At 38.2% G+C, this 144,179-nt stretch overlaps 1 protein-coding gene across 1 annotated transcript; it reads right to left on the bottom strand.

Moving 5' to 3' along the window:
• Positions 1-24,991: 24,991 nt before the first annotated feature.
• On the bottom strand, positions 24,992-122,046 carry gabra4 (gamma-aminobutyric acid type A receptor subunit alpha4). Its single transcript, XM_051928361.1, has 9 exons — positions 121,715-122,046; positions 121,416-121,534; positions 118,803-118,870; positions 118,029-118,249; positions 117,860-117,942; positions 91,027-91,170; positions 90,643-90,795; positions 56,967-57,226; positions 24,992-26,502 (listed from the first exon to the last, which is right to left on the bottom strand). Exons 1-9 carry the CDS (start codon positions 121,798-121,800, stop codon positions 25,963-25,965), a joined length of 1,674 nt encoding a protein of 557 aa, XP_051784321.1. The 5' UTR covers positions 121,801-122,046; the 3' UTR covers positions 24,992-25,962.
• Between the last annotated feature and the right edge of the window lie 22,133 nt (positions 122,047-144,179).

The following is a 144,179-nucleotide window of genomic DNA, read 5'->3' as shown; positions in this document are numbered from 1 at the left end:
TTTTGTTTACTAAGTGCATTCTTTAAAAAAATGCTTGACAGAATTCTGTGGCATTGAGACATCTTTTGAGTCTTTTGTCTATTGAAGAAATTCAAAGTGGTCTTTTTTGACCAACACTTCAAACTTTGTGGAAGAGTATTCAGCATTACCATCCAGACACTGATAGTGGCTTGGCTGTGTAGATTCCAGACTCACAGTTGAAATTGCAAACATAATCTATGCACTGTGGATTCCACTGACAACTACTTTTTGTGGTTGAGTCCTTTTTGCACATTTGTTTTGATATAAATATTATAGAACTACATGGTTTATTTATTTATGAAGTGTTTACATTTATGAAGTGTTGTTCCACACTTTATCAGAGGATGTGTTGAGCCTAATATTTAAGCATGAAATGTATGTGTAAAACCTGAATCTACTGTCTCATCATTTTTTAAAAATTCCATGACAAAATGGAGTTTGTTGTTTTTTTGAGTCTGTGTCTGTAGAAGAAAACTGATGTATATTGTGTGGCCTGGTTTAGACTTGGGATTCCCGGCCTGAATAAGCTTCCCAGTCCGGCCCTGAGTTGTGGAATCTCTGAAGGTCACAACACACACAGCTTCTGACAGTTCTGGAGAAAGCAGGCAAGCAATACATTCAAGGTTAACAGCTAAGAGGCCAGCAGCTGTGCCTGCCCAAGTGAGGTGCTATGAGGGCCCTGTATGGGGCATGGACTTTAATCAATTAGAATTAAGGAGATAAAGTGTACAGCATGAGATTTTGTGGTTTAACAAATCAATGAATTATTATCAAGTCGCCTTATCTTTGTAGCCAATAAGATGTATTCTTTTATATTATAACTGAGATATGCAAATATGTTATGTAAAGTCAAGTGTATAAACAAGGGCTACGCTCTTTGTTCATTGACAATCCCCACCTGTTAATCTGTTGACTGCAGGGGTCTCCCTTTTTACAAAAAGAAATAAAGACAGATGGCAAGCTTCCTCCTGCCTGGTTCCTTGGGGTAATTATTTGAATCAATTAAATTCCTTCCACAGTTTGCACTTCCGGACGCCAAGGATATCTGTTTTGGTAATTCAAGAGCTGCATGGTCTGGACTCCAAGCAGGGCCCTATCCCCATCTATAATCCCATATGGGCTTTAACCAGCACTGCTGCTTGGCCTCTGTCTTTTCTCCTGATTTTCCCCTAAAGAAAGAACATCATTTCCTGGTCTTTTTTCTTTTTGTTGTCTTGCATTGATGATGTTATCAAACACACTTCATGCAGAGGGTGCATTAGGATTATTCCAACTGGGTAAGATAAGATCTGGGTAAGATTACATTCCTAATCGTAATCATAGATCGCCTAACACTTGTACTTGAATGACACCTCTCCATCCACAAAAATAGCTTTCCCTAATTGTATGCAGAAGACTACAGATGCATAGATAGAGCAGGGTCAGGAACCACAGCTTCCACAGCCAATATACTTGAATGGGTTAACGGAGTGAAGTATGGCTAGGATCCTCCATGTAGTAGCTCCATTTCTGAATGTAGAAAACACCAATATTTTAAGAAGGAGAAGTCTGGACAAAGCAGATTTACAGATAGGAGGCAGAGACAACAGACCTCCAGCAGAAGGTTAAGGCTTTCTTAGTTGCAAGAAAAGAGAGACAGAGAAGTCTAGTAGAAGAAAAATTCATAAGAAAAAATAATTTTAACAAATAAAATGGAGGACAGAAAGGCAGCTATAAACAGCCAGAAGACAAATACCAAAGTGAATTCCCAGGGCATATATGAAGCCCAGCTGATGGCAAAAACTTTTCTGGGGGTAACATGAAAAAGACATAAACTTGTTCAAGAAGGTCATATTTGGTTTGATAGGAAGTAATGACATCAGATCCTAGTTAGTTACCACTGACAACACAAAGTCCACTCAACAGTGCATCCACTTGGCAATCTGGACACTGTACTGGATAGGCACTGTGAACATTCATGAGATTATCCACTCCATTTATGGAAATAAATGACACTACTCCACTCCATTCAGGTTGGGACGTGCAGTAGCATCCGGGTGTGAAATACTGAGCTGAGAATTAATGAGTAAAAGTCAGCTAAGCCCTTTCGTTGTGAGAAAAGGGCTTGAGAGAGAGAGAGATGTCAAGAAAATGATTACTTGCCAGAGAGTAATCAGAAGGTGGAGCATCTATGGCAGTTCGCACAGCACAAGTCACAGATTTTTAGGCTTCCTTCTGGGGTTATGGGGTTGGGGAAGCAGGGCAAGGTGTCTGTCTGGGATTGTTGAAAGGAACTTCTGAGCAGCTAGAGCAATGAGAGGAATGGGATGAAATGCAGCGAGTTGGATATTAGCTTTTCCTTTGAGTTATTTTCTTTTTAAAGAAGTCTTTCTTGGTCCCCGTAGCAACTTGGAAGAACAGGACGGGGACGCTTGGTATGTTTATGTTTGAGGAGCCGAAAGTCCTTGGTGGTTCCTTTGAGTAGTCTGCAAAAGGGTGAAGGGAGCAAAACTAGAGTCATCACTGGGATTGGTGTTTTGTTTGTGAGCTGAAAGGTCATGCTATCCCGTGTAGTGGGAAAGTGGTCCCAACCCACACTCTGGACATCTGATAATTCATGAGCTGAATGGTATCAGAGGAGAGAAGAGACACATACCAAAATTGAAGGGTAAAAGGTGCATGTTTATTTACAAGAGTGCCGTACAACAAAAATACAACAGTGTCAGGCAGCTTTGTTAAACAGTACTTCAGTGCTGACACTTCATGAAAAAGCAAATAGAAACAAAAAGGAAAAAAAAAACAGAAAAAATCAGTGTATTTACAGTAAGTACAGTACAGTGCATGCCTATAATTCTCCATACTACACACATACACACGCACACCAAAAATAAAGGCAGTTTTCTTTCTTTATCCCTGGCTCAGGGAGCTCCTCAAAAGGGGAAAAGATAGAGGAAAAATATGTACAAAAAAAAATCAATGGTGTGTGTATATACAAAAGAAAAACAATTTCACCTATCCCAAAAGAAAATCTATTTCAAAACCAAATATGTATATGCATACCTCCACCAGAACTATATATATATATATATACACACACACAAAGCCGTCAAGAAAAACAGCTGCTCCCTCAATAGCTCAGCAGTGATTAACCCTACCTCGCATTTAGGTCCATTCACGCCGCTGTTAGCCGGCAACTCTATATCACCAGCAAGATCTGCCACCTCGTCTACCCCATGCACCTATCCAGGTAGACGACACACCACATGCCGCGACATGCCCCAGGAGACTTTGCATTTAAAATCGAACCTCTGCCTGTCACACGTGCATAAACCCCACAGACGGCCACCATCTATGCTGAGCTCAAGCGTGCTTGCTGCTGACATTCCAGTTAGTAAACCTTATTTTAGAAGATAGGGTCCTCATCTGTATACTCAACCTCAGTTATAAATACAAAGGCCGGATTTCTCTTCCAGGCCCGCCGCACCTTAAGCCACCCGTGACGGGCAGGCTGCGAAGACAATGGCGTGTGAACCTGAATGCTTGCGGAGGAGCCCGAACTGGCCATTCTATGGCTCCATATGTGCTCAGACCTACAGCGCCTCACAGCGCACACTTGCTGAGACAGCCCCAAGTTCTTGCGGCAGACGCCATCAACACAAAACGGTAAGTGCCCTTCTTAGAAGCTGGTACCATTTTACATTTACACGTTACAATGTTCAGTACAGTACTACTTTAACCTCAATTGGTAAAGCTCGAGGTTGTGCATTACCACACATGGTCCCTTCTAACAGCCTGGACAAATAAGAGAGGAACGGGATTACAGTCCATCCATCCATCCATCCTTTTACGCTTATCCGAGATCGGGTCGCAGAGGCAGCAGCTTGAGCAGAGATACCCAGACTTCCCTCTCCCAGACCACTTCTTCTAGGTCTTCCGGGGGAATCCCAAGGTGTTCCCAGGCCAGCCAAGAGACATAGTCCCTCCAGCGTGTCCTGGGTCTTTCCCGGGGCCTCATCCCAGTTAGGCATGCCCAGTACACCTCACCAGGGAGGTGTCCAGGAGGCATCCTGATCAGATGCCCGAGCCACCTCATCTGACTCCTCTCGATGCGGAGGAGCAGTGGCTCTACTCTGAGCCCCTCCCGGATGACTGAGCTTCTCACCCTATCTTTAAGGGAAAGCCCAGACACCCTGCGGAGGAAACTCATTTCAGCCGCTTGTATTCGCGATCTCGTTCTTTCGGTCACTACCCATAGCTCATGACCATAGGTGAGGGTAGGAATGTAGATCGACTGGTATATTGAGAGCTTTGCCTTTCGGCTCAGCTCCTTTTTTCACCAAGACAGACCGATGCAGAGCTCGCATCACTGTGGACGCTGCACTGATCTGCTTGTCTATCTCGTTCTCCATTCTTCCCTCACTCGTGAACAAGATCCCGAGATACTTGAACTCCACTTCAGGCAGGATCTCCCTCCCAACCCTGGGAGGGCACTCCACCTTTTTCCAGCTGAGGACCATGGTCTCGGATTTGGAGGTGCTGATTCCCATCCCAGCCACTTCACACTCAGCTGCAAACCGATCCAGAGAGAGCTGAAGATCACGGCCTGATGAAGCAAACAGGACAACATCATCTGCAAAAAGCAGTGACCCAATCCTGAGTTCACTAAACCAGACCCCCTCAACGCCATAAAAGTTATGAACAGAATCTGTGACAAAGGGCAGCCCTGGCGGAGTCCAACTCTCACAGCAGACGAGTTCAACTTACTGCTGGCAATGCGAACCAAGCACACCACACATCGATTGTGACATCGATCGTACAGGGACCGAACAGCCCTTATCAAGGGGGCCGGTACCCCATACTCTCGGAATACCTCCCACAGGATTCCCCAAGGAACACGGTTGAATGCCTTTTCCAAGTCCACAAAACACATGTAGACTGGTTGGGCAAACTCCCATGCACCCTCCAGAACCCAGCTAAGGGTGTAGAGCTGGTCCACTGTTCCGCGACCAGGACGAAAACCACACTGTTCCTCTTGAATCTGAGGTTCGACTATCCGATGGACTCTCCTCTCCAGGACCCCCGAATAGACTTTTCCAGGGTGGCTGAGGAGTGTGATCCCTCTGTAGTTGGAACACACCCTCCGGTCCCCCTTCTTAAAGAGGGGGACCACCACCCCGGTCTGCCAATCCAGAGGCACTGCCCCTGATGTCCATGTGATGTTGCAGAGGCATGTCAACCAAGACAATCCTCTAACATCCAGAACCTTGAGGAACTCCAGGCGTATCTCATCCACCCCCGGAGCCCTGCCACCAAGGAGTTTTTTGACCACCTCAGTGACCTCAGTCCCAGAGATGGGGGAGCCCACCTCCGAGTCCCCAGGCTCTGCTTCCTCATTGGAAGGCATGTTAGTGGGATTGAGGAGGTCTTCGAAGTACTCCCCCCACCGACCAACAACGTCCTGAGTCCAGGTCAGCAGTGCACCATCCCCACCATATACAGTGTTGACACTGAACTGCTTCCTCCTCCTGAGACGCTGGATGGTGGACCAGAATCTCCTCAAAGCCGTCCGAAAGTCGTTCTCCATGGCCTCCCCAAACTCCTCCCACGTCCGAGTTTTTGCCTCAGCAACCACCAAAGCCGCATTCCGCTTGGCCTGCCGGTACCTATCAGTTGCCTCCAGAGTCCCACAGAACAAAAGGGTCCTGTAGGACTCCTTCTTCAGTTTGACGGCATCCCTCACCGCCACTGTCCACCAATGGGTTCGGGAATTACCACCACGACAGGCACTGACCACCTTATGGCCACAGCTCTGGTCAGCCGCCTCAACAATAGAGGCATGGAACATGGCCCATTCGGACTCAATGCCCCTCACCTCCCTTGGGATGTGGTTGAAGTTCTGCCGGAGGTGGGAGTTGAAGCTGCTTCTGACAGGGGACTCTGCCAGACGTTCCCAGCAGACCCTCACAACACATTTGGGCCTACCAGACCTGACCGGCATCTTCCCCTACCATCGAAGCCTACTTACCACCAGGTGGTAATCAGTTGACAGCTCTGCCTCTCTCTTCACCCGAGTGTCCAAGACATGTGGCCGCAAGTCCAACGACATGACCACAAAGTTGATCATCGAACTGAGGCCAAGGGTGTCCTGGTGCCAAGTGCACATTTGAACACTCCTATGCTTGAACATAGTGTTCGTTATGGACAATCTGTGACGAGCACAGAAGTCCAATAACAAAACATAGCTCCGGTTCAGATCAGGGGGGCCATTCCTCCCAATCACGCCCTTCCAGGTCTCACTGTCATTGCCCATGTGAGCATTGAAGTCTCCCAGCAGAACAAGGGAGTCCCCCAGAAGGTATGCCCTCTAGCACCCCTTCCAGGGACTCCAAACTGCTGTTCGACGCATATGCGCAAACAACAGTTAGGACCCGTCCCCCCACCTGAAGGCGGAGGAAGGTTACCCTCTCGTCCACCGGGGTAAACCCCAATGAACAGGCTCCAAGTCAGGGGGGCAATAAGTATGCCCACACCCGCTCGGCGCCTCTCACTGGGGGCAACTTCAGAGTAGTAGAGAGTCCAGCCCCTCTCAAGGAGATTGGTTCTAGAGTCCAAGCTGTGCATCAAGGTGAGTCTGACTATATCTAGCCGGAACCTCTCGACCTCGCGCACTAGCTCAGGCTCCTTCCCCTTCAGAGAGGTGACATTCCACATCCCAAGAGCCAGCTTCTTTAGCCGAGGATCGGACAGCCAAGGTCCCCGCCTTCAGCCACCACCCAACTCATACTGCACCCGACCTCCTTGGCACTTCCCATAGGTGGTGAGCCCATGGGAAGGGGGGATTATAGTGATGGAGTTTAATTTTTTAATATATATTCATATATTTGAGCTGTGCACTTTGATTGGCTTGTGTTTCACAGAACTTTGACTATGGATAAAACTGATATTTTGATATCACCTGTTTTAATAAAGAACGGTATATTTTTGTAACACCTTGTCTGTGTCTTTCCCACTCACCCTGGCTACTTGATACCCAAATGTCAATCAGTTCCAAGGCATGTGGTTGGTAAGGTGCATCATAGGCCACAGCCTGCAAAGAGATTGTTACACAACAAGATGTCATGCTGCACTTATATTATTAGATGGTGACACCCTTCAGCATACATCCAAGTATTTTTTTTTCTCTTTCAAAATAAAGTCTTCATAGGTAAGAGTAATTTACAAAGTAGTGAAAGGACTTTTGGTAACAGTTTGTTTGAACATGATTTTGATTTAGAGCACCTGGTTTGGTCGATTCATTTTCTGTTAGATATCTCCGTATAAGACCTTAGCCTGTTCCGTTCAGATGCTTTCATATCCTGACACACTTTTTCAGGTTACTCGTCTGATAATCTTTCTGAGACCTTAACAAGTACCTTAGAAAACAGGATTTTCATAGCACTGTAACTCTCTGCCATGCACTGCTGCCATCTTTAAAAAACTCTTCCAAACATCTCATATGCTGAAAAATCTATTGTGATATCTTACACTACAGTGCTTGCTTTTGTAACATTTTGAAAAATTTGTTTATGTAACACATTTTCATACTTGAAAGGTTCTCAAAGTGCTTTACAATAATAGCTTCTAAACAGAGTTACAAAAGACATACAAAAACTAAAGAACAGTTATTTATAGGAATATATACAGTATAGGAACCTAATCAAGGACTTTGTTAAATGGTGCGACTCAAACCACCTACAACTGAACACCAGCAAAACCAAGGAGGATTTTAGGAGGACCAGGCCCATCATGGACCCCGTGATCATCAGAGGTGACTGTGTGCAGAGGGTGCAGACCTATAAATACCTGGGAGTGCAGCTGGATGATAAATTGGACTGGACTGCAAATACTGATGCCCTGTGCAAGAGAGGACAGAGACGACTATACTTCCTTAGAAGGCTGGCATCCTTCAACATTTGCAATAAGATGCTGCAGATGTTCTATCAGATGGTTGTGGCAAGCGCCCTCTTCTACGCAGTGGTGTGCTGGGGAGGCAGCATAAAGAAGAAGGACGCCTCACTCCTGAACAAACTGGTGAGGAAGGCAGGCTCTATTGTAGGCATGGAACTGGACAGTTTGACATCTGTGGCAGAGCGATGGGCACTGAGCAGGCTCCTGTCAATCATGGAGAATCCACTGCATCCACTGAACAGTATCATCTCCAGACAGAGGAGCAGCTTCAGCGACAGACTGCTGTCACTGTCCTGCTCCACTGACAGACTGAGGGGATCGTTCCTCCCCCACACTATGCGACTTTTCAATTCCACCATGGGGGGGTAAACGTTAACATTATACAAAGTTATTGTCTGTTATACCTGCATTTTTATCACTCTTTAATGTAATATTGTTTTTTTATCAGTATGCTGCTGCTGGAGTATGTGAATTTCCCCTTGGGATTAATAAAGTATCTATCTATCTATCTATCTATCTATCTATCTATCTATCTATCTATCTATCTATCTATCTATCTATCTATCTATCTATCTATCTATCTATCTATCTATCTATCTATCTATCTATCTTTATAATAGCAAGGAATCATAACATCCATCTTAAAAATAAAGGTTATAGTCAGATGGCTAGCAAGTACAGGAAAATAAAAAAACTCCATTTGGTGGAATGGAAACATTGTGGGGGTAACAAGGCCAAATGACCACCTACCTACTCTGGGCATTCTACACGCATTCATACGTGTGCCGCCATTAACAGAAAAATCTTGTGAAGCTGTCTGCTTCTTTCCAGCATCACAGGTGTCTGTGACATACTTAGGCCAGGAGAAGAGGTGCAATGCACCACCATTGTGTACCAGATTAAAAAAAAGAAAAAACTACAAATGTAATGGAAAATGTGCATGAAATTGCCTATCTGGTAAACTGACTTCATTTGTGCCTGCACATTTAAACTAGAGATGAGGTCATAAGACATTTCAACTTTTTATTTTGCTCTCTACAAATAAGATGTCATATTCTATGAACAAGATATTTACCCAAGACTTTTAATGATTAACTAATTTGGGACCTTTGGATGATACTTAATGGCATTGGGGAGTTACTAGAATGTACCGTTTATCTATGAGCTACCTTATGGATGGATGGATAGATGGATGAATCTACTTTATTGTCATTCAAACCAGACATCAAGGACTGCACAGCTGAACAAAATTGTGCTTCTCCAGACTCAATTTACAATCATAAAAATAAGTGAATATTATACAACAACAAATAAACATAATAGACATCATAAACAGTCAGAATATATGTATAATCCAATAGATGACATTGGTGGATAGTAATGTTCAAGTGATGAAAAATGTTAACATAATGCTCAGGCATACCAGCATTTTAGGAGATATGAGATTCCAGATATATGTGTTCAAACAGTCTGTGGGTGTGAGTGTTCAGGAATTTAACAGTCCCAGTAGGTCAGCATGTTGTTTTATGTTAGAGGGAGTTGAGTAGTCTGATGGCCTGTGTGAAGAAACTCCTACTGACTCTGGTAGACTTGCACTGCATACTGCGGTAGTGTTGGCCAGAGGGCAACACTTTGAAGAGTCCATGAGTTGGATGGGTGTGGGTCTCTGACTATCTTGGTGGCTCTCCTAAGACAGCATGACAAGTACAGATCTTGTATAGATGGGAGGGTGGTTCCAGTGATTCCCTTTGCTGTTCTCACCACTCTGTGGAGGGTCTTTTGATCTGAAAGAGTGCAGCTGCCAGACCAGACCGAGAGGCTGCTGGTCAAGATGTAGAATGTTGTGAGGACAGGAAGGGGGAAGTTTACTGTCCTCATCCGTCACAGAAAGTGATGGCGCTGCTATAATTTCTTGGCAAAGGAGGTGGTGTTTGTAGTCCATGTCAGGTCATCGGTGATGTGTGCCTTCAGGAACTTGGTGCTTCTCCCTAACTCCGCAGCCTTGCCTTGGCTTATATGTATTTATGTATAAAACTGTTTTCCAGCTATTATATGCAAATGAAAAGGAAGCAATTCTTTTAATCCTTTCAGCCTTACTACAGAGGCCCTAGCTGCTCCACCACTGGTGTAAATAAAGGACATCCATTTTGAAATTCATTTATAACAATGACTCAAGACTGTTATTTATTCCTCCCCTCACTATGAAGGAGTGCTAGTAATGCTAGTAATTTCTTAAGCAATCTGTTGAAAGCCAGATTAAAAAGGTAGTTTTTTGAAGAGCTCAACTGTAGCGACCCAGCATATATCCAGTGGTAAAGTATTCCACATTTTCTGTACCCAGTAATGGAATGCCAAATCACCAGTTCTTGTATCCTTCTGTTTTGGAATACTGAACAATCAAGTGTTAGAGGATCTAAGATTACGATTGGGAATGTAATTGTTGGAAGAATCCTAATGCACCCTCCACAACTCAATAGAGAATGTGTTATTCTCCTTAAAAGTAGAGATTTCAATGGGGAAATATCCAAAGCTTCTTAAAAGATTTTGTAAGAATTCATTAATACAATTCTAAAGTAAGGAAGCCAGGGTTTTGCTAACCTGTCTCAATATACAGTATGTGAAGTACTGTTGTGGGATTTTTGTTCCTAAATCTCTTCTGATTGAGTAGGGGGAGATACTGAAATTTGGTTTGGTTTGCTATAGAACAGAAGTGCATGGGAAGTAGTGTTCATTTCATCTGTGATTTCTCTTGTTTGGTATAATGTAACTCCAAATAAAATAACAAAAGGTTACTGCAGCCTTTATTTTGATAAAATGGCAAACTGTGCAAGAGGTGTAAGTACAGTGCATCTGGAAAGTATTCACAGCGCATCACTTTTTCCACATTTTGTTATGTTACAGCCTTATTCCAAAATGGATTAAATTCATGTTTTTCCTCAGAATTCTAAACACAACACCTCATAATGACAACATGAAAAAAGTTTACTTGAGGTTTTTTGCAAATTTATTAAAAATAAAAAAAACTGAGAAATCCCATGTACATAAGTATTCACAGCCTTTGCTCAATACTTTGTCGATGCACCTTTGGCAGCAATTACAGCCTAAAGTATTTTTGAATATGATGCCACAAGCTTGGCACACCTATCCTTGGCCAGTTTCGCCCACTCCTCTTTGCAGCACCTCTCAAGCTCCATCAGGTTGGATGGGAAGCGTCGGTGCACAGCCATTTTAAGATCTCTCCAGAGATGTTCAATCGGATTCAAGTCTGGGCTCTGACTGGACCACTCAAGGACATTCACAGAGTTGTCCTGAAGCCACTCCTTTGATATCTTGGCTGTGTGCTTAGGGTCGTTGTCCTGCTGAAAGATGAACCGTCGCCCCAGTCTGAGGTCAAGAGCGCTCTGGAGCAGGTTGTCATCCAGGATGTCTCTGTACATTGCTGCAGTCATCTTTCCCTTTATCCTGACTAGTCACCCAGTTCCTGCCGCTGAATAACATCCCCACAGCATGATGCTGCCACCACCATGCTTCACTGTAGGGATGGTATTGGCCTGGTGATGAACGATGCCTGGTTTCCTCCAAACGTGACGCCTGGCATTCACATCAAAGAGTTCAATCTTTGTCTCATCAGACCAGAGAATTTTCTTTCTCATGGTCTGAGAGTCCTTCATGTGCCTTTTGGCAAACTCCAGGCGGGCTGCCATGTGCCTTTTACTAAGGAGTGGCTTCCGTCTGGCCACTCTACCATACAGGCCTGATTGGTGGATTGCTGCAGAGATGGTTGTCCTTCTGGAAGGTTCTCCTCTCTCCACAGAGGACCTCTGGAGCTCTGACAGAGGGACCATCGGGTTCTTGGTCACCTCCTGACTACGGCCCTTCTCCCCCGATCGCTCAGTTTAGATGGCCGGCCAGCTCTAGGAAGAGTCCTGGTGGTTTCGAACGTCTTCCATTTACAGATGATGGAGGCCACTGTGAGACAATCCTGTTTCGGAGGTCTACAGACAATTCCTTTGACTTCATGCTTGATTTGTGCTCTGACATGAACTGTCAACTGCGGGACCTTATATAGACAGGTGTGTGCCTTTCCAAATCATGTCCAGTCAACTGAATTTACCACAGGTGGCCTCCAATGAAGCTGCAGAAACATCTCAAGGATGATCAGGGGAAACAGGATGCACCTGAGCTCAATTTTGAGCTTCATGGCAAAGGCTGTGAATACTTATGTACATGTGCTTTCTCAATGTTTTTATTTTTAATAAATTTGCAAAAGTCTCAAGGAAACTTTTTTCACGTTGTCATTATGGGGTGTTGTGTGTAGAATTCTGAGGGAAAAGATGAATTTAATCCATTTTGGAATAAGGCTGTAACATAACAAAATGTGGAAAAAGTGATGCACTGTGAATACTTTCCAGATGCATTGTACATTTGCAAATGTGTGTATGAATTGCTAGAATTGTCAAAGCAGAGTTGTGGTTGCACATAATCTGTATATAGAATGAGAATGAACAAATATTTTAGGGGTAGCATAGTTGTAAATGTATGGGAGGCATAAAGTCTGAAAATAATTCTTGAAAGGCTGAGAACTACAAAATCAAGTGGTCTGCCAGAAAGCAACTGACTTGCATTGATCATAGAAACCCCTTGGATTTGCCAGTTATGTTTGTGGCTCAACTCAGTAGCACAAGGAATGGTGCATTCACATGGACCACTCAGATAATTGTAGACGTACTTCTTGTGTTTTTGTTTTGTTTTTTTTTGCATTACCCTGTCCCAGAGTTTTGTGCATGTAATGATTCTATTTTTTGATATCCACATCTTTATTTGTCACAATTTTCTGAAAAACAGACTACACTTTTATGGATTTGCAACTTCTGTTATTGCCAGCATATTTTGTTGAATTGAAACAGTTTGCTAGCATGGTGGTTGTTATTTTTTTATGACACAAATGAAAGGCACATTTACAAGGTTTTAGTTTGACTGCATAATGTGAAATGAAGCAAGTAATGCATTTATAGCCTTTGGTTCATTGTTAGGTTCAGTCTAATGCACGGACTTGCACCCTAACACTGCATTACATGGACATTTCATCATAGCATCAACTGCTGTCCACTGACTCTGCTGATGCATAAATGCTGATAGGTTGTAATTTCATGGATTACTTTAATGTTTGTTTCAGCAGATTGTGAATTGTCTAATAGCTATTTTAGGTTTTGCTTAAAACCATAGGCTGGATTGCATTCTTGAACTTATGATTATTTACACAACTGGACTCTTGTAATTTTCCACTCATAGTGTATGTTAGCACTATGGCTCTCCTAGTATTCTCTCACTAGTATTCTGGTTTCTAGAATTTCTATTCATTTTGATGAGGGTGAGCTAACCCCTTATTGGAGCACAAACATTTCAAATGTATTTTTAGGTTAAATCCCTATTTCTTAAAATCATTCAAAAAGGTTCTAAGGGTCTATTCTTTCTACCTTCACCCTAAATTGCATTCTAAAAACGTCTCGGTTCATATCATAATATGTTGACTGTTGGTCTGGTAGAAGCATAATGCATTCACTTTCCTTCAAAGGAGCTTACGCCTGCTATCACTCTGCCACTGCAGAGCAAAATGGTTCTTGTTGGATTTTGGACCCTAAATCTCTGAATCTTAGATTCTTGTTACAGCTTTTTAAATTAAGTTAGATTAGATAAACTTTATTAATCCCAAAGGGACATTCACACGCATACAGCAGCAGGAACGTGAAAACAAGGATACCGACTCGCAGTACAGATAATACGGCGAACCCGTGAATTCCCAAATAAATTCTGGTAAATTCAGCCATTTCCTCATCTTACTTCAGACAACATTCACTTCACATTTCAGCTTTTGGTGACATCTTAGTTACCCAGTGTGTCATTAATTCAGATGTTGTCCACTATCCTTAATCCTGGCTTTAGGATTCTGTGTTACAAAACAATATTAACTTTACTGCTATGCAGTAGGACACAAACGTTGTGGTCTTTGTAGCTTTAACTATTAAGAAATGATAAACATATCAGGGGCAGTCTTCTTCATGAGAAGATAATTCATTCAGTTAAGAGATGAACTGCATTTCTGTTATGGCAGGTCATCTCTTAGGATGACCCAAGGTCTTGTCAGCCTTGAGCAACAATGACAGGAGAAAATATTGGCAATGTGGAGTTAATTAAAATGGGAAATCGAAAGGTAACCTTGTGTGAGATAGCAGATGGTATAGACAATAGTTTTGAATTGGCTATGTCTCTCATGAATAATCAAACATGAGCAAGTTCTGTGCATGTTGGCAGCTCTGAATGTTGACTGAAGCATCAGTGCATCCAGTGTTCCAAGGAAAATTCTGAGCTGAAAAAATTAGATGGGGAAAATATTTAAGAGACTTTTCATAACTTTGGATGAACCTTGGATACAGTGCATCCGGAAAGTATTCACAGTGCATCACTTTTTCCACATTTTGTTATTTTACAGCCTTATTCCAAAATGGATTAAATTCATTTTTTTCCTCAGAATTCTAAACACAACACCCCATAATGACAACGTGAAAAAAGTTTACTTGAGGTTTTTGCAAATTTATTAAAAATAAAAAAACTGAGAAATCCCATGTACATAAGTATTCACAGCCTTTGGCTCAATACTTTGTCGATGCACCTTTGGCAGCAATTACAGCCTCAAGTCTTTTTGGAATATGATGCCACAAGCTTGGCACACCTATCCTTGGCCAGTTTCACCCATTCCTCTTTGCAGCACCTCTCAAGCTTCATCAGGTTGGATGGGAGGCATCGGTGAACAGCCATTTTAAGATCTCTCCAGAGATGTTCAATCAGATTCAAGTCTGGGCTCTGGCTGGGCCACTCAAGGACATTCACAGAGTTGTCCTGAAGCCACTCCTTTGATATCTTGGCTGTGTGCTTAGGGTCGTTGTCCTGCTGAAAGATGAACCGTCGCCCCAGTCTGAGGTCAAGAGCGCTCTGGAGCAGGTTTTCATCCAGGATGTTTCTGTATATTGCTGCAGTCATCTTTCCCTTTATCCTGACTAGTCTCCCAGTCCCTGCTGCTGAAAAACATCCCCACAGCATAATGCTGCCACCACCATGCTTCTCTGTAGGGATGGTATTGGCCTGGTTATGAGCGGTGCCTGGTTTTCTTCAAACATGACGCTTGGCATTCACACCAAAGAGTTCAATCTTTGTCTCATCAAACCAGAGAATTTTCTTTCTCATGGTCTGAGAGTCCTTCAGGTGCCTTTTGGCAAACTCCAGGCGGGCTGCCATGTGCCTTTTACTAAGGAGTGGCTTCCGTCTGGCCACTCTACCATACAGGCCTGATTGGTGGATTGCTGCAGAGATGGTTGTCCTTCTGGAAGGTTCTCCTTTCTCCACAGAGGACCTCTGGAGCACTGACAGAGTGACCTTCGGGTTCTTGGTCACCTCCCTGACTAAGGCCCTTCTCCCCCGATCGCTCAGTTTAGATGGCCGGCCAACTCTAGGAAGAGTCCTGGTGGTTTCAAACTTCTTCCACTTTTGGATGATGGAGGCCACTGTGCTCATTGGGACCTTCAAAGCAGCAGATATTTCTCTGTAACCTTCCCCAGATTTGTGCCTCGAGACAACCCTGTTTCGGAGGTCTACAGACAATTCCTTTGACTTCATGCTTGGTTTGTGCTCTGACATGAACTGTCAACTGCGGGACCTTATATAGACAGGTGTGTGCCTTTCCAAATCATGTCCAATTAACTGAATTTACCACAGGTGGACTCCAATTAAGCTGCAGAAACATCTCAAGGATGATCAGGGGAAACAGGATGCAACTGAGCTCAATTTTGAGCTTCATGGCAAAAGCTGTGAATACTTATGTACATGTGCTTTCTCAATTTTTTTATTTTTAATAAATTTGCAAAAATCTCAAGTAAACTTTTTTCACGTTGTCATTATGGGGTGTTGTGTGTAGAATTCTGAGGAAAAAAATGAATTTAATCCATTTTGGAATAAGGCTGTAACATAACAAAATGTGGAAAAAGTGATGCGCTGTGAATACTTTCCGGATGCACTGTACATATGCAAATGTGTGTATGAATTACTAGAATTGTCAAAGCAGAGTTCTGGTTGCACATTATCCGGATGCACTGTACATCGCCATGACCCAAAGTTCAAACAACAACCAATTTAAGGTGCATGCCACTTCCAGTAAGACCAAGTATATGCTTTTTTAGGATTTTTAGGGCGTAGTCCATGTTGTTTATGTGCCTCAAAGGGTCCACAGCAGTGCTCAACATTATACTGATTTGCTTTGATGTTCGCAAGTCACTTAAGAAAAGTGGTGAGGGAAGACTGGCATTCCCTTACATTTCCAAGATAACACCCTGCTCATTCTGAATGGATTGCATTTGCATTTGCATAATTGTGAATTCAAAAACATGCCATACTTGCCCAATGCATTTCCCAATCTGTAGGGCTACTTCCATGGAAAGCTCACTGGCAATGATAAAGGCGTCCGGTCAGCTACAGATGAGTGATTACACAAGCAAGGTAATGAGCATCATGGGAAAGGATTATGAACAATTTACTGTGTATTAGCTTTCACAGGCAAATATTCTTATGTTAAATGAAAGTTGTTTGGTTTTACAGGTGCTTGTGTTAAGTCATTTTGATATCCCTTCATTTATTTGGAGTTGGAAAAAAGGAATATTGCTTTCTAAAGCATTGTTCACACATCTTTTCTTTCTGTGTAATGTATGTAATCTGCACCATTAATTCCCTTTATGCCTCATGTTCACATCACTGCAGAGGAATGCTTTTTAAAAAATGTAGCATACTGCATATTGCCTGCATGAAGGCATACCAAAACACACCAGTGTGCACATTACTGTGTCTCCTCCAAAGGAAAAGTCTTCAGTGCCAAACCCTCCACCGTTGCTTAACAGCCACCTTTTTCCCAGTTGGATAGTTGCTCAGTCTTCTGCACATTTCTGGTGATTTCCTTTTTTCTTTTTCACAAGAGAACTTTATTTAAATATAAAATGAGAGAGATGCAGAATTAATGTATGAAACCACATCCAGACAAGAGCTAAAGACCTTTTATCTTGTGTGAACAGCAGGAGGTTCACAGCAAATTCATTTTCTAGTGAATTGTTTCAGTACAAATTCAGTTTTGCATGAATTGTTTTGCTTGTCACTGGTGTGCTTAGATTTTTAAAAAGTCTTGCTTGACTGCCTTCTATACAGAGTTTACACATTTGCATGGATATTCTACCAGTATGCTATAGTATACTGGAAGTGTAACTGGCCCAATGAATGTCACTTTGGCCCTCAATGAACTGCTATCACAACCACTACTGCCCGATTGTGCTGTAGGTCTTTACTAAGGAATCCATTCCCAGGCTCCCCGGACATTTTTCATTCCCGCATACCCGGGAATGAAACTGCTGTAATTCCCGGGAAAACGGGAACGGCCAAGCTCACATATATAGCGTGTAAAAGTGTAAAAATTGATAAGAAATAACAGAGTTATAGTTGAAAATAATTAAGTGGCATGGTTTTTTAGCCCACGGTGTATTGTGTTGCTCATTAATTCATTCAACAGACCAGCAGCAGTCAGTCTCCCGGCTCCCACTAAGACTGAGCACAGTGGACTGGGAGGTGTCTGCACTCTGCAGCTCAAGAAGGACAGGATGGGGCAGAGTTCATTGATGTCTGTGCTGTTGACAGCTTTGAACAGCAACTTGAAATTGCAATGCGTCAGTCTGTTGCATCTGCATTATCTGTGCCAAGAAACTTGCCATCACAGAATGATGACAAGAAACTGGATGCATCAGTAAAAGCTGAAATGGCGGTATTTCAGAGCAACGGCAAGTGCGGGCATTGTTTAGAACAAGTGTATCAGTATCTGATGACTGTGCTGCCTACTTCAGTGGAGGCAGAGCATGCTTTCTCAGCGGCTGGCATACTCTGCACGAAGGTGCGCTCTCGCCTGGACGACCGCACGCTGAACACATTGTGCTTTCTATGCTCTTATTACCGCAACTAACTAGATACATGTACTTTTATGACAGCATGAACTGCTTGTAGTTAAGGTTAGTCTTTTATTGGTGTCAACATATTGCAGTAGTTTTATTAAAAATAAGTGTCGCTCGTTCTAAAACCGTGCACATGTGAGATGCCCGTGCACTGTGTCATCCCCGGGAGCCCGGGATTCCCGGGAATGACATGCGAGATTTCTGAATTCCCGGGAATGGATAAACCCGTCCAGGAATGGATTCCCTAGTCTTTACAACTAAGAATATATATTTCTTCCTGATTTAATGGTATATATTTTGACTTTATGCTACATTTAAATTGTCAATAGTAAAAGTGCAGTGAGTTTAAATATGAAAGTCTGGTGCGTTTGCAAAATATATATTCTGCTAATATTACATATCATTCATTCAGACAGGAATCAGATTTGGTACAGACACTTGAAGGACAAATAATTAAGAGTCAAAAGTATATTTTAAAGAATGCCTTTAGAAACCACATTTCCTTGAGGAAGTTTACACAACGTTACAAAAAATATGTGGAAAATTCAAAGTAGTTAAGTCAATGTAGTATGAATTAATGTTTGGCCCATTAAGAATCACCAATTTAAGTTGAACTGAGGTCTTCCTCCCATTCAAACCTTTACATTTTCATGGTTAACACATCAACTAAATCTTTATATAAATCAAAAACATCAATCTAGTTTGGTAGCTTGTAACATGTGAGAGTGACACAGTATTTGTGCAGTGATGCTTCTCTGGTTCTCTGGTTTATTGTAATAAATAAAAATGCCAGTGCTGACTTTAAGTATAAAAATTCTCCTTGTGTTAAATGTTGGCCTTGAGGATTTACTTGGGTCAGAGAAGAAGGGGAGTTTAAATTGCATAATAAATTTTAATAAAAGAATACATACTGTACAAGACAAAATAGAAACATTTATTACACATTGTGTAATTATGAAAACAAAAACTATTTAAACAAATAAGTTGAGAGGTAATAGGCAGGACTGAAATAAAGTATAGGGTAGTAGCATGGCTATGAGGCAAAAGATTGCCAGGGGCAGGGTCACCACCAAGATGACAGATAGGGCAGCATAAAGTACCACAGATAAACCAGATACAAGTGAGGGAATTATACTGGCAAAAGAATATTTCCTGAACTATCCTAGTGGTTTAGAAATGCTGCCAAAAGCACTGAAGAACAAATTATGTGTGATTCCTTGGAGTGACTTTGAGGTTGGGGTAGCAAATTTTGGTATTTAGGAACCCCTAGCTAGGGTTTCCTGTTCCAAAGGTCTGTATTTCTACACCCAAATGCCACAGAAGTGTCTGGAGTCTGATATCTGCGGCAGGCAACACATTTTAATGTGGACCAAGTCACCTCAGTCACAGTCTGTGTGCTGCACCTCAATGGTTGGGTGAGGAAATGCTAACTGCCCTGTGATCCTCCCTTCTCTCTCTCTCTTTCTGTTTCTTTCACCATAGGACCAGATACCTCTTGCACACTTCCACCCATTCCATTACGCTGTGCTGCAGAATCTAACTGGAATACCAGACTGTTTCTGTCTCTATGCTGGGTACCCCTGATCCTTTCATTTTCAGGGCATCATTCGTAACAGGTTGTACCAATCCTAAACTTTATCCTGTGCTGTGCCATTCAGGTGGTGCCCTTTCCTCTGGCAAAATGTTACCTGCAAAGCATCCACACTATAATGAATTTAATAAGATTTTTTTTTTAAAATTGGGTTTATTATATTGCATCAAGACTGCCCTTAGAAAAAAAAGTTTCTTTTTTTCTTGCACAAGCTCTTTTCAGTTGCTTGAAGTAGAGAACTGGCATTTAAAGAGCAAGGATCATGAAAATGTCATTTTGGTGATGGTTATTTATGGAGAGTTAACCCAAACTGCCTGCAAGACAAGAACAATCCAAATGACAAAATGACATTTTGATCCTTCTATAAAATCGTTTTGACAATTTCTTAAACTTCACCATATCCATCCATCCATCCATCCATCCATTATCCAACCCGCTATACCCTAACTATAGGGTCACGGGGGTCTGCTGGAGCCAATCCCAGCCAACACAGGGCACAAGGCAGGAAACAAACCCCGAGCATGGCACCAGCCCACCACAAACTTCACCATGTCCATTTTTTTAAGTGCATGATAAAATTTTCTCATGTGGCCATTTTTTCCTACTCTTCATAATGCTACAATTGTTTGCCTTTTGTAATATATACACTCACTGGCCACTTTATCACGTACAGCTGGCCAGTACCAGGTTGGGACCCCCTTTTGCCTTCAGAACTGTCATAATTCTTTGTGGCATAAATTCAACAAGGTGCTGGAAACATTCCTCAGGGATTTTGGTCGATATTGACATAATAGCATCATGTAGTTGCTGCAGATTTGTCAGCTGCACATCCATGATACAAATATTCAGTTCCACCATATCCCAAAGGTGCCCTATTGGATTGAGAAGTGGTGACAGTGGAGGCTATCTGAGTACAGTGAACTTATTGTCATGTCCAAGAAACCAGTTTGAGATGATTTGAGCTTTGTGACATGCTGCATAGGTGAGAGATGAGACAAAGAGCGGTTAAACAAACCTCCTATGAAGAAAAACAATTTTGGACGGCGTTTTCCCTTGCCCGGACGCGGGTCACCGGGGCCCCACTCTGGAGCCAGGCCTGGAGGTGGGGCTCGATGGCGAGCGCCTGGTGGCCGGGCCTGCACCCATGGGGCTCGGCCGGGCACAGCCCGAAGAGGCAACGTGGGTCCCCCTTCCCATGGGCTCACCACCTATGGGAGGGGCCAAGGAGGTCGGGGTGCAGTGTGAGTTGGGTGGTGGCCGAAGGCGGGGACCTTGGCGGTCCGATCCTCGGCTACAGAAACTAGCTCTTGGGACGTGGAATGTCACCTCTCTGAAGGGGAAGGAGCCTGAGCTAGTGCGCGAAGTTGAGAGGTTCCGGCTAGATATAGTCGGACTCACCTCGACGCACAGCTTGGACTCTGGAACCAATCTCCTTGAGAGGGGCTGGACTCTCTACCACTCTGGAGTTGCCCCCGGTGAGAGGCGCCGAGCAGGTGTGGGTATACTTATTGCCCCCCAACTTGGAGCCTGTACATTGGGGTTTACCCCGGTGGACGAGAGGGTAGCCTCCTTCGCCTTCGGGTGGGGGGACGGGTCCTAACTGTTGTTTGTGCATATGCACCGAACAGCAGTTCGGAGTACCCACCCTTTTTGGAGTCCCTGGAGGGGGGTGCTAGAGGGCATACCTTCTGGGGACTCCCTCGTTCTGCTGGGGAGACTTCAATGCTCACGTGGGCAATGACAGTGAGACCTGGAAGGGCGTGATTGGAGGAATGGCCCCCCTGATCTGAACCCGAGCGGTGTTTTGTTATTGGACTTCTGTGCTCGTCACGGATTGTCCATAACGAACACCATGTTCAAGCATAGGGGTGTTCATATGTGCACTTGGCACCAGGACACCCTAGGCCTCAGTTCGATGATCGACACTGTGGTCGTGTCGTCGGACTTGCGGCCACATGTCTTGGACACTCAGGTGAAGAGAGGGGCGGAGCTGTCAACTGATCACCACCTGGTGGTGAGTTGGCTTCGATGGTGAGGGAGGATGCCGGTCAGGCGTGGTAGGCCCAAACGTGTTGTGAGGGTCTGCTGGGAACATCTGGCAGAGCCCCCTGTCAGAAGTAGCTTCAACTCCCACCTCCGGCAGAACTTCGACCACATCCGAGGGAGGTGGGGGACATTGAGTCCGAATGGGCCATGTTCCGTGCCTCTATTGTTGAGGCAGCTGACCGGAGCTGTGGGCCGTAAGGTGGTCGGTGCCTGTCGTGGCGGCAATCCCCGAACCCGCTGGTGGACACCGGCGGTGAAGGATGCCGTCAAGCTGAAGAAGGAGTCCTACAGGACCCTTTTGTCCTGTGGGACCCCGGAGGCAGCTGATAGGTACCGGCAGGCCAAGCGGAATGCGGCTTTGGTGGTTGCTGAGGCAAAAACTCGGGCGTGGGAGGAGTTTGGGGAGGCCATGGAGAATGACTTTCGGACGGCTTCGAGGAGATTCTGGTCCACCATCCGGCGTCTCAGGAAGGGGAAGCAGTGCAGTGTCAACACTGTATATGGTGGGGATGGTGCGCTGCTGACCTCGACTCGGGACGTTGTGGGTCGGTGGGGGGAATACTTCGAAGACCTCCTCAATCCAATTAACATGCCTTCCAATGAGGAAGCAGAGCCTGGGGACTCAGAGGTGGGCTCCCCCATCTCTGGGACTGAGGTCACCGAGGTGGTCAAAAAACTCCTTGGTGGCAGGGCCCCGGGGGTGGATGAGATACGCCCGGAGTTCCTCAAGGCTCTGGATGTTGTAGGACTGTCTTGGCTGACACGCCTCTGCAACATCGCATGGACATCAGGGACAGTGCCTCTGGATTGGCAGACCGGGGTGGTGGTCCCCCTTCTTAAGAAGGGGGATCGGAGGGTGTGTTCCAACTACAGAGGGATCACACTCCTCAGCCTCCCTGGAAAAGTCTATTCAGGGGTCCTGGAGGAGGAGGGGTCCGTCGGATAGTCGAGCCTCGGATTCAGGAGGAACAGTGTGGTTTTCGTCCCGGCCGCGGAACAGTGGACCAGCTCTATACCCTTAGCAGGGTCCTGGAGGGTGCATGGGAGTTTGCCCAACCAGTCTACATGTGTTTTGTGGACTTAGAAAAGGCATTCGACCGTGTCCCTCGGGGAATCCTGTGGGGGGTACTCCGAGAGTATGGGGTACCGGCCCCCCTGATAAGGGCTGTTCAGTCCCTGTACGATCGGTGCCAGAGCTTGGTCCGCATTGCCGGCAGTAAGTCGAACCCGTTTCCAGTGAGAGTTGGACTCCGCCAGGGCTGCCCTTTGTCACCGATTCTGTTCATAACTTTTATGGACAGAATTTCTAGGCGCAGCCAGGGTGTTGAGGGGGTCCGGTTTGGTGGGCTCAGGATTGGGTCACTGCTTTTTGCAGATGATGTTGTCCTGTTTGCTTCATCAGGCCGTGATCTTCAGCTCTCTCTGGATCGGTTCGCAGCCGAGTGTGAAGCGGCTGGGATGAGAATCAGCACCTCCAAATCCGAGACCATGGTCCTCAGCCGGAAAAGGGTGGAGTGCCCTCTCAGGGTTGGTAGCGAGATCCTGCCCCAAGTGGAGGAGTTCAAGTATCTCGGGGTCTTGTTCACGAGTGAGGGAAGAATGGAGCGTGAGATCGACAGGCGGATCGGTGCGGCATCCGCAGTAATGCGGGCATTGCATCGGTCTGTCGTGGTGAAAAAGGAGCTGAGCCGCAAGGCGAAGCTCTCAATTTACCAGTCGATCTATGTTCCTACCCTCACCTATGGTCATGAGCTATGGGTAGTGACCGAAAGAACGAGATCGCGAATACAAGCGGCTGAAATGAGTTTCCTCCGCAGGGTGTCTGGGCTTTCCCTTAAAGATAGGGTGAGAAGCTCAGTCATCCGGGAGGGGCTCAGAGTAGAGCCGCTGCTCCTCCGCATCGAGAGGAGTCAGATGAGGTGGCTCGGGCATCTGATCAGGATGCCTCCTGGACGCCTCCCTGGTGAGGTGTTCCGGGCACGTCCAACCGGGAGGAGGCCCCGGGGAAGACCCAGGACACGCTGGAGGGACTATGTCTCTCGACTGGCCTGGGAACGCCTTGGGATTCTCCCGGAAGAGCTAGAAGAAGTGGCCGGGGAGAGGGAAGTCTGGGCATCTCTGCTCAAGCTGCTGCCCCCGCGACCCGACCTCGGATAAGCGGGAGACAATGGATGGATGGATGGATGGACATGCTGCATTATCCTGTTGGAAGTAGTCATCAGAAGATGGGTACACTGCCGTGATAAAGTGATGGACATGGTCAGCAACAATATTCAAGTAGGCTGTGACATTTAAACGATGCTCAATTGGTACTAAGGGGTCCAAAGTGTGCCAATAAAACATCCTCCACACCATTACACTACCACCACCAGCCTGTGAACCATTGATACAAGGCAGGATAGATCCATGCTTTCATGTTGTTGACACTTAATTCTGACCCTACCATCTCAGTGTCACAGCAGAAACTGAGACTCTTCATGTTTTTCCAATCTTCTATTGTCCAATTTTGGTGAGCCCTTGCGAATTGTAGCCTCAGTTGCCTGTTCTTAGCTGAAAGGACTGGCACCCAGTATGGTCTCCTGCTGCTGTAGCCTATCTGTGTCAAGGTTTGGCATTATGTGCATTTAGAGATACTCTTTTGCATACCTTGGTTGTAACGAGTGGTTATATGAGTTACTATTGCCTTCATTTCTGCTCAAACCAGTCTGGCCATTCTCCTCTGTTCTTTGGCGTCAACAAGACATTTTTGCCCGGATATGTGTGGTTCACTGCATATTTTCTCTTTTGTGGACCATTTTCTGTAAAACTTAGCGATGTTGTGTGTGAGAATTCCAGTAGATCAGCAGTTTCTGAAATACCTACCTGGCACCAACAACCATACCACATTCAAAATCACTTAAATCACCTTTGCTACTCATTCTGATGCTCAGTTTGAATTTCAGCAGGTTGTCTCGACGATGTCTACATGCCTAAATGCATTGAGTTGCTGCCATATGATTGGCTGATTAGATATTTGCGTTAACATGCAGTTGAACAGGTTTACCTAATAAAGTGGCCTGTGTGTGTGTGCGTGTGTGTGTGTGTGTGTGTGTGTGTGTGTGTGTGTGTGTGTGTGTGTATATATATATATATATATATATATATATATATATATATATATATATATATATATATATATATATATATATAAATTTTGCAATTTTTAAATAAGATTTTTTTTTTTCAATTCAGAAATGGAAATGGTGTTCATTTCTGTTCTTATGCTACAGTCCTAATAATAATGTAAAAAAATAACACAAATTATTTACCAGCAACTTGATCAAAATGAGAAGACATTACAGTTCTAATGTACTAATGAAGGTACTGAGTATACTTTTTATAATCTTTGAATCACATTTATTTCCAATATGAATTATTTCCAAACAATTTAAATTAACACCTGACTTTTAAAATTTAAGTCTATCGGTTGTTCTTTGTTGTGTACATCATTTTTGTTTGTACTAAGCACTACCACAAAGCGCTTTAAAAGGCAATAAGAACTTTGACTTGGATGCTTTAAACCATAACAACTATCAAGAAGTATACATGTTTTTAACACTTTTGTATTTGAAAAACGTTCGTTAGTGTAAAATTAGCTGAGCCATACAACTGCACTATGTAAAATTCTTGGGAGTATTCGGAATAGACATTGGTAAAGAGAACTGTATTAAAACCAAACAAATCTAAAATATTTTATATTAGAAAAACAACTAAAAACATTCAACCATCCAGAGCCCTACCCATCCACAGAAAGGAAAAAAACTATAAAAAAGTGTAATATAATTCCAGTCTTAATACTACTGTACATGATTTGTCATAGACATATCATTCCTGCTGACTACACCTTTTATGTATTATGAGTGGTGTGCAAATTCAAAATAAAATTAGGATTATAACAGTACAATTGTGCCTAAAATGTTAGGCATTTTCTCTCTAAACAAAAGCAAACAAGCTAAAAATATCAGGTATTGCTAGATTACATAGTTTGACACTAATATCCAGGTACATCAATTAGGAAACAAACACAAATTGTTTATAATTTTGATATACCGGAATATATTTCCATGTACATGCTGTTTAAAGGTATAGCTGACATCATATTTATGCATTTTAAAATCTGACTTTATGCAGAGTACATATTTAATGCAGATTAATGTGAGGTAATTTAATCATTCTTGGATACCTTGTTAGTAATGTTATAAAAGTATGACATCTTTAAAAATTAGATTGAAAGAAGCCCCTACATAATTTGGACACTTTTTTGCTTAAACCGTATAGAAAAGTTTCTCTAATAAGATAAGTCTTTCAGCCTTCTTTCGATTCCATTGTGTCCTTGGATAAGTATACCACCCAGTACACCATGTTAAAAGCTCCAAAGGTAACTGGAAACAGTATGCGTGCATACTTGTCAATTTTACTAGTTCCAGCACCTGGTGAAGGAGTGGATGGAGCAGGACTTGGTGATGGTTGCTTTAGATGTATTTCCATTTTATTCGCTGTGGTCTGGATATGTTCAAGCTTAGCACCTAGAAGATTCTGAATCGAAGCAGGCCCAACTAATGCATTTAATGGCACACGACTGGGCAAAGTAGGCGTTGATGGTGGAGCTGGAGGAGTGCTCCTTGCTGGTAAAGCTGGTGAGGTGGCACTTACATAGCTGAATGGATTGGGACTAGAATGAATTAAAGACGATGGAGCACCAGGGGAAGGTACCTGACCAACCAAAGGCTGTCTCATAATTCCATCTTTGTTATTGCTTCCAGAGTCAACTCTTTGTCCATTGCTGGGATCTGTCTGAGTCATGTAGTTCATTCTTTTCCTCAAATTGCCATTTGTGTCAGCATTCTAAGGAAGAGAAAAATATGGTTAAAAAGGCGCATGTAGTTAATGGATCAGAAAGATAAAATGGATTTAATGAACAGATAAGCAACAATCAAAATGCTACGTCTAAGGAGTCATTTATGGAGCCAAACCATTTTCATGTAAAAGACTAAGCAGACTTTATAGTATGTGGAGCACATACCACAAATAATATCCACCATAAGATTATTATGGAAAGTAATTTCAGAATTATTGAACCCAGTAAAAAATGAAATGGACTTTGCCATATACTTTCAACAGAAAAATATGTACAGTGACATCTGACTGGCTTCGGCAAAAAGCTCATTTCATTTGCTGATTAAAAATATGATTAATATGGATAGAGGTCTGAACAGCAAAGATGAAAATTACAAACCTGTTTTAAAGGCAATGAGCAAAACTGAAATAATCTACCACAAGCTAACCATGAATTTGAAATTGTTTCTTGGCTATTTCAATAATGATGAGGAGTTGATTCTTCTCTATTGAATCACAAAACAACTAAGTTATTTCTGATTAATATTACAATACAGTAAAAATACAGTTTTACATTAAACAGAAGTATTTAATTTGTCAACCTACTATATACCTCCCTCTGAAATTCAAGGTAAATGACTAGACATTTGCTTTGCTGATGAAAATTTCCTAACATCTTATTATAAAATCCAGACAGAAAACACATAGTGTAACTTTAAAGCTAAGTTATAAAGAGACATGTGCTGCCATTATCGTTACACTTGGCAAGTTGATCTAAGCAGAGGGAACTGATGAACAATTATTGAATTTATCAGACAGCAGCAGTATTTGTAACAAACACCTGCCCAGGCCACTACAGACCAAAGGACAAGGATAGACATGGTAGTCCGAGTATCCTGTGAATGGCAAATTTAGGGTTGAGTTGACTTTCATCTCTGAAGGTCAAATAGAGGTAGTCTAAATCAATAATGATCAAGACCTAATTAATCAAGAGGAACTCTGGCTAAAAGGTGGATGGTGTTACACCTGTAGGCTCTTGTAGTTGAAAGCAACAGTGAGGGAGCAGTACAATAAATTGTTAGCTGGTAAAAACCAGAATTGAACTGAGAATTACTGGTAGGCTAAATATAGCAGTTGGAGGCATGAAGGCCTAGACATAGGAAGAGTTTACTGCAGCCATGGAGAATGACTTTCAAACTAAGGCAGCAAATGTCATGGAGTGTCTTACTCACATCATTGTTTCACTGATATACTGTATAAAAGACAAGAGAAAGATTTCATACTGGAGTGGTTGTCATCATTTTACAGCAATGAGCTCCAAAAGGTATCTTTCAGTCATCTAACATTGAGGATTTCACCTTGGCTGCAGAGCAGATGACCAACTCTTTGTCGTAGACAATTGTGCCTACAGATGCTTGATGGACCTAGAATTACTTATGATTGAGTACCATTGGTATTCTATGTAAAATACTTCAAGAATATGGTGTTCTAGTGTCACCTTTTAATGTGATTAGGTCCCTGTATGTGTGCCGTAAGAGGGTGTCATTATTCTAGGTGCTACATCAAATCTATTTAAAATAGGAATTTATTACTTATCCTGTTTAGTTTTTCATGGAAAGGCTTTTAGATAGAGTCAAAGCTTGGACAGTATTCAGTATGGCAACTTAAGTGTTTTATCTGAACTGCTTGCTGATTATGGTCATTTTTGCCATAAATTCACTGTTATCATTAGAGGGCATGGTAGCCTTTTATCGTTCACTCTCCAGGATGACAAAACTAAAGTACACTAGGAGGACAACTAATGCTGTTCCATATTGACAGGAGCCAGGAGATCTACTATGGGCATCTAGTGAGGTGACTCCCTTGAAGTATCCATGGGAGGTATACTAATCACAGGTAATTTTATAGAGACCCTGAAAAAGACTAAGAGCTTACAGGAAAGACAATCAATCCTATGATTTTCCAGGAAAGTGCTGAAGACAGTTGATGGAGTATAGTAGTTCTGTTATTTGCTCAAAATGTTGTGGTAAAATGGTCAGCATATGGAGCAGACTACATACTGTGATACTCTGAATTACCAACATACACAATTTTGTGTTAAAGTGAATTTATTTTACTAAAATCAAATATTTTAGGTACTTTTCATTGTAAAATGAAGCACTCAAGCTTACAGTACACCAGGGGAATACTTACTGGCTCAGCATTCTGTTTTTTTTTTTCTGGTATGATGAACTTCACTCCCAAAAATAAAGTTTATGATTCATTTGCATTACATTTTTGAGTCATTTCTGTTTTAATCAAACATGCTTTTTCTATTAAATATAAAGCCTTTACTTGCATTTTTGTAATAGTGAATGTGTGAGAGTTTAACATATAACAAGTCAAAACTTTGAAAATTGTTATTCTCTGTATTCTGTGAAAGACTAAAAGATGGGCTTTATGAATATGCTGTTAGCAGCAGGGAGGAATGCTGACTTACACTCCTGCTGCTTATGTTAACCTCTTTTCTAATCCTTGTCAGGTAATTAGGGGTTAATGACTCCAAGGACACCTACACAGATTGTCTCAGGGGTTGCTTAACACTAGAATTACCACAGCCTACGAAAAAACTTGTAAATCAGGCCCACCTTAAATCCTTTCGCACCTCTCCGCCAGCCTCTTTTGTCTGCAAAATGTGTCGGTAAGCCCAAGCAGCAATCAGCCTGATATACCATCCACCCCACTGCCTCAGAACGGACAAGAAGTTCTCCCAGTTCCTGTTTTGATTGATCATCTGGGAGTGAGCTACCCAGAATTGTAAGGGGAAATAATTTGATGTGTGTTTTGTGTCTACAACAATCTATGTAAACACATCGTTAAAAACAGAAACTTTTTCATGTTTTAGTAATAAATGACAAAATGTAGACATGAACTGTATAATGTGTGAAGGCTGATGGCCAAATATCACATAAACACTTTCACAAAAGGTGCAAGTACAATACGACAGCTTCTGTGGTGCAGGTTAGATCTGCCGACTTATAATCCAGAGGTCATGAGTTCGAAACCATCTCCCCTGCAAATTTACCATTTTTAGTAGTGAGCTACTCTTATTGTTAATATCATACAATAAAAACATACATTTGATTTGTGTCTGTAAATTTATAGCACTTGTAAAAGTTAGCATTTTTTTTTCACTTTTACTACCTCAGTCACGATCACGATACAACACCCACCCCCCACCCCAGATCTGGCGCAGTTACTTTTTATCTGAAACTGGGAAAAACTGTAGATGTGAGTGGTGTTTTGAGACAATGGAACTGGAAATTCTCTGATCTGGAGGGATAAAAGCTGACACACAAACGCTGGTGAATCTGCCTGCTTCGTATCTCACCGTCACTTTACATTTTTTTTATTCATTTTTATTGAGTGTTCCTGCTCACGCTGAATTAGTATGCACCTTATGGTCCATGATGTCAAAGCCGCACTGACAAAAAAACAGAGACATAGGTATATACTGTATGATATTTGGAATAACTCATTTTATGACCTGTATACAGTAATCCCTCCTCCATCGCGGGGGTTGCGTTCCAGAGCCACCCGCGAAATAGGAAAATCCGCGAAGTAGAAACCATATGTTTATATGGTTATTTTTAGAATGTCATGCTTGGGTCACAGATTTGCGCAGAAACACAGGAGGTTGTAGAGAGACAGGAACGTTATTCAAACACTGCAAACAAACATTTGTCTCTTTTTCAAAAGTTTAAACTGTGCTCCATGACAAGACAGAGATGACAGTTCTGTCTCACAATTAAAAGAATGCAAACATATCTTCCTTTTCAAAGGAGTGCAAAGCAAACAGTCAAAAAAAAAATCAATAGGGCTTTTAAGTATGCGAAGCACCGCCGGTACAAAGCTGTTGAAGGCGGCAGCTCACACCCCCTCTGTCAGGAGCAGGAAGAGAGAGAGAGAGAGAGATAGAGAGAGATAGAGAGAGACAGATAAAAAAAATCAATACGTGCCCTTTGAGCTTTTAAGTATGCGAAGCTCCGTGCAGCATGTCCTTCAGGAAGCAGCTGCACACAGCCCCCCTGCTCACACCCCCCTACGTCAGCGCAAGAGAGAGAGAGAGAGAGAGAGAGGGAGAGAGAAAGTAAGCTGGGTAGCTTCTCAGCCATCTGCCAATAGCGTCCCTTGTATGAAATCAACTGGGCAAACCAACTGAGGAAGCATGTACCAGAAATTAAAAGACCCATTGTCCGCAGAAACCCGCGAAGCAGCGAAAAATCCGCGATATATATTTAAATATGCTTACATATAAAATCCGCAATGGAGTGAAGCCGCGAAAGGCGAAGCGCGATATAGCGAGGGATCACTGTAGTACATTTTGGAAAACATTGTGACACTGATGCAACATTATTCATATTATTCAATATGCAATACGCAATATTATTTGAAAACAAACAGTGTAAGATCAGCTGTATATGGTATTTGTAAAAGTTTGCTTTTTTTCATTTTTATTCTCTCAGTCACAGTCACTTTATCCCTCGCCGCAGACCCCCCCACCTTCTGATCTGACTGTAACTAACAGCGGCAGTATAAATTCACACCCGATCATTCGTTTTCAAATAATATTACATTAGCGTGACAATGTTTTCTGATTGGTACTATTCAGGTCATAAAATGATTTCTTCAAAATGTCACATATATTTGTCTCTTTCTTTTTTGCCTGATGCTGTGTTGACATCATGGGGATTTAAGGTGGGCCGGATTTATGAGTTTTATCCCTGGCTCAGGTAATTCTAGTATTAAGGCTTTTATGAACCCAGAAATAGCTCAGGGTTTAACCTTGAAGTAGTCCCCAGAATTACTTTCAGAGCAGTCCTGAATGGAAGAAAAGAGACCAAAGTGGTCAAAGAGAAGGAAAGGGGAGGTATGAAGGAGTGGTATTTGATTGTTCATTATGTAAAAACAGACCAGACTCCCCATAGGTAAGAAAAGGACATACTAATACAGGTCAAATCCCGTTACAATGAATATCTTTACAAAAAAAATATTTTACGGTCCCAACAGTTTCCCCATAAGACAGAGAATATTGATACTACAAAATGCATTCAGCAGATACTTTCATTACAAAGAAGTGCCCAAAAGACCTTGAAATGCCTGAATGAATCATCCACAGAGCAGTTAGTTCTGTTATTGCAGCTCAGTTTTGCACAACGATCCCCAAACAGAAACACTGTACATTTTTCTCTTTCGTCGAACTTTCCTTGTACTGTTTTTTGCTGTGTTTGTTATCTGTGGTTTTCAGTGATTCCTTTTGCTTATTGCTCATCAACATTTGAAAAACATCCATTGGAATTAACTCATTGTCACCCTCCTATAGAAACGGCAGACACGAAAAAACGACAATAGTTCACATTAGAAAAAAACTTGATATTTTTGCGACTATCAATTCCGGCAAAAAGTAAAAAGATATTGACAGTGAATTTGGAATTTCGCCATCGACATTGTCAACTTTCTTGAAAGACCGAGCAAAAATAGAAGAAAAATCTCAGGTTGCAAACCTTGGGCCTCAGTACAAACGTATGCAAACTGCTGCATTTGAAGATGTGGAAAAAGCAGTTATTCCTCTTATCATTGGCAAGTCGACCAGTCCTCGATATTACATTCCTTCCCTGTGAGTATAAAGCAAACCAGTGAGCTTGGATGACTCAAGACATTTTGGGAAACTGGCTGCGACAACTTGACAAGGATATTGTGATGCATGAGCCACTGTCTTGCACCCCAAAACATGAGGCTGAGTCTCGTTACTTTAGCAAAACCAGCTTTATTCAGCTTGAAACAGGAACAGCATGGTTATTTACTGTAGCGGGATCTACTGTTGTTCTGTACACAGACACAGCAGTCAGGCAGAGTTGTGGGTGAGTTAGTGGCCAAGTAATACTGCTCAATGAATTTATAATGTTCCTTGCATCACCCATCGACGATTCTGCGACCACGTATTTGGTTCTGTGGCGCTCTGATGAAGCAATCTTCCACAGACACAGCAGTCACGCTTTGGGATGCACTTCAGTGAGTCGTCCCATGGTCTGGGGGGTGGGGGGGTGGGGTTGACCACAAAAGAGTTCAGAAACCTCACTATATATAAAGAGGAGAAAAGGAAGATTCTGTGTCTGATTGATAACTGTGCTGCTCACAGCATGCTTCTACATTTAGGTAATGTTCAAGTTGAGTTCCTTTCACTCAGCCATTGGATTTGGACATCATTCGCACCCTGAAAATGTATTATTGCAAAGGAAATGCTGAGAAAAATTCTCATAAAGCATTACTTTGAGGAGATGAAAATTAATGTGAAAGAAGCTATTGAAATAATTGTAAATGCCTGAATGCAAGTTAAAGAAAGCACTATAGCAACAAATACAGAATCTCATTACTATTAAATTTTCATTACAACAAAATATTTTTTAGGTCCCTGGCACTTTGTTGTAACGGAATTTGACCTTTATACATACTGTATGTAGGCCCACAGAGGCCTTAGGCTTCTTCATTTTCTTATTACTTGGTGTCATTTTGTACTTCCCAGGTGCAGGCACAGGTGAGAGTACTGCATATTGCAAATAATCATGCAGAGAAAACCATGCTTAAATAACTAAGTGTGTTCAGGAATAAACCAATGTGCTAGTACTGGAAATTCTTCAGCCAGTTCAAACATATTAAAACAAAAGCCTAACACAACGAGATGGTAGCATTTTGGATTACGAGTCTCTGTTTATGGCACTGAAGCAAAGCTCTTCCAGAAGGTTTTCCAGCCTTAATGTTGTTATCTTTAATATTATTCTAAGCCATCTAGAGAATATAACAACATTTTTACAAGTCCTCTTTAATGGATTTATTGGGATTGGTAGGCAGAATATAATTTAGCTGACACATAGGCGCTGTGCTATAGGATTAATTTTTTTCACATTGTATAGAAGGAGTGTCAGAGGAGCAGTTAACCAGGCAAAGGGTGGAGAGAATAAAATCCACAAATAAAAAAGTATTTTGTAATTAATAGTGTGGTTAAAAAAACTTGTAAAAATTGACTGCAAAATGTTTTTAAAAAAATTCTGGTTGATTTAGCCCACCGTGTTATAAATTAAATCAGCTATGACAAAAAAGAAAATTGGACAAATTCCTTAATAAACACTGATTAAGATCTACTGTTTTGACCTTTGCAGCACAGTAAAGAAGCATACATCCAAGAATATGTAATCATTCAACTGTACTTTATATTAGTGAAAAAATCAATTGAGAACTAGTAATGCATGACAAAAATCCAAGGCAGAACTAACACACATGAATCAAAGCAGATGGAAACCACATTCAGGCACTGAGATCATAAGAGTCAATGACTTTACAAGGCTTTGTTACAGGAAGAAGTAGAGCATAACCAATATGAACCAAGGAAAAAGGTGAGGTTCATGTCAGTTCGCTGTGTCTTGAAAAACAATTTCAGGAAAAGAATTGTTTCAACATGGGCGATGACTTAGGGTTAGTGTTAAGCAGGGAATCGTGAAGTTTGCCATCCACGTAGGGGATACAGTCGCACCCAGCAGTTGTGCTACTGTATGTTCTTGAGGATTGCTTCACAATTCCTGGAGCATGGTTATATCCTCCATTTATTGGGCAACAGCCATGATGCTCAACAATTGCATTCATATTCTGAGGGGGGGCAGGACAAGAGCAGGTAGCACACAACCAGATTTGAATATATTGCATTTTAACAAAACGGAAAGGAGAGGAATCCAAACAGTTCTGGAAGTTTTTATTCAGGTTTTGGTGGTATGTGAAAATCTTTTAAAGAGGAAAACATAACAATCAAAACACTGGCTGATATCCAAGCATGGACAAAAATTAATTAACCAAACCACCTAAACCAAAACACAAACCAAGTAATCTTCTTTTTCTAAATACTATCTTTTTTGATATTTTCGATATTTTTAGTTTTCCGCTTATATTCATTTGAATATTGTGTCAAAAATTCAGACAAAGAAGCATGTGCACTATGGATTTATAAAAATAGTGACATGACAGTGCCAAACATTGAGTTGACATCAGATCACAGTGTAGTGATGACAATCATTACAAACAATAAAAACAGCATTACCCATGAAAATAATGGAGAAAATAGTGACATTTGTCGGAAAAAACACAAGAAAATAGCAGTGTAATGTCACAAAAGTAATAATAAAAAACTTACAACAAATGACATTCTTATACTGTTATCATTAAGTCATTTTCATTTTTGTTTGTCAATATTTTCAAAATAATTTATTAAAATTTATAATCTCATCCTGATACTGCACCCTGGCCAAGACAGACAATGCTGAAGTACAGGGTGGCCCATATTTATGTATACAGTAGACCCCTGCAAAGTCGCGGTTCAGATTTTTCCTTAGAACCTAACTAATAATTGTTAGCGGAAACCGCAAATATCCTACACAATTTTTTATGGCTTTTTTTGTGGCAATACTGTACTGCAGAGAGAACACAAAGCAACTGTAGAGGAAAAGGCGGCTTGTGATGGTGACAGTAGCCAATCCGAGAGCGTTATTCATTTCTCCTTGCTGCTGATTGGCTGCTGCTCTATGACACATCTCTGGCAGATGCAGCCCAGCATTCCCATATCATAACAGTTTACCGTATGTAGCTATCTTGAGTGTTTTGCTAAGTGTTCTCGTGTTTTTCGTTTTGTTCTTTTTGAAGGCCTAAGATGCCGCCCAAACGCCCTGCACCTTCTAAGGCTTATGGCAATGAACCTAAGCACCAGAAAAAGTTTAAGACAGTCCAGGAGAAGGTTGAACTGATGGATTTGCTCCTGGACCTAAAAAAAATTATGCCACAGTAGCCACCCGAGGAGTTGTAAATCCTCTGCTTTGCTGTGCAGTCATTATCTTCATTACATACCTTCATCGTACTGCACAGCTAATTCATCATCATCATCTTCAATCAATATCATTCATTATTGGTGAGTACCTGTACATTTTACTGTATTTTTATTAAATTAAATTATTACGTATTTATCCTACTTATACCAAAGAAAATGACAGCGCATACCAAAGAAAACACGATTGCATGAATTAGCCTACAGTACATATAGGGGTAACAACAGTATTTTACATTTTAGCACTGTGGGAGACATATCAGTTCATTACTGTACAGTATATGGGTTTACCTTTACATTCTTTTTTTGGGTAATGTATTAAGCTGCATTTGAAATGAAATCAAAGTATTTTGGGGTATATTTAGGGTTTAAACTATAAAAATAGGGATTTATAGGCATTTTTTTGACCACATCTAAAAATTGCGGTTTTTCACAAAACTACTCTCTCTTGAATCCAATGCAGTAGGTACAAAACCAACTGCTGGTTGTTATCTCTATGGTCTTTATACATCTCCTCCGTATTTGTGTGTGTTTTACTCCAAGTTTCCTCCCACAAACCAAACACATGTGAAATGGATTGCCAACAGAATCCATGTTTGAGAGTGTCTGAATAATCCCTTTATTATCCCTCATAACACTAGAATTCCTGAAGCCTACAAAAAACTCATAATCCCGGCCCACCTTAAATCCCTTCACACCTTTCCATCAGTGACTTTTGTGTTGTAAATGCGTCGATCAGCACAAGCAGCAAGCAGCCTACTGTCCCATCCCCAGCCTTGAAAGAGCTCAGCTCTGGGAAAAAGTTCTCCCAGGTCAAGCCAAGGCTCCTTATCTGTGTGTGATGTGCCTGGAGTTGTATAGGGTAAATAATACAGTATATCATTATTTGGAGTACATTCATTTCATGTGTGTTCTGTGTCTACAAAGATTTGGGTAAGTGTAGGATGAAAGGAAATGTGTGAAATGCAAGAAATGCTGAACATATATCTAAAGTAGAAACTTTTTCCACGTTATACTAATAATGACGAGAAGTGTATAATGTGTGAAGAAAAGTTTAGTTCAAATATCAAATAAACATGTGCGCTTTTATTCAAGAATATAACCAAAGGAAAAAAAAGCATTTGATTTACATGTGGCTGTCAATGAGTTAAAAACTCAAGCTCAAATGTCAATCGACAGGGTGTTTACATGTATTCTTGAATGGTGCTGAAGTAAGAACTACTGCCTTATAACCTAAAGGGTCTGGGTTTGAGACCAGGTGCACCGCATTTTGAGTAGTGAGCTGCTATTATTATTATTTCTGAAATATAATAAAAAAATACATTTGATTTGAGTCTGTAACTTGTAAAAGTTAGCGCTTGTTTTTTTATTATTCAGTTTTATTCTCTCAGTAATGTTCACATGGTACAACGAACTTGCCTCTCCCTCTCTGAGATGATGGCATTTATCTCCATTCTTTTCACAAGAGCAGGCACTGTGGCTCATGCCTGCTCAGAACTATTTGTTGTACTGGCAATCAAAGATACGATGTCCCGTGACTGCTATCAGACTGGATAAAGGCTGGAATATAGCAACAGACATCTTCTTCACAGTGCTTTCACTGGCTAATACTCTGCTACACTCTGCTTGGCAAGTAAAATGGAACTTCCACCTGCAGCTAAAGTCACTTCAGTACGCAAGCAATTTGCCATGCAAGTGTTTAGATCTGACAGTGCCATGCTGACGGTGTATGCACCCAAAAAGAAGAAGCCTTTGATTTCAGTCCCCAACTATAGGACACTTTTATGAAGACACCCAAACAGAACATTATGGAGTCGACAATTAACCTAATATGCAAATTCCAACCAGCTAGTGGAGGAGCACCATTGTACCACTGTTACACTCTCCAATTATTATACTGCAATTAATTATAGGACAGTGTTTTTCAACTAGTGTGCTGCAGTACAGTGAGACACTGTGAGAGCTACTCAGGTGTGCCGTGGAAATAATAGTGTAGCACACCTGGGTCTGAACCTGAGAGTGGTCAATACCAGTTTGAGGAGGACAGGATTACCTGGAGAAGCTGGTCATAAAAGCAGTTCCGCAATTACCCAGTGTGCAGACACAGACGTATCTCCTTGCTGCTGGAGTCCATCTGCCTGGGTGTGTGTTAGCCAGTGATCCTCCCAGGGACGGTGTATAATGGGTGTACGAGTTGCCTGTGAGGCAGAGAAGGGCAGGCAGAGGGATGAAGCAACTGAGAGATGCCAGCAAAGTGCTCACTAAGTGCTGTGCCTGTGAATGTTGATCATGGAGCTGCTTTTTAATGGCTTCCTTTGTAGTCCCGCCACTTTAGACAGTTGAGCATGTATATGAGATATAATGTGTTTGAGGTTAGTAGAATAGTGGTGTGCCTTGGGATGTTTTTAGTTACAAAAATTGTGCCATGAGGGAAAGACTATTATAGGATATTACACTATGTTAAATATAAAATATTTGCCACAAATTTGAGTATTGTCAAAATAGGGTGAATGATTAAACATACTAGAGCACTTTGCTGCTCATCCTATGCACTTTCTTGTGTTATTGTTTTTTTTTTGGTCAAATACTGATTCTGGTTATAGTGAGTGTATAGTAGACAATGGTGAGGAGACACCACTGATTTTACTGTCTCAAAATATATTTTAAAAATGATGCTAAAATCATTGAAACATGCTGTGCTTATATAATAAAATGCATTTTTTAACACTTAGAGTTTTCATGAAAAGTTTGCTACACTTTTCCAGAAAGCACAAATTCATCTCTTATCCCTACCACAATAGTTATTTAATCAATATCTGTTTTAGATAGTAAATGTTTGAGAAGATAAAATAGCGTCTTTCAAACATCCATGCATTTCTAAACCTGCTAATGTCAGGTTTGGGGTTACGTATCCCCAACAGCACACGGTGCAATGCAGGAATTGATCATAGACAATGCAGTCCATTACATGGCATGTGTATATACACAAACTCATCTGCAATGGGCCAGGTAATCTAATGTGAATATTCTTTAAGATTTCTCTGGAGCACCAGGCATAAAAATGTGTGCTTGTATAGGTAGAACATGCAAACTTCAAACTTGGAGTGACTAGAATAGTAGTCACTCCTAAACATCTGAAGCTGTGAGCCAGAAGCAGTAAACACTGTGCCACAACAACACACTTTCAGTTAGTTTTCAAATGATTTGAAAGAGTTTCATACTTTTTGTGATGGTATCATGTGAAGTTTTCTAAGCTTCCCAATTAGAAACAATAAGCTAAAATAAAAAGAAAAACAAAACACGATGAGCTTAGTCTACTGCTACAATGTAATATCAGCAGAAATTACCTATTGCAATCATAACATTGCTATCAATACCAAGCCTCTAAATGTATGACTTTGTAAAAGAAAATGTGTGTGCATTCTCTTAGAGAATTGATTAATGTCATAAGGCAGATTTATTGTTTTCTTTGTAAATAACATCTCTATCCTTTAAAAATGTTGAAAAGTGCAATAAAAATATACAGACATCATGAAATCCAATTTAGCCTCAAATAAACTATGAGAAATCCATACTGCATTTAGCATAAGCTTTAAACCTATAAATCACACTGCCCATTTTACAGCCTGAATAACCCTGCTGTGGAATTGTCACTGAAAATTTATTTTAGCTATTATAAAATTCAGTTAGTGGCAATACAGTAGGTCGTAGAACATGATGACTTTTTTTGGCCCAGTTTTTGTCAAGTACTTAAACACTATAAACATTCTCTAGATATTAACAACAAATGAAATAAATGCTTGAGGCACTACTCTAAATATAAATCATAAAAAAGGCATTTAACAAACTAACAAACAAATAAATATAAGTCTACATTACCACAAAATACTACTTTATATAGAATGATTAATCAATTTCTGCACTCATTTGTATAACACAATCAACAGAACAAAATCTTTTGTATTTAGTAGAATATAAGTATTATGTTGTAATTTACAATTTCTATTTATTCAAGGAGTTACCCGTGAAGATCACCAAAAGCTAATAACTGACGATATTCTGTTTAATGTTGCTTTTTTATACATGTATCTTAAATGAATCCTGTTTCAGTTTCATAAAACTATATTCACTTTGTCCCAATAATAATAAAAAAGAGTATTTATTTCACACACTAATTTCAAAGTGAGCTTCATTAGAAAAGGACTATAGAAAGACATTAAGTACAATAAAAGATGACAGAAACTAATTACATATTTAAAAAAGTACAGTAGAGAATATAGTACAGTAAATAAAGACATCTTTTATCCTTCCGAAGCTGATGATGTTAGACACATGCAAGGATTGCACTATTATGCCATGGGTGCCATAATTGCATGCTCACATCAACATGTCATATCCCTGGAGTCATTTTTAATATTAATCAGATGAATGCAGCATTTTGTCATATCTCTGTAAATGCAGTGGGAAACCTTCCCTGTCTGTGGAAAACTAAAGTTAAAGGTTAAAAAAAAGAAAAGACTAATCTGGTAAAAAAAAAAAAGAAATAAGAAATGTCTAGGTCTAGGAAAGAACAAAGTAAATCTTATTTATTAGAAATAATAGAAGATAAACTAATTAGAAAAAAAAATCACTTAGAAATAAAAATAATATTTGGGAAAATATTGCTTTGGTTTAAAATGCTTTTACCATAGTAAACAGAACTGTCATTCAGCTTTTCCAGAGAACTTTATTGACATACCTGTTCATTTTAAAAAGTAAGCGTCCTATTCACAGTCAAATGGTGATATACTTCTACTAAAACAGTAACAGTGAAATAAAGTACAAAAACCTGCACACTGTATTCACAACTGCAAACTGTAAAGGAAGCAAGGGTACAGCAAACAGCATTGAATAAAAGTATGATCATTCTCCAAGCTAAAATGGTAACTGGGGATGGAAAACATAAAGCACAGAATAAGCAACTATGTACTGGAACATAAGAATGCTAAACACTGAATATGACCTTCCACAATGCAGAGATCAATAACTCTTTGAATTACATTGTATTTATTTATAGCATCTTTCCAGCTGAAGGTACATTGTTTGAAAGGGTACTGTCATATAAATCTGGATTTATGGATGAATGAGAAGCTTTATTTTAAACAACATATTGCATAGTAAGAGAGCACATTCCATGGATTATCTAAACAACCAGAATATAACCACTAAGTCAAAAATGACCAAAACATATTTACTGCTAAGCAAAAATCACACAATGATTGAATGAAAAAAACATCCAGTGTTCCCCTTGACTTGCTTGTAGCAGAAGTCGCTATCAGGTTTGATGGCTTGTCCACTTGCCAGTTCACCATTAAATCTAGTCTTCCTCTCTGCCTCTTTTACTGAAATTTTTTTATAATGATATAACTCTTTTTGACAGATCGCTGTAAGAGTTTCAGATTTTAAAAATGATTTATAAAAATATGAAAAAACCAAAGTTACCATACATGGTTTTCCATGCTGTTTGTTTGTAATTATGTACTGTCCCTTAAATGTTTTGATGGTTTGAATGCTTTGTGGGTGGGTGGCCACCTTGACATCTCTGCTACTGGGTCTTCCCTTTCACTATAAATGGCAAAGAACAGGAGAGATCTAGTTGTGGATTATTGAGTTGTATTTGGAGTATTGCTATTTCTTGTGAATTAACTGTGTTTTTCTGATTTTGTTGCTTTTGGATTTTTTGTGGGTTTTTCTTACTACTTGTTCATGTAGCATTGCATTTTAGGCAACTTTTTTACTCAAAATGTTGCTATATTTTTCAAATTTTGTTAAACATTTCCTAATTTAAAAACATTGTTCTTGCCCTATTGTTTACAAGTCAAGGGCTTACAATTGTCCTTCTCCATGTGGGAATTTTTGATCTCTTTTGGGACTTTTCTTGTAAGTTTGCCAGCTCTCCTTGTTTAGGGCCTGCAAGGCCAAAATCCAGCAGTTAGCAGTGAGGACTAGTTGGATTGGTGTGAGCCTCCTCTGGTCTAGCCAGTGAAGGTCATTGTGCCTATATATTGGAGGCTTCACACCTATTTAGTTACTTTTCAGACTCCAGATACCAATATCATTAAACTCTGAATGTCACACTGATTATCCCTTTTACTTATTTTATGCCTTTCCTCTAAGACATCCTCCACCTTCTTCAGAGTATTCTGAAGTGGTAGCATCATTCTTGGTGTCCTGCTGTAATGGTAATTACAGAAAATATTCATGTTGATTCTTCTAGTTGCACATATACGTTTTACTTTATGTGCTGGTTGGAAAGTTTTAATTTCAAACAAAATACAATTTTTCAAATTACAAAAACACCATATACTCAGTCTAGTATGCTCATATGTAATTTCTCTGTAAACATTGCTCCATCTTTTTTATTTTAAGTATGATATAAAATCTAGTTTAAAATTGCAGCTATGCACTAAAAATCAAGCTTTTGTTTAAGAAATTGGAGGGACAGGAGCTAATATTACTGTTACTTCAATTTTAAAGAATACAATAGATACTCAGTAGGTTGTTTTTTTTAAATAAACTAATGATTCTGTATTTAATCATACTCTTTATATATACCGTAATTAACATGTACATAGCATCTGATTTGTCAGTATCTTATTTTGGTAGCTTGCACACAACATTGAAATATGTATTACAGTATACCATATAAAGAGGTTGTTCAAGCCAGCATTATTATGTTTAATACAAGAATGTGTAATGGTAGTTGTCAACTGATTTACACTGGAAGATGTATTAATGACAAGAGACCACTCGGTCCATCAAGCTTGTCTGGATATCTAAAAGATAAGCAGTCTATATATCTCAATCAGATGCTTTTAAAAGTTGTCAGTATTTCCTCTTTACCTACTGTATATGTCTTGGCAGATTTTCTAGATCACCATCCCCTTTATGTCAAGAAGTATGAAGTATGTCTTGTATTCTGTTTTCTCAAGTACAAGGGTTACTATGTAACTGAAACTAATCTTATGGGTCAATTTAAGTTTGAGAGTTATTGGTGATCATTTTTTTCAGCACACCAGCAAACCACCAGGCAGTCACTACTCACACTCACATTCAGTGAGGAAGATGTCAAAGGAGATAAAAATATATAAAACAGATACAAGAGAAGGCAGCAGCCCAGCACCTGGTCAAAGGTACAAAGTGTTATCAAGAGAAAGTCATCAAGAAAAATCAGTCCTCTGTCTTACCAACTGCCAGCCATCAAGCTATTCACTAGCTGAAAAGACATTTAGTTTCTTTAATATTAGAAGCACAAGATGCCCGAAGAATTATCGAATTCTAAAAAGACAACTTCCAGAAAGAAACAAAAATGGAGTTAGAAATTTACCAACAAGCGGCCAGTTCCAACCCGACAACAAAGAAGAATAAAATCCTCTGCTGAACGGAACTAGACGAGAGAGCTAAAGAGATGTATGGGAAATAATGTGTAAGAGAGAGAGAGGGGAATTTCACAAGAGAGGATCACAGAAAGCAAATCAGAAACAAAGGGTCAGAAGAAGGAGACAGTGGAACAGTTCTAAACCAGGAGAAGAAGCTTTACAGGAGTGTTTCAAGAACCCAGATGGCAATATAGGCTAGTAGTCAAACCCTAAGCAAAATGTGTATAAAGTGTGTAGCACAGATTAAAATTAAATAATCGCAATGACTGAGTTTTTGGAGAAAAAAGTGATATTTAAAAAAATATTCTAGGGTAGAGTGTTACTGCACAGGAAATCATGCTGTCAGAGTGAATGTAGCAGTAACGACTTTGAAGCTGCTTTATACTACATGGAGGCCAGATTTTTATGAGGGGACCCGAGAACAAGGGGCAAAGGAATGGGAGAAAATGACAACATTCCATATATTTTAAGCATTTACCTGAGCTGAGCATACTAAAAAAAACAAGAAGAGGAAGGGATGAGAGACCCAAGTCTCATTAACTGAAACATTCAAAAATACAGCAGTGTTAATATTCAGACATGCCCAACCGGGAACAAGGACAGTGCATCATCCAATTCAACTGGCCTCATTGTGGAAAACTGTGTGAGATTGTCATTTCAGGTTGGAACCCTGGTGCTTTTTGACCAGACACTATGTCCTCTGACAGCATAGGATATCAAAGAACCACATTTAGGAAGTTATGACTTTCTGTTCTCACCTTCACCTCTCCGAAAATAAAAACAGCAAGAGGAGACTAGTTTAAGTTTAATGGATGTTGGATGGTCATATCAGCTGGAAAGTGTATGACCTGCCATAAACGTATACTTCAAATCATGTGGCGGTGCCTTCTTTGGGACTATAGGGACTAACATAATAGAGTGGAATGCTGAATGGACAGTGTTTTATTTTTCCAAAGAGAGAGGGAGAGAAGAGATCTGACTTTTAAACAGTACTTGATAGGAGAAAAAGGAGGGAGGATGGCACTGACAAAATCAATATAGAGTACAACATGTATAATGATAATAGCCAAACAAAAAACAGCATTGTACTATAATAAACATTATACAAGGTGTGACAATTTAATTCCCTGAATGACCATGTACTGTCACCCGTGACATAATTGTATCAAAATCACATGAGTATTTGTGTTTGAACATGTATAAACTAATACGTGCATAAATTACAAGCTGGTAGAGCCAGTTGTTAGTTAGCTATTGGGAAGGTAATAGATATCTGTATGTACACTTAGGTGTAAAATGGGTGATCGAAATTTAGGGCAACATAGGAGTATTAATATTAAATTTTGTATGGAAATTGGCAAATGTGCTACTGAAACATTACAACTGTTGCAAGTGGCATATGGTGAAGATGCCATGAAAAAGTTTTTGAGTGGCATAAGAGGTTCAAAGGTGGGCAAGAAGATGTGACGGATGACCCCATGAGCAGACAGCCAAAAACAACAACAACAACAGTGACGGACTTTAATATTGAAAATGAGTTCTAGGCCTGCTTCCAGAAATGTGAACGATGTTTAAGTCAGTGTATAGATGCAAAAAGGAAGTACTTTGAAGGTGTAGCCGATAGTACACCTAGTAGCACCTAGTACACCTAGATAGTAGCCACTACTGTACAGTTCCACATGTATATTTTTTAAAGGTGCTTATGTATGTTTCATGCTATGCATACTTTTAGGTGTGTGTGTGTGTCTTGTGATGTTAAACAGTATTATTGTCAACTGTTCTGAGGAGATAGGCAAGTAGGGATTATTATACTTAAGGCTCTTTAAGACTCATCAGTAGTCAGCCACAGTGTCCTAAAACAGCTTAGAAACATTTATGTCAAGGCATTTAAAATAATTTTCTAAGGGGTCATGCATCTTTTTAAGAACAAATAAGGATGTGAGGGAGATCTGAGGATGCATTAGGGGGCGTTGAGGGGACCATGTATAATGATCGAATGATCAGAGCCAAGTTAGTAAGAGAAATGTAAAGAGGTTAAATAGAAAGATTAAAAAGAAGAGAGGATGGTGGACAGCCTTGTCTAGTACTTCTGCATAATATAAATGGGTTGGATGATGTCAGAATTAGTAAAAATGACTGCTAAGATGAAGAACTACAGGGTCTTGATCCTATTAATAAATTACAGTACAAACATTTCAGTACATTTGCTTAAATGCCTTTCTAGTGTTTAAGGAGAAAAGGGAAGTTGGAGGTGTTAAAAGTCTGAGCTGCATCAGTTATATGAAGAAGGTGGCCAATGATGTTTGTAGCATGATGGGCCTAAATAAAAAGCTGTCTGATCGAGGTGTACTAACTTGTGGATAGCAGTTTATAACTGTTGGGGAAGACATTTTGGAAACAGCTTGATACTGGAGTTCAACAAAGATTTTGGGCTGCAATTTGAACAATCGGGAGGTTTCTTAACCTGTTTTAATAAAAGAGTCATTATTGAAATATCAATAGACGGATTCATTTTTTAGCAGACGTTGCAAAATTTCACTTCAGCAAAATTGAGTTTTGTTTGCAAAAGATTAGCATGGTCTGGTGATCTTCTTTTACTCACAGAGTCCAGGGCTTTTGTATGTTCTTTCATTGAAAGAAGAGAGTCTGTAAGGGAAGTCTCCTCCTGAACAAGCCTACAGCAAACCAGACCTTATAGAAGAGACCTAATATTAGATGGGGAACAGTCTGAGTTTACTGAAAATAATTCTGAATAGAATTTAAGTAAATATTTATTGGGATAAGCAAGATTGCTGGCAGTAAACCCAGATTTATTTTTGGCGGCCTCAATGAAAGACTGGGTTCTATTAATTTACTAGGTTTGGCCCAGTATGCATAAAATCCTGTGTATCACGGACCTCAAATTCAGCCCTTTGTAGAGGCAGAGACTTTAATTCATGTCTAGCATAGCTTATTAGAGATTCGTGCCTGGGGTCAGCAAACACTAAAAATGACAGGCTCGTTTCTAACTCGGCTATTTTCTGTCATTTAGAACACTGCCAAAACAGACTGTGAAATTGCGAATATTGAATATTGTACAGCAAAACAGACAAATGCAGGATCATCTATGGAGTAAGAACTGCTTTATATTATTAAATTTGGAAGCAAATTTCTTGTCAGAGCAGACAGTCTGTGTATTGAATATTGAAGAATTTGTTGTGACAATGTGTAGATAAAAAAACACACGCATGCACACACACACACACACACACACACACACACACACACACACACACACACACACCCACACGCACGCACGCACACATAAAGCATCTTGTTTGAGGGGCAAACACAGAAGTAATTGATATACAAGCAGATCTGAAGCTGGGAATTTTTTCCTTTAACTTTTTAAAGGTCAAATCATTCTACCAATAGTACTAAAGCCTTTTACACCTTAATCTTCTTATTTTTCTCTTTTTTTCTATTTCTGAACTTTCAAAACTTTTACAAAGATATTAAAATGCCTTGCATCTTCCTTCCTTTTCTGGACTTGTTTTGTTTTCTTCCATCAATTTATTTATTTTGGTTTTGTTGTGCATGCAAGATCTGTGAATTGGATAACATCACGATGCTGCCCTCAAAATTAAAAGCATTAGTGTGCTGACATCATAGGCTGCATTGCCACAGCTTGAAATGATTCATAATGAATGCTGCTGCCACAATCAATATGGTTGCAGCCACAATCATGTTCGTTAAATTGCAGAAATTTAAAATTAGAACTAGGACAAAAAAATTCTCAAAACACATCAGGATGTTTGCAAACTAAATGGGTACCAGAAAGGCAGCAACAATTGGAGGAAAAGCAAAGCACAGTGATACTGTAAATTAAGAAAATTACTTCAGTGTAGTTGAGAATAGACCCTGGAAAGGAATGGTGGGACAACAGAAAGTAAGAAGGGAGCCAAATCTACATCAGAGGTGAACTTACAAAGAACTTATGTGATTTGAGGGGTGACTTGACAGATTGAAATGGGAAATTCATTGAAAGCGTTTGCATCTGCCCCAAGGATGATGTCATTGTTCTTGAAATGTAAAATATGACTAGCTAAGAATGACCACACTAAAGGCTGGTATGGGGTTGGAAAGTAAGTAGAACAGAGTGCAATCTTCCAACCACGTCTATTTATAAAAAAATAAGAGAACCTTCCATTATTGTCCAAACCTAGCTAGCTGTTTTAAGTTGGAACTTATGGCACACTACAATGGCCACACCACTTTAGAGCTAGAAAAGGACAATGCAGCTACACCAAATCAGGACATATATCATTGGAGGAAATGTAATGTGTGTTTTATTTTTCAAAAGATCCTTTAACATTTAAATTGAGGTCCAGTATGTTTCAGGAAGTGACCATTAAGTTGACTATGAGAGTGGACAGAGGAAAAACAGAGATAGACGATTGATAGATCCCTATGAAATCCAAAGTCAACCTTCAGTACAGAGCAAACACCCCATCATTAAAACAGAAACCTACCAAAGAAGGTAAAATGAAAGGCTAAGTTGGTCAACAAACTTAAAAGTTCATGCCTGCAGATGGTTGCTGACTGGTCATCTCAGTTGTCTGTGCACAGCGAGAGACAGAGTGCCCTGGTACAGCTATGTATTGTTTCGGAAAAAAATTTAGGTGGTTCTGCTAATTACCTTCCTTCATAATGTACTGTAAAGTACTTGATCCACGCTGACAAAGTAAACAGCCTTCTCCTTAAATAGATTAATACTGCTACAGCACAAGTAAGACACATTTAACAAAACGTTTGGAAGATGGCTGGAGCAAAATGAGGCACACTGTAATTTTTATAAGCATTTCTATATGTTTCTTCAGTGCTTGTGCTAGAGGCAAACCATGTATTTCTTAATTTTTAATATATACTGTAGTTCTTAAACTAAAACAAAAACTAAACTGAAATGATTTGGTCAAAATTAAAACTAATAAATGTATGTCACTTATTAATAAAAACTAAAATTGAGACAATCAAAGGTTCATAAAACAAAACTGAAACTAAACTAAAAATGAATGGCATGTGAAAATAGTATGGAATTTAAAAATGCTGATCTAAAACAACCTTAAGATGCACCATGGAAAATGGATTCCAAATCAGATGACTTGAATAAAATATTAAAAAAAGAGAATAATAAAGACAAAAACAGAGGTGAGTAACACAGAGGAGTATAATAGCTATACTGCACATAACACCAATACAAATACCACCTGCAATATCCAGTCTGCCTAAGATATTGTGAGAGAACAACAGCAGCTTAAAAAGTAGAAAGTCCAACAGCAACGGAGTTACAGCATAATGAATATAAACAGGCAAGTCCAAAAACACTTTTAACAATAGCTTGCAACACAGAGGTGAGAAACAAAGAAGAGGAAAAACGTTTTGGGAATTAAAGACCGAAGAGCCACTATTAAATGAATGTGACTGTAGCTTGAAAATTATCAGTGGCCTCAGTGGCTAATCTTGGTTTGCCTTAGATCACATACCTTATGCATGAGAAAGACTGGGAGAAACCAGGTCCAAAAATGTGGCTGGAGGCCTGCTTCACCAGCTCTCTTAATTACAGGCTTCATTCTGTCTCAGATCGGCATAGTTAAGAAATCTCCTCATGAGGGACAGAATTCTCTTTGGGAAGAGTATATTTTATGACATGTTTTAATTACAAGTGAGAAATTGCACAGACTGGGAAATATAGCTTGACCAGAGCTATTTCATTAAATTCTTTTTTGATTACCATCCTGCAAATCTACTGATCTGGCACACAAGGATGCAATTTGCTGTTCCAATGTTTGGATCTGATTATTATGTTTGTCAATCATGTTCAGTAGCAAAATTATTGTTCTTTCACGTCATTCACGTTTCACTTACAGTACTGTGCAAAAGTTTTAGGCAGGTGTGAAAAAATGCTGTAAACAAAGAAAACTTTCAAAGAAAACTTTCAAAAATGGAAGTGTTAATCATTTAATTTAATCAATCAACAAAATGCAATGAATGAACAAAAGAGAAATCTACCGTAAATCAAATCAATATTTGGTGTGACCACCCTTTGCCTTCAAAACAGCATCAATTCTTCTAGGTACATTTGCACGCAGTTTTTGAAGGATCTCGGCTGGTAGGTTGATCCAAACATCTTGGAGAACTAACCACAGATCTTCTGTGGATTTAGGCTTCCTCACAACCTTTTGTCTCTTCATGTTATCCCAGACACACTCGATGATGTTGAGATCAGGGCTCTGTGGGGGCCATACCATCCCTTTCAGGACTTCTTGTTCTTCTTTACACTGAAGATAGTTCTTAATGACTTTGGCTGTATGTTTTGGGTCGTTGTCCTGCTGCAGAATAAATTAGGGGCCAATCATATGCCTCCCTGATGGTATTGCATGATGGATAAGTATCTGCCTGTATGTCTCAGTATTGAGAACACTATTAATCCTGACCAAATCTCCAACTCCATTTGCAGAAATGCAGCCCCAAATGTTCAAGGAACCTCCACCATGCTTCACTGTTGCCTGCAGACACTCTTTATTGTACCGCTCTCCAGCCCTTCGACAAACAAACTGCCTTCTGCTACAGCCAAATATTTCAAATTTTGACTCATCAGTCCAGAACACCTGCTGCCATTTTTCTGCACCCCAGTTCCTATGTTTTCATGCATACTTGAGTCGCTTGCCGTTGTTTCCACGTCGGAGGTATGGCTTTTTGGCTGCAACTCTCCCATGAAGACCACTTCTGGCCAGACTTCTCCAGACAGTAGATGGGTGTACCTGGGTCCCACTGGTTTCTGCCAGTTCTGAGCTGATGGCACTGTTGGACATCTTCCAATTTCGAAGGGTAATAAGCTTGATGTGTCTTTCATCTGCTGCACTAAGTTTCCTTGGCCGACCACTGTGTCTACGATCCTCAACGTTGCCCGTTTCTTTTTGCTTCTTCAAAAGAGCTTGAACAGCACATCTTGAAACCCCAGTCTGCTTTGAAATCTTTGTCTGGGAGAGACCTTGCTGATGCAGTATAACTACCTTGTGTCTTGCTGCTGTGCTCAATCTTGCCATGACATGAAACTGTCTTCCACAACCTCACCTTGGTAGCAGAGTTTGGCTGTTCCTCACCCAGTTTTAAGCCTCCCACACAGCTGTTTCTGTTTCAGTTAATGACTGTGTTTCAACCTACGTGTGACATTGATGATCATTAGCACCTGTTTGGTATAATTGGTTGATCATACACCTGACTATAATCCTACAAAATCCCTGGCTTTGTGCAAGTGTACCTATAAAAATTGATGCTGGTTTGAAGGCAAAACGTAGTGACACCAAATATTGATTTGATTTAGATTTTTCTTTTGTTCGCTCACTTTGCATTTTGTAAATTGATAACAATAAGTAATCATTATTTATATTTCTGAAAGCATTCTTTGTTTACAGCATTTTTTCACACCTGCCTAAAACTTTTGCACAGTACTGTACATGCAGCAAGAACTTCCTGAAAGCTAAGTTGTATAAAGTTTCTCATGATGAACTAACTATTCACAAACAAACACATTCATGATGAACTAACTATTCAGAAACAAACACTTTCAGATCCTCAGAGAAAATGTCTTTATTAAACTTATCGCCATTCCCATCAGAATTCACCTTCTGGTGAGGACTCTTCTTCTGGAAGATATCCTGGAATTAGTTCTTCAAGTTCATGACATCAGTGATGCCATAATTAGAATTTTCATTCTTTCTTTTTTTTATGTTTTCTTTGACCTCCTATTGCTTGTAAATTTAAATTTCCATCATTTAATGGACATCTTTGTGGGTGCAACAATATTGATTGTAGAAGAAGTATTCATTATCAATCATTTTGGTGGCAATGCAGACAATAATTTCGGCACACTATGCTTTAACTTTTGAGAGAAGCATCATGATGCCATCCAATTCACAGATGGCCAGGAGTGTGTGATGTGTGACTAGGTCAGTTTGTGCAAGTTTGTTTGGACTCAATCTAAAAAGTCTCTTCATTTCATTCCTGGCTACAAGTTCCTTTCTGTCTTTTTCACCATGTCTGTCGGCTTTATGTTTTGGCTCCGTGTATATTCTGATTTTCGACTCTCTTGCTATGCCCCACACTTATCATTTTGGTTTTGCACACTGAGCTTGTTTCCTAGATTCTCACTCTCCCAGTAGTTGACCTTGGCTTGTTTGTACTTTTCATTTTCTCCTGATTCCATTTCTTTTCAAAACTGCTGCCACCCTGTGAAGTCAGTAAAACTGAAATCTCTGAAGAAAGGCATGTCAATTAAAGTCCATGAATTGGAGGAAAGTAGCAGAAAAAAATGACTGGCCCCAGAGAGCTAGCCTAGTATATAAATGGTCTTGTAGTCGCCATAATGCCTTTGGTAGTTCTGAAGACCAGAATTAATTCCCCATTCAACCTTCTCTGCTCAAGTTTAAAGAGTTCATATAATTTTAGTCTGTGAAGAGTGCAAAATGCCCTTCTGTACATGGTCTGTCAGGACTCTCATTGAGGACAGTTGTGAAATCATCATAGACTGGGCAAGTAATTAAAAAATATATCATTAGTATTGTCCATCTCTTGGATGGGTGAGTGGGTAATAATTTGCTCCTCATCTTAAACATATTTGTAGTGAAGTAAATAATTAAAGTGTAAGAGAAAATGGTATTGTACCAACACCAAATTCTGTAATTTTTAAAATCATTTTATGTTATTATTTAATTGTTAATGAACACTTTTTTAAGACTTTTCAACTTTACGAAAAGTTGCAACTGCAAGTAAATGTCTGAAAACATCAATCTCCTCGAATGATGTTTATACAATGCATCCGGCGCCGCCGTGAGTGGCAGCCTTTTCAGCAGCTCCGTGTATGACTGTATATGTATGTGTACTTTTCTACTTTTATTTTTCTATTTTTATTTATTGATCACTCCTACCACTTTATTTTATGTGGATTCCTTCCCTGGACACACTTACTTTTACAACGTGGGCATGGATTTTAACACGCCGAGACTCGCCTATTCAAGTACTCAACTTCGGGCGCTGAGAACAAATGCCAGTGCCGGTGTGGTTCCATATTTACCCGACGAGGTAAGAAGGCGGTATCGTGGCAGCAGAGCCGGCACTAAGCTAAAAAAGAAGCGGCTTGCGAGAAAGTGGCGTTTCAAGCCTTCGGTGCCTTCTGTGATTCTGGGGAATGTAAACTCAATCTCAAATAAGATCGACGAACTGGCTGCGCTGGTGAAAAATGTAAGGACCTACAGAGAATGCAGTTTGTTGTGTTTCTGCGAAACGTGGCTAAATAACACCATCCCAGATGCCAGCGTGGAGCTACCCGGGTTTAGCACAGTTAGAGCGGACAGAGATGCAAGTACCTGTGGTAAGCACAAAGGAGGAGGACTCGCTCTCTATGTTAATACACGGTGGTGTCACTCTGGACATGTTAACGTCAAAATCTCCACTTGCTGCAGGGATATCGAACTGTTGGCCGTAAGTTTACGTCCCTACTATTTGCCCAGAGAGTTTGGACATGTCATTGTTGTTATTGTATACATTCCTCCTCGGGCAGACGTGGAGTCAGCGAGTGACATCATCCATTCCGCTGTTGCTAAGTTACAAACGCAGCACCCTGAGGCGCTTGTGCTAATCGCTGGAGACTTTAACCATGTGACACTGGACAAAACATTGCCTGCATTCTCCCAGTATGTGGACTGTAACACCCGGGGAAATAAGACTATTGATTTACTGTATGCAAACGTTAAAGACGCATACAGCGCCACCCCGCTGCCTGCGCTTGGGAAAGGAGATCATAACCTGGTTCAGCTTCAGCCTCACTATAAACCAAAAGTTAGAGTCCTACCTGTAACCACACGATCATTCAGGAAGTGGACCCCGGAGGCTGAGAATACTCTGAGAGAACTTTTTGGAACTACAGACTGGGATATCCTGCAGGGATCTCATAATGAGAACATTGAGGAAGTTGTTGACTGCACTACTGACTACATCAACTTCTGTATGGACATTGTAGTTCCTGTAAGAACAGTACGCTGCTATGCTAACAACAAGCCATGGATTACAAGTAACATCAAGGGCCTTTTGAATCAGAAGAAAAAGGCTTTTAAAGGCGGTGATCAGCATGAGCTCAAGCGTGTGCAGAAGGAACTCCGAGTCCAACTCAGGGCGGCGAAGGAGCAGTACAGGAGAAAGCTGGAGCAGAAGTTGCAGAATAACAGCATGAAGGAAGTGTGGGATGGGATGAAGATCATCACTGGCTGCAGCTCGAAGCGGGGTACCACCATTGAGAGAGACGTGAAGAGAGCAAACCAAATGAACAACTTTTTTAACAGGTTTGACCACCCTAACCCACTCTCACTCTCACCTCGGAGTACTGCACCCTCCACACATCCTTCTGCTGATACCAGCATAGGAAAAACATCCCCACCCATAATAACAACAGCGCAAGTGAGCAGAGAGCTGAGGAGACTTCGTGCCAGCAAAGCAGCGGGTCCAGATGGAGTATCGCCACGACTGCTGAAGGTCTGTGCATCGGAGCTGGGGGGTCCTCTACAGCACATCTTCAACCTGAGCCTGGAACAGGGGAGAGTCCCGAGGCTTTGGAAAACATCTTGTATCACCCCAGTCCCAAAGGTATCACGTCCTAGTGAGCTGAATGACTTTCGGCCTGTTGCTCTGACATCACATGTGATGAAGACCATGGAGAGGCTGCTGCTTCACCACCTTAGGCCACAGGTTCAGCACGCCCTTGACCCTCTGCAGTTTGCATATCAGGAGAAGGTGGGAGCGGAAGATGCCATCATCTATATGCTACACCGATCCCTCTCTCACTTGGACAGAGGCAGTGGTGCTGTAAGAATTATGTTTCTAGACTTCTTTAGCGCCTTCAACACAATCCAACCTCTGCTCCTTAGGGACAAGCTGACAGAGATGGGATTAGATTCATACCTAGTGGCATGGATCGTGGACTATCTTAAAGACAGACCTCAGTATGTGCGTCTTGGGAACTGCACGTCTGACATTGTGGTCAGCAACACAGGAGCGCCACAAGGGACTGTACCTTCTCCGGTCCTGTTCAGCCTATATACATCGGACTTCCAATACAACTCGGAGTCCTGCCATGTGCAAAAGTTCGCTGATGACACTGCTATCGTGGGCTGTATCAGGAATGGGCTGGAGGAGGAGTATAGGGACCTAATCAATGACTTTGTTAAATGGTCCGACTCAAACCACCTACACCTGAACACCAGAAAAACCAAGGAGCTGGTGGTGGATTTTAGGAGGCCCAGACCCCTCATAGACCCAGTGATCATCAAAGGTGACTGTGTGCAGATGGTGCAGACCTATAAATATCTGGGAGTGCAGCTGGATGATAAATTAGACTGGACTGCCAATACTGATGCGCTGTGCAAGAAAGGACAAAGCCGGTTATACTTCCTTAGAAGGCTGGCTTCCTTCAACATCTGCAATAAGATGCTGCAGATGTTCTATCAAACTCTTCTAGTGGTGTGCTGGGGAGGCAGCATTAAGAGGAAAGACGCCTCACGCCTGGACAAGCTGGTGAGGAAGGCAGGCTCTATTGTTGGCATGGAGCTGGACAGTTTAACATCTGTTGCAGAGCGAAGGGCGCTCAGAAGGCTCCTATCAATTATGGAGAATCCACTGCATCCACTTAATAGTATCATCTCCAGACAGAAGAGCAGCTTCAGCGACAGACTGCTGTCACTGTCCTGCTCCACAGACAGATTGAGGAGATCGTTTCTCCCCCAAACTATGCGACTCTTTAATTCCACCAAGGGGGGGTAAACGTTAATATTTAACATTATACATAGTTATTGTCTGTTTTTTTCACCTGTATTATTATCATTCTTTAATTTAATATTATTTATTGTATCAGTATGCTGCTGCTGAAGAATGTGAATTTCCCATTGGGATTAATAAAGTATCTATCTATCTATCTATCTATCTATCTATCTATCTATCTATCTATCTATCTATCTATCTATCTATCTATCTATCTATCTATCTATCTATCTATCTATCTATCTATCTATCTATCTATCTATTCGTGAATAGTCTCTGCGGCGCCTTTTCTAAATCATGAGAAACCAGTATGGTCTATGAGTTCCATACAAAGAATAAGTTTAGAAGTAACTGGAATGTCAGAAACATCCAAAATATATTAAAGAAGAAGAAAGAATAAAGAGGAAGTCTGTTCAAGGTGCTATTTAAAAAGGTGACCATCTTCTTTCTTAATCTAAACCACAAAATTTGTTTATGACTTCTTACTCCAAAACACCATGGATGTGGGTGTTTACATAATTGTGCCTTGCAGTACGCTGCAGTAGCATTTCAACTGGAGCTAATACTCCACAGAAGAGACTGATGTTAAAAATGGATTAATTGAATTTAATGGAAACTGAAATTGTTAAATATAACATGAATATTGAGCAAATATCACATGAAAATAAGCATGAACTTAGATTTCAAATGGATTCTTATTTTTTCCTTTGCTGTCACCAATGCAGTAATAGCATACTCTTCAAGTGTTTACATTTTTTGTTAATTTTTTTTGTGCATCTATTCTGTCATGTGGAATATGTCCAGATGTAAGATTTTGTACTGTATTTCTTACATTTGCTCTCTGTTAAATAACGTATCATTTATTGCAATACTAATTTACATGTTAATATAAATAACATTATTTTAGAGCACCACTGTTTGTTTCCCAACCAATTAAAACTCTTCTCTTAAGAATTCTAAAGAGATTAAAGAGTTTGATAAGAAACTAGCAGGAAGAAATTGCTTATCTCCCACTGCTTACAGTTAGCCATTCCTTATCTTCTCCAGCTTTAAGATCAGATGCTGATGATTCACAGGTGGACTTGCAGTACATGAAACCTAATTATTCAATTGATATTAAAGGTAAAAGGAAATTTGACAAGGGACCAGGGTTCTGTTTATGCAAAATGTCTTGTTATGTATATACAATACATGTAATTCCTACCTAGCCTCAGTGAGGAAGCCATAATATATACAGTAAATGCTCTGTAAATAATTTTGCTCATATTACAACTACATTACACTTGAAAATACAACTGCTTCTGACTTCATCAGAAATGGAAGAATATTGTTATGATAATGAACAAGCATTATTTTAGATAATTCTTTCCATTTTTCTTTTACAACAGCATTGTAAATTAATTTGTAATTTTTAATTTTGTTTTTTGAGTGGTGTCTATTAGGTATGTACAATATGCTTTCATTAAAAGAAAAGCCAGTCCTGACATTAATCTATTTTTGGCTGTGTATATTTACAGTAAGAAAACCAGAATGCATCTCTCTAAAAAGTAAAATTGTACCAACGGGTGCGGGGATACTGCATCATATATTTAACAATGATAAATGGATCACTGCACCTAATAACAGGATGTGAAAAGTAGCAGGCCTGGAACAGAGCTGAGTGAGTTTACATGATACTGATTCTGCTACAGTATAATAACAGTGCCATTTAAAACAGTTTGATTGCCATGATAAATACATCTCTACACAAAACAAGCACTGTCTCATTTGAAAGAACTGGACTGCCACAGTGCTGAATAACTTTGAATAAACAAACATGTTTGGAAGTAACATTAAGTCACTGGGGTTTTACCAAAAATAGTGTGCTACCCTTAAAATTTTTCGATGAAGTGTAACTACATTATATACCAGTGCTATTAAAGTTTGGCACATGTAAACATTACGGAGGTTGATAAGATACTGCTTGTTGATTAATTCAGTTCTGTGTCTCATTATTGTTACCGGAAATTTGAGAGCAAAATGTGGGTGGCTTACACCACGGTGCTTTAAAATAGTAGCAGTCACATCATTCCAGTGACATCTAAAATGGAGGAATGGACCTTGTGGTGTCAGATTAAAATGGGCACAGTTTACAGCTACTTTCTTTTTCAAATTTATGTCTTTGCATTTTTCTGATGCTGTTTTTAGTACATAAGTGTGCCCTTTATTTGTGGACATCCCATTCAGGGAGTTCATGGACCTCATATAGATAATGTCAGCTGTTTTCCTTATTTTAACAGTTAATACATAGACATGGAAATCATTACCTGTTGCACTTCTTCATTTTCATTAGATTTCTTTGAGGGTGTAGGCTTAGGTGCAGGTGGATTTTTCACTGTCTTCTTTTTAGCCTTTTCTATTTGAGCATTTGTAAAGTAGTTGACAGCTGCAAATTCAATGAGAGCAGAGAATACAAAAGCAAAGCAGACAGCGATGAACCAGTCCATTGCTGTAGCATATGAAACCTTTGGTAGGGAATGCCGAGCACTGATGCTTAGTGTTGTCATTGTCAAGACAGTTGTTATACCTGAAATTAAAAAAATACAACTTATTATAGTTTTCTGCATTACTTATAAGTTAACAATCTGAACAGTGACCAAACATTCTGATTATAAAAATGAATTAGTGAAAATGAAAAGTGAAAATTGTTCTTCTAGGGATTGCAAAAACAAATCATAAAGCTTTAAAGCAATAACTGTTCAAATAATGCCGTTCATTACAATAATGTTATTAATCAAAAAGTTAATTTGACAAATTTTTACAAGAAATTCACCATATTTTCATCACTTAATGTTAATATGCCTGTCATGGTCTGATTCTTGTTTTGATTTTTTTTACAGCTTTTCCTTGGTTATGATTTTTGAAGCATTCTTTTGGGGATTTTAGAGACCAAGGACTCTAGTGGTTATGTTTATTTACTGTATCTTGTTTTTTAATGATGTGAAAAATTAATTATGGTTTGGATGGATGCTGCCATTTTGAGACACAGTATGTGCATTATTTTTAAATCATTGGTAGGTAAGATCAACTGAAAGTGTGCGGCACATGCCATTACTTAGTTGAAAATATACTTGGTCAAGCATTTTCTGGTTGCCCAAGTTTGTGGATTCAACCAAAAAACCTAGTGTTATTATGGTTTGTTAAAAAGGCTCTTTGGTTATGAATTCTTGTGTGTTTTGACTACAATTTTCATCTTATGATTTGGCTCTGGTTGTGTGAACTTTTGGTTATTGACCTTCTCGCTTTCTTTACTATGATCTTCCTCACCTCCTATTTTGTTTATTTGCTCCTTAAGTTTTTGATTACGAGCTTGGCTAGTTTAACCCCGATCATGATCTATATCATTTATTAACTGCTGCCATGCAATGCAGTTCAGTACAAAATGGATATTCCTCATGTCTGATATGTGGGATTGTCCTGAGAAGTGGTTGAAACTCAAATCAAGAAGTCCTACGTCCAAAAAATGTTTTCCCTAAATAACTACAGATGCAAAGATGTGTAGTTCTTTGAGAATTATCCACAAACTTAAACAATGAAATCACCATCTTATATAGGGGGCAAGACAGCGACATCACATGTCAGAAGTTCTACAGTCACATAATAGCAACCAACAATAAAAGAGTCATAGTAATTTGCATAACTCAGAATAATAATGGCCATGACGTAAAACAACATGCAAAATGCCATTGTAGTAATGTCACTGAAAATAACAGTAAATTTATAAAAATGCTTAAAGAACGCAAGTATTTAAAAAATAAATGAAGAAATAGATTCTATGCATTCCAAAATCCAAAAATCATGAATCCAAGTAACCAAGCCAGAATTCATAGTCTAGATAATTGGCAAAATCCCCAAATTAGTTTCTGATCTAGTGAAATGCTCCACAACGTTTTTGAGTTAACCCATTAGGAATGAACCTTCTTTAATAGGAAAAGGCCTGTGACCTCACGCTATGATGACATCCGGTCACATAAATAATATGGCTGTGGCCACAAAGAAAATGCACAAAATGGCGAGGCACGACAAAATAAATAAAAATTAAGAATGATAAACTGTCATATCCTCAAAATGAAAACAATATACGTGCATAAACTAAACTCAACACAGTCACAAAAACTATAAATTAAAACAGCATCAGTATATAGAAAAACTGATGAAATATACAAAATATTTGTGGGTCAAAGGATAGAATACAAATCTTTATGAAAGGCTGTCACATTCACAAACTTTAAAATATTATCGGTTTAATGCATTTTAATAAGGCAAGTGGTAGAAACACAATGAAACTATTAAAAAAAACTAAGTCTGAATCAAAGTAACACCATCTACTTATTTACATCATTTTGCATAAATAGCAGAGCTGAAATGATGGGGGATGTTGTATACCATTGCAGAACACAGCAATGCCACCAGGGCACCACCAGAACATTATTAGATCTCCAACAATGTGAATGGTGGTGCCATTAGGATCAGTTTTACAAGAAAGAAAGAAAGAAAGAAAGAAAGAAAGAAAGAAAGAAAGAAAGAAAGAAAGAAAGAAAAACAAAGGTACACGTTTCAAAGCAATAGCAGAATGTAGGAAGTAGAACATTTATACATTTTATAGCCAATACAACAGAAGAACAAATAATGTTTGTTAATAAACTTCATGAATTTCTGCGTCCTTAATAATATAGCAAAACAACTTCCAACAGTTTATAGTCATATTGCTATATATAAGTACTACTAAAATGTTGTTTTTGTTCATTAAACAGAATACCATTACAGTACACCTTTTATAAATATTCCATGATTTAACAGTTAAGGAGCTTTTTTAACTCTTTGTTTAATCCCACTAATCAGGATCATTATGTTCGATGTTTGTCTGAAAATTCTCAAAATATGAAAGTCTAGTATTATCAGGGAATAATTCTAATTTAGCAAAAGGTTATGAGTAGTTTTCAAGAACATGGTCATTCTGAGACTAATGTATTATATTTGCTATATTTAAAATATGATTATTACACATACAGGAGCATTAGGTGCAATATTGCAAAGCTATACGGTACACTGTGTCATCCTTTGGAAGTTGTAATGTAACAATAATAACTGAAATACTGAGTGAGAAACAATATGTTATGCCACCATATACATACTGTACTTTAAAAATAGAATGTTTACAAAGAATAACCCAAAAAGCAGTTTGGAAGCAAAGCGCCACTAAGTAAATGCTACACATAAGGTCTAAACAGTAAAATAAATTAACATCCATAATCAGTTCAAAATAATATTATTATTAATATAAAAGGTGATTTCTTATAATTTTAACTTTTCTGAAATAATACTTTATAATAATAAATACTTTTTAAACACAAATTATATTTATGGTCAAAATTATTATGCTGTTAAATGTTATTTTTGCATATCTTTTCTCTACACACTGAAAATTAGTATACAGTATATTCACTATCTATTAAACTGTGGCATTTCTGCATTAGGGACCAGTGGTAAACAGCCCCAACACATATTGAGACAACAGGTGATAAGTTACCCTTAGCAGTTAAACTTATTATTACTTTTATCATGTTTTTCATTGCTAAGAAATCTTAATACTTATTGTATAGTATAAAATTATGCTATATTGTACTTATAGTTCTAAATCAAAAATATTTTGTTTTCCTTGCTCAGAACACAGTGGTGATCTATACTATCAGATCAGCTCTATTAGCTTCCAGAAGATTATTTTTCCTTCAGTGCAGGGTCTATAATCTTTTATTTGATGTGCTATGATGTAAAGTCTTAAGGTTAATATGGGAAGAAACTGCATTTGGTATTTAATGTAGCTAGGTATGAATCCTTTTATTTGCTCTTTCATTTTGTATGTGAAAATAAAGTGGTGTAGTGTCTTTTCTGATAATCTAACATAATCAGCTATCATACACAAAAATGTTTGGCAATGCTTGCCCCATTAACTGCCCTTTTCCCTTTTTGAGCCATTTTCCAGCAAAAAGTCTACACACATCATTGTGGTGAAAATATTTTATGCTAAAGTTTATAAAGTTTTTATGTTTACATTTTATTTTTTTGTTTTGGATTGTAGTTGCTTCCATTTTGTGTTTCTTCCAATGACTATTCTGGTGTTGGTACGGCATGCTGTTGAGGTCACAGATTTGGAGATCGGGAACACTTTGGAGACACCATTTAACATGGCAGTACGCTACTCATGTAATCCAAGCTTTTAGATAAAAATGATTTTTGATTAGTGATTTTGTTTTATGTGTATGTTCTCTTATGCAAGCATGTATTATGATTGTATTTTACCATTTCCCTGATTAACTTACTGTAATGTTGGGAGCAGAGTTCCTTAAACTTTTTTTTCATGACCCAATCTTGCCCTTTTCAATGTCTTTGAGACCTAGTCCATGATCACCATCAGATGGGGGAATCGCCACAGACAGTTATAGTGTGGGAAGAGTAAATTAGACAATCGTCGCTGACAATCACAATAGAGCAATGTTGGTTGCTTAAACTGCCCACACGACCCAACGCAAGACACTTTACAAAATGTACGCAACCCCTTCTAAGTGAGCACTGCCTGTGACTGAATTTGGGTCATGATCCCTAGTTTAAGAAGCTATGTGTTAAGGTAATCTGCTTCCCAAAAATATTAAATGCCTCTACATTTTTATTCTGCTCATGTAGTAAATGGTATAAGACATCCTCTTGAATTCTACTCATTTTATTTTTTTATTTTTCCTTTCTTTGTTAAGTTCTTGAGTATTTCTCTTACCTTACCTACCATTGGAAAGTTTCTCTGTTCATAGCACTGTTTTACATTATGAACTCCAAACATATTTCATTCTGAATCTGCAGTGCTTCTAGCTGTGTAGCTGCTCCATGGGTTTTTCTAATTATTTTCCAAATTTCCTTCTAATGTTTTTAAACATCTGCACTGCTTCAATCATTTTTCTTTTCTAGATTATACTCAGATAATTGTTCCTAGATAGCTCCATAAAATTATAGACTATTTATGATTTTGTTTTCTAATCCAAAATGTATCCCAGCTAACAATGGGACTGTCAAATTTGTTTCTTCTCTTTTCTTAATGAAAATATGTGTCTTTGTCACCAATTTAATTTTCGTATAAAACTTCAGTAATTATTCTTCCCTGTTAGACTCTGCCTTCACTCCTATTGTCACAATTTTTGTTTGCTTCTCCTGAAGATTTTATGCAAAGACTCCACTGTTAAACAAGACATATTGCACATCCTGTAAGTTCCTGATGCATACAATTCATATTGTTAGCAATCATTTTTTTAAATTACATTTTAACTGGCTAAGATAATTTCCTTGACAGCCATTCTTCATTCTGTTTATCCTACCGTGTCACAGGTTAGAGTCGGTCATTTATCAGTTTGGATTCTGACTGCTTGCTTATAGAGCCCATTTACTAGCCATAGCCATCATCTCTTGTGTACTTCTCTAAAATTTTGTAGAACAGCATCCTGACAACATTGTACCTGGTCTCGCTTTTAAATTCAGTTTTAAATAACAGGCCTCATGCCAGTCTAAAAATCTCATTTACTACATTTCTTGTAGGAGGTGGCCACCCATCTACATAGGTGAAACAGGAAAATGGCTAGAAGACCGTTTCAGAAAACAGGTTTGAGCCAGTAAGATCAAAAACCTTACAAAGTCTATTGTAGAACACTTCACATCCCTCGATCATAGCCACATAGACTCTGTTTGTGTTCTTTCACAGGGCTACTAAAACAGTTTCCAAAGAAACACATAAGAAGCTAAACTCATTCTCACCCTGGGATCCATATTTCTCAAGGTCCTAATGACTGAGTAACTTTTTAATCTCTCCCTTCATCTTCTCTAATGGGAGTTTTTTGCACCTACTCACCTACCCTGACTTTGTTCCATCCTTCTCCTACTATTTATGCTAACTTCTATTTCCTTTACAGTTGCACACCTGAGAAAGGTTTTGCAGCAGAAACATTTTTACTTTGTTTCCTTTTCAGTGTGGAAATTCTCCTTCCTGTATTTTCTTTACTGTCACATATTCTCCTTGTTAACTGGCCAAAATCTCTCGCTACTGGTGATTCATATTCTCTTGCCCCAAGATGTAACAATACTGTCTTGTATCACTTATATAGCCTTTTCAAACACATACAGTATATGGATGATGTTATGATTGGTCAAGAGGAAAGCAAGTGACCAGAATGAAGTATTACATTCAGTAACTGAAATGAACATGCTACAGATTGTGGTATCTTCTGTCTTGGTCTCCAGATGAGCCACAAGATAAGAGAGAGTAATGTTGGCTCCATTCCAATTTCATATCCTTGAAATCACTTACAAAATTCCACATTTTGTTTAATGCTGTTATCTTCCTACAATAATTGCTATTTTCTGACACATTCTCATTTCTCCCATGCATTTCTGCCTCAAATATGGCTTCTGTGAACTCCTTTCATGAAGCATCTTCCTTCCCATCATTGTTATGTCAAAGCAACCACCTGTCACACTTTGCTTGTCAGCCTGAGAGTCTGTTTATTCATTTATAAGCAAATTTTTCAGTCTGTAAACTGTTTTGTGTCAAGGTACAGTATATGCACTGCACATGGTAATACAATAATTAGCTAATAACTATTTAATTAACAGCTAATTTATTCCTTTTCTGATCCTACCTATCCAATACCGAGTCACAGAAATCAACCCTGGGCAGGGAGCCAATCCATTGCAGAACAAATTCACACACACAAATACACAGAACTGCTGTACAGTCACCATGTATGTTGTATGTATGCAGAACCCAGACAGAAACCCACATAATGACAGGAAGAATGGAGGAAATGTATCCTGTTGTTGTTTTAATATTTTTCACATTCATTACAGAGCTACTAAAAACCTTGGTGCACATTAAGTTATTGAAGTTGTGTATCCTTGTAGGTTAGCAATAAACAGACCACCAACTTGACCAAAAAAGCCAGAAACAGTGAGCTGAAATGAATTCAAGAAGCACCAGAAAAAAAACACTATCCTACTGTTGTCAAATGCTGTATGCTTATCTATTGTGGCCGATGGCCCAGACCCATGCCCAGTCGGGATGCCCCTTTGATATTGGATCCGGGGGAGCAGTCATGGGATGCACACTACATCCCCCGGTAAGCATGGTGGCAGCCCTCCTGGGTTACATTGGGGCCACAGGCGTGGGACTTCAGGGCTCAGACCTGTTGGGCTCCGTGGCCACCACCCGGAAGAGCTGCATGGCTTAATGAGCCCATGTGGGCTGGAATGCAGCCACACCCGGAAGTGCAGCCTAATTAGGCCAATTACCACCTGAAGCACTTCCAGGAGGGCTACAAAAGGAGCCTGCAGCCACTACTCGAGGCGCCAGAGTCGGGAGGAGGAGGACAAAGCAGACCTGGGAGGAGTGGAGGAAAAGAAGAGTGGTTTTGGGACTGTGTTGTGCCTGTGGGGATTACGGGAAAGACGTTCCCCACAGGTGAAGAAAAAATAAAATCTTTTAGTTTATTTTACCTGTGCCTCTGGTGTCAGTCTGTGTCGGGTCAGCGCCAATAAAGCGACTTTTCCACACTACACATTTTAAACTTTCAGGAAACCTTGTTTGCGTTCTGCTCATTTTAGTAATGATTCTGTTTAAGACTTAAAATAACTATGTGAAACTCGCTTAACTCATTTTACTGTTGGATCACAAGGGGCTGGAATCAATCAAGCAACTGTGAGCACGAGGCAGGAAACAGTCCAGGACAGGTCACCAGTCCTTCATAAAGCCCAGTTACTGTATGTGCACACATCCACTCATAGTCACATAGGGTCACTAGGAATTGATAATTAACCTAACTCACAAAACTTAAAGGTTGCTGGAGGAAAACGTAAGTACTTGGAGGAAAACACATACCAACCTTTTGGAGAACGTGCAGATGTCACATGGATGATGAACTAGCTCCATGATCCCAATTTAGAATGCTAACTATTATTCCAAAGCATTATATATTTTTAATAGTTTGCAAATAAACCATAAGAATCCACATAAACAACAAAATTTAAATATTAATATTTCTTAAGTTTAACTTGGTGAAACCTAGGATATTTCAAAATTAAGTGTCATTTTCAATTTCATGTGTATTTTATTAAATATCAGACAAAGCATGATGATTCAAAATGTACAGAACAAATTCTGAACATCTTTCAAAGAGGATGATTTAGTCAGGATGACACATTATGAAAGAAAAATGTCTGTAATACTAATGCAATGGAATATATTGTTGTATCACAGCAACAACATTTTTAGTTAAATAGACAAACAAAAACCCTAAGGTGGAGGGGAGGTCAAAAAAATAAAATCCAAAACCAAAGAAATGCTAGAAAACCTTAAAGGATCTTTCTTAACTCTGTAATTCTGTCATAGCTAACAGGCATCTATGGTAAACACTGTGATGTGAGGAAAAATAAAATAATACAAGAAAGTTACACATTTAATTTGTTTACAGCAGGTGGCTATGGGGTTAATCCATAGCATGTGTGAAGGTTATAAATCTACAGTGTAAGTATATATGTATATAATACACTGTATATAGGGCTGGGTATGATGCCCTGATTCAATCTGATTCCGATTCACAAAGCCCCGATTCGATATTGATTTTATCTTGACTGAAATAGCATGCTCTGACATATCTGAAGTGGTGAATTGATGGAGATTCTTGCCTAAATCTTTAAAGTGTAGTCCCACTAAATATCACTGTTAATATTATTGAGCTGACAGAAAGGTTACTGTAACTCTGTAAAACTGTGGTGAGCAGAAGAACATTTCACAATGCACAACATGTCAAACTTTGAGGTGGATGAGCTACAACAGTAGAAGGCCAAGTTGGATTCCACTCCTATCCGCCAGGAACAGGAAGGTGAAGCAGTAGGGTGCAGGCTCACCAAAACTAGATAGTTAAAGACTGGAAAACATAGCCTGGTCTGATGAATCTTGATTTCTGCTATACACACAAATGGTAGGGTTAGAACTTGCTAACAGCATGAATCTATGCATACAACCTGCCTTGTGTGAACAGTCCAGGCTGGTGAAGATAGTGCAATGGTGTGGGAAATGTTTTCTTGGAATGCTTTGGGCTGTTAATACCAATCAATCACTGCTTGAATGCTACAGCTATATGAGTATTGTTGCTAAACATGTGTTTCATTGCCTTAATTTACTCATCTTCTAATGGGTACTTCCAGTATGATAATACACCATGCTACAAAGCAAAAGTCACCTCACACTGGTTTCATGAACATGATAATGAGTTCAGTGTTCTTCAATGCTCTTAGCAGTCACCAAATTTGAATCCAACTGAACACCTTTGGGATGTGGTAGATTGGGAGATTCACAGCATGAATGTGTAGCTGATAGATCTATAGAAATTGTGTGATGCAAAAATGTCAACTTGGACCCAAATCTCAAAAAACATATTTCCAATATCTTGTGGAATCCACCCCACAAAGAACTAAGGTTGTTTTGAAAGTATAGTATAGTGTTCTTAATAATTAGCTCAGTGAGCACATATCACTGTTTTTATATAATGCAAGTCAAAGTATTACATGATATTGTTGTATATGAAATTATACAGAAGATATTTTTGGGGCACCACAATGCCACAGTGGTTACTGCTGTTGTTTAGCTGTACAAGTAAACATGCGCTCATTGGAGGAACTTTTCTGTTGCTACATGCACCTGTACACAATCCAACGTTAAAAGCACACAGCAATGGCCAAATGTCCATAGATTCATGGCAAGAAATCAGCCAAACCTTGGGAAAAGATCAACGTTTTTGCAGTTAGAAATGGAAATATCTGCTAGATCGATATGTAAAGGCAAAGAAAAAACTTTTGGAAAAAGCCAGGTGATTCTGTAACCACACAGTGTTACAGCGCCTTGTCCTGAATATTTGGAGCTAGTTTATAAACAGACAAGGGTATGCATCCTCTGTGCCAGAGCTCGAGTATAAACAGACTTTGCTACATGTAACTGCACTTAAACCCTGCCCCGCTCTCTATCTACTGTATATGTAGTCTGCATACTCTTTCACACTCAACTTGAGATAACTGGTAATTATAAATTACTCACTACTTACTTGATTCCTGCTTTATGCCTGACCCTTTGGCTGTCTACAATTGTGAATTGGAATCAAACTAACAGATAAATAGAAATGTTTTTGACATCTTTGTTCATCTTATTATCCTGTATAATTTCCTTGAGTGTTTTGTAATTAGTATGGGGAAGTGATGCAGTGGTTAGTGCAATTACATCACAGCTCCTGTTACCTCATATTCTGCCAGAAGGCCAAAGAGTAACAGAATAAAGTGAAGAAATTGAAAGTGAAATTTCAGGCTTAGGGTAAAAACAGGAATCTAGAAAGCGTAGCAAGTAACCCAAAATATCTGCCAAAACCCAATGTCATATTTTATTACACAGGCCCCTTTAGCTCTAAACACTATATTGAAAAACACACTCAAGGTTTTTTATTAGAGCATCCACAATTTTAAACAGAAATCGGTAACATAGATCTTTATACCATCGCTGTAATGACATCACAACTCACAACTTCTGAATAATATTTTGTAGCAACTACAATCACTACCAACAACAATATTCTACACTAAACTTCAAAATGGTGGCACCAAAAATCAAAATGACAGAATTTAATAACAAAATTAGAATGTTAAAAAACTGACTATATTAAAATAAAACCAAATATAAAAAAATAAATATTTGAAATCAGAAAGGTGCAGAATACCAGGAAAAACTATATCTAGATGCAAAATTAAAGGAAAAGGAAAAAATTAAACCTCATGAAATCATAACACCTTGGTTTGTTTCCCACCCTGGAAATTGACTGTGTGGACACTGCATTTTCCTCCCTAATTCCAAAGATGACTATACTCCATTTTTTGAGAAATCTAAATTGGTGTGGTATGAGTGTGAGTGCCCTGCTGTAATCGTATCTAGGACTGGATCCTGTCTTGCATGCTGGTGTTAGGCTTCAGCTCTTCATGACCTTGTAATGGACAAAGTGATTTTTTACAGTGTTTTTTGTCTCACAGGCATCTTGAACATACTAGACAAAGTGTCAGAAATAACTGCAAAAATATAATTAAAAATAAAATATAATAGTACTGAATAATTCAAAATAATGTAATAAGACAAGAACATTACTCTGTATACCATTGCCAAGCAGCAGAAAATAAAATATTTAAAATTAAGATGACTTTAAAATTGAGGACAACAAGGATCAGTTTAGTAGCCTCTCAAAACATTCTGCTGCACATAAGGTTCCATATATTGGATTCAACAAGTATTCAGATGCATTCACTTTATGTACACTTCATTGTGATGTAGGTTTAATTTTAAATGGATAAATTGGCCATTTCTGTCCACCAATCTGCACTCAATAACTAATGACAAAGTGTTTTCTGAAAGGTTTGTAAATTTATAACACTCAAAAAGTGAAATCTCTTTCATATAAATATTCAGTCTCTGAATCCAGTACTTTAAAAAATCCCTTTTGACAGTAATTACAGCTTTGAGTCATTTAGTATCTACAGGCTTTGCATACCTGAATTTGGGCAGTTTATCCCATTCTTCTTGGCAGATCATCACAAATTCTGTTAGATTAGATTGGACGGGAGTCATCTGTAAACTATCATCTTCAGTTTTCTCCTCAAATATTTCTTGGGTTTTAAGTCTGGGCCAAGAAGGAGTTAGGTAGTCTACCATAAACACTGGATTGGTGGAGTACTACAGAGATGGTTCTCCCATCTCAGCAGAGGACTTCTGAAGTTCTGTTATAGTGATCACCAGGTTCTTGGTCACCTACCTGACCAAGGCCTTTCTTACCTGGTTACTCAGCTTGGCCAAATAGTCAACTCTAGTAAGAGTCCTGGTGGCTCCAAATTTCTTCCATTTCGCAATGATTGAGGGTACTATGTTCCTGAGAAAAGTCAAAGCTTTAGGAATGGTTCTACATCCTTGTCCTGATCTATGTCAAACCACCGTTTTATTGTAGATGTCTACAGAGTTCATTGGCCTTCATGGCTCAGCATTTGCCCTGGCAGGCAATGTCAATTGGGGGGGGGGCTTTAAATACACAGATGTGTGCCTTTCTAAACAATGTCCAATCAATTCAGTTTGTCACATATGGACTCCAATCAAGTTCTAAAAACATCCCAAGGATAGTTTTTGATTTTTATTAATTTTGCAGACCTCTTAAAAACATTATCACTTTTGTGATTATGTGGTATTGAGTGTGGACTGATGGGCAAAAATGGCAATTTTATCCATTTGACTGAAGGGATCTGAATACATTCTGAATCCATTGTATACATTATCTATATGCTGAGACATAGTACACGATATGCTAGCACATTAACAAATCTCTAAGCTATTCTGTATGTACAGTAAATATGCTACAGATGAGGGATATAAATTGATAATACACAAATGTGTGTGTGCAAGATATATATTCATAAGTTAACCTGCAAATAATACATGCTTGTAATGATGAAATTTAAGCATAGTAAATTTTACTTTCTTTTCATATTAACTGAATATTTGCTCAACTGCTGTTAGGATAGACTCCGGCTTCCCCACAATCCTGATCAGGATAAGCTAGTTTGCAAAATGGATGGAAGTATGTTAAATAAAACTTCAACACATAATAATATGAATAGTAAAGCAACTGCATCTATGATATTTTGTATTAATAAAGTTTACTTAGCTCAAATGGCTTAGCAGTAATTTGAATGAGACCAGGGGGTATCAGAGTGGCTGTTGTTCCCAGTACTCTGGCAAATCTAAACCACACTTCCCCTTACTGACCTGGGGAATATTTACAGCATTAACAAGCCAACAAGTGTACAATGAAATGTTGCCACCATCCCATCGATTCCACACCTTACTTATGTCTAAGCAAAGTTATGTACTGGTAATAGCACATATTCAATAATTCACTCACAAAGATTATATTACATTTATGTCCTGTTTATATTTACTACTATTTTTTCTAATCAGCATTTTTGATAATGCTGAATCAAATGCCTGTAGGAAGAAAGATAAATGTATAACTGCAGTTAAGAATATTTATACATAAATATATAACTTCAAAGGCTAAATTAATATGTATAATAATTGCAATATTTATGGAACAATTCAATTTCCTAATGTTCCTGAAAATATAAAGAGCATTTCGATTAATATATAAAACAGCATTTAAAAATAATAATAATAATATCTTGATTGCAGAAGTAAGTGCTTTGCCAAGATGCATCATTCCTTAAATAATTAAATTACAATGATTATTCTCATTAGGTGATATTAACTTGAGAGGGGACTATAAATGTGAGTCATAATGGGGAAAAAAGGCAATTTAGTTTAGGTAATGCCAGAAGTAAATTTAATAAAGAACATCTTTAAATATCACATGCTATGAATTGTCTGAAAAAGTGCAGAGTCAAAACATTTTTTAATAAAAACACAGGTTACTTTTTAATGCTGAAGTCTCCGTTCCTAATATTTATTATGTGCTTTCATATTTAACCTTACAAAATAATCCATCATTTCTTTAAAAATTAAATTTGTGTTATTTTTAATATTTTACTCATGTTATCTAGTTTAAATCAATGTCCTTTTACCCATGTTTTGTCCATCCATTACTACGCCCACTTAATTTAATTTTCTTGTCAGATGGCATTCATAGCCTATGATGTTGCAATGGTGCAAAGCAGCTACAAACCCTGCATGGGATCTCAGTCTATTAAAGAACACAGTCACACACAGAGTAGCAGAGATGTTTTTGATTTCCTGTGGTTTCTTTGTACTCGGACCTGATAGCAGTGCTAGACTTCTTCTGATTTTGAAGGGATGTCAGTTTGATGTACAGTATTTCTCATTGGCTGCACACACTTTCTGTAGCCAACCAATGACATTCTGCCATTGACTCATGCTGCTTCAAAAGAGCTTGAACAGAAGATTTTGAAACCCCTTTCTGACCTGAAATTTTACATGGGAGAGACCTTGCAGATGCAGGATGATCATCTTGTTTTTTGTTGCTATGCTCACTTTTGCTATGGTTCAAGAATTGGTGATTTGAAGGTTAAACTATCACATGTTCACCTTTTCGTTTGGTTGTCCATTGCCTAGTTTGTTTCCTTTTGCTGTTACTTCTGTTTCAGCCAAATTGCTTGTTCCAATCAGCTCAATACTGTATATCATTGATTATTAGCACCGTTAATTTTTTGTGTTTACTCATGCACTAGTCTATGTACCTAAAAACTATTAAAAAAAATTTCTGTTACTTCAGATGTTACTTTCTTTAACAAAATATTAAATTCTCGTAACATTTTTTTGGAAAATGAATGGAAATCTAAAATTTGTTCATGGCTATTGTCACACTAATGCTGAAGGCAAAAAATAAACATCTAATACAACCTTTATATAAAATATCTAGTACAGTACTGCAAATGTTAGAAAGTCTGAATTAGGGTAAGCTGCTCCAGTTCTGGGTATTCATAAGATATGTAATGATTTACTTCATAATAATGAATTACATAATAGACAAATATATTAAATATATAACTACTTGAAATTTTAAAATGTGTGCTTCATTTAAATGTTTAAAGTCTAAATATTCTTGATTGTAATAGAAATTTGTCATTTGTCACCCTATGATAAAGTCCATAGAGGACTAGATCCCTATTAAAGGATCAAAAATCAAAAATAACATCGTAATCATAATCACTGACCTTGAAAAATGATACGCCCAGGGTTATGTTTGAAATTTGTCATTTTTATAACTTTATGTGAGCGGCTGTTAGAGGGCTAGGACCACTGCTAAAGAATCAAATATCATAAATATTAACATACTCATGACCAGTACATCAAAACAGCATAAAATGACACTCCACACGCCTATATTACTGATCTTCACTTTTCGAATTTTGGTGAAAAGGAGTAAATGTAACTCCTTATATCCTATTAGTGGGTGAACCTTTGGGGTTGGTTGATGTGGCATGAACAACTTTAATTCCTTCTAATTATCATTAGTATTAGACAATTATTGGTTTACTTTTTCTGATAAGGGTATATTTTCCTGCACAAAATATAGTCCAAAAATGGCCTAAAAAGTTGGGTTTTTTGGCTCTAGAGGGCCAAAAATAGTGGTGAACCCCAAAAAGCTTGACATCTTGCACAACTAGACCTCAAGACAAGTTGAATATAATATATACAGTATGTTTGGGATTTCTTGTATTGATGAGACAGGAGGCACTGAACAAATAAAACTGAAGTGATTTCAAAGTATTCAGAAGTAATTCTTATGCATACAATAAAACTTAACTGGCAACTTGAAAAAGGTTCCATGCCCATTACTGTTATTCTGTGACTGTGTAAGCCCTGTAATAGCTGGGCATCTTTTTCAGCATAGGTTGCTACCTTATGCGTGATGCCTGTTTGATAGTTAAGAAAACAGATTAATGGACAGGATTAAAACCACACCATGTTACCTTGTATTAAATTCATAGTTTGACCTGTTCACATTATTTGGAAGGTAGGCTTGCTTAACAGTTAAGGTATTAAAATGTATTTCACAAGACTATCAGTTCAGTTCCAACCATTAACTATTATGCTGAGCCCTGGAAGTGTCTTCCAGCTAACACCTGTGAGTTTTGACTTTATTCTTTTGAAAGTAATAATGTACACATTCAGTATGATTACTAGTGGCCTGCTGTGGAGTTCAAAAAAAGAACCAAGAAGTGAAAAACTAAAACCAGCTGCTAATAGTGAAAACCTCAAGAAGTGAATTTACCAATGGAGACAGTACTTGCATTTAGCTTGCTTTATGTTGATCAACTGTTTGGAGCTTTCACAAACTAAAATGTTAAATTATCAATGCAAATCTTAAAGAAGCAAAGGCATCAGGTGGCACCAAATATTATGGACAGTAAATGAAAAATTCACTGACCTCAGAATCTAAGTAGAAAAATATAATTTGTGTCTTTAGTCTCTTTTAATACCCACCCATATCCTTATTGGTTCATCCAATATCTGGTTTTGAGTTGCATTGCAGAAAACATTTAGATTTACATTTTTATAAATTATATATAGAGCCCCAATTCCAAATAAGTTGGGACGCATGTAAAATGTACATTAAATAAAAACAGAATTCAAGGATTTTTTTGATATTTTAGGTTTAATTACGGATAATTGTAATATGTAGTCTATAAAACCACATTTTTAATCAAACATACTGTAGACATACTGACACAGTGCCGGTTGAAGGCTATTTGGAGCCCTAGGCAGGGAGACAGATGTATCATTATGGTCTGAAGATGGATGGGGGAGCCCATTTGTGTCTAGAGTGAACACCCCTTAACTTTCATAAATGCTTCCCTTCAGATGACAGTGTCCTGGGCAGCTGCCTATGTTGCCCTAAAGGATTGACTGACTCTGTATTATATCATTTGAATTTATGCTAAAATTCTCTTTGACCTGAAGATTTTGGAAAATGTCCCATTGCCATGAAGCAGCAGACAGTCAATATGATAACAACTAATGAGTTTTCAAACGAGTGACTGCTTCACTAACACAAAAGGAATACCCAAACAAAACATACAAAAACACTTCATCCTCATATCTAAAGTTTTTAATTTCAACTAATGCATTTTTTACAGAGTGCATTATGTTTATAAACAAAACCCTTACTCATCAAGACCTCCCGTTAAGCAGGAGTTTGATCTTATTTTGAGATTTCTAAGAAAATATTGTGTTGTGAACATCATTAGCCTGTTTTTAGCCTATTCAGTTGAAATTCAAAAAAGGTTCATAAATAACAATTTTCTTCTTGAACAGGAATCGGTGTAGATGCTTAAGTGTTCATTAGTACCTGTTATTCATACTGGTGCCTGCTCAACGGAAGTAACATTTTTTAGTGAATTCCTAACCTAATAGAAACTGAAATAGAGAAAATGTAATCCCATTATTTTTAAACTCATTTCAAATATGTCTCTACATTTTGTAGAATGCCAAACATTGCCAAGTTATTTTAAAATGACTGACTCAATAAACACAAAGTAGGAAAGGTCTTTAAGAGAGGCTCAAATCATATACTTGTGTATCTTAACTTTCTTTCCTATCTTTTCAATGGGAATTATGCTTATCTACAATATGTTTTTCCTTTTGTAGATTCATGCAGACTTCACCAGATTTATCCTGCTGCAAACCACCATACCTTCTTTTCAACCTTTTCCGAAACTCTATTTCTTTCTTTCTTCCTCTCTTATGCCTTCCTTCCTTATCAAACCTGCATTCCATCTTTTTAGTGCTGTTTATTCCAAAACTCACCTCTTAAATCATCTAGTTCTTTTGTATAGGTGCTGCTGTTAAAAGATACTTCTCAAAGGATTCTTCTTCACATTTTAACACAGCATCTGTGGGAGCTACATATCATTAATATTTTTGTTTATTTGTCTTCCCAAAAGCTGATGCTCTTCTCTATACATTTACTGATAGAACATCTTATCGTAATGGATGGCGCCAACAAGGAAAGCCTTCTGCATTGCATTGCTGCACAACACATTTCCTTTAACTTTGTCAGACCTTTATATTTCAGGATTTATACTAACAAAACAAGGGCAGCAAACTTAGCTCCTTATTGAAAAACAAGTCAGAGAAACTTGCATCCCATACTTTTTTCCAATGGCAATCTTGTGGTTAAAATAGAATGGGACTTTCGTCTTTCACAGCATGAAAATCACTGCTCAGCAAAGGCCTGAATGATGTAAAAGTACACACCTGATAAATGCTTCACAGATGAAATGTTCTTCCCCTACCTTTCATGTTTATTTTTTTCAATGTGAGAAAAAGATTTACCAATTTTTTCCTTACATTATAAGTTTCTGTTGTGCCTTACTTTTCGAAATGATCACTGCGGACAAAGTTAAGTGGGTCGGTCCTTTTATACAAGTCATAAAAGTTACAAAACAATCTCGACTTTTTCACACTAGCTACTCGCCTTCTTTCCCAAATCATTCGCTGACGCAGTATTTTATAACTCAGACCAGGATGTTTACTTAAATATTTATTTTTCTCGAAGAATGAGAAACAAACTTTATAACCAAATATAAACTTTTCAGAGTACTAAAACTATTTTTTCTAACCAGAGGGTTTAACAGTGACAGCATTCACCAAGAAAATCCTATTTAATAATTGTAGCCAAATAATTAAGAAAAAAAACAAGTTGGGACAAAACACCAAGCACTAGTTTCCTCCGGTTGAATTTGTATCTCTACTGCTTTGTAATTTATCAGCTCCTATCAGGAAGCTGGTTGCTCCTTACAACCAGGGAAGGTCCCATAGCAAACTCATTAACTTCTTGAAAGATGTAATTTAGTTAGAAATAGAATTAAAATCTCTTCCAAACAAACATTTAAGAGTCAAACTAATACATGAAATTAAAGTTTGAAAATTATACTTTTAAAATATAAAACTTCCACAAACTAAAAAATTATTCAGAGTACATGGAAACATTTTAAAAAGGCATGACAGGTTCTCGTTTCTTAATTTACAAAGTTTGTTTCTCTCTAAAAGGACAGCTAATGCATTTAAGAAATTCATAGATCTAGATCAGAAAATTTTAGGATGCCTAGCAAGGATAATTCTGTTAAATATTTAATTTGAGCTTTTGTGAGGTTGATTCAATAAGAAGAAGGGTTAGGGCCAGCCTATAACAATATAAAGAACATAATGTAACATTACATGCTTAAAACCATCTTATTCAGTTCAGTGTTACGAAGGGCAAACTGTCTTTTATTAGTCTGTAGATATTTGGGAAATATTTCTACTTCAAAGTTTGTTCTGTAGTGTGCTATACTGATTGCCAATTACCATTATGGATGAGTGCTGTAGTATTCTAGTAACACACAGTGAGGTTTTTCACTTTATTGGGAGTGAAATGGGACCAGGAAATTCAGAGGTTTATTATGGAAGTAGGCAAACCAGCATCTTTTATACAAGCAAGGGTGTTACATAGGAATACAAACAATCACATTTCAAAAGAGGTGAAAGGTTTTTTAATCAAAAAATACAATGATCTTAGCTAAAAAATATCAGAACTGTCCCTACCAAAAGGTGTGAAGTACACAGTGATTTTATAACATCATCTTAATAAGGGCAGGCGATGATGTCACATGTAATAATGACATAATCATTTGGTAGCAAAGGTGCCATTAAACAACATGACTGCTGCTATTACTGTTATCACATAAAAGGACACAATGGCATTGGACAAAGTCAGTGTCAGTGCAATAAAAATACACAAAAATAAAGAAATTAAATATAACCATGACATATTGTTCAACAATAATAACAGATATGTACAAAAGAAAATTAAAACAGGTATGGACTTTCACATTTTAATTTGACAGAATCTTACTGTAGTAACAACACATAGACTAGAAAAAATGTACATTTACGTGTCTAGAATAAGACCCTCCACTTCCCACAGCTAGCAAGGTTGGCAATTTCAAAGCTGCTGCAGCCTCAGTAAAGTAAAGACCCATTTACTCCATATACTTTAGTGTCATATCATTTCTCTGAAGGAAAGCTGTGAAAGTGCACCCCTCCATAATACAAAATCACTGAGTTGAATAGATTTCATCCAATTAAGTGGAGTATAAAAATAATATAAACTCAATTGTACTATTTCCTGAAAAACTCCTCTCTTAAAAAGATACAAACCATCATATCCCTACAGTGAAAGTAAAAGCATTTATAGGGTGCACATTTTTATGTCAGAAAATTAGAAAATGATTGGATATTTATAAGCTGATTGTCCAATTACTAATCAACCGATTGGTACACCATTAATGTTACATTTTTAAATTAACCATCCATCACTTTTCTGATATGTTTATCTAATTCACCAGCATAGAGACCTTGACATGCAAAACATCCATTAGTAATTTGGAATTACTTTGACAAAATACAAGGGAGACCCGCTAAGGCACAAAGTAGATGCTACATGAAATAAAATAGAATCAGAGACCAGTAACTTTTTAGTAGGCAATGTTACCAACTCTATTTAATTTATCCCAATAAATGTAAGTTGGAAGAATTTCTAAGTGAAATGTTAAAGCATATCACGAAAATAATTATTAACTAATTGTATGAAAAGGGTATCTAAGGAGAATATCAACATAAGACAAGACTGTAATATGAGCAAAACAGACATTAATGCTGGACAAAAGGCAGGAAGAAGATTAACGTTTTGTTGGATAAGCATGTGACAAAGCATTTAGGGAGTCAAGTGAAAACCTTATAATGTGAAAGAATATGGTAAGTCAAGAAAACAGAAGGTAAGGGTGGGACTGCTATTATAAACCAAAATAAAGACAATCAAAATAAATAGCAAAGAAAAAACAAGAAGGCAGGCAAGATAATGCTATCAACTGATCTAAGGAAAAAGTGCATGAATGAATATAATGTGTGAAAATATGGGACAATGAGAAATCTGGAGAAGGTGAATGTGTGCAAGCTTTGAGAAGAACACTAGTGATAATGTTGACTTTAAACCTGCATGACTTGTGTTCTAAGCACAAATACCAACCACTTTGTAGCCAGCCAAAGTGACACTTTACATTCCACCTGGACCACTATTTATTCATTAAAGTGAAATTTGTCATGATGCCAACAAATTTCAGAGTTAATCTGTTTGAAATAAAAACAAGATTTCCTGCAAGAATCTGTCAATTTTACATAGATTTCATGCATGAAGGCCTAATACATCTAGCAGTAATATACAGTACAATTATGCTTTGAACAGTTGTTGTGGATGATATTCATTCAGGTACCAATATAAAACCAAGAAGTATTCATGAATTCATATGGATTATGTAATATCTAAATGAGATGCAAAATTTATTTATTTTTAGTTTCCAGTTTGTCTGGTCCTGTTGAAGAGGTAGTGTGCCCAAATGGCCTGAAGGACAACGGTGTGGATATTCGTTAAGAGATGTTTCACACCAGCTTTGTTAAACTTGACTTGCATGTTTGGAATGTTTTTTGATTACTGAAATAAAATATAAAAAAGAGATGTTTAAATCCTAGATACTATGAGTATATTGACCCTATGGATTGTATTTCTTACAACATGTAATTAAGGATTATTTGCTGGACCTTTCCTTTTTTTTTAAAAAAAACATTTAGTATGTTGGAAGTCTTTGTACTAAAGTAAACATAAAATGTGTTGAAGTGGAGATTGGGTATTTGTGAACCTGTAGTTTGTAAGGTGAATTTTTTTAATAAATAACTGTCTGTTCTTTAGTTTGCATCTGTAAAGCGAAGAAGGCCAGGGAAGTACAAATATATATATGTATATATAGGAAGAGGATATAATACTGTAGAAGCAGTAATATAAAGTAAAAAAAAGAAAAGAAAATGTGAAATCATATGCTCCCCTAGGAGCTTCTAGCCAGGGTATCTTCTCCAGTCTATTAGATGGGATGGATAAACTATTAAAAAATACTATTGTTAACCCCCAAAATGTCTTTTTAACACCTTACCTTTCTCTAACCCCTCTTCCTCTTGCCAGTAAGACATTTGCCCAGCTCTCTTCTTGACTCCAAGATCATTTCATTTGCATATATTTATAATTTAATTGTAATGCTAAGGTCTGGTTAAAGACATCCAAAATATGATTGTTTTTGCAAGTTAACCTACATACCGCTTCAAGTCCACACAAAACTACTGTACATTGGCTTTGACACCATTTTTTTTTAAACTTTCCTGAGGTGCTTGACTGGAGAAAGATACTGTTCCAAACAAAATAATGTCTGGCTTGATACTATTTTATAGCCTGAATCATCTGTAATGCCCCTAAACCCAATAACCATAGTCCTACTTCAAACTTCAGCCATGCATTGACATACTTTAGATAATTTAGGATATTATTAGCTTCTCAAAACACAGAACTTTATTTAGTGTTAGGCTTTTCATTCATGTTGGCTGTTGCTTTTGCATGTGTATAATATATAGAGAGATTCATGTCTTCTCCATTCAGACTAATGACCTTTGAGCATTTATGTAAGCCATGCACTACAAACCCACCTAGGAATCTAAAATCACCATCATTATTGGTGTCACTCTTTTTGCTTCAGAAGCATAGAACATTTTGACAAATGATCCCCCCTTTTTCGTATAACCTACATTCAGCTTTTTCTACTGTGTTAAGTTACCACCTGGTAATTCTTTTGACATATGGTGATATTCTTCATTTTCCCTATTTTCAACCTGTTGTTATTTTCCTTATTTTAATTTTGTGCACCTAATTTAACCAGCAGCATCAATACTGTTGGTGCAGAGCCATGTGAGCCAGCTTGCGGCTGAAGTTTCTGTTTTCTCATTGTTTAACCCTATCTTGCTCTAGGAACTGCCTTAGCTAAAATGACACTACAAACTTGATGTAGCTGCTCTGGCAATTTAATGTTTCTAATCCAATCACATTATTTTTTAATTGACATTTCTTAAACTACTTGGCAACCGTATGGACATCTGTTATAAACACTTCCACATCCTTATCTCACCGACAAACTGATATTGAAGTGTTCTGTTGCATAGATGACACAATTTATGATCATAATGCTCCTTTATTACTGCCTCATAATGTCTTTGTTCTTCTGAACTTTTTTGAAAAGTAAGACACACAAGATATCACCAGCCTTGTTTCCTATCCAATAAAGCAGCAAATTTAGTTGATATTCTTGGACTGTCTTTATATGAGGTCCTAACACAATACTGAAACAATTAAAGCAACTTATCCATTTCAGCCACTCACCGGGATGATTGACACTGGAATCGTCAAGTGGTATGAAGTGTATGGCAGCAGACCAACTAGTTAACATTTCCATACCTAGTATGTGCTTCAGAAACTTAACTTTTAGTGGTGTTTATTAGCTGGCTCACCACTCCAACAATTACACAAGAGTTTGTGAAGAATCTAGTCTTTTTTTCCTTCTATAGTTTAGGTTTCCAGTCAACCCCTGGTAACAAACTGCAGGTAAGACCTTTGCATTTTTATTGGGTTCTTAGCATTATTATATTTTCTTTTGTCTCAAATAATTGTTGCCATGTTAAATAATCATCAATCAAATTGTGATATACTCAGCTTTTACCAGCAACATTACATTGCATCAATATATTTTAGTAAAATAAAGTCTTTAAATATAATGATATTTTAAGAATGTTAGCACACAATATTATTTAAAAACTCATTACAAGGTACCTGGCTAACCCATCTTGAAATTATACCAACACTTTTTAATAAACAGTTATGCTGCAAGGAAGGCTCTTTTCCCATTCATTTTATGCTGCTTCATACAAATTTAACCCTATGAAGCAGAATAAAAATTGAACAGTGCAGAAGCAATTCAGTAAGCCATTTTTTTCATCTGATTCCTTCAAAAGATTGTCATAAACAGCCATATCCTGACTGGTCAGCACATAATCAGCTTTAAAAGGGAAGCTTTTTCATCAGAAAACATAATCATGAATATATATTCAGCCCTGACCAGTACAGAAATCCTAATTATCCTTGTAGACACGCTCTTTACATGTGGGAAGAAATTGGAGTATCAGGAAAAACTCAGATCAGACATGGCTAGGCCACACATTTAATCATTGTCCATTACAAAAGCGTACTGTCTGCCCTCACGTGTTAATAGATCAAAATGAATGAACTATCCATCCATCCATTATCCAACCTGCTATATCCTAACTACAGGGTCACGGGGGTCTGCTGGAGCCAATCCCAGCCAACACAGGGCGCAAGGCAGGAAACAAACCGCCCACCGCAGTAAATGAGCTAAGAAGGTTAACTAAAAAAATAATAAGAAGATTAATGGTTTTGTTGACTGCACAATGATAATCACTGTAATTAAGGAGATAGCTTTACTATCAAACTGAGGTTAATAGAATCAAAATATGGGTCTATGAAAACACCCAAGGTATTTGCTAAAAACAGAATACAGAAGCATTATTACAACAATGGTTGGTCACTTTGTGGACTCAAAGCCATGATCTTGAAATTTGCAGTCCTCCTGTGGAACTGAGAAAATGAGTTACTTCATTGTGCTAAAGGTATGTCTAAAATAAAAATGTACAACCCAAAAAGTGACTACATGTACAATATAAATGTAAAGAATTAGTTTAAAAAAAAACCTTCGTTCATTTAAATTAAAGTTGCTCCCTTTATGGGTGTAATTCATTTTGCTTGGTAAATGATAAAAATGCAATATTTAGTTAGGGTTTGGTAAAAGAATGTTCCATTAATGTTCCATCTGCCTTATTATAAAAACATAGCTTTGTCACTTTTACTTCCTTACTCTGACTCTTGGTTTAGACCTCCTGCCTAAAATTTTACTTCCCTCTATAATTTTGTCTCTTTCTTGGCCAGATCTCTACCCTTGTCAGATCTGTTTTCACATTTCTCCTGCAGATGTTCCAGTAAAGGAATTAACTTTCAGACAACCTCATATTAAGTCACATTGCAGCTACTACAGTATGTGCCAGGTTTTCTGATGCACCACAGACTTTAACACACTCTCAAACAGCCATGGCAGATGTCTGATTTTATTTTATCCCAACAGAGCTAGGAAGAAAATATTTGCCCGCCATCTGATCTTTGATCACATTTGATGCTAGTTAAAAGGGAAGCAGATCAAACAAATAACACCTTTTGGTGCTTATTTAATTTAAAAATCAACATTAAACAAAATCCAATGCTTGCCTCTTTGGACTCAAAAATTATTTTGCTTCCTTTTGCAAAAATGCAGAGATTATCTGAAGATATAAGTCTCTGTCAAGTATGCCTTGGAGGAATTTTGACACCATCCTCATATTCAGTGAAATTTGAACATTGCAAACACAAGCACCTCATTTCTTTTCACACCACAATACCTCAAAGTTGTTTAAGTTACGATTATACCATACTGAATATAAAAAATTATTTTACTTTAATTATTCAGACATAGGCTTGCTTGTGTGTTTTAGGTCAATGTGCTTCTGTATAAACCAGCTATGTTTCAGCTGCAGCTCAAAACCAATGTCCTGATATTCTCTTCAAGATTTCTTCAATACACAACAGCAGAATTAATGATTTCATCAGTGATAGCATTGATTTCTAATATCTCCATATGATGACACTTTTGTGTCTTCCCTTTCTTATGAGGAAGACCATGTTAGCTTTTCTACACATAAAACAGATCAAATGTTGGATAGAATGTTCTAGTGTTTTCTCACCTGTCTGTCCTGTTCCTGAAACTACTAAGAATGGCCAAGGTTCGTTTTAAGAAACATGAGGAGAGAAGTCATTATTTTATTCATGAGCAGTACGCTCTGTCTTGACTCTCATCCGTGGATTTTACAGTGCCTTTCTGATAGTGGCTTTGCCAAATGCTGTTATAAGATTTTTTGAGACATTGTGGGCACTTCTGTCAAGACTCTCTCTCTTTCTAAACATTCTGAATGCATTTTATCAGAGTCTCATACCCCTAGAAATTGCCCTTTAAATTCCTCCCGAACTAATAAACAACCACAACTATATTTCATAGGTTTTTAGGAATATTATTTACAAATAATCTACAACCTGCAGGTTGACCACCTCACTCTGAAGGTAAGGGACAAATTTATTGAGTAAAACAATGAAACAAGTTCAAAACTTTGGTTGCATTTGTTATTCTAAGAATTTCAACTTGTCTAACCACAATACATAAAAATATCTGAGTAATACATCTGTGAAAAACATGTAATAATACAGAAAATCAGAAATGAGAAAATAACTTCTTTTGTATATGGTACAGTTTGTGAAGGACAGTTGCTTATTTTCTTGGAACAAGTAAAATAATGGAACCTGAACATTTAATTCTGCAAGGATCTACTTTGAAACCACCACTGCAGTCACAGAAGTGAGCCCAAAAGAGAAACATTCATGGGTTTTTTATTTTCTTTTCTGCTCAAATTGAGACACCATCCGTACCCAATAATAAATCACTTAAGTATTTGTTCTCTTCCCTTGATCAGATATTGGCATGTGAGAGTAATATTGTAAAAGAGCAAAATAAAACAGCTGATTTTTTTATTTAACTTGATCATATCTTACCTGTACAATACTAGTTTAATTAATTTAGCAATACAAACACAAAATGAGATATTTTTCTTTTTTTACTGGGGCAGAAACAAGACAAATATGTCACATCCTGTAAAATGGACTAGACTGCATATTTAACAAACAAGGAATACTTCTTATTTAATTTTGTTGTTGCCATTTTTAAAGCTGGTTTTTCCAATACCAAGTCATGGTCTCCTTTAAATGTGTGCTCAGTGTTTTAATTTTTTTCACAACTCACTAGTTTGCAAATCTCATTGAACTCATTTACATAATGTTTTAAGAGTCATGCCACAGCTTACTAATGACCATCTCTAATCTGACGCCTCATTGGAGCAATGAGATAAAGTTAATTATGGCTTTAAGTTGTTTGGATTACCATTTCAAACCTAAATAACGTTACTGCTCTAGGTCACCTTTACTCTATTGAACCATGAATCTATAGAACAATAATCAAAAAATCATGTGGTGGTATCAACAAGACAGAACTACTGGTAAAATTGTCTTATCTTTGCAGAATACAATACACACATCTGTAATAATATTAAAGTCAGTACATACCTTACACATTGTACATAAGAAAAAGTACATTGCATGCCAAGCATCAAAATAATCTATTTTCTTATCTGTGTATTCAAAAAACGCACAATGTAAAGAGGTATATATGTCTTTATAAATGTGTAGCTATCCTGAACATGCATGATTCATTAAGTGTGTACCTTTCACACTATCTTACTGCCTGTTAAAAATAACAATGGGAAATGCCTTTGAATTCTATGTATCGTGCTGATCTTGAACTGTTGGGTTCACTTCATTGCAGTAATTCGGAAAGGCCAACAAGCTAAGATGGCCACACAATCAGAAATTAACATTTTTACTTGGAAATTATAGTACATCTTAGAATTACACATAAACCAGAATGCATATGTTTAACTTGCAATGACATTAATATTTGTTTCATCATTTTTAAGAGAAAACTTTATAAAAAAACACAAATGAAAAAGACAACACAACAAAGAGAAACTAGAACAAAGTTAGAAGAACAAATCCAAACCCCCAACCTTATTTGTTTAGTTAATAATTAAAATACCCTCTACCACTTACTGCAACAGCTTTCTAAATAAAATTGTTTATTTACTTTTCATAAATAATAAATGCTTATATTAGTGAGCTTTTTGATGCTGATTAGGGAAGATTACATCTTTATAGTCAGAAGACAGGTGAGTGACGGCACAATAAAGTTTTGAATGCATGTGAGATGTGCCCAAAAACATGACTTAATTGGGAATATTGCAGAAAAACTGCACTAATATATAACAAGGATTGTGTGTACCAGGATCAGGAAATGCGAGGAGTGACAGCAAGATGAACTGCCATCTTCATACCACTAACAGTTGCATACACTGCTTACTTAATTATTTAATTTTCTGACTCTCAGATTTAGAACATACTGCCTCTTGATTTCCATCACTCATTTGCGCATCCCACCTCCCGAATGTCTGCTGTTTGCAAGGGGAACTAATACAATTAGAAGCTCTCACCATAAAATTTTCTAGGAAAACTGATTTGACAGATGAACAGATTAGGAAAGTATTATTAGCCTTTATATACATAATGAAGAGGTAAAATCTGTTAAATATAAATGAAGAAGAGGAATGACTAATCCAAATGACTCGTGGTTATGTGTTGGTAACATACAAGAGCTTATGTGATCAAGTGGAGCACTCATCAGGTTGAGAACCCCCTACGCTAAATGTTTCAAATTGTGCTTATCTTAAAATGATCAACATCCCCTGCTCAGCAACATCATTTCATATAGTATAACTTCCTGGAAACAATGCTTGATTTGGTGACTTGGCTTGACATAAAGAATGCAGGCCAGTCTTTCAACTAGCAATCTTTGTTTATTTAGTATTTAGAAATGCCCATAGCATTACATAATGATTGAGTTTGAATGGCATAGTTTATAAATTCTGCTTACAATTAATAAAGATGCAAGAGTCTTAAGAAAAATAGAAGGTAAAAAGTCCTAAAGCATTTTATCTCTGGTCTCCTGTATGATAATAACAAAATGTTATTACAAACTTTGCATTGTGGGCAACAACAACACATGCAAGCTTGCATTTACGGTATATTTTTTGACACGCTGAATTAATTTTTACATATGTATACTTGGCTAAGACTAATGAAGAAAAGCCAAAGCAAAATTTTAATTCTCTACAACCATCATTACCTTATTCATCCATCCATCTGTTATCCACCCATCCATCCATTTTCCAACCCGCTGAATCCGAACACAGGGTCATGGGGGTCTACTGGAGCCAATCCCAGCCAACACAGGGTGCAAGGCAGGAACAAATCTCAGGCAGGGCACACACACACACACACACACCAAGCACACACTAGGGGCAATTTAGGATCACCAATGCACCTAACCTGCATGTCTTTGGACTGTAGGAGGAAACCAGAGCACCCGGAAGAAACCCACGCAGACACGGGCAGAACATGCAAACTCCACGCAGGGAGGACCCAGGAAGTGAATCCAGGTCTCCTTACTGCGAGGCAGCAGTGCTACCACTGCGCCACCATGCCGCCCCTCATTACTTTATTGAGAGACATAATTCTTTGAAAGTTAAGATTTTGATTACGAATTAAGTTTTTTGTTGCTTACTACAGAATATTTTTTTCTCTATAAATAATTTAATACTTTTCTCTCATTGTGAAGTGCTTTAAGAATCTAGTCTTGGACTCCCTTGAAATCCAGACTTCGCATATCACATGACACTCTCCAGTTTGCCTATTGCCCTAACCATTTCACTGAAGATGCAATATTATCTTTTGTTCATTCCAACATCATCGTCCCTCAGAGGCTAAATAGGAAGTTAGGTCTGCTAGGCTACATCACTTCCCTAGGCAACTCAATGATGAACTTCTTGACAGAGAGACCCCAGACAGTCCATGTCTCAAACTCCATCTCCAGTACCATCCTGCTGAGCACTGCTACCCCTCCAGGGCTGTGTACTAAGTCCTCTTCTATTCCCTCTTCTAACTCATGATTGTATGGCTGTGTACAGCTCTGACACCATTATTAAGTTTGTGAGTGACACAATGATGGTGGGTTTCATCAACAATGAGGATATGTCAGCTTGCAGAATGGAATTATGATAATTGGTGTGGGAAATGCAATTTTTGTCTCTTAATGTGGAAAAGACGAAAAAGATAATAGTTGATTTTATGAAAGTCCATGCTGTCCATAACCCCTGCACATTAAGGGTGCTGTAATGGAATTGGTCAAGAGCATCAAAGTTCTTAGTGTGCACATGGTAACTGACCTTATTTGGTCAGTTAATACCACCTCTATAGCACAGAAAGCACAGAAGCATCTCCACTTCATTTGATGGTTTAAGAAGGCATGCCTACCTACCCATATTCTCACCACATCCAACAGGGGCACCACTGAAAGTGTTCTGACCAGCTATATCATTCTTTGGTTTGGGAACTGCAGTGTCTCTGACTGTAAGGTACTAAACAGTACATACAGCAGAAAAAATCATTGGGACTTGTCTGCCTTCCATTAAACACTTTTATATAAAGTGATGCATTCACAAAGGCTATAACATTTTGAAGGGCCACTCCCACCCCTCCCACAGTCTCTTTGTCCCACTGTCATCTGGAAGAAGGTACCCCTTGGCTATGCAGACTCGGAACTCTGTGCTTCCCTCCTGCCCTCCTATCTGCTCCTAGTAGCTTATTTGTATGTAGTTCATTTGTTACTCTATTACTTATGTTGTTTTTTAAATGTTAGTTGTTCTTATAATTTATTAATAATTTTTTTTTTTTTTTTGCATTTATATAGCGCTTTTCTCACTACTCAAAGCGCTTAGCAATTGCAGGTTAAGGGCCTTGCTCTAGGGCCCAACAGAGCAGAGTCCCTATTGGCATTTTTGGGATTCGAACTGGCAACCTTCCAATTGCCAGTGCAGATCCCTAGCCTCAGAGCCACCACTCCGCTTACTGTGTTTTTCAAATTATTATTTACTCACCTTTTATTTATTTATTTATATTATAGTATAGTTCTTTACCTGTCTTGCACTTGTCCTGTGTTTACGTATATGTTGCACCGTAGTCCTGGGAAATGTTTCATGCCAAATTATGCTGCAATACTGTGTATGAATGGTATGGCAATAAAGCAACTTGACATGACTTGACTTAAACACTTTATATCTCAAAGGTGTATATTTTTGGTAGGTTATAATACATTTAATTATATTTGTCAGTGTTTATGTAATCTTTCATTTCAGAAATGGACAGTCACTGAGCAAAGCAGTTGCCCATGGCAACACCAGCATAGAATAAATCCTTTATCCATTAGTCACAGGCCACAATGACATTATCTACGTCTCTCAACCTACTTTCTAAGTTTTTTAGATCTTGCATTATTAGTATTTGTGTATGTTATATACCAAAAGCAAGCATACTGCCTAAGAATTGTATAGATTTACTAATATTATTTGAACTGCTGATCCTGCTCCACAGACAGATTGAGGAGATCGTTCCTCCCCCAAACTATGCGACTCTTTAATTCCACCCCGGGGGGGGGGGGGGGTAAACGTTAATATTTAACATTATACATAGTTATTGTCTGTTTTTCACCTGCATTATTATCATTCTTTAATTTAATATTATTTATTGTATCAGTATGCTGCTGCTGAAGAATGTGAATTTCCCATTGGGATTAATAAAGTCTATCTATCTATCTATCTATCTATCTATCTATCTATCTATCTATCTATCTATCTATCTATCTATCTATCTATCTATCTATCTATCTATCGATCCTCCTTATTTGTTGTAAGGGTTTGAAAACTGAAGTCATGAAATGTGTTATGAATAACACCAATAAATCTCCATTATGTAATTTTCAAAACAAAGAAGAAATGATTTTATCAATTTAATAAACTTAGCAATAAAGATATCATTTTATAACCAACCTTAAAACAACACAGGAAGGTCCTGTATCCTCAAGGTTGTATGCTTAGTTTCCTGAATCAAATGTCTCATAAAATAAGCTTCTTTGGGCATTACTTTTTTGACCTAATAATGAACAAAGTCTTACAGAAATTGTTTGTGACGCTGTTTCAAATAAAATAATAACTATCCCTCTAATTAAATATACAAATGGAATTAAATATCAAGCAAAACCCAAAACAGCTAATATAACGAGAAACTACAAGGCCATAAGGTGACAACATAAATACCTTATAATATACTAGAGGTTTTACTCATCTTATTTGTTACAAATAAAATATCTGATATTGAGCATGTTATACATTGTGTATTTTCAGGTACTTAAAGTATTTAGTCATTTATCACTCATTTAGATTCTTATGTATTATTTAGGCTAGCAATTCACGAATTCTGACATAATGTAAAATGTATGTTTCTTACATATAAATCAGTTACTGTCCAGGTATTTTATTGTTTCATACTTTTTTTTTTTTTTTTTTTTACTATTTTCAAATTTCTGTTAGAAATATTTGTCACTTAAACTTAATGGCATGTTCAGTTTTTTTCATTATTCCAATCTGTATCTTTAAATCCATCTTTTTTAATCAAATAAAAATACATTATTGTGAAAGCCACTTTACAGATGCTTTACAGGAAGTAAGAGACAAGAAGTCCCTGTTGTTCAGTGTTTGATGCACATTCTGCACTTTTATTAAAGAATATACAAAATGATAACTTAGCTATTAACTAACCAAAGAAGACACATAGACTAATCAGTCTCTCTTGTTCTTCTTTTAATTATTTAAACATACAGTGTCTTTATGAACACTTACTCCATGTAAACAGAATAGACTCAAATCAACCACAAATTGAAGTGTTTTTTACAGTTTATTTATAGAGATAATACATCTTAAACTGTTATGAATGATGGAAGTTATGTTTCTCTGTTGGTTACATTTTAATATACTGTGTTTTCATAGAAAATTATAGAGAAATACATATTGTATCTACTTGAAAACCACTGTATAAATATTCAGTACAGGTATAATTGTGGGGCGGCACGGTGGCACAGTGGGTAGCGCTGCTGCCTCACAGTTGGGAGACCTGGGGACCTGGGTTTGCTTCCCGGGTCCTCCGTGCATGGAATTTGCATGTTCTCCCCGTGTCTGCCTGGGTTTCCTCCCACAGTCCAAAGACATGCAGGTTAGGTGGATTGGCAATTCTAAATTGGCCCTAGTGTGTGCTTGGTGTGTGGGTGTGTTTGTGTGTGTCCTGCGGTGGGTTGGCACCCTGCCCGGGATTGGTTCCTGCCTTGTGCCCTGTGTTGGCTGGGATTGGCTCCAGCAGACCCCCGTGACCCTGTGTTCGGATTCAGCGGGTTGGACAATGGATGGATGGTATAATCATGACTAGATAACCCATATATACTATGTGTTGGTTGTATAAATATTTATATACTGTACATTTAACAAAATACAGCAAAAATGAAAGTGAGAACAAATAAGCCAAGGGCTTGTTTTGAAGGGTGTGTTGGGGGGGTTGTCAGACCACTACTTTTATTGATTTGAATTGAATTTAAAAGAAAGAGACAAATAAGATTACACAGGGGTGGTAGGAATTTGTAATATCCTTCCCAAACTGCTGTTGAAAAATGTTATGCCTTTTGGTCCATGTATAGATAAAATAATTAGATAGACTGACTGCTAGCTAACAAAACAAAGCAAGATGTACAAAGTTAAACCACTTGCATGTAATTCTTCTCACATCATAAATAATAACTTGATAATATTTTTTAGATTTTGCCACATTCAGTAGTTTGTCATATGGAATTTTGAAGACTATTCTATCGAATATAAAACATTTTAGCAATCAGAATCAGAACGACATATACAAATAATTTCACTATAGGAAGTCCTTCTTCTTGTTAGGTATTTGTTTATTACCATTTTCCTTCCTTGATAGGGAAATAGGTAAAAATTCTAGAGAATTCATAAAATGCTTTTATGTTTCTATGCTACACTATTGGACTTAACGGTGCTTAGATTTTTAGAACATACAATAAAAAAGCATGCAAGTAAACTTTCATGCATTTTGTTCTTTTAAGCAATTTATTTCTTATTGAATTAGTTTTTAACAACTTTTTGAATATTTATTATGAGCCTAAGAAAAATATTAGGCAAAATCTATCAACCAAAATAATGTTCAGCATATTCAATTTTTTATACTAAAATGCAATTATTTCATAGTATTCATTTTCTATGCAGTGTGCCACAAAATGTATAAACAATTTTAAACAAGACAATATCATTAATAAATCATTTAGGAAAGTTCACATCCGCATTATAATATACAGGAATAATACTTATAGAGTATGGTGATTTTTTGCAAATGAACATCATTAACTTTTAGGTAATGTTAAACAGGCTGAACAAAACAGTGAAACACTGATCATGCTATCTGCTTGTACAGCTCTGCTCTGTCCAGTTATATATTTTAATTCCTAAAGTGTTGTTAGTTTTAATACAACTAATGTTATTAACTTTGAGCCATTTAACTGCCAGCATGAGACCATTTTATTTCCAAAAATGTAAATATTTTAGACACTCTATGTGCAGAATATTTATTAATGATTAAAAACTGGAAAGCATTAATATATTCAATGAAGAAAAACAAAGTTGCATATATACTGACATAGATTGATATACTTAGGAGGAAAGCCAGTACATACCAAAAACTGTTCTAGCAGGAACAGACTCTTTATTTATCCAAAATGACACTTGAGATAAGATCACTGTCATAATGCATGGTATATATGTCTGAATCATAAAGTAGCCCATTTTTCGTTTCAAATGGAAATACACTGTCATCACAATATATTCGCCTGTAAAATATTGAAAAAGAAAATGAAAAACTATCAGTTATAAATAGAAACTGCTTATGGGTATCACCTAAAATCCATTTAGTAAACACACCATTTATACAATTAAAAAAATACAACAATAAGAATAGACATTATACTCGATAAAATGGGTAGAGCCTGCAATTAAAAGGAGGTAATGAAAGAAATTGTGCATAAACGCAATAAAGCAACCAAATGAAAATAATCACTCGCCTGTAATGGATTTAACAGTTTCACTTGACACCGTCTGTCCAATCAGATCATACTGAACCAAACTAGAAGATTCTTCTGGAACTTCTACTGAGTTTTGGGGTCCTTTAGTCCATGTGTAAATCATCTCAGTTTTTGGGTATGCATCTGGAGTACAAATTAGTACAGTTACATTTTTTATTTCACATCATTCAAATGAATGTAATGATAATAAAAATAAATAATGAAACTTATGCTTATGCAAAAATTATATTTATATGCTACTGTGTATATAGTGCAAAATGGAATTTATTTCTCTATAAATAGATTCTTCACAGACAATTAAAGCCTTATTTAACCTTACTTTACTTGTGACCAGTAGTCTCTTAGGATTTTCCAAACTCTGTGATGGTACATGAAGTTAAACAAAGACCTTGCACCAGGTATTTCAGCCTACAGCTGTACACAAGAGTCTCATTCTGACTTTTCAGTGATTGCTCTCTAAGCACATTTCAAGGTTGAAAGATTTAAAAGAGACAGACACAAGCCTGCAGCTATAGCAATTTCCCAAATCATAAACATTTGTTATGTTTTAGCATTAGCATACCGTTGCCTCAGGGATTCTTTCATGGCACCTAAGTGTCACTGTGTGATTGTTTCTCAATAACGCTGAAGATTTGTTGTACTTGATGATCTACTGTTTCAATATAAAAAAGCGATTTTAGACAGTGTGGCCAAGGAGCTAGACTTTAAACCAGACGAATGCATGTTCAGTCCCTGCCTCCAGTTCACCATGTGATTATGAGCATGCTCCTATTCCTGCCTCTTCAACAACTATATTAAAATTATGAAATATTATAAATCTGTATTTATAAAGTGCCTTGGGATGCTATATATGATGCCAGATGCTATATAAAATAAAGCATTATTGACAGCAGATTCTGCCAAAAGACATTTGAAAATGCCATAGCCATGTGAATATAACGGAATGCCATCACATAATTTTGTCAATTGTTTAACAGTATCAATGCAATTTAGATAAGAAGAACAAGAAACAGACATAAAAAGGTGCTAATTTATTCATCCATTTTTTTAAAAACCTATTTGGAGTTCAGGTTTGATTAAAGCCAGTGCAGACCTTATAAATCACAACACAATGTAGTTGTTTAAGCACCTCACTCTATGAGCTCCATCGCATGTGCACTGCTATAGGAATGACTCCCATTTTAGTCAGGAAGACAGACAACTCTGCATGGGCACCTTTTATTCAGTTCCACAGCATTTAAAGCCCCAAATCATGGCACAATACACTTTTTCTGAACATAGGGTTATTGCCAATGACGTTACTAAAGGCAAGGATGACGATGTTTTATCAAAGTGATAGTAATACAGAAATAGAGTTTAAGGATGCTACTCCTACCCCTTGCCACCCAGTCCAGAATGAAAGCAGGAATAAAGAATGATCAGTAACAATACACACCTTTCTTAAATGTCTGAGAACACATATGAAGCCATAACCATTAAATAATTTGAAGAGTCTAGTGACATACAGAAAAATAAAGAAATATGATACTTAGAAAGCTTCAAATGTTTTAAAAAAACAGAGTATGTAAATACAGAAACACTGAGGAAAACAATTTAATATAAAGGGTGTACAAGTGCATGTAAGCAGGCAAATGCACTTATAAATATCAACTGCACAAACTGCCTAAAAGTAAGAAGACTGGAAAAGCTTGACTATCTTTGAACAAATACATTAAGTTTACTGGAGTCACATTTACAGTTTTCATCACCATACATATCATTGTAAAAAAAGAAATAATTCATTTTTCTTACATATTTAAAAATTACGTAAAACCTGCTCACTGAGGCCATGACTAACATTATGCTTGAATTCACTTAATGTTATTCTCTGTGCTGTACTAAAATGACCTTCTTGAATTTTAACAGCACTGCTGATGTCCTTTTCATTCAGCCCACCAGCCAATGGAACATTTAGACATTCTGACATTTAGACACTCAGAGTGTCTGGGCTTGCGAGTGTCCTGGATAAAAAACAAAATCCTGGCCTTTAATAATCTCTTGGACACAGCCATCAGAGCTGTGTGTCTGTCTGCAGAGTTGAGTGTTAACCTTATCGAGAGGTTTACTTACTTTGGCAGTGACATTCATGTCTCTAGTGACTCTTCCTATGAAGTCAGAAGACGGATTGGGAGAGCATGGGGGCTCATTAGGTCGGATGGAAAGGGGTGTGTGCCGCTCCCGATATCTTTGCAGAAGGACAAAGATCCTAGTCTTTAGAGTGCTGGTGCTTTGTATCTTGCTATATGGTTGTGAGACATGGACACTATCCAGTGACCTGAGACGAAGACTGGACTACTTCAGTACTGTGTCTCTTCTGGGAATCCTTAGATACCACTGGTTTGACTTTGTGTCGAATGAGCGGTTGCTCACAGAGTCCTGAATGAGGCATATTGCCTACATTGTGAGGAAGCGTCAGTTACGGCACTACGGCCATGTGGCACGATTCCCCCTGGGTGATCCGGCTTGCAGGATCCTCATTGTTGAGGACCCCAGTGGCTGGACCAGGCCAAGGGGATGTCCACGTAACACCTGGCTACAGCAGATAGATGGTCATTTCTGGAGGGTGGGACTGGACTGCTTATCTGCCTTGGGTGGATGGCAACCAGGATGTTGAGCTGTTTCATCATGTCGTGGGTGTGGCAACATGCTGTACCAGTGCCTGCTGCCCAACCTGACCTGACATTTAGACATGATTCTGTTAGTAGTCTCCGGTGTCTAAAAACCCTCTCAGTATACATTTAAAGAATACCTGGTGTATTGATGGGGGTCTGAATTCCTCAATTGCTTAACTTTTCAAAATATTCTATTATACTTTTTTTTTTAATGGAAACACACACAGATGAAAATGATACCCAACCCTAATGTCGCTGGTTGTCCTGCGGTTTTTGCTTTTTTTTTTTATTTATTAATTTCTTTGTAAGAAGCAAGTGAAGTAAAACAAACCAAAAGAAAAAAATAAATGTGGAAAATAAATACACACTTCAGAATAGAAATCAAAAATGCATTATTACTTGTTTATGAGATTGGAAACAGCTCTGGCAACTAGTATAAATTGTGAATGTTGCTTTTAATGTATAATGTGATATGAATTTTTTTTTTAGTCTGATGATATTAAACTACTGCCATTAATCTGTGGGAGACATCCAGGCAAAATTAAGTTTTACTTTGCACACATGAACGCAAACATGAACTTGAAATTGAACATCATAAATAGACACTGAATTAAGAAGGTAGCAGGAGCAAACTCCATTAGTGAATACAGCCCATCAGAACCTGCAGTACTGTAGATGCCTCCCAACAATCATTTTTCTTTATCTATAGCTCACATCATTATGTCCACATCACTTATTCTTTTGGTCTTTGTATTCCTGTTTTGCTTATCTTTTTTTAGTGTATGTGGATAAAAATTACATTACATTTACTTATTTGGCTGACACCTTTATACAAGGTAATTTTCAACATTTTAGATACAACTGGTTAATTTTTTTTTTCCGATTGGAGCACAGACAGGTGAAGTAACCTGCTTGTGATCACACAGTGTCATTAATGGGTTTTGAAACCTATAACCTTAGGGTCTAAAGTCCAAAGCTTTGCATAAAATAGTTTCTAATCATATATACATTATATATCCATCCATCCATCCATTATCTAACCCACCATATCCTAACTACAGGGTCACGGGGGTCTGCTGGAGCCAATCCCAGCCAACACAGGGCACAAGGTTGGAAACAAACCCTGGGCAGGGTGCCAGCCCACCGCAGGGCACACACACCCACACACCAAGCACACACTAGGGACAATTTCGGATCGATAGTGCACCTAACCTACATGTCTTTGGACTGTGGGAGGAAACCGGAGTACCCAGAGGAAACCCATGCAACTCCACGCAAGGAGGACCCGGGAAGCAAACCCAGGTCTCCTTACTGCGAGGCAGCAGCGGTACCACTGCTTTTTTTCCCCAATCACTTCTGCATATTATATAAATTTGCAATTCTTAATTGGTCAAGTAGAGCTCAACATGTGCATGTGTATGTTAATTAGCTTGGATTTCCTCATTGATCCCAGATAAATCAAAGACTGCTGCGTGTATGCACTGTAATCAACTGACCAGTGTTGGTTTTTGTCTTGAGCAGAATACTTTCAGGATTGGAGTCATCTCTCCACAACCTTGTATTAACTAAAGTGACTTTGGCTTAAACTATTAATGGTTCAATAGATATTAATTCCTGGTTACTAATCTATTTTGTATCTTGAGTTCATGCAGTATATTTAATGAACACTAGATTACTAGTAGAAGCAATTGATCTGATTTTTAGGGATGTACATTTATGTGAACACTGACAACATTGAAGAGGCCTGATATTAAGGAGTAATGTGTTGATTATGTAACTGCACCACAAAATTGACTAGCATCCCAAACAGACTGGGTTTACAGCTTGCAAGTATGCAGATGGCATCCTGGTATTCTCTGATGAAAACAAAAATAAGACAAAACACATTGGAAAAAACACTGAAGAGTGAGAAAACTCCTAGGATAATTTATGTTTGGTTCAAAAACACATGAACACTAATTTGGTTTCAGTAACACTGACGCATAAATACATACATGAAAAAATAAAATTTCAAGTTTAGTAAATTTAATATGAGTTGTTCATAGGTACATAAAAGTATAAAAGTACTAGGGTGCTCTGCCCCCTGCTCGCTTCGCTCGCCAACCCCCAGGCGGGCGCTACATGCTAGTCACTTTGCGGCTCTGGCACTCGCATATGGGGAAGCGGATGTATAATTTAAACAGATTGTTATTTTCATGGGGATTGTTACATATGCATAAGAGAACTAACTATTTTACATTACAGTGAGTAATTAACCATAGTAAAAAAATAGTAATTAATAGTTAATAGTAAGTAATATATTGAAAGAAAACTATATTTCATGTTGTGTTACAGGTATTCGTTGCGTTATAAGTTTTCGTTCTGTTTGACTTTGAAATTAACACGCAAATACTTTTTAAACTTACACTTTTACTGTGAAACTTCAGTAAAAACAATATTTGGAATTAACTTTTCATCAATATCGCATTGAATTTTGATTCCGTGTTTGGACTACATCGTGGCAACACAACATATACAGTAACATGCCTGTGAGTGAATATCGTTTCTTTCTATCTAATAAATAAACTGACTTTTTTGAATGTTTTCCCTGTGATTTGTTAATTGTCATAGCAAAAGTTATTCTAACGGGAAACTGTAAACGGTTTAATATGGATGGCATATCAAGATCTCCTTTAGTGTCTAATGTTATCCGCAGAAGATGCACTGCATTACCTTTCTTGTCGCCTGTTAAAATTTTACATGTTAGAATTGTTCGTCCAATTTTGAATACAACTAATCTTGTCCAATTGCATAGCCCATCACTCATATATAAATTACACAATAACATTATGATACATCCTTCTTTCAACAGTAAATCGGCTGGTGGAAGACTGGAAGGTATTAACGGTTGTAGATATTCTACGGGATATTGTAAGTTGATGTTTTCATTTTCCGCACCATCACCACCAACTGTTTCAGCATAGTCTATTGATATGCATTTAACCAATTTGCCGTGTAACCAATCAACAATTTTTGCATTAATTCGCTTGACTTCATCGTTTATCGGTGCTAGGATTGATCGTGTACTCAGTACTTCTGTTGAAACCCTTTGGGATGAAATTCTTCTTTGGAAATAATAAGTTTTCTTTTATTGTGAACTTAAAATGAGGAAAACGTAAAAATGTATAAGAGCTGAGAGCACAGGAAATGTGTCAGAGAAAAGCATTCACACGAATGAGAGGTGAGAGGACCGTGGGCGTGGTCCGTTAACCGGAAATGGTTGAGAAGAGGGCGGGACCCCCTCTACCAACTTGAAAAAATCTCTTGACAATAGTCTGATTTCATCTCAAGATTTTCTTTTATTATAAAGAGATTTGTTGGATGATGTTTTAGTTAAACTGCAATATACTGTACATCGAATATGCTCTAATGATTGATGTGGTTATATTAATAAATGATGAATTTACAGAAAAAAATTCAACAGTGTATTGCATCCAATTTAGGAACCAAAGCATACACTTTTGCATGTTCATTTTTTGTATGATAAAAATAAAGAACACAAAAAGGGGTGATGGGATGTATTTATTTAGTTGAAACATCTTTTTGAAAGGTAAAGGGGAAAATGTTGTTTGCAGCAAACCTTCCTAATCTGCCCCTTATCCCCACCCCCCAAATGCTAATAGGAGAAATACTACAGGTATTTGAAGGATGGATTATGTAAATTTCAAGCAGAAAAGAGGAGGATTTAAAAGCTGGGTTCAATTGTTTGACTTTGTTGCATGATAGTAGACTTTTCTTTTTTACAGCGTTACTTTAAAGGAACAATTAAGCTGCACCAGCATAAAAATACTATGTGCTGCAATATGTCTGACATAAATATGAGAAGTAGGACAAAGAAGAAGTTTAAACTTTTTTGATATCTGAGCTTAAAAATGCACAAATGGGAAAAATACTGCCAACTGTTTAGTCTGGCTCTAGAGCTCCATCATCTTTTAGTTCAGCAATCACAGGAAATGGCACAGTTTGAATGTTAAAGCATATTTTTTAAATTTAAGTTTTAATAAACTTCCAATGGTATTTAAAATGGAAATACATATCTACTTCAGAAACCGTGGTTCTAATTTGAAAATATATACATAAGGGTAAATGAAAAAGTTAAGACAATTTGAAAATTATGCAACAACTGTAACAGGTAGAAGCTGATGCAATACCACACATTCTGAATGAATTATTATTTGTTCCAACACACACAGCGCAGTGCTCTGCCATTAGCGTAGTTGAAGCCAAGTTGAAATGAACATGGAAAATCTGCAACGGGATTGCACCATTGTTGAACAACGTGCCGTAGTGAAATTTCTTTGTGCACTGTATGGAACTGGAATCACTATGACTCAATGAAAAGTTTATGAATTGGTAAAAAGGTTTAAAATAGTAAGAACAAGTGTAACCGACAAAGCTTGATCTGGTCAACCATCAATATTTCACACACAGCCTCACAATAACATGGCAAATGTCTTCATCAGAGAAGACTGGCGGATTACATTGTCTGCTGTAACTGAACATTTGGACATCAGCTATGGATCTGCACATGCCATAGTACATGGCAACTCAGGGTGCCATGAAATTTGTGCAAGATGGGTATACAAACAATGTCCTGATCCGCATAAATCAGCATCCTTCAGTGAATTTCTGCAGGTTTCACTGTGCATGTTCGAATTATCCATGAGCCATCATGAACATGTGGTACTGCATCAATTTCTATCTGTTGCAGTTACTGTGTAATTTTCAAATTGCCTTGACTTTTTGGTTGTACCCTCATATATATACTACTTCTACACCTACTAGTACTATATCACTACTACTTCCCAATAATTCAAATCTATTAAGTCAAAATCAGCACAAATCCCCCACCAAATTTAAAGAGATATGTGAACAAAAAAACCATCATGCAGTACTCCCTTCTATACAGGCTATATGCTGTAGTCTCGCCAATATAAAGAGACTTTAAAAAGCTTAACAGAGGTATAGCTTGTTTATTTTAGATTGTTATAGTTTTTTCTGTTTATTCATCAATTAATTCTTGACAAATTCTGAAAATGCTTTGGACTGCCCCAGTCATAATCTTGAAATTTGTGCATGTAATTGTTTTCCTGTGGGATGTACATTTTGTGTACATTTTTGCTTAGTTTCTTCATGGCTGTGGCAACCACAACATTCAGTTGACACCACACGATTGTTAGCAGCGTTGTACTGGACGTCACTAAGTTGCCATTATTTAAGATTATGGCCTGCTGGCTAATGGCTATGTGTAAATTAAAATGTAAATTTAAGTTTTATTTTAAAAGTAGAATTAGAGTAAAATAAGCTTTTAATCATATAACTTAATAGCATAGTATGCCTCATGTACTATTTCTCTATATGTACTATTTAGTATGTACTAGCATAGTAACTCATATTTTCTCGAATTTTTATAATTAAATCCAATTCAAATTCAAATAAACTTTTTTGGTGTGCAAATAATATTGATGTCATGAAATATTAATAATACTATAAACCTGGGATCTTCAACTCTAGTCATGGAGTTCTACAGGTTTTCATTCTAACCCTTTTCTTTATTAGTGACCAGCTTTTGCTTCTAATTATTTGTTTTCCTTAATTAGATGCCGAACAATAATGAGATACAAAATGATCAAATGCATGACCAGCAACCTGTGTCCATCATGCAATATCTGAAAATAAAGAAAGGTGAAGGTCTCAGTAATTTTGATCTGCTCAGGATCACAAAATATTTTGATGGTGTTCTTAGGAAAAAAAAACAGTTTTGGAAATGTCTGCTGTCGCAAAATGAGGGAATCCACAAGCCACAGAAATTTACAACATTTTTAATTAACAACAAGAATTGGCTTCTAATTAAGAAACTGGTTAGAGTTAGAGACCCGGACTTAGCTGGTCATCTGTTGGCTTACTCACTTCACATCTCATTTCTGTTTGGGTGCCATTTAAGGAAAAAATGAAGCAATTCATAAGCCGGAATCTTAAAAGTCAAGTCAATTTAAAAGAAGAGGAAAAAAGTTAATTAGCAGCAAAATCATGTTCCTAATTTAGAAAACGATTAGAATGAAAACCCTCAGGCAAAGCAGTGTTCCAGGACCGGAGTTGAAGACCCCAGCATTAACAATAATGATGAAAAAACTGACTTGCTCTCCATATACTGTGTTTCAAATCAAAACTATACCCTACATCACAATGTTCATGTTTTCGTCTAATTTATTCATCCAGTTTACTAAAAATTTAGAAATCAGTTTTTAATTGATCATAACTTATCAGATCAATGGAGATTTCTAAATCCATACTTAAGAAAATATTCCTTCCTCTAACCAGTACATCATTGTTACTCAAGAATTGATTATTTCTTTATAGTTAGCAATTTCTTGCCCGTGATCAAATCTTGCAAATACGATATTATTGTTATCTTTGACCATGCCCCTCTGATCATGGCGCTCACATCACTATGCCCCACATACTCATCTCACAGCTGGCATCTTAACACCCTTTCATTAGCTGACAAGAACTGTATAGAATTTATATCCAACAAATTGATTTTTTTAGAGACAAATGCATCCTCTTAGGTTTCTGCTGGAATACTCTGGAAACTCTTAAGGCTTTTTTAAGAGGACAGATTTATCTCATGTCTTTCCCACCAAAATAACTTGGAAACCAAGAAAGCATCAGAGTTAATCAGTGAAATTACCAGAATAGATGAAGAACATGTCAGGTCTGATGAGGCACTGTTTAGAAAAAGACAGGTTTTGCAATCAGAACTTAACCTATTGACAACAAAAGAAACAGAATAACTCATTTTTAAATTGCAACGTCATTACTATGAACACGGAGAGAAGGCTAACAAGATCTTAGCACAACAATTCCACACAGACGGAGAAAGAACCATTGGCCATGAAAATATAATGCATACATTTAGAGACTACAATAAGTTCTTATATTCTACTCAGTTTAAAGAACACAAGACACAATCTAATGTGTTTTTTGACATATTATGAATACCACAGCTAGATACTTTAAGAGCAGAGGAATTGGATAAACCTCTGACATTATCAGAATTACTAGATGCTATATACTCACTTCAGAGTGGGAAAGCAGCAGGTCCTGATGGCTACCATGCTGAATTTTATAAAACATTTTCAGTTAAGTTAGCTCCCCTCGTTATTAGCAACATTTATATATTAATGCTTTTCGCCAAGCATTAATTACCATTTTTCCTAAAACAAATAAGGACTTATTACAATGTGCATCATACAGACCAATCTCACTTTTGAATAAAGATGTTAAGATTTTTAGCAAAGCCCTAACTAGAAGGATTGAGAAAGTGCTCCCTTCAATAATATCACAAGCCCAAACCGGATTTATTAAAGGTAGATGTTTGGCTTCCAGTCTTCGACGCTTATTTATTGTAATATATTCACCCGTAAACTCTAACACTCCAGAGATCATATCTTTGGATGAAGATAAAGCATTTGATATGGTTGGTCTGAACATACGTGCATAGATCAAACTACTGTATACCCAGTCCAGAAGCTTCAGTTTGTACAGTCGACCCTTGATATACGACCGGCCTGACATGCGAACAACTTGGTTTACGACCAAAATTTTTGTTTTGAATTACGGCCAACATCTTGCATTATGACCCGAATGCGGTCACGTGCATCCGCTTGTGCGATTGTAAACAAACAGCCGAGAGCTTTTGTAGGCGTCAGTTGGAGCCCAGATACATGTGTTTGTGGATGTAATTTCAGTCAGTGCAGTGATTTATATAATTTATTTCGATAATTGCTAAGGAAGGAAGAGAAGGTAACGAGGGTAAAGAAAGTGATTACAATCGAAACGAAGAAGGAAATTGTGTGGAAATATGAGAGTGGCGTTCGTGTGACCAATCTCCCTAATATGTACAGCATGTCGAAATCCACCATCTCAACAATTTTACAAAGAAAAGATTTGTATAAGGAAACTCCTTCCAAACAATAACCACCTTCCATTTCATTCTCCTCCTCCTTTCTTCCTGCAAGCCAAAGATGTCAACTTAAATGGTGAGTACAGTGTGAAATTGTTGTTTCTGGTAGGCTAGGCACTTTCTATAACTTTTTGGTTTGTACATAAGAAAAATAATTGGTGTTTTTGGTAAATTATGCACATTATACAACCCTTTTTTATTAAAAAAAGTTAAGTAAGTGTTGCTGTGGGAGGTTTGGAACACGTTAAGGGCATTTCCATTATTTCTTATGGGAAAAATAGTCTTGACTTACAACCAACTTGAGTTACAACCAGCCCTCGCGAACGAATTGAGTTCATAAGTCAAGGGTTCACTGTATTACAAACATTATTTCAGGCTACTTGAAACTAGAATGTGGTACTAGACAAGGATGCCCTTTGTCATCACTGTTATTTGTAATTGCCATTGAGCCATTGGCTGTTTACTTTTGAAATGCATCAGAGATAAACGGGATTTTCAGAGAAGGATTTGAACAGAAAATATCACTATATGCAGATGATATGGTACTGTATATATCAGACTAGTGCTGGGCAGTATGGCAAAAATTCAATATCAATTATACCGGTTTCACGGTATTCAATGATATTTCTTTCCCGTGGATGTTAACCACATTTTCCACTGCAATTACTGCAGTAGACTGGCTAAGAATGACCTATTCCACTGTCATGAGAATTGTACATTGTACAAAAAAACATTTTAATGTGCACACAAATATAATCCGAACCATCGTAAGTAGGGGACTACCTGTACTGACTGATAATAGAGATAACAGAAAACTGATTATACACACATTCATTGTACATTTCTTATTACTATGGTATGTTTTTACTACCATTACTTAAAATAGTTTATTATTTTAATAACTATTACATACCTATGGCTGTGTGAAGCCTTTGTCCAAAGCACTGGAGTCTTGTCCAATTGTTAATCTTGACAGCCTTCTTGATGTTGGCTCCACTGTCCGTTGTGATGGCCACTTGCCTCTGCTTTGTAAGCCCCCAGGAATCAAGTGCTTCCAGCAAGCCTGCAGCAAGTAATTCGCCAGTGTGGTCATTTGGAAAATAGCTTGTTTGGAGGCAATAACCATTCAATAGCAAGTCATCATTTATAAAATGAATCGTCAGGCTCAACCCGGGTTCGCTTCCCGGGTCCTCCCTGCGTGGAGTTTGCATGTTCTCCCCGTGTCTGCGTGGGTTTCCTCCGGGCGCTCTGGTTTCCTCCCACAGTCCAAAGACATGCAGGTTAGGTGGATTGGCGATTCTAAATTGGCCCTAGTGTGTGCTTGGTGTGTGGGTGTGTTTGTGTGTGTCCTGCGGTGAGTTGGCACCCTGCCCGGGATTGGTTCCTGCCTTGTGCCCTGTGTTGGCTGGGATTGGCTCCAGCAGACCCCCGTGACCCTGTGTTCGGATTCAGCGGGTTGGAAAATGGATGGATGGATGGATCGTCAGGCTCAGCTAGGGCTCCATAATGCGACTTGACCACATATCTGCTGTTGTTGAATAGTTGGGGACTGTAGCCACCTCTGCTTGTAACTTCCCTCTGTGTTTGTAACTTCCCTCTGTGTTCTTGGTACAAGTTGGGGATTGCCATTTGGCTAAAGTACTTGCAACTTTGGGTCACATGTCTGGGATCCAGTGTCTTGATCATAGCCCTGAATCCGCCTTTCTCCACAGTACTTAACGGAACCATGTCTTTGGCTATATGGATTGTAATGGTATTGGTTATCTCGATTCACCTCTTGCTTTTTTTGTCATAGGCAGTACCTCTAGCAAACGCGTCTACAAGTGACATCTGACTCGAGTGTCCTCTAGCTTTTTCAGTTTTACCTGAGGACGTGGAGGGTTCCAATCTTAGTTCCATACATTTGTGGTACTCCAATGCATGTTTGCGGCTAAGGTGGTGCTGCAGATTGCTCGTGTTGCCTCCTCTGGCGACAACTTTAGCTCAACAGCATTTACAGTAAATAGCTGTTTGGTCCACATCCGACCTTTTAAAATGAAAGTATCAGACACAGCTCCTTTTTTCAGCAGAAGTTCTTCTGTGTCATCATGTTCAACTTTATCGTCTGCTACAGCTTCAGTTTTGGAATGTTCTCTGTCCATTTTCACCGCTCAGTACCTCCACTAATGCATGTACTCCGTTGCATGCGTGTTTAGCGGTGTAGCAGTGAGAAAGGTCCCCCCTTAAACAGTTTCCCGATGCGGCACATTCTGAACGTTGTTTAGGATATTTAAACCGATGTTGCAGTATAAGAAAAATCCATATCATAACAAAAATAAAAAATGGTTTTCGGTATGAACTGGTATACCGCCCAGCACTATATCAGACCCACAACATTCTGTGCCTACAGCCCTAACAGCACTAGCAGAATTTAAAAACATATCTGGACTTAAAATTAATTTGAACAAAAGTGTGCTCTTTCTAGTGAATTCTCTAGCAAACAACATTAGATTGGACACTGTCCCTTTTATCATTGCAGATCAGTTTAAATACCTAGGGGTTAACATTGCAAGTAAATATATGGCTCTTTTTCAACAAAATGTTGCTGTTTGCATGGATAAAATTAAACAATACATGCATAGATGTTCCACCCTCCATCTTACTTTAGCAGGAAGAATTAACATTGTGAAGATGAATATCCTCCCTAAGCTTTTGTTGCTATTGAAAACATACCCATATACATTAACAAATCTTTTTTTTAAAAATTAGATTCAATCATAACGTCACTTATTTGGAATTCGAAAAATCCACACATTCAAAAGGCGATCCTACAATGACCTAAATCAGAAGGTGGCATGGTTCTACCTAATTTTCAATTGTATTACTGGGCGTTAAATATACAAGCTATAAAAACCTGGACATTGACACAAATAAATGAACACACACTAGCTTGGTCTGCAATAGAAATGAAATCCTGCAGCAGTTCTTTATATTCCTTGCTTTGTACACCAGTAAATACAAGGTATCATTAATATACTAACAACCCAATTGTCCTTCATTCACTCAGAATATGGAACCAATATAGGAAGCACTTTAAGTTAGAGAATATTTTGTCTGTGGCACCTCTACATGATAACCACCTTTTTCCACCCTCTCGAACTTACACAGTTTTTAATGTTTGGAAAACGTATGGGATTAAACCATTTTTATTTGTAATATAAATAATGTTTTTGCATTTGTCCTATGAACAATTACACTCCAAATTTAACCTCCCATAAATACAATTTTTCCATTATCTCCAAATTAGAAACTTTGCTAAATGAAATCTGCACAGTTTTCCTGCCACCTATTTCTATTCCAGAAGAGATACTGATCAGTGTTGGGGACTCATGGCATTTATATAATATATAAAAACATTTTAAAAGTCCCTTCCTTTTAAAGATCCCAGATCACTGTGGGAAAAGGATCTCTTACTCAACATTTTCAGAAATGGAGAGGGAGGCAGCCATGTACAGAATTCACTCTAGCTTCATATGTGCAAAACATTCAATTATTCAACTTAAAATCTTTTATCAAGCACATCTATCTGATTTGAAATTGTCCAAAGTGTTTCCAGTGCAAGATCCAACCTGTGGATGTTGCAATCAAGCACCAGCTTACTTGCAGGGAAAACCTGGGTATTGATGTCAGGATTGGAACTCCAGCCACTATAAAGAACCCACATTGTTCCATTCCATTCAAACTAGTGTGGTGCTGATGTGTCACCAATTTCACATCTGCACTTGGGTCCTGAGCTGGTTTGTCATGTGGTAGGTGCAGCAATGCGCTATATCAGTCCATGCTCCCAACCTCTCTCTCTCTCAGTAGATAATATTAGAGTAAATGTGCACCAATGAACTATATTAAGAGCACTGCAAAACACTGACTTATATGTGAGGGTGGTAAAGAAGAAGCCACAAGTGAAAGCATATCTGGAGTTTACGAAAGACTCTTCCAATTGCAATATGGGAAAAGGTTCTGATCTCAGTTATGACCAAGGTAGAGCTTTTGTTTCCAAAGTTTACAGAGGTATAGGGATAAAACAATTCCTCGAGAAACTCGACTACTAAAAATCATTGATGCAAAATTTTGTGTGATCCAAATAACTACAGATCAGTGAGCTCACTGTGTTTTGCACGCATCATTAGCAATTATTACTATTGCAAAATGCACTTAAAAGCCTTGTTTATACTTGACGTGTTTGTGTGCAATAATATTCAACTGCAGAGCCACAGCACCATATGTCAATAATAACGCTATAAGGTGAACCTGGTGTGAATGTGCTTGTAGGTGTGACTGGGTCCTTGTGCTCTTTTTTTGGCACTTTAACTTCTTCATTTAATTAAAAAAAATGTTTCATGGTTAGTTACAGTGCTAGACAGTCCATGTATCAGTCCTACTGCAAGATAACGGTGTGTATGTGTATATATATATACAAAAATGTAATAAACTCACCGGAAATATGAATACTAATGAACCACAATCTGGAGTATTCAGCTTCTCCAGAAGAAAACTGTCCACCACAGAAATAAAATGTTCTCGCCACAGGTTTAAAGTTCGGTCACAAAGACGCATTTGACATGAACTTCCTAGGCTCCATAGAACACATCATACAAACCGAAAAAATACAGGCAAACAATGCACAATAAATATCGTGTGTCGTGGCCAGCCAGTTACATGCAAAACGTTCAATGGTACATGTTTCTTTAAAAGAACAGAAGGCTTTAGGATTGCTACAATATGATAACAGCATTGTTTTCACAGCAGTTGACAAAGCAGGCGCAGAGGTTGCATTAGACAAAGAACGGTATGTCACAGCAATAGAAGAAATGCTCTCTGACACTACCACTTATGAACAACTAACCAGTGACCCAACTAAAACCACCTTTAACAGAGTCAACACCACTCTGAATTATCTCCGGAACAGCAACCATCTAAACTCACAGAAATATTATAGAATGAAATCCAATGACGTGAGCTGCCCTGAGTTCTATTGCCTCCCAAAAATACATAAAACCCCTTAAAAATGCATCTAAATTTATCTAAAAGAGTTTTTCAAATGCTCAAACATTTAACATATGATTCAGAGTATTCTGTTAAAAGTGCCAAGATGACATTGCAGAGCTTGAAAAATGTATCCATTACTGAGGATGAGATCATGGTCTTGTTTCATATTGTGTCACTGTATGTCATGATTCCAATTTATTTGACAACAGAAACTCTACAAACAAAGCTAAATAATGACCCCACCATAATGACACGAACAATATAATGCATCTAATTTCACTTTGCCTGAAAACTATCTTCAATTTTAATGGGAAATACTACAAACAAAAAGAAGGCATGCCAATGGGATCTCCACTATCAGGGCTCATAGCGGAACTATTAATGCAGCGATTTAACAGCATAGCTCCAACTCAGTACACACTGAAACTTTGGATATGCGATGCAGTTGTCATATTAAAAAGTGACTAGCTGAATGTTTTCCATAACCACATCAATGCAATATTCCCTGAGATCCAATTTACTATGGAAAAAGATAAAAACCAACACATCAATTTCCTGGACATATCCATTGAAAGAGGTAACGACACCACCCTGATTACAAGTATTTATCATAAGGAATGTTATGCTGACAAAATATTTCACTTTCCTAGCAATCACCTGTCATTGCATAATTGGGGCTTTGTTAAGACTCTTTTCAGAAGAGTTCACAACCATTGTAATACTAAAGAGACTTAAAAGAATGAAAGGTGCTATATTTTCCAACTTTTCACATTAAATGGCTACCCAAAGACATTTATCAGATAATGCTTACATAGGAGACACCAGAAACCCCAGCAAACAATCAAGTCTAACATGACCCCTACCCCCTGAATCAAAAGGTACAGCACATATCCTGTTCAGATCAGGCATCAAAATAGCATGCAAGCCTACAAACACTTTGCACACATTCATTTTTAATGCTTAAGGCATGAAATTGGCAGCAGAGACACGGAACACAGTTTACAGCATACCACGTGATTCATATCCAGCTATATACGTGTGTCAAGTGTATGCCACACGTATACAGGAACATCGCAATACAGTCAGAAGAAAGGACCCATGGTCTCTGATTTACACACATACAAGTTCAACCAGACACAAATTTAAATGGGACTCAGTGCAAGTAAAATTCAACGCAAATACTAAAAGTGCCAGAGAACTGGCTGAAACATGGCTATCCAAAGAAAACGGCATTAACAGACATTTGGACATGAACCCAGCATATGCAGGGTTGAAAAGAAGATCATGCTAATAATAAACAAGACTTTATTACCAACACCCTTCAAATGCAACCTCATCAATCCCCACCCCCACCACATCCACCTATCCCATTTAATTTATATTACCTTGGATTCCTGTAAATCTAATCGTGTTCCTCTGATGATGATTCCTGGTAGAAATCGAAAGCTTAGGAGTAAAAAACTGTTTTAAGATATGTGATTCATTTTATTTCCTTTTGTGGATTTCCAGCTACAAATATGCAAACGGTATCACAAACCTTTGCTTTGCTTCAGCTGGTTCGTATTTGATACATACCTATGAGCTGGTTCTTGCAATTCAGAGGACACAGAGGATGTTTACTGACTGGCTGACCTGAGCAAGTGTCACCTGGTAGGTAACCACCTAATAATCAAATTGTGATTCAGACTTAAAAGAATATACTGTGTGTGTATATTATATATATATATATATATATATATATATATATATATATATATATATATATATATATATATATATATATATATATATATAATATATACAGTATACTATATATATGTTATTTTAAAAAATCATAGCATGTTCTACACTATATAATTTTAAAATGGACATTTTGGATGAAAATTATATGTTTCAGTTTTAGGGTATGGTATCATATTCACTTTATAACTTATTTTTCTATTATATTTTGATTATTTTAAGCAATTGAAAATATAATGAATTAGTCACATAACTAGTTCTCATATCCTTCATTGCTCTTTTGTTTGCTCATCAGAATTCTCTACATTTTTACCTTTTTACTGCAGTTGTATAAAGGAGAACTCTTTGCAAGTAGGTCAAGGAGACATGATGCAATTCTTTCAAGTTAACGTTTTGATTGTAATTCAACCGAAGTAAATTTTTACAAAACCAAAAACAAGTATGGTCTGGCCATACTTAATTCACTAAAACTTAAAAACAAATCAGCAAAGACTTTCATTGGATGTCTTACATAAAATAATGTCATATAAAGCAAATTTTCTAAAATAGAAACTTTCTGCGACTGTGATGCTTCAAGACATAGTGGTTTGCCTAATCTAGCTGTACAAAATGATCTTTTCCTGAATGGTACCACCTCATAGCTAAAGGATTCCAATGATAGCCTTTACTGCTTCCTCTATTGATCAAAGTTTTTTTAAGGATGCAAATGAACTTGCATACTATGTCTTTTTTTCCTAATCAAGCTGTACCAGTATAGGGAAGTAGTAAGCATTTCTAAGTCTAATCAGGCTGATTTGCTTGTAGATTGGTTGAATGCCCATTGTTTTAGCCATCAATCCATTAATTAACTTTTTAAGAGTTCTTTTTTCATAAGAGACTAGTTGTCACTCATGAGACACACTGACCTACTAAGAATTTGGAGTTACCAACTGCACTTTTGTGACAGAGTGAAAATAATAAACCAATGCAAAAATAGAGAAAACACTCACACTACACATATATGTTGTCTTATAATTTACAATTTTTCAAAGATGGAATAATATGAAGGGAATGTCAGAGAACAGCCACACAAAATTTGTCAAAAAATTAGCTTGAATGAACTTTTTAATGAATCTGCTCATCGATTTTTATTCAGATTGTCTTAAAAGAACATAATTTAAATGGTTCAATGTGTCCAGAACATGTTGCATATTGCCTGGTAATGGCTTTATACACAAAATAGCAAACAGATACTCAATTGGATTGAAACCTGCTGGGAAGATTAGTTCTTGCATTAAACTGAATGTAACATCATGTTCATGGAGACTTGTGACATGACGCACTATCGTCCTGAAAAAGGGAATTGACAGATGCTTACACTTACGTGATCAAGGGATTAGCCCTGATGTTCATATAGTCTCTGGCAGTCAAATGTTGCTCTACATAGTACATAAAGAAACCCACTATGTCCCACAAAAAAAAACCTTATTGCCATATAACAGGATATATTGATTGATTTGTGACTGTTGTCAGTATATACAAGTTTACCCACCTACTTCATTCAAGAAGAATTGGAATTCATTTCTGCAGACATTTTTTCAAGCCTCCAGTAACCAATATTTGTCCAATCCTCATATTATATCTGTGACAGGAAACTGATATGAGTTCTGATATAACTCTTTCAGTACCTCTGTGGTACAAGGCCATACATTGACATATTTTACTCTGTACAAGTCATGTCAGCTTTGATCCATTTTGGATTACAGGTCAATATATGCACTGTTGTGGATTTCTTTTAAATAAATGTTCCAAAGTCACTCTGCAAAGGGTTAAGTGTATATATACATTTATTTATTGAAAGATCAACTGCAGAGAAAGTGAAGTCTTTATCCTACTTGAGCCATTCTGACTAGGCAAAGAAACTATGAAAAAAAAAATACTCCAACTGTGTTACCCAGCTTCACCTGGGAAATTTCGTAAGACAATAGGTGTCACTGATAGTGCCATCAGTTAATCGGTTGTAGCTATGTAACTAACAAAGTGTTTTTCTATGTACAATATTTGTAGGTTTTTTTAACCAACTGCTAATATTATTGACAAGAGTGTTGCGTAGTGGTTAAGGCTATGCACTTCAAATCCTGCTACTGACAGCGTGATGCTACGAGCAAGTCACTTTACCTGCCTGTGCTACAATTAGAAAAATAAAATAAAATTAACCAATTACAGTACTGTATATCTCAGATGTTGTAAGTTGCCTTGGATAAGGGCATTGGTCAAATAATACAGTCCATCCATCCATCCATCCATTCTCTTCCGCTTATCCGAGGTCGGGTCGCGGGGGTAGCAGCTTGAGCAGAGATGCCCAGACCTCCCTCTCCCTGGCCACATCTTCTAGCTCTTCCGGGAGAATCCCGAGGTGTTCCCAGGCCAGCCGGGAGACATAGTCCCTCCAACATCTCCTGGGTCTTCCCCGGGGCCTCCTCCCGGTTGGACGTGCCCGGAACACCTCACCAGGGAGGCGTCCAGGAGGCATCCTAATCAGATGCCCGAGTCACCTCATCTGACTCCTCTCGATGCGGAGGAGTAGCGGCTCTACTCTGAGCCCCTCCCGGATGACTGAGCTTCTCACCCTATCTTTAAGGGAGAGCCCAGACACCCTGCGGAGGAAACTCATTTCAGCCGCTTGTATTCGCGATCTCATTCTTTCGGTCACAACCCATAGCTCATGACCATAGGTGAGGGTAGGAACATAGATCGACCGGTAAATTGAGAGCTTTGCCTTATGGCTCAGCTCCTTTTTCACCACGACAGACCGATGCAGAGCCCGCATCACTGCGGACGCCGCACCGATCCGCCTGTTGATCTCACGCTCCATTCTTCCCTCACTCGTGAACAAGACCCCAAGATACTTGAACTCCTCCACTTGAGGCAGGATCTCGCTCCCAACCCTGAGAGGGCACTCCACCCTTTTCCGGCTAAGGACCATGGTCTCGGATTTGGAGGTGCTGATTCCCATCCCAGCCGCTTCACACTCAGCTGCGAACCGATCCAGAGAGAGCTGAAGATCACGGCCTGATGAAGCAAACAGGACAACATCATCTGCAAAAAGCAGTGACCCAATCCTGAGTCCACCAAACCGGACCCCCTCAACACCCTGGCTGCGCCTAGAAATTCTGTCCATAAAAGTTATGAACAGAATCGGTGACAAAGGGCAGCCCTGGCGGAGTCCAACTCTCACTGGAAACGGGTTCGACTTACTGCCGGCAATGCGGACCAAGCTCTGACACCGGTTGTACAGGGACCGAACAGCCCTTGTCAGGGGGTCCGGTACTCCATACTCCCGGAACACCCCCCACAGGATTCCCCGAGGAACACGGTCGAACGCCTTTTCCAAGTCCACAAAACACATGTAGACTGGTTGGGCGAACTCCCATGCACCCTCCAGGACTCTGCTAAGGGTGTAGAGCTGATCCACTGTTCCGCGACCAGGACGAAAACCACACTGTTCCTCCTGAATCCGAGGTTCGACTATCCGACGGACCCTCCTCTCCAGAACCCCCGAATAGACTTTTCCCCTCCTCGAACCGCCACCTTACCGTGGTGGAGGGGTTTGCGTGTCCCAGTGATCCTAGGAGCTCTGTTGTCCAGGGCTTTATGCCCCTGGTAGGGCCACCCAAGGCAAACTGGTCCTAGGTGAGGGATGAGACAAAGAGCGGTTATACAAACCTCCTATGACAAATAAAAAATTTGGACGGCGTTTTCCCTCGCCCGGACGCGGGTCACCGGGGCCCCCCTCTGGAGCCAGGCCTGGAGGTGGGGCTCGATGGCGAGCGCCTGGTGGCCGGGCTTGCACCCATGGGGCTCGGCCGGGCACAGCCCGAAGAGGCAACGTGGGTCCCCTTTCCCATGGGCTCACCACCTATGGGAGGGGCCAAGGAGGTCGGGTGCAGTGTGAGTTGGGTGGTGGCCGAAGGCGGGGACCTTGGCGGTCCGATCCTCGGCTACAGAAGCTGGCTCTTGGGACTTGGAATGTCACCTCTCTGAAGGGGAAGGAGCCTGAGCTTGTGCGTGAGATTGAGAGGTTCCGGCTAGATATAGTCGGGCTCACCTCGACGCACGGCTTGGACTCTGGAACCAATCTCCTTGAGAGGGGCTGGACTCTCTACCACTCTGGAGTTGCCCCCGGTGAGAGGCGCCGAGCGGGTGTGGGTATACTTATTGCCCCCCGACTTGGAGCCTGTTCATTGGGGTTTACCCCGGTAGACGAGAGGGTAGCCTCCCTCCGCCTTCGGGTGGGGGGAGGGGTCCTAACTGTTGTTTGTGCGTATGCGCCGAACACCAGTTCGGAGTACCCACCCTTTTTGGAGTCCCTGGAGGGTGTGCTAGAGGGCATACCATCTGGGGACTCCCTCGTACTGCTGGGAGACTTCAATGCTCATGTGGGCAATGACAGTGAGACCTGGAAGGGCGTGATTGGGAGGAATGGCCCCCTCGATCTGAACCCGAGTGGTGTTTTGTTATTGGACTTCTGTGCTCGTCACGGATTGTCCATAATGAACACCATGTTCAAGCATAGGGGTGTTCATATGTGCACTTGGCACCAGGACACCCTAGGCCTCAGTTCGATGATCGACTTTGTGGTCGTGTCGTCAGACTTGCGGCCACATGTCTTGGACACTCGGGTGAAGAGAGGGGCGGAGCTGTCAACTGATCACCACCTGGTGGTGAGTTGGCTTTGATGGTGGGGGAGGATGCCGGTCAGGCCTGGTAGGCCCAAACGTGTTGTGAGGGTCTACTGGGAACATCTGGCAGAGCCCCCTGTCAGAAGTAGCTTCAACTCCCACCTCCGGCAAAACTTTGACCATGTCCCGAGGGAGGTGGGGGACATTGAGTCCGAATGGGCCATGTTCCATGCCTCTATTGTTGAGGCGGCTGACCGGAGCTGTGGCCGTAAGGTGGTCGGTGCCTGTCGTGGCGGCAATCCCCGAACCCGTTGGTGGACACCGGCGGTGAGGGATGCCGTCAAGCTGAAGAAGGAGTCCTACCGGTCCCTTTTGTCCTGTGGGACTCTGGAGGCAACTGATAGGTACCGGCAGGCCAAGCGGAATGCGGCTTCGGTGGTTGCTGAGGCAAAAACTCGGGCTTGGGAGGAGTTTGGGGAGGCCATGGAGAACGACTTTCGGACGGCTTCGAGGAGATTCTGGTCCACCGTCCGGCGTCTCAGGAGGGGGAAGCAGTGCAGTGTCAACACTGTATATGGTGGGGATGGTGCGCTGCTGACCTCGACTCAGGACGTTGTGGGTCGGTGGGGGGAGTACTTCGAAGACCTCCTCAATCCCAATAACATGCCTTCCAATGAGGAAGCAGAGCCTGGGGACTCGGAGGTGGGCTCCCCCATCTCTGGGACTGAGGTCACCGAGGTGGTCAAAAAATTCCTTGGTGGCAGGGCCCCAGGGGTGGATGAGATACGCCCAGAGTTCCTCAAGGCTCTGGATGTTGTAGGGCTGTCTTGGTTGACACGTCTCTACAACATCGCATGGACATCAGGGACAGTGCCTCTGGATTGGCAGACCAGGGTGGTGGTCCCCCTCTTTAAGAAGGGGGACCGGAGGGTGTGTTCCAACTACAGAGGGATCACACTCCTCAGCCTCCCTGGAAAAGTCAAATAATACAGTATGTAATAATATTATTAAGTCACTGGAGCTGCTTACTCTTGAACATGCTATATACAATTGTCCATGAGGAAAACATTCCTGCATAAAATCAGTTTCCACTTTTCCTAGTGACTTGGCTTTTGTTGATGGTCATTGCAAAACACAATTTTACAGGAAAGTGTATTTTTTTGAACTGAAACTGGTTATCAGTAGGAAATATGTGAAATCTGAGTATATATTATTATCATTATTACGTTTATGATTTTAATTTGTTTACACCATTCACTCAAGTACAGTATTTCTTTACATGTTTTTTTATAAGTTGTATGGCCCCATTAAAGTCCACAAAGGTAAATGTTTATGCAAAGCAGTGTTTGAAGTGAATATACACATAGTGACAGTACCCTGTATGTAACACTGATGTGTTAACTTGAAGAGTAAGGAACAAAAAGCATTTCCCAATCTGAAATTCAAGAATCTCCTTTGGATTTTGTAGCACCACGATCACAGGGTGAGGAAGGGGGTTATTGTAGTTCTCCCTTAATGTTTTAAGTGCTGCAGTCGAAGAGGGGTGGGTGGGATGAAGCGGAATGGATAACCAAGATAAGAGCCAGTACAAGTGCCAGTAGTCAACAGCAACAAACAATGGATGCTAACCACTGAGCTTTGTGCATTCTTTGAGCTTTGCTGAACATTTCCTTTTCCATCCACAATATGATCATGTTTCTTTTTTTCTGTAAAGGACACCGCCCCGTCCTCAGTCATCCATCCACCTTAGTGGTTGGTGGTGCTATTCTTGTGGCATGTCAATTACTTCTGCGTCGTCGTTTATTTTCATAAAGCATGCACATTCAGCAGAGCCCATGAGTATAATAAAAATATCAATAAATATCAAATAAAAAATGTATTGACAAATAAATAGAATGTGTTGTCAAATTCTCTTTTTTCTATAACATCACCAAATTGCAGTAAAATCTGTCTAGGCATCTTTGAGATTTTGGGGTATTAACTTTTTCTATTGTAGGGGAGTGTACCCCTATATATTGATATACTGAAATATCCTTTCTTAGCGGATACCTACTGACTTAGCTGTACCATCCTGACAAATTTTAGTTTTTTAACTAAAGTGTTTAATTGATGAGTGAGTGAGTGAGTAAACTTTTAACCTGTATAAGAAAATACAGATTACTATCTCACATGCTCCCTTCAGCTTCACTGTATTTATAGCTAAAGCAGGCTGATCTTCTAGAACATGATCACCTTAATTTCCACAAGATTATTCATATGCTGTTAAGAGATATTAATTTAAATATCAACATAAATGGATAGGCATGTTAATTACTGTTAATTTACAGTAATTTCTGGGAAATTAACCTTTTATTTTAAAGAGGAATGTTTAATCATTGTATTAGCCTATGTTTTATGTTGTCCTGTGTAGCTCATAACTTTGCTTTCTGACTAGTCTTTTTCTTATTGCCCCAACCATGAAGCAGTAAAAAAACAAACAAACAAAAGAACATAAAAGACAGCTACAACCTCCACAATATTTAAAGTGTTATGATGTAAATTACTTAGATGACAGTTTTATTGAGGAATCATGTCACTCTGGCCACAATGAGTACTAACTACATATGACCTCATTAGTGACAAAGAGAGAGACAGAAACATCCACTATCAGTTGTGTTTTTAAAATGTATGTAGAAATTCTGGGACTATAAAATATAGTTATTGGAACTAAAATACAGAAAAAACAGGCAGAGAAAGCAAGCTAAAATAAAATACAAAAATGAATGGTATGCATGATAAGTTACTAGAATTTATCAAGAATAGCATCACCAGGATAAATGTTCCTGTTAAGCACAGTAATTGTGCCAATATTAAATTACAGGAATCTTATTGCCCAGAGGTGTAATCAATCAAATAGTGAAGACTTATTTTCTGTTTTTCTGGGGATATAAATGTGAAAATGTGAGAAAATTTTAAAAAAAGAAACATAATAATGAAAAACAAAGCAATAGATGGGATTTTTTTTTCAAATTTGTTAATAAAATATAAGGTTACAGCAGCAAACATTGCTTCTTATGGAGAATGAAAATCAGAGTTGGGAGAATTATCTTATAATCTGAAATTTCACATAATTGTGACAAGATTAAAAAAGTCTATAAACAAATAAGAGCTATAGAGTAAAAAGAAACATTTAGTAAAACATACAGAAAAAGAGAGAGATCTTTTTAGGAGAAGAATCAGGGTAACTACAGAAGACAATTGTATAAAAAAGGCTTTTAAAGAAACTCAAAGATATAATTTGGTGGAGTATATAAGAATTATGGCCACCACATTTGACAGTGTACACAAGGAAACCATCTAATAATCCTAAACATCCAAAGGATGTTGAATCAGCATTGCATGCACTATGATAATGTGGGGTGGCACCAAAAGGTATAATCAACGGGACTGGAAAAATGAAGAATGTTTTTGAAAATCAAAACATAACATAGGAAGTATGGGATGGTAAAATAAAAAGGCTTTGAGACCTAGGGGAAAAAGGTGATAAATCCTTTCAAAGAAGCAATATAATGGGCAAAGAATAAACGTATACAGAACTAAAAATGTATGAATACTGGATATGTAAAAATAGTGAAAAAAAATGGGAAATTTTAATAACTGGTTTTAGAAAGCTTGTGAGTATATAACAGTGATGGACTGGATTGACTGGATATACTGCCAGTCAGACTGGATAGTAAGGTTGGAAAGAGAAAATATAAATGAAGTGAATGGGAACCTGGCTAAAATGTATATGCTGTAAGAACCAAAGTTAGGGAAAATTTAAAAGAAAAGAATTTTACTAATTACATATATACTCATTAATACATTGATAGTTTTCTAATGCCATATATACTGCTTGGGAACATCATGGGAGCCACGCATAACCTTACACAGCACTAACAGGGAAAGTAGCCTCACTCCATCTATGCATACGCTCATATCCACATGTGAATAACTTACTCTTTTATATTGGTCTGATATAAGCATTTTAGATTTAGCAATAAATTAAAGTCTTGAATATATATAAACACATCACTACAATACAATACAAAACAATAAATACACACACATACATATATGCACACACATACATTATAGCATAATAAGTACACACACAACATGTGCAATTATTACCACAAGCTACAATTCACAGCCTTTTCCATATGAATGATATATTATTTATCAATACATAGTTATTCAGAAAAAATGCTGAAGAGTTAACCCTAAGCTTAGAATGAGTTTGTGACATTTAAGGATACTATACTAGAAATAAAAAGCCACTGTAATTATTGCACTTCAGCCTGTCACTAATGCATAGGCACAGCAGTTATCATCTGCAGTTACAATTTTAAAACTAAAACAGAACACTGGAAAATGTACTAAAGTGAATATATGCAAAAATCTCAATCTGCAACAGGTAAACTATTTAATAGAGCAAAGCATAAACCCATTCAAAAGTAGACTATTATAACAGAAGTAAACTGATTCCTGTTTTATTTCTGTGACATTAAATTGTATCTGTTTTACACTATCACATTTGGCTAATTTTATTACCTAAGAAATTCCTGTATAGCTAAAGTAAGATAACCCCCATTAGCTTGTCATTAAAAATATAACCAAAGCTTCTTTGGTTACACTATTTGTTCTTACTGCATTAGTATGGAACCACTTCATTTTAATGCATCTTTATGTGCAGCAGCTCTTCAACTTACAGCTTCCAAACTTAAGAGGGCAAGCATGTCCATCCATAGGGAAATCCACAAGTCTCATTGGACACTCTGCACTTATTGTAAGCCTGAAACCAGATAAAAAAGTAAAGTCCCTGCTTGTGGCCAAAAACCAATTCTCAAGCAATGATTGATTGTGAAGCCAGATACTTACCTCATTGTGTACAGAATAGTACCATTTCTCATTATCCTGAATAACTTGTTTGGAGCTGTCATGTTATGCGAAACAGATTTTTTTCCATTTCTAAAGAAAGTGTCAGGTGTCCAAACTTTGGTGACCATGAGGTTATTTAGCCGGAGGATTTCAATGGGGCCATCATATTTCAGTCTCTTGTCTACCCATGTTTGACGAAAGAAAACATCCATTGTATATTCCTATATCATGAAAATAACCATAATGATTTATATTTCAGATTTTACTTTATACAGTACCAGCACAGAAGAAATTAATTTGATTCAATGAACAGGGAAAGCTATTGAATAATGTTTACTGTTAAAGTTATAGCCCATAATTTTAATCTATGTATCCTGTTACAGGATTACATTTTTCAGCATTCATCTTTAAAACAGTTATTGTAGAGTAATTTAAATTTATTACTATAATCCTTCATTTGTAGAAGAAAAAAGCATTATTCATCTTCCACTCTTTTTGTCTGATTTTAAGATTAACAGTGAGCAATTTCATTCAACAATAAGGTAAATCACTGCCTAGTAGACCTACTAAGTCAGCAGTATAATGAGAAGGAAAAATATGTTGTGTTTCTGTCATTCACTGAGATGTAAGTATACAGTAAGGGGAGAAATTGCAAGATGTCTTTTTAATATTTTAAGATCTTTGGCTTCTTAAAATCTAAAATCTTTGAACAATCTCCCAGATTGCATCAAATCTGATTAACTCACAGAAGCCAAATGTAAATAAAATCCCTACCATTTCAACATCAGATACTGGCCCAAAGCTTGTCACATATATGTCGGTTTTGACTTCTGTAACTGGACCTAAGAAAATTAAATTAAAATTACGTCACTATTATACAAGCAGATTAATAAAGACACTTGGACAGGAAATTTTTTTTTTTTATTTAGAATCTTGACACACCAATAAATAAAACAGGCTATCTTCCTACTAATGGATACTAGAGTATAAATTACCATAAAGGCTTAATTGCCTAACTTTTACTTATTTAATTATTCAGCAGTAAATAACTCTTCTATAGCACTACTGAAACACATTAATGCTACCTGTTATCTCTTCCTGTAAATCAATGAGTTGCTAATTTGACTAGGAAAGATGCACTAGTTGCCATCATTTTTAGTTCTGTATACCCACCATGAAAAAATTACAATAAATACTTTAAAATATTTACTATTTTCATCTTGCAACTGCATGCAAGTACCAATGCTTAAAACAGAGATCAATACGCATGCATATTTTGAATTGTAAATTTAATAATTGTAAATAATTTCATCTTGTATTTCTTAGAGTCATATGGGTCTAAAACCACATTTAACATATATACTTTGATATTAACGTTAAAACTAATAATGATTTTTTTTTTTAAATTGTTTATCTTGGCTCACAAAGGAAATATTTGCTAAATGTTTTGTGTCTGTATTGATATTATAAGCAAACAGGCCAGTTTTGGATTGTATATTTGTTAATGCTTCCCAGTCAAACATTTTATGTATGCATTTCACTGAGACCTGGACATCGGCATTTCAGAAAGTCCTAGCTTTAGAAAAGAAGTCACTTTGTTCATGTGTTTTACATTCTGTCAGCCAGCTGAAATATAGAATCACTAAAGCAATACAAGATCATTCTTAATTAGGGAATTGAGAGACTTGATAATACCCCAGTGTGATATACACTTTGCATGTTTTCACAAACACAAAAGGTTATTTTCTAAAAAGACCAAACCATATTTTTAACTATTTAAATACAACTGCTCAATTCATCACAATTAAATGAAGCATAATGGGGATGAATGTATAAAGCTGTCAATATGCGTCTCCTATAGCTACTATGAGCATTTTATTGTTATTAGTTATATGTTATGCATTTTCTTTAAAAACATGCTCTTACAGTAAATGAAATTTAGTGAGGTCATTTAATCATTCCTGTAACAGTTATTCATGATAATAAAAGAGATATTAAGCTGACTTCGTACATATTTTCAGTAGTTTAGATTTCAATGGTATGATAATTTACTTGTTTTTATATGCATTTGAAAATTGAAAAAAAGTTATTTTTATAAAGGAAAGTAAGATCACAATATAAGGATTGTTCCATGAAAATACAGAAATGCTAGATCACTCTTTGTAAAGTTCTGCATTGATCAAATTATTATAATTGTGTGCTCTCTGGTTACAACGCCTTATTTATTAATTAATTTTTAAAATACGGCATTCTTCTGTACCCAGAGGATCTGTCATAATTAAAGGGGCCTTACTCACAAGATGACATAATTGTTGGTACAGAGTTTAATAAACAATGCAAAATAAATTGCACATTTTTACATTAGCAATAGTGTAGATTAGACTATTGAAATGTAAAGCTCTAAGGCTTTTCCCAAGTTTGAACTCTGCAAATAACTTGTCATAAAAGAGAGCAGCCAAAAACCTAGGGGGCTCATTCGTTGGACCCTTTAGCTAAGTGAATTGTGTTAAGATGGGATACACTAAAGTAGCACTTTAGAAATTGCGTTGTTCTTTTTTAAATGTAAAGTATTTGAAATATAATAAATTCGTCAAACAAAATAAGCAACCTCATTTCTAAGGAGCAAATGTTTATATGCAGTACTTGGGGTCTTAAGCTGAAAGTGAAAACACAAATTATTTTTAAAAGATTTTCTTTACATAAGATATTTGCGGACATAAAATAGTAAAATACTATAAGACGCTTTCAAAGCCAGGCCACTGTGAGTTATGTGCTGGATATTGGCACATTGACAGTGAAAGATCTACATACGAATGTCTTAGCATTTCTGAATTACAGCGGAGAAAGTGTTTCATTCAGATCTAACTATAAATTGTTAACTTCTGTTCTTTCTTTCATCGATTTATTTAATAAATGTCACACTGTCTTCCTGTCATCCCTTATACTATTTGAACAATTTACCCTTAAACCGTAGTTTGTTTAGACTGCCTCGTGGGGGGCGGATTAAAATAAGCAAAGAAACGGCAAGTAAATCATCACATAGTGCAAAAAGGAAAACAATGATTTTTTAAAGGCAAAACCTCGGATGCGCCTTGTTTGACGTATGGGTCACGCTTTGCTGCTAGGATTTCACATGCACATGTATGGGTATGCTGAGTGGCAGCTAGCGCCCCGACGCCGTCTAAAATCAGCCCAAGACCCGCTGGAAGTTGCCCTCCACTTCAGCGCAAACCCATGCCGATTGCTATCTTAACACAGCGTTCGCTAGGTTTCACTCTTTTTTGTCTTTATCACATTCATAAAAAGTCGCGTGCGTGACTTTAAGCAGAAAAAGAAACGTGTCTACAGGTAAGAGCTGCACAAGTGTTACAGGTTTATAGAACGTACCTCCGAATCCAGGTCGCAGTCTGTTGTCATAGCCATCCAGAAGTCGGTCTAATATGCGCGTGAAATTTTCGGGCTTTGGCTTTTCATCCTTTTTGATGTGTCCTGAACATTTTCTTATGCTAGAGAATTGTTAAAGCAAATAAAATAATCAGACGTAAAGTATGTCATTCACCACGCACCTCACACCGCATTTGTTCACCACTGATGCGGTCTTCTTTCACAACGAGATAAAATATCCGCTGCTATTTAGTTTAATTTTTAAGGCGGAATTACATATGACATTTAGGTGTCGTACTCACCATGCTGTCACGCAGAGAAAGTAAATCAGAATGGAAATGTAACTGGAGGACATCGCAATCACCATCTCCTTCTTGGCAGAAACCATCTTTGCATTCCATACTTTAAGCCTGTTCACATTTCCCCACACCAAATGCGATGTCCCGAGGAAAGATTATAGCCCGAAATGAATGAATACCACTGTGCAAACCGAATGCCCGCATTTTTCTTCTTTCCCGCAATCTATTTGGAAATGAGAAAAGATAAGGAGATGGAGGGAGAGGAGAAAGGAGAGATACGGCGACACAGAGAGAGGGTGAGAGAGATAGAGAGAGAGAGAGAAACGAGCGAGAGCCAGAGCTCTTGACTTAGCGGAGGACCCGACTTACAGTTTTCTTCCTTGCTGTCGCCAGACAAGTCTGCCCCAGTCAGTAACTCTGCTGGTGGCGATTACCCAAAAATAACCTTTTTTTCCACATGATCGTGTTACTTGAATGATCAACATACGGAAGGTGACATTAGGCATTTGCTGTTCTTTTTCTGTTTCTCTTTTATTGCATCTTTTAATAGATAACAGTAGTAACAACAACAACAGTAATAATAATAATAATAATAATAATAATAATAATAATAATAATAGTGTTCTGACATTTTTCAAATCCAGTCTATCCTAATAAAGCAGAATCACCGCATAAGAGGCACTCAGGCTGTGATTTTCTTTGAAGGCGCGGCGGTTATTTTTATTACAAAAAGCGGTCCTTTGCAGTATTTGCCTACCAGAGCCAAGGTCAATCGAATATACATGAAGCGCAAGCGCTAAGCCCATCACAGCCATGGACACTCGCACCTTTTAAAGTGTTCTTCCCGTAGGTCTTAGTTCCTATAATGAGAAGGGACAATTTGCATTAAAACAAATAGATCTAATTAAACTTCTGACTGAGAGTTCAACGCTGTTATGTATTTAAACAACAAACTTTTTCGTTGTTAAAGACAACATTTTGTTTTGCAAATCGAAAATCACGAAGTCATTTTGCCACTAGTATACGCCAGTTTAATCCTTGCGTGTTGTAACTGGACTGAAAACGGTCATCGGGACCCATTTGTTGATCATTTACTTTTGGTGAAAAATCTTTAATTATTGACCAACTGGAGTACCTGTCATTATTATACATTTATACGAGTGATTTGATTGAGATGGTAAAGTCCATCTAATCTAAAAACTATTTTATCTCATGTTTAAGATATCACTAATATAGTACCAACAGGTAACTCTGTATTGAAATGTAAGGTTTCCTTGGTGTGTTGTAGCCTACAATAAATGATTTATTGCACACTTTTTTTTTTTAAATCCCCTGTGAAATGAATAAAGTTTCCATCCATCCAGTCTATTTCAGATATTGGCCAGGTAGCCAGCCCGTTACTCATTTCACCCACAGTCACTTCCACTTGCCCAGTTGAAGTCTCTTACTGAACATGCAGGTTATTAGAATGTGAGAGGAAAATCAAAGTACTCACAAAAAACAGTTTTTGTATCTGTAGCACCAATTAAGAGCGCCATTTTGTTAAAATCAAATGCATCAAAGTGAAAGACAATGCAATTAATTTATAATTTTCTTACAATTTTAAAAGGACAAAGTTAAGAACATTTATATTTTAGGAGCAATGGCTTGACAGTTGTTTGTTGTATCAGGGTGAAATCAAAAGACTGCCAAATTTAAAATACCAAAATTGATGTAAAGAACAAAGAGATACTAAATAATAACTTCACTGTTCCACGTGAGGTACAGTCTTTATCATCTTGAAGCAAGGTTTGTTAGCTAATTTAATTACTTTTTTGTTAACATCCACAATTCCTGAAGTCATGTTCTATCTGGACATTGTGGAAGAAGTGGGGAAGCATCAGAGTTTTGGTAGATACTAAAGAATGAACAAAATATAGAATAAAAAAGATAATAAAGAATGACAGGGGTGCCTCTTTGACCTATTTTACTGATAAGCTTTGAAAGAAAGAAATTTCTTTTTCAGCACATAATATATTTTGAAAACTGAGGACCAGCTGCATGAGCAGCTGGTTGCATTAACTTCTGACAAACCTAATGGGCTGGAGGGCCATTACACCTTAAATCTGTAAAGTAAGCATCACCTAACTGAAATAATTAAAAAAAATATCCACTGTATAGGAAATAATGCAGAGATTTTTGTAAGAAATGAGAAATATCTTATTTATCTTATTGATATTTCGTATTAAAAAAACACAAAAACTTTATTTACCCACCACACTTCTGTCAAGTGTTAGTTGCAGTTGACCCATAAGTCAAGGGACAAGTTTTCAAGTTCAGTTCCTGTAAGTGTTGATATGAATGTTGCATTCTCCCGGTTTTCACGCAGGTTGGCTTTATGTATTATCATTTTCTTTTACATCTTAAACATACATGTTAAAGTGATTGGCAACTATAAATTGTTCAGATCAGAGAAAATGTGGAAGTAGGCTTGTTCTTGCCCTGCTAATCAACTGATGTCCTATCCTAGGTTGCATAGCTTTGCAAGTAGTTGTGCTGGGATGACTTCCTTGTTATACACTATAATGGAAAAGCAAAAGCTGGAAAACATATGAATGGGCAATTGTCTAGATAATGTATAGTTCTCATGCTTTAAGAGGTTCACCTGTAAGAATACAATCATATTATGGTAGGTACATTTTAACTAAGACAACTCTGAATCAAGCCTAATACCTTGGAAGATGTTTTTTGTAAATTTGTTAGACAAACATTTAATTTGCTAGCAGAATACAGAGTCCACTGTGATGCATAAACATCTATATGTACTGTATGTACCCAGAGATGAAGATACAGGACACAGGTTTTCTCTTAGATATCACGCATCTGGTTTCATAAGAAAGCATTCTTTACAGGGTGGTTCCTAACTCTGTGCCCATCTGCCCCTGAACTTAAGATAGTAATGAACCAGGTAAGTGTGACTCGTCACTTTATTCTAAAATGAAAATCTGAGCAGACCACAACTGTCATGTTCTCTGTCTGCAAGAGACTCACCGAGGCTCAAAAAACAACCACCAATGGATCCCTGGTATAAAGCTAACACTAGAGCGCCAGCATGAGAAATACGGCAGCACCATCTTCACGCAAAAGGACCTCATTGTCAAGACTGCTAACATGCCTCAAGTTAACAACTTACAGTAGAAGTAGATAACATCTCCATCACATTGGTCTATAAACCACCTGGGGAGCATTTTGATTTCATCGAATGGCTAAATTTTGACCAGAATAAGACTCAGATTATCATTGGTGATTTCAGCAGCCACCACGTCAATTGGGACTATGACAAGACAAATGAAAATGGTGACCTGGTTGAGACATGGACCAATGTCAACCACCTCAACCTACTTTATGACCTTAAACTCCCAAAATTCTTTAATAGTTCTAAATGGAAATGAGGTTACAACCCAGAACTTACCTTCGTAAGCAACAACATCTCTGATCTATGTAGTAAAGCTGTGTTAGAACCTATACCACACATACAGCATAGGCCGATATCCATTAGTGCAACATCAGCAGTTACACCAAACATGGTCCCATTTCACTGCTGTTTCAACTTAAAAAAGCAGACTGGATAGGCTTTGCAGAGGATCTGGATGTGAAAGTGGCAACCTTTGAACCATTACAGAGCAACTACAACTTATTCGTTGATGCCATTTGAACTGCATCCAGGAAGAACATACCATGATGATGCAGAACCAGCTATGTACCAGGACTCTCCCATGAGATGGTAGACGAGTATCAGAAGTATCAACAGCTGTTCCAAGCAAACCCATTCTCAGATGGTATCATTGAATTTTGAATGGAATTAGCACTAAAGATACAGAAAGCACGGCAGAAATCATGGCAAAACATGATTGAAAATGTGGACATGACCTACAACAGTAGGAAAGCCTGGCTCACCATCAAAAAGCTGAGCAACGATCCCAAAATGAGAGAACAACACCACATGTCACAGCAAACTAGATTGCAAACCAGCTACTCCTAAATGAGAAGCCACCAACAAAACAACCCAATGTGTGGATCAAACGGCAATATGATAAAGAAAACAACTGCTTCAACACTACTTTCATCATGGAAGAACTCAACACCTGTATTAAGAACCTGAAAAATGGTAAAGCAGCTGGGATGGACGATATCCGCTGAGAATAAATAAAACACTTCAGACTAAGGACAAGAGAGTGGATACTAGATTTGTTCAAGAAATGCTCTACTTCATACAATATCCTAAAGCTTTGGCAGCAGGCACTCCTCTGCCACCCCTACAAACTCTATGAACACTTCATCCTCAACCACCTTTCTCCTCTGATTGAGGAACAACTAATTCCAGAGCAAGCCAGCTTCTGTCTAATTAAATCTTGTACGGGACAGATACTCAACCTTACCCTGCACATACTGTAGAAGATGGTTTTGAAAAAGGAATAATCACAGGGGCAGTATTTTTAGACCTCTCAGCTGCATATGACACTGTGAATCATAAGATGCATCTAGTGTAAGTTATCCAATCGCTACTGGAAAACAGGTAATTCTATTTAGAACTCTGCAAGAAGAAGAGCCAACGGAATGGCCTCCCGCAGGGTAGGTTGCTGTCACTGACCCTATTCAACATCTACACCAACAATCAGCCCATCCATGCCAAATGCAGGAGCTTCTTTTATGCTGGCGATCTTTGTGTAACAGCACAGGAGACAGATTTCACTACCATCGAGAATGTCAGTATATCTGCTCTGTCAATTCTCTCAACCCTACTATAGTAAGAAATATCTGAGAGCAAATCCAACCAAAACAAAGATAACTGCTTTCTATCTGCACCACTGGGAAGCAAATAAGAAACTATAAATTATCTGGAATGATATGGCAATTGAACACCATCTGAACCCTATGTATCTCGGAGTCACCCTCAACTGGACCTTGACCTATAGAGCTCACATGGAAAAGACGAAAGCGAAAGTTGCCACTCATAACAACATCCCCAGAAAACTAGCCAAAATCAGATGGGGTGCCAACCCTGCACTCCACTGCACTTGCACTCTGCTACCCCACAGCAGAAGATGAGTGTCCAGTTTGGGAGCGGTCATCAAATGCCAAAAAACTCAACCCTGTGCTCAATGAGAGCTGTTGCTACATCACAGGATACCTAAAACCGACACCCGTCAACGCCCTCTACATCTTGGTCTGCATTACTCTCCCAGAAATTAGAAAAAATGAAGTGAGTAAACAGGAAAAACTAAAGCAACTAGAGGACCCCAGACACCCACTGTACGGCCATATCAATGTTGCCAAATTCCTCAAATTTCATAAAAGCTTCATGCTCAAGTGACCTCTAGACACAACGGCAACAGCAACAAGGTTGGACTTATGGCACGAACACATCAGAAGCATCAACACAATGGACAGCATTAGCACAGGAGAACATCTATCTGCTGGCGGAGTCCTAGACTGGCCAATATGGAAAAGCCTTTACCACCTGCGTACCAGGACAGGCAGATCCAAAGTTAACATGACCAAATGGAGATTCTCTGATGACAGTGACCTGTGCGACTGCAGGGAAAGACAGACCATGGAACACCCCCATGATCTGCCAACTCCTGGACGAACCATGCACCATGGAGGACCTCACCGCGGCCACCTCAGAGCCATAGCCTGTGCTCGCCCTTGGAATGGCATATGAAATGTTTGGTCTTAAGGACTCAAGAGGAAGAGTTATAGCATTGTTTTGGAATTTAGTTTAGCTACAGTATGCGTTCTAGCAAAATTTTTGGAGTTCTCATATCTTCTGTAGTTTACATTCTCTAGTTCAGTAAAACTACAAAATATTGTTTAGGAATTTCACATTGTTTCCACTTCAACATCTTTAGAGCTCTAAAAGCGTTAAATGCCAGAAAAGGAAAGGCTGGTAGAGTAGGAACTCATGACAGATAAAGCTTAGTCGGCATGTTTATCTCCTTTGCTTAGAGCTCTCATTTTCTACGTTATTTCTGCTCAAACCCACACACACACAAGGGGTGAGGGTTTAATTATGGACTGAAACTCAGATTTTGATTTTTTTTTATATACATTTTGGGATCAACCATTGTACAGCGCCATGTTGAAATTTTCAGGTTAAGGGCCTTGCTCAAGGGCCCAAAGGAGTAAGATCCTTCCTAGCAGTAACATCATTTGACAAGCTTTTGATATTTACATGACTGACCTTTTTAATATATCTTGCTTTTGTATAAGCTTGTGTAAATAATTAAGTTTATTACAAATTTTATCATTTTATGTTAAATCTTGTATTCACTTTCTAATTGATTTAAGTTTTTGGTTTTCTAAAATATTTTCCTTATAATGTAGAATAATTAATATTTTAAGCATGCTATAAAACAAATTCTCCTTTAGTGTGTATTTTAATGTGTATTTTTTCTGAATTCTGCAGCCTTTCTCTCACATTCCAAAGACATGTGTCTTAGGTTATCTAAATTGCTCTGGTGCGTGTTTGTCTGTGTGTGTTTGTGTATGTGTGTGTGTTTCTGACTGAGACATACAGTATGATAGTCTGGCACCTTAACCATGGTTGATTCCTAATCTTGGACCCGTTTCTACCACGATAGGCTACTGCTTCTGTGAGTTTGAAAATAAAAAATAAATAGAATCGAGAATGTTATGTCATGCATGTTAATAAAGCATTTAGTGAATTTTAAAACTAAAAAATAATTATGGATATCTGGACACAATCATCCATTTATGTTGCATGCTTAAACCATGTTGGAAACCTTGGGAGCAAAAGCTTGCTTCCGCAATAAGAAATACAAGGCAGAGAGTCTCTTGGGATGCCATAACATTGTAGAGTGTATTCAAAGTTCACAACACTCAAATTAAAAGTAATGCCATAGTTAAGAGTGGCAGAATGAAACGACTAGACTGGCAAAGTGAATCAAGCATAGAAAGAATATGAAAGCTCCAGCAAAGAGGAATCCCTGAGTAAGAGGTAGACACTCAAGCCTGACAATCAAGCTACTGTCTGCAGAACCATTAAAGGGAATGCATTTTTAAAACTTGACTTTTAAAATATGTTTCTTCCATTCTGAAAGAAAACTACAAGCAATTTTACTTACTTATGAAAATTTTACGATAGCCTATTTCAGGTTTATAAGCATGATGAAGACGAGAAAGTCATATGCAAGGCAAAATCAGGTTATACATTAACAAGCAATGTAAGTAAATGTAATCTTAGGAATTGCACAAAATGATTATCCAGTACTTTATAATATATAAAGTATAATATTTATATATATGTTTATATTACGTACTTTAAAATTCCTTCCTTGGGTGACAGATCATTATCTGTATTTCAGAATATTTGTAGACAGATTTTCAGATAGTTCTTTTATGATAACAACGGTTATATTAAAAATAAGAACACCTGCTAAGAGAATAACACTAAACAATCATTAAACAGCCACAATCTGAACATCAGGAATGACAGACTGTCATTGATAGTCCTAGCGACTTAAGAGAGTTGGAGACAGCAGTCCTTCATCTAATAGGAATTTTACAAGGTGAGTAACACAAACAGGGTATCAAGACTGCTGGAATTTGGAGATTTGTACTGTAATTAGTATTACACTTTTAAAGATAATACTGTAGTGGGAAGAAAGACAAAGTAGTTGATCTAGGTGAGAGGAAATAAGATGTTTGTATTTGGCCGAGACTCTGACAGTGAAAGTAAAATCTGTTAAAACTTTAGAAGAAGAAGATTATATGTTCAGGCTGCACCCAATTAATTTAAGAGATCTTCCTGTTAAAATTAATTCCATCCATCCATTTTCTAACCCACTGAATCCGAACACAGGGTCACGGGGGTCTGCTGGAGCCAATCCCAGCCAACACAGGGCACAAGGCAGGAAACAATCCTGGCAGGGTGCCAACCCACTGCAGGACACACACAAACACACCAAGCCCAATTTAGAATCGCCAATCCACCTAACCTGCATGTTTTTGGACTGTGGGAGGAAACCCACGCAGACACGGGGAGAACATGCAAACTCCACGCAGGGAGGACCCGGGAAGCGAACCCGGGTCTCCTAACTGCGAGGCAGCAGCGCTACCACTGCGCCACCGTGCCGCCCGTTAAAATTAATTTCATTAGTATATCAATAGAAATTAAAGTCAACATGCTGGATGCATGTGTTCTATATAATTAAAACCCAAGAATAGACTTTTGCAAAGCACCACAGGCTGTTGAGAAGTAAGTACACTGAAAAAGCTGTAACTGCATATTCTAGAATAGAAAGTTCTAGAAACTACAATATAGTTTCACTGCCTAGTATGAAAATGAAATTTGCTTTTCTATCTATCCTTTGAGTTTCCATAGTTACACTTCTTGTTGTCTTCTGCATTCTTCATCTGTGGGCATTTGTAAAGTGATAAAAATGGTGTTTGTTCTTCTAAACTTTACCTTTCCTAGCTTTGCAATATGAGGTTTGCGGGTTTGCTCTGTGAAGGGTGCCTTATTTAAATTAAACTTTGACTGATTCCATTTTTTTATTATGAGGTTGAAGGGTGCTATAGCCTACCCCAGCTGCATCAGAGTCAATGTGAAAAAGAGTACCAGTGTTATTCCAAGGATAAGTGACATACACATCCATATTCACTCATTATCAATGTACTGCTGCTGGTTGTTATTATTACGGAGTAAATCCACACAGATATGGGAATAAGTTACAAATCCTACTTAGACTGTGAATTAAACAGAACTGATGTCAGGTGCCATTAAGCAACAGAACATACTGCCACATTTAAATGAATAATTTTATACATTTTCACCAATGATTATTCACAACTTAGAGCACTGCAAATTACTTTGCAGTTAGGGAGTCCAGTTTACAAACAATTCTGATGATGTTGAATAATGTGGTATTTACACCATGTTTTTTGGAGTTCTTGCTGTTGACTAGATTAAGGAGAATTCATTAGTGACAGTTAGATAGTTTTTGTAAGCCCAGACAAAGCTGTTTCTGGCCTTTCGTGCAACTCTTACATTCAACCAAAATATTGCATTGCTTGTTAAGTCACCCCATGAAATGCTAAAACCACAACAAAAAGTCCTGAAATTAAAAAAAAAAAATCAAATTAAGGTATTTTGCACAATTTACTAATGATTTTACTGTATCATACTTTACCCTAACCACAGTGGTAGATAAGCTTTAAATATTCCTCCACTTTTTAAGGTTCTTGTTTGCACATTGAGCAATATGATTTGAAACTGTGAGGATGGAGGAAATTATCTTGCATTACATAAATGCTAAAACTGACAAATATGTTTGTTTTAGATTAAATTCAGTTAAATATTGACATCATATATATTTAAGGACATTATCAAAATAGAGGGCTTGACAGAATAGCAGCAGATGCTCGAGTGTTCAAGATAACATCCTTCCATCCATCAATTCATCCACCAATTTTCATTTTTTAGTTGGGAAGGCCAAAGAATATCCTAGTAGAATCAGGTGAAAGGTTGAAAACAGCTGTGAACAGGACTGATAAAAAGCAAAAACAGAAAAAGAAAACATAATGGAAACATAGCTAAAGATAGATAGATAGATAGATAGATAGATAGATAGATAGATAGATAGATAGATAGATAGATAGATAGATAGATAGATAGATAGATAGATAGATAGATAGATAGATAGATAGATAGATAGATAGATAGATACTTTATTAATCCCAAGGGGAAATTCACATACTCCAGCAGCACCTTACTGATACAAAAAACAATATTAAATTAAAGATTGATAATAATGCAGGTAAAAACAGACAATAACTTTTTATAATGTTAATGTTTACCCCCCTGGGTGGAATTGAAGAGTCGCATAGTTTGGGGGAGGAATGATCTTCTCAGTCTGTCAGAGGAACGATCTTCTCAGTCTGTCAGTGGAGCAGGACAGTGACAGCAGTCTGTCGCTGAAGCTGCTCTTCTGTCTAGAGATGACACTGTTTAGTGGATGCAGTGGATTTTCCATAATTGATAGGAGCCTGCTGAGCGCCCGTCGCTCTGCCACAGATGTCAAACTGTCTAGCTCCATGCCAACAATAGAGCCTGCCTTCCTCACCAGTTTGTCCAGGCGTGAGGCGTCTTTCTTCTTAATGTTGCCTCCCCAGCACACCACCGCATAGAAGAGGGCTATCGCCACAACCGTCTGATAAAACATCTGCAGCATCTTATTGCAGATGTTGAAGGACGCCAGCCTTCTAAGGAAGTATAACCGGCTCTGTCCTTTCTTACACAGAGCATCAGTATTGGCAGTCCAGTCTAATTTATCATCCAGCTGCACTCCCAGGTATTTATAGGTCTGCACCATCTGCACACAGTCACCTCTGATGATCACGGGGTCCATGAGGGGTCTGGGCCTCCTAAAATCCACCACAGCTCCTTGGTTTTGCTGGTGTTCAGGTGTAGGTGGTTTGAGTCACACCATTTAACAAAGTCATTGATTAGGTCCCTATACTCCTCCTCCTGCCCACTCCTGATGCAGCCCACGATAGCAGTGTCGTCAGCGAACTTTTGCATGTGGCAGGACTCCGAGTTGTGTTGGAAGTCCGATGTATATAGGCTGAACAGGATCGGATTAAGTACAGTCCCTTGTGGCGTTCCTGTGTTGCTGACCACAATGTCAGACGTGCAGTTCCCAAGACGCACATACTGAGGTCTGTCTTTAAGATAGTCCACGATCCATGCCACCAGGTATGAATCTACTCCCATCTCTGTCAGCTTGTCCCTAAGGAGCAGAGGTTGGATTGTGTTGAAGGTGCTAGAGAAGTCTAGAAACATAATTCTTACAGCACCACTTCCTCTGTCCAAGTGAGAGAGGGATCGATGTAGCATATAGATGATGGCATCCTCCGCTCCCACCTTCTCCTGATATGCAAACTGCAGAGGGTCGAGGGCGTGTTGAACCTGTGGCCTCAGGTGGTGAAGCAGCAGCCTCTCCATGGTCTTCATCACATGTGATGTCAGAGCAACAGGCTGGAAGTCATTCAGCTCACTAGGACGTGATACCTTTGGGACTGGGGTGATGCAAGATGTTTTCCAAAGCCTCAGGACTCTCCCCTGTTCCAGGCTGTAGAAGACCCCCCAGCTCCGATGCACAGACCTTCAGCAGTCGTGGTGAAACTCATTGTAAACTATTTAAACATTGTAAATTGTAAAGTATACAGGTGTCCTTATTTCTGTGGACTGGTTGCATATTAGCAGGGATTTAGATGTCTGATGTTTTTCTAACCAAAGAGAAAAAAACTTTATTTGGTCTATGTTTTAGATACATACAGTAGATACTGCACTATGCATGTGTTGTGGAGAACTTCAGATTCAAGGTTTCTCAATGGATCTGTTAATATTTATTCTTCTCTATTGTTCCTTATCTTAAGCAAAAATCTCAAATAACTCACACATTGCTGCAAAGAAGAAGCAAAGCACACAGCAGGTGTCATTTCCTTATTCTTTGACTTGGAGAAACAGTTTTCTCTTTATTTACTGGCAAGTAAACAAGGCTGTGGTACCCAACCTTTTCGATGCCCCGCGAAAATGTTTGATTTATGTTTGCACCCCCTACAAAAATAATATCACATTTGAAGATGAAGTCAAATTTCAAATTTTGGAAACACAAATTGAACCACATACAGTACCACGTGTGAACAAATTGAACTAAAAAAATAAGCTGTTCACTCAGTGCATAAAATTTTAATATAAATTGAGTAATTTACCTTTATAAATCTCAACAATTTTTTATGTGTCTCCTTTGAAGCTTAGACACTTGCTTCACAATCTAGGGGTTGAGGTACCCTGCGAATACACACAAAATGATGCACAATTAACGATCAAGGGGTTAGGAGGATTGGAGACCTCAGTGAAGCAACAGGTACTGACGCGTTGCTAAGCAGTGAAACACAGCCAAGAAGCTTTGTCCCCTGATAACACCTGCACTGAAGTTCAAAAACAGATATGCCACACAGTTAAAATTGCTGCGCTATTGCCAGGACTGCCAGCAGGAGAGACTGATTGAGAATAAGCAGTAGGTGTTGCATCCCTTGTTTGCCCTGATAAAAATGTCAACCAAACCTCAAAATCAGTGACGTGTCATAACCAGGTCTTACACAGAAATCAATACTATCAATACTAGACATTGCCCCTCTCTATGGACCATTGCAATGTCCAAATTCCATTCTTTTAAAAAACTTATTCACCTTTACAAATGCTCTGCCCTCAACAAGGAACACAAGATAACAAGCATTTCTGCAACTCATTCACAGTTGACAATTGTGCATGCAATGCTTGATTCTTGTTCATATCACAGAACAAGAGCACTAACTAATAAATGACCTACAAATGATGCAAATGATGGTTCACGTTTCAAAACACCAGTTGCACCACGATAAAGTTGGACAATGCACCTAGCTCAATATTGGTGAATCGCAACACAGCCTTCCTTTTTGTTGCACCCCCTGAAATGCCATCTCACACACTATGGGGGTGTGGGCACGCCAGGTTGGGAACCAATGGTGTAAGTGATCCCTTACAAGACAATAACAGTTTATTCCTGGTTTATAATTTCAGCCCACCACAGGAAATAAGCCCCATTGCATTTATGTGCCTAATCGGCTCCTACTAGGTGGTTATCTGATACTCCTAAAAACAGGTAAACTTATAAAAGTAGATAATAATAAAATTAATTTCTGCGGCTTGTCTAATATGCTTGAAGATTATCTTTGAGGTCTAAAGAGATATCAGGGATATACGTGCAGCATTGACACACGCATCACCTGCTAGGTATATCTGTGTTTAATCATCAATTCTAGCGTGTTTAATCACCCGTTACGCAAGTCTCATTCAGAATAGACAAGATTTGACTAAGCAGATGCTCCGTGATTGTCAGTGTGTTTACTGTCTAAATAGCTTGCTTTAATATGGTATAAACATATATGCACCTTATGAATGTTCACTTCAAGTGGAAAATGCAGTCCTCCGGTAGAGAACTGCAAGCATGCCTAAAAATAAAACAACTTTATTATTATTATTTTTCAATTTATCATGCAGTTAGCGGTAACATTTGTCTTAACATTGATCACTGGTTTTAATATAAAGCTTTATTTGGTGGTTAGTACGTCCATTCTATGAGGGGTGGTCTGTCTGTTTTTGATCTAATTCTAATAATGTTTCACGTAAGAACTGATTGGCCATGCAGAAGTTCCTTCCAGTTCTTTGGAGCCATCATATTGTATATGCAAGCAGTTTTAATGTGCAAGTATTATAATGCATGTAGCTTTCAATCACTATAGCAATAAATTCAATTATATATAAAAATGTACATGCATGAATCATAGTAAAGATCCCAGCCAAGCACCAAAAACCTCTTACTTCAGATTTTAGTTTCCATTTTAGTTTTTGTGTTTAGTACCCTTGGTCTTTGTGAAATGGATTTTGCTTGCATTTTGAGCATTCTTTAGATTAGCCCCTTTGATACCACAATGTTTTGTCATTGTAGTTTAATTTCAAAATCATTTTTGGATTTACCCTTATCAAAAAAGTGTTACAGTAAGCAGGTCAACCAACCAACCATTGTTTAAACTTAAAGAAACAAATGCCATGTATAAAGAATTGTGGAGTGGCTACTTTATAAACGGTGCTCTATAAAGCAGTAGGACCATGAGAATCAGGTTCTAACACCTTTCATTCATGGTGGAAAAGGCTCATGATGTGACCCATCTTTTAACAAATAAGTAATCTAACTAAAACTAAGTACTATACAATAAATTTAGTCTTGCATTTTCCAAAATATTACACTTTGGAGAAAGCACATATTCTTTCTGTTAGGTTTTTTATTTATTTTGAACATGTGTTGGACCAAGTGGGTTAATACAATTAATGAATTCATAGTTGGATGGAAGATTTCTGTAAGTAAATAAGTAGTAATACTAGAGCAGAGACCCCTTCATAAACTTAAAGTTACTCATGAATCAGTATAACTCCAATAAAACCCTAGAACCATTGCAGCCTTCTAGGACAGAGTTTGCCCACTGATGTTATAAACATATCCATTTCTTTTCTGTGCCTAAGTATCCCAGTGAGGGCCCAGATACTAATATGCTTCATGTTTTTTATTTTGATTTTTTTGTCTTTTTGTTTAATTTTATTTTTAGGTTTAATTTGAAAACTAAAAATATCAGGCTGCTAAATTCAGTACACACAAAAATGTTTAAATACATTCAACTTTACTGATCCATCCTAGGCTTCTTACTAAGCAACAATACTGAGCATTTAAGGATTTGGCTTTCTGTAATTTCCTGTCAATTTACAATATTTAGGAATGAAGGAGCCTTTAAAATCAGAATAAAAGAAAGTGGAAAAACTGTAAAGCAGCTTAAGCACTCATTTATAGATTCTGCACTTTTTGCTTTGTGATCTTTTTCTGTATATTTTCAGGACTAAATGGCTACGGAAACACTTGCATGAAAATTATATTTATTTATTGAAATACTGAGATTCTGCAAAAAGTAGCAGAACTTAAGAAGAGTTTTCAATGCTTTCTTATGAAATACAGCTTTGTTTGGTTTATCTTGCCATCTGCCTCCAGCACATTCTAGACCACAATGTACAATATTAACTCTTTGAAGTAAGAGTACAGCATGAGGCATATGTGTGAGTGGAAAATGCATACACAAGGTGATTTGGGCAACAGAGCACTGGTTAGTGCTCCTAAAGGGGCCAGCTCTGATGTCACAATCCATTCCTCTCGTGATTGCTAATCATTGTCATACCATATATGAGGATATTGTCTTGCTATTCCTTACTGTTAATTGGATTCTTGTAATTTTATATATTGTCCTGTCACTAGCTGTGTTACTTGGATTTGCCCAGAAAAAACTGTAAGACAATTGTAAGATAGTTATAATGCTATTGCTTAACTGGATGTATCAGAAATACTGTGTTACGAGCTACTGATACTATGTGACCATAAGAAAGTCACTTCACCTGCCTGTACTCCAACTGCAAAAACAAATGAAATGTAACCAATTGTCTCTCAAATGTTGTAAGACACCTTGGATAAAGGCACCAGTCAAATAATAAGTAATAACAGCATTATTAGGTCACTGGAGCTGTTTACTCTTGAACATGCTATATACATGTCCATGAGTAAAACATTCCTGCATTTGATCAATTCCTGCTTTTTCAAGTAACTTGGATTTTGTTGATGTTCATTCAAAGGGCTGGGGTATTGATCTCCTTTCAAAGTCTGCACATGTGAAAGTATATTAAAATGGAATAGCTTCTGGGGGACCCATTAGGTTTAAACTGACACCATTTGTCCAATCTTGGATCTGAGAACACTACTTCTTTGTTTCTCCCTTCAGGCTTCTAACAAAGAAACACCTACAGTCACAGTCACAGCACATAAGAACCTGCACTCAAGGTTTATAGTACTAACCATTAACTTTCACAACTTCTTTGAGCTTCATCAGACTCTCTCCTTCCATTTCACATCTGATTGTACATGTCACATGTAATCACGTCTTTTTTCCTACCCAGGAGTCCGCCTCTTCTTCAGTCATCTGTCCACCCTGTTGGTTAGTGCTGCTGTTCTTGTGGCCTGACAATCACTTCTGCTCTGTCATTCATTTGTATAAAGTTATGTGCTGTACTGAGAATGTACATTGTGAATAATAACAAATATTGACAAATAAAAAAGTGATCCACAAATAAAATAAAACAGGGGTTGTCTAATTTTCTTTTTCTATAATGTCACCAAATTTCAATCAAATCAGTCATTTCAATCAAATCATTATTTCTGAGTTTTTGGGTTTATTTAGTTTTTCTTCTGTTTTATCCTTTAATATTGAAATACAGTATGTCCTTTCTTAGTAGATACACAAGTATCCATGAGTACTCCTCCCAGCAAGCTTCGTCCCTCTTCCTCCTGACTTTGGCTCTTGGAGCTGCAGCAGCTGGTCTCTTTTATGCTGGACCCAGGAGTATTACCTGTGTCCTGTACACCTGGTATGGAAGCACTTTTGGGTGAGGAGGAAGCCTGACAAAGTAGGGCTTGGCAGCACCCCTGGAACCCAACTGGGCTGAGCCACCAAACTCCAACTCCCAGCGTGCCCTGTGGGAATCCATGGTACTATACCAACCCAAGGGCCTGCAATCTAGCGATCAAGGGGAGATTATGCCCTAAGCACACTTTCTCCTCCAGTCATTCCATTAAGAAGGTGTCCCAGTCGGACAAGAGCACCGGCCATCTGCCATAATATATATATATATATATATATATATATATACTGTATATACTGTATATATATATACTGTATATACTGTATATATATATATATATATATATATATATATATATATATATATATATATATATATATATATATATATATGGAAAAGAAGGTCTGTGATACGGTTTGCATATTTGCAGCTGGAGATCTACAAAGGGAGAAAAATGAATCACGTATCATAAAGTAGTTTTTATTCCTGAGCTTTCAACCCCTGCCAGGGGTCTTCATTAGAGGATAATGCTTAGACTTACAAGAATCAAAGGCAATATATAGCAAAAAATGATGTGCGGGGGGGGGGGGGGGGGTGGCTAAGTCAGTGTGATCAGGAGGGGGGGTATTGGGTGTACAGTTTATTTATATTTATATATATAGTGTCACACATGTGCGAGTAGGAGGCAGCTAAAGGGTCTGAGTAAGTGTAATAAAACATCCGACCAGGGGGCGGCGGAGTGCGCTGACTGTCTTTCTCAGTTTCCTACAGACCTTTCCCGGGAAATCCTGCAAGGTTCTGGCGCCTCAGAAGGCATCACTTCTGGAGCCGGCCTCTTTGCTGACGTTACTTGCGAAGCCGGCCCCTTTGCTGACATCACTTCCGAAGCCGGCCCCTTTGCTGACATCACTTCTGGTTCCAGCCATTTTGTTGACATCACTTCCTCTACAGGCCTTTAAAGCCTCCATCTTGGGCTACTGTAGTCAGTTCTGTTTTGGACTCTGTGTTATGCACATCATGCTACTTATTTCAAACCCTTTTGCAGCTGGGAAAAACAATATACGGGTGGCTGCCCCAAACCTTTATGATGTCTTGGACTTTTGATTGTCACAATAGATAGATAGATAAATATAGATTCATGGGCATACTCATGCATTTAGAGCCAATTTCTAGTACCCAATTAACTTACCTGCCAAATCATAATCATATTATATTGACTGACATAATTTCTAAATCATAATAAGAATAACAAAAGACAGCAAAACATATTATCTATGAGTCACATACATTCATCCTACTTGAAATGGTTCATTCTATGACTTGCGGTGCACTGACCTACAGTATGTGTTTATTTTTAGAGATTAATTAAATTAATGTTTTTATTACATAAAAATGGCAGATAGTTTTATAAACTGTATTTGGATATTTTTCAGGTAAGGAGGACAGAGGTATTGAGGCAAGATAGTCATATTCACTAATTATGATGCTGGAAAATGGCAGTGTATTGCATGTTGATTAGCACATGCAAGTAAGAATTTCACTGTACTCTGTACATGTGACAGTGACAACCCTATAAAGCTACCTCTCACATCTTTGGGAGGTGAGACAAAAACCAGAATAGCTAGAAAAAAAAATGTATACAGTCATGGAAAGAGCTTACACTATCTATACAGACTGTGATACACCTGGAACAAAAATCCAGTCTCGTGGAGCTGGGAGACAGAAATGCCCATAACTGCATCAACATGCTACCCATAGTTCATTTCTCATATTTGCCATATTGGCTTAGTGTTGTTTGGGGGAGGGGCTTGCTTTATGAGCAATGTAATTGTGTTTCTGTTGTTGCCTTCAGGCTATTTGTTAAGCAGTTTGAGCAATAAAATTGGGCTTTATGCATAAACTGTATTACTGGTCTTGTTATAGTGTAAAAGAAAAAAAGTAGAGACTAAATGAGTTCAGTTGATACTGACTTACAGTAAATCAACTAGTAAGCAAAAGTGCAGTACAAAAATGAAGGAAAGTTAGGGTGAGGACTGGAAACCATGTAGTGGTAGGCACCAGTGACCATGTGTTTCAAGATGAAGACAAGATCAAGACTCATCCCAACTAAGACCAAGACTTTTAATCAAGACCAAAACAAGACCATGAGTTGAAAATTTACAATCAGAATTTATACATATTTTTGGTAGAGTGCACCCATATTATGGCTATACAGTATTTTCATTTGTGCAATTCCAATAAACCCTATTATTAAAAAATTTTAATGTTCACATACTCTAAACAATAAAGCACATGTTTATATGATATAAAAGAAAATGGTTTTCTTTCTTAAATAATTTTTATTATACTTTTTGCATTTATATTTTTTTTCAGTTTATCAATAACATTTAAGTGCATTTGCATTTAAAAGAAAAAAGTCTGTTGAATGCTTTTAAAACTTGTCAGCCTACATCTAAATAGTAATGTGTTTTAAAAAAGCACTATGACGTATGCCCAAAACTTGAGAGCATCTTCATCACAATGGTTTTCAATTTTCTTAAAGTATTTCTGCACTTGCAATGCTACTGAGGATTCTTGCTCGTTCATTTACTTCCTTTTATGGGTTTGATATCTAGCCAGCAGTCGTGGGTACTTGCGTGGAGGTGACTCTTCTTACAGCTGTTGCTCAGATTGCTTTTCTTCTGAAAATTCCTGTCCAATAGTCTAAGCTTCAGTAATCAGCATCACTGAAACACAGTTAAACATTTACAGTATAACTCTGTATGTGTATGCACATGCATTCTGTACTAACCTGTGAGTGATCTTTTCAGTTCTTCTCTGGCATAAGAAGGCATCACACTTCAATTGGGCTGCAGAACATCCAGGTCTACTTAGTTTAGCCCAAACTGTGGGTCAAAAATGGCAGAAAGGAAGTACACATCCTCGCCAAATGGTTCAACTTGCTGTCTACTCTGATCCCTTCTTGTGTGATCAAATACTCCAAAAAAACTCTTCTGCAAAGACTCTTTGCTTTTACCATTCTCCCAACGTGATTGAAGATCCAGCAGCATTGTTGACCACAAGGCTGCTTGTAACTTATCCTTCTCCTTGTATAACATCTGTAACCTCTGCAAATGGCTCAAGATTAGCACAAAGTTCTTTCAGTTGTGCCCACTTACGAGAAGAATAAAACAAGAACACAGTATCTACAGTATGATCTTGTTGTGTTGCAATATTGTGATAGCTTTAATATATTTGAAGTTTGAACTCCAGCAGGTATGGCTGGACACTAGAATTGAGTGCCCATTGCCAAATGTGACTTCAAATCTGACCTTGAAGGTTGTATTGCTGTACACAAGTGAAGAAAATTTAGAGACTTTGGCTATAGTTCCTGAGAGGCACTGGCTCTACTTGAATCCATCCCCTATCACAAGCTGCAAGGAATGGGCAACGCAGAAAAGGCACTGCTTTGTTGTCTTTGTGAGCTCCACATTTGTGTCCAAATCTTGCCACAACTCCTCATCATTGACGTCCTCAGCTTCATCTTCATTGTTCTCATCATTTGGAACATCTTGTGGTATTTTTATTTTAAATGCACATCACATATTATCTGTAATTATATAGTGTGTCTTTTCCATAATTTGTAAATCTTCTGAGATTTCATCAAAGGCAGAAACAATGTGTTCAGCACAATGTCAGCCAGTAAACCACTTACATGCCAAAAGCCCTTCAGTTGGTATCTGCCATCAGTATAACTACAAAAATGTGTTTCCTCCCAAAAAGGCACGAATGGTATGGTCTGACCAAATATCACTTGTAACATTTATGTGTTGCTGCTGCAGCATCTCAATTTTTAATCTTTTATTTCACTTCTTTAACAAACTTAGTGATATGATGTTCAGTTGTAATACAGTGTAATGCTCATCCATAACTTTTAAAAAGTTTCTAAACCTATGATTTTCTAAGAGAGGCAATGGAAGACTGCAACCAATAATCAAGTCACATACTATAGTATTGCTGATTGCTTTCTGCCTTAATGAGCCTTGGCTGTACATTTGCAGTTGTGGCTGGACATACGATGAGACAGATGGCTCAGAGATATCATTAGACACTGCCATTTTTCCATTCTTTACTCCCTGAACCTATGAAATGTAACAGAAAGAAATGACAATATTGTTAACAAAAACAGATGTAATTTTAGAATATCTTGTCAATTACATTTTTAAATTCAGGTGAATAGGCAAGGGTGGCTCAAGTTAATGTTAAACTCAACTAGATTCACAGCCATAACATTCACCAAATACTACACAGGAGTTATGTAACTAGCCTGCAATTATTTAGTATGTACTAGAAGCCAATCTTATTTTACAAAGACTGGAAACAAGAGGAACAAGCTAGCACTGACTTGCTAAATGGAAGATATATGGCATATGCATTATTTCGTAAAAGCTTTATATTACCTGTTTTTGTGGTTCCTTTCGAGGTGCCTGTAGAAACTTGATGTTGTTCTAACAGTTTCTGTTATTTCCTTGTTACAGAATTGGCACACTGTCCTGTGTTTCTTTTTTGTTCTGTTGGAAAATTCTTTATGATTTGTATATGTAAATTGGATTATGGCAGACAAAGCCAACATTTCAGCTGTATCCCTATTTTCCAGCTGTTATCTGCCTTGCTAACTTTACCTAACTGCCATGTGTCTGCTTTCCTGCCTTTACCCACATTCTGACATATTTCTGTGTTCCTGCTTTTACTTACCTTGCTGCTGCCTTCCCATCTTATGTTTTATATGTGTCATCTGAGGACAGAGCAGGAAAATTAATTTCCACTTAGTCAGGGGAAAGAAGTATATCTGCATATTGATTCAGACAAAATGTTTTGTAATATTTCGAGACTAATGGTCGAGACTAAGCTCAAGACAAAATGGGCTCAAGACTGAGATTAGACTAAGATCACGATGAGTCAAGACTGGGTCTCAATAAACTAAAGTACTAGGCTGTTTGCTTCATACATCAGAGGCATCAAGCAGTAGACATTATAAGAGGCAGTCACATGAGATACTAAACAACTGTTATTAATATTCACAGTCTGAATTTTTTTCCTGTTGTTTATTTACAGTTATTTCAGCAATTAATAATGGTATTTCAGTAAAATAAATGTTTCTTTTTTCCATCAGTATTTATTTATTTATTTTATTCAGTGGCCACTAGGGTGCATCACAGAGCCCAAGCCCCAGACACAATTACTTCACTCCAGTTCAGAGTTCAAATAAACACTTTTGTTTTTATTTAACAAAGCACCTTCATACAAGCTTTATCCAAATCAACACCAATTCTTTCTTATTTCTTCCTTCACTCATCCCATGGAGAGCTTTGTGATTCCTCCACGTTCGACTCAAATTCCCTGACTAAGGCGGAGCAGCTGTTTTTAAGCTGGGCCAGGGGGTACTTCTATTGCCAAATCATTGCAGCCAGGAAGCAGTTTCAAATCAGGGGGAACAGACATTAAACAAGGGTGTCCCCTCCTGGCAGCACCCACTGGCAGTCCCCAAAGAACCCAACAGGGCTGCCTTTTAGGGCTACAGTTTCCATGTAGCCCTGTGAGAGTCCAAAGAGGCACTGCTACATAGCACATTGGGATGACAGTCTCTCTCTAGAAGTAGTCCCCCTATATCTATCTGTCTCCCAAATGAGGCAGGTAGCAGTAACCACCCTGATCAGAATGCTGATGCATCCTGGCTGTCCATCTATAACAGTGGCCTCCCAGCTGGGTAAAGCAACACCTTCCATTCTGACTGGGAATACCAGTCCATCTGTGTCTATCAAAATAAATATATATACAGTACATGTGTGTATATATATATATATATATATATATATATATATATATATATAAGATTTTCACAATAAACACAGAAGGCTATGGTGTAACAAAGCATAAATTATTAGGAAAAAGCAAAAACACTGTATGTGCTGCGTGATGGGGCCCAACTACACAGGTGTTGCCCTTTCTGCATCTGCCTGGTTGGGTGGCTGGACCACTTGCTTACCTTTTTGTACCTCCTTTTTCCTCTATCAGTTCCCCTCCCCTCTTTCTTTAGTGATTCTCTCCACCTACATGTGAACTCTTGCCAACACCACTCCTCTTGACTCTTTGCTCACTGCAGCAATGGCTATAGGCCTCTTTTAAGTCTTATCCCCGGAGTACTTCTGAGGTCCCTACTGGACCAGACATAGCCCTGTGGTGTCATATTCCCAGAGAAGTCTCATGTATCCCTGACAGACTGCTGGCCCACTTTAACCTAAAGTGCCACCGACTCTGACATGGCCTCAATAGCAATCTCCTGCTGTCACCAGTTACAAGATTGGGGAAAGTATAAAATGTAATGGAGTAATTCCCTCCATCATTCCATTATCTTTACATGCATGGCAT

The sequence above is a fragment of the Erpetoichthys calabaricus genome, chromosome 5, assembly GCF_900747795.2.
Source record: "Erpetoichthys calabaricus chromosome 5, fErpCal1.3, whole genome shotgun sequence".
NCBI classification, from domain to species: domain Eukaryota; kingdom Metazoa; phylum Chordata; class Cladistia; order Polypteriformes; family Polypteridae; genus Erpetoichthys; species Erpetoichthys calabaricus.
The sequence above is the reverse complement of the archived record's forward strand: the minus strand, read 5'-3'. Positions and strand labels throughout refer to the sequence as shown.

Coding starts and splice junctions, on each gene's coding strand:
- gabra4 (XM_051928361.1), bottom strand. CDS start 121,800: ATGGTTTCTGCCAAGAAGGAGATGGTGATTGCGATGTCCTCCAGTTAC. Junction 118,871..121,415: donor ACTGCGACCTGGATTCGGAG/GTACGTTCTATA, acceptor TAATTTTCTTAG/GTCCAGTTACAGAAGTCAAA. Junction 57,227..90,642: donor TCCTGCTAGAACAGTTTTTG/GTATGTACTGGC, acceptor TTTTAATTTCAG/GTATAACAACTGTCTTGACA.